Here is a 143,486-nt window from a genome sequence, read left to right on the forward strand (position 1 = left end):
CAAGCACAAATGTCACCATTTGTGAGCGTAATTTTTCCTCTTCATGTATGCTTCTGACATTTGCTTTCCACTTACCTTTTTGCCAGTAGCACACAATTATGGCTGGTGCTAATGGGCCAGAAAAGGGAAGAGTGGAAGGCCCCAGGAGGGGCTAAATGGGGCTTCTGATGCCCAAAGCCTTGGCAGAGGCCAATGCTTCTTGTGTCCCCAAAAGCTCCTCCCTGGTACCCAGCAGCTTAATTCAGAATAAGTGCTTCAGAAACACACTGCTGGCAGCAGTAGATGAGGTAAATACTGTACCTGTACAACAGCTGGTGCCCGAGAGGCATCAGGGCAGCTCATCACAGGCTCAGGTCTCCTGGTAGAACATGTGCACACAGGGAGACCTTGCAGAACCCTGGCATATCTGTGCTGTGCCTGGTTGTGCCTTGCACTGCAGAGCCAGGCACACTGGGTGAGGCACAACTGACCACGCAGGACACAAATTTCCCTAGCTGCTTTTCAAGTTGGGGTTGAGCCTGACAAAGCATAGCCCAGATCTGCTAGGCTGGTTCCTCTTCTGCAACAGGCACATGGGGAAAACCTATTGCTTTGGCCTGTCTCTCCACAGCCCTTTAGCAAAGGTGAACCCCTCAACCATGAGAATCAGGGAGCCACAAGCTTCTCGGGAGTTGACAAAGTATGTATTGCTCATGATGCCAGGGCATGTTGAAGCTAGGGCACATCCTGAGGGTGTACACCCTCGGCACAGCAGTCAGCCCAGCGCTGAGAGCCTAGGCAGACAGGCAGCAGTTGCTTTGGGCTATAACACAGCTAAATTGCACCAGTCATAGCTGGATGTCATGGTCGAGTCCCTGCATCTAACTGCAACCTGGAAGGCCACAGCGAGTGGTCTGCAGTGAAAGACTGTGGGTAGCATGCTGCATCCTGGACCTCGACTTCACATAAGCAGACAAATACGCTGGCATGTGACAAGTGCCACTTACATTCTTTGGCCTGACAGAAAACACAACAGGAGATCCCTGCTCTGAGCTTAACCCACAGAGGTCTGGAAGAGTAGGGGTAGCCTGGGCTCTAAACCAAGCAAAGATCATTTTCCACCAGACTCTGCAGCCGGTGAGAAGACTTTTTCCCCCTCTTGTGCTCTACAAAGAGCACAGCATCACTGTAGGTGCAAAACGTTCCTGGAGCCCTCCTTTTCCCAAGAAGCCTCACACGCTGGCTGCCCTCAAGACCTCCCTGCTGTGACAGCAGTGGCAGGGGAGATGGACTGAGCTGTGGCACCAGGACAGTGCATCACAGAATCCAGCTTTTCCTTTAATATCTCTGCATCGCAACAGCTCTGTTTGGCCTGCAGTGGGGAAGCTCTTCAAAACGGCCACTCTCCATCCCCTGTTTTGGGAGAAAGAGATGCAGAGTACGTGATGTGTTGTGTGCCCCTGATGAGGAAACCATGAAGAGCCATGCCATTCATGAGGGAAGGGAGCGTTATGAACCCCAGACACAAGGATTTGCCCAGATCTTCCCGCAGGGAATGGCAGGACGAGGGTGCTGTCCAGCGGCCACTGTGCATTGCCCTGTGCCTCTTCAGAGGCATTTTGGACCTCATCCTGCTCAGCTGCAGTGACACATCAGCTCTGCCCTCTTAGCCCAGAGGACTTCGGAGACCATCCACATGCAGGTGTCAGCCAGCACCAGGAGAGGGGAGACTTACCTGCCTAGAGCTGCCAGGCAACTACAGAGGAGATGGCATCCAGGACGGTCCTGGCATGAGAGCTCAGACGTTTACTCCTTGAGTCATGGCTTCTGCTCTGCATTCAAAGTGCTGCTGGATCTCTTCTTTTTCTTAGGAAAAAATCCTCCAAGGAAATACATTACTGCATGCCTGATGTAGAGATGTAAATCTCCTTAATCATATTACTTTTTTAAGATAAAATCAGACACAGATACACAGGAGACTGTGACTGTAAAGATTTCAATGCCTCTTACCATTTCAGCAGGCAAAGCCACAGCACCAGGAGCTGATCCTCAGAGGCATTTCTAGAACTTCAAACTCCTTTTTCCCACAGACTGTGTTGTACCCATAACACAGCACCCTCGAGGGAAAGCTGAGCATCCCTGCTGAGCTGGGCTTCTCTGTCCTGGGGAAGTCTCCAGCCCCACCAGAGGCTTCAGATCTTCCCCAGTGCCCCAGGAGAAGGCCACCAGGACACTCTGCCCCGTGGCATGGAGAGAGTCTCAGTAAATCACATTCTTTTTCATCTCTGTGGCTGAAGGAAGAAGCTCAGCCTTTGCTGATCACACTGTTTCAGGCAACCACAGCACCCATCAGCGCTTACAGCTGAGCCATTCTTGTCCAGGCACATCCTCCCGCTTGCCAAAATGCCATCACCTTTCCCATCCTCTCCCCTGCTCCCACCTGCCTGGGAAAAAAAAAAAGAAAAAAAAAAATCCCCTCTGCAAGCCAGCAGGGGTTAATGTTGTCAGCCATGACGTCAGGATCCCGATTTGTCCGGAGAGTCCCCCTCCCCATCCACAAACTCCCTCTCTCCTCCCCTCCTCTTGTGACTTTGCAATGAGCAGCAAAACTCCACCGGAGCTGCCGCAACAGCACTAGGGAGGCATCCAGTCCTCCCTCGGAGAGCAGCTCTTTCCGCAGACAGGGATTTATTTATTTTCTACACATGCACATATGTATGTTTTTATTTACTGGGTTGCATTTGTTTTTCTTTTTTTAACCCTTTCAGAAAACCCCAAACCTTTCAAGTGACGAGCCTGAGATTTCCCTAAAATAAAATAACTGCACAGTGGGGTTGGGTTGCTTCCCCTTCCCCCTCAGAAAATAAAGAGGGAAGGGGGAGCAAGTAGGTAAAATCCAGAATAAAATCATATTGCTAGATAACTCACACCTCCCCCCTCACACACACACACACACACACACACACACACACACACACTCTCTCTCTCTCTCTCTCTCCTCCTCCTCCTCCTCTTCTCTGAAGGTGGGTAGCAGGAGCCATGCAACATCTGCAGAACCGGATGGCAAAAGAGCAGGAGAAAAAATAATCCAAGTGGAGTGCTCAGGGGACACTGAGTTCTTTTTTTTTTTTTTTTTTTTTTTTTTTTTTAATTTTTCTTCTCCTTCTTCTACGTACCTGTGAGATTTGATTTCACATTTTTCTGAGCCCATTTTGGGGCATTTTATTTTTCTTTCTCTTGGGATTTTATCCATTACCGGAGGATGTCTCTTGTTGAGAGGATGCTGAAAGGAAGAAGAAACGAATTCTTTGACTGGCACTGAAGGGGGGGGGGGGTATTTTTCCCCCACATTTTTTAGTTTTTATCATTATTCTTTTTCTCTAGGAAATCATTAACTGGGGGGGTTGGTTTCTTTTTTCCCTCCCCCCCTTTTTTTGGAGGGGGATTTCAGAAGATCCATCCTTATTTCCCCTCCCCTCCAAAGATTTTTTTTCATCCTTCGTCTTTGTGGAAATGTGGACATTTCAGGCAGACAGATTGAGTGGAATTGTCTCTGCTTTAGCAGCTCTTTGTCTCGCCTGCTGTGCGCAAAGGTAAGGATTGCGATCCCAGGCTGCAGGGACAGGGGGGCTGATACAGGGTTTGTTTGGTTTGTGTGGGGTTTTCTCCACCGATCCGTATGTGGCAAAGGGGAGGGGGTTCTTTCCCCAAATTGCTTCCCGTGCTGCTTGCTGTTATTTCCCACTCCATGTCATTTTAGGGGGAGGAGGGATGCTCATACATAAGATGTAGAGCAGGCTCTCTGCAGACTGAGCCCACCTCGCAGCCCACTTGCAACGCGCTCCCCCCCCCCCCCCCGCCCCCCGTACGCGACCTGGGGGAAAATGGCAAAACGAAGCGTTTTGCTGGGGAACATGGTGTCCGTAGGAGCCGATGGAGTGCATGGCACCGAGCTGTGTTCATACGCACCCCGGCACAGGGCTGCCTTGGCCATGCCTGTGTCGGCACACATGCAGCCACACTCACATCCGAGCGTGCTGTGCCTGTGTCAGAGCCCTGGCTCTGCGGTGTATGGGTGGCAATGCCTACGTTTGTGCCTCCACACAGATTTATGGCATGCAACATAATCATCTGTGGGTGTGTTCCGTTCAGATACATCCTCGCATGTGCACATTCATCCATATCCATTTGGGTGCACACACATGTGTATCACAACACACCTACAGAGCACAGCACACTTCACCAGCTCTGCATGTAGCCATGTAAATGTTTGCACTAATACCCCGTATACTCAAGCTGCAGCTATTCCTGGTGTATGCCTTGAGCACTCCAAATGATCCAAGCAACCAGCGGTGCAGGCACCCATCCAGCCTGGACAAGGTGTTCAGAGCACACCTGTTTGCTCCGACACAGGCGTTTATCCACTGCCTTCACACACAGAGGCAGCGCTGCCTCCTCCTCCTCCTCACCCTCCCTTGTCACACATGCGGGCAGGTGGGCTTGTACCTCTGTGCTGATGGCGTGCATGAAGTCTGCTGGGGGGGAGCTGTGGCATTTCCGTGCTCAGCCATGCACACTGAGCAGCAGTGTGTTCCCGGCACACAGATGCAGGTCCCTGCACAGGCTTGCAGATCTGTATATACAAAGATTTATGTTCCCATAGTTATAAACATGCACATGCGCAGATTCCTTCCCACCTTACCCACACCGTTCATGCATGGTTCCACTGTGTATGGACACATACACAGCCATGCTTAGAGGCAGTGTCCAAGCAAATGTGTAAAGAGCAATGCCCTTATCAAAAGCCTTTGCAGAGACATGTCCTTGAATATCTGTTTGTACCTGCTTATGTCCAGAACTGATATTCACCTATAGCCTGCGTGTATATACACCTTGGAGAGAAAACACTCTCCCATGTGCACCTGCCTTCAGCTACTCCCACACATCCCACCCAGCAGCACTCTGCGCATGTATGTAGATGTTTGGCTGCAAGTGTACGTGTATATGCAAAGCACATGCACACCCACACAGAGTCAGGGATACAGTATTCAAAAATTCAGTTCACAGGCTGGTTGTATGTGCTCCCGAAGCGGATGTAGACTCACATTTGCCAGGAATAACACTTACATACAGCTGCTCTCCCACAGCTGGGCAAATGCACGGCTTGCCTGTTCAGCTGGAGGGACGTGGCTTTTTGGATCAAAGGAGCACTAAGAGGCAAGAGACCTTGCCCTTAGTCATGATGCCCTCCCTGGGCCAACTTGTAGCTGATGAGGAGGAATGAGCCCCCATATCCGTCTTCTCGCTCTGCCCCTTTCCGCAGGGCCCCTGGCACATTGGTTACTGTCTCTGCTTCCATTTCCTTGCCTATATTAAGGAGGTAACACTGCTTCCTGACTTTATGTCCCGTGTGAAGTAAACAGAAGTGTCTAAATCCCTTGAGAAATACGTAGTGTCTGTATTATGAATATGGAAATCTATGATGTGGAAATCTATGTTCCTAAGAATGACTGTCTAGAGATGAGCAAATGCTGGTGCACACTATCAATCCAGTTAGTGTACATACGTAAGCATGTTGCAAAACCTCACATACCTGCATAGAAATCCACATGTGCAAGCAGACCTTGCAAGCCTGGACACAATGATGTGAAAATGTCCACCTGTGCACACCTCCCTGGCCTTTTTACAGTGATTAAAGCAATGCAATTAAAAGCTGTGCTCCACTAAGGTGCATGCTCAGGAACGCAGTTCAGACACTCCTCTTCTCCTCCCCCAGCACAAGTGCTGAACTGTTTGTCCATGTACCAAACCTGGGCCTGGGAAGTGTTCTGTCTCACATTTACACATCCCTGTTTGGTTGAGAAATCCCTGCACACACACAGCCTGTGCAGCCAGAGCCTTAACACATGCCCAGACTCCCCAGTTGTCCCACATGCCTCCACCCACACCTGTATGGAGAGTCTGGGCACCTGGGAAACCAGTCTCAGGCACTCACAAATGCCCATTTATGTGCTCCTGCATAAATTGTTTGCACAGCCCAGTGTCTCCTCATAAGCGGATGGAGCAAGATCTGTACCCACAGTCAGTTCCACACAGACTTGGATGTGGTCACACACATGCACACACACATTTGTGCATGTTTCATAGCTGTACCCTCGAGCTCCAGTGCTTTCACGTGTCTGCATGTCTGTGTGCACAGGCAGGGTATCCGTATGTCCTCCGTCCAGTCAGGAGAGCATCCATGTCTGGTGTGTGTGTGCGTGCAGAGTGCAGACCCCAGTGTCCAGTGAGGCACGGGGCTGGTTGGCAGAGGTACTGCTGTGGTGCAGCTTTCCAGCTTGACTTGGATGGATGTGGGAGGCGGTGTTGACAGGGAGACATGCTGTTGTGGGTGACTGCAAAGAGCAGCAGTTGTCACCGGCAGGGTCTCTATTCTCATGCAAAGCAGGGGTGGCACAGAGGCTGGGTATTCAGGCAGAAAACCTATATACCTCACAGCACTGAATAAGTTCAATATTTTTAGCATCCTCTGCTTTCCAGTTTCTCACCTCCAGCTTTGCTTTGGCTCTTGGGCTCTTTTAGAGGGAGCTCCCTTCTTGCTGAAATGGCTGGAGGAGCTGGATCAGTGTTAGGGAGCACAGCTGCCCCCACTGCGTGCAAGTCAGAGGGTCGGGAGGGAAAGGATCACTGCTCTGGCACAGAGAGGGAAAGATAGACTCTCCTTCCCTGTCTCTGTCTCTTGATTTGTGTTGCTAAGAAGTCACAGTGATGCTGAGTGACAGAAAATGGATTTTTACGTGCCAAAGATCAGCCATATGTTGAGGCCATACGACAAAAGGGGCATTGTTTTTTCCTTTACTTCAATAATAGGAAGAAATACCTGGGTGCACAGAGAAGCAGGTCTGTGTGAAAGTACAGGGCACCTGCTGGGGTGGAGACTTGTGTAGTGGGGAACCTCAATTCATGACAAGTCCATGCTGCGCAGCGTGAGACCAGAAGAAAGTGACCAGCATGGCAGGGGAAGGAGAGTGAGGTTGTAGTTGCCCCATCCATGCCTTGGTGGAACAGAAAGGCCAGTTTCTGACTGTGTGTGAGTGTGCACATCCACCTACAGGCAGGGTACAGTGAGGTGCCCCCAGTGTGCAGGTCAGTGGCCAGGGAGAGAGTGTGAGTGGTGAGTGGTGCCCATGTTGAAGGGTGCAGTAGCCCGGTAGGACTGCTCGGATGCACTGTGGGAGCACAGTGGGATGGAGTTTGGGGTACCCAGGAGTCAGGGTGAGCTGCAGAAAAGGAACCAAAATATCTGCTGAGACTCCTGTGCCACCCCTCAGGACAGCTTAGGACCACTGGCAGCCCTGTGGGGCTCAGGTGCAGGTCAGGGGCCGAGAGCTGTGCCAGTGGCAGAAAATATGAGTGAGAGAGGAAACAAGGAGGCTCTGCCCGCGGCTGGTGTGTTGTAGCACATGCAGGTGCTTTGGTGCCATGAGATGCGAGGGATGCTGTGGTGGTTCTGCCTGGCCAGGACCCATGCCCACGCAGCTGGTGGCACACAGAATGACAAGGACTCTCTTCTTTTGTCTTTCAGCCCATCCACTGGGAATATTTCTGTGGTGAAAGAGATTGTGGACAAACTGCTGAAGGGCTATGATGTCCGCCTCAGGCCTGACTTTGGAGGTATGGTGACAACCGTGCATGGGGAGCACGGCACAGGGGCTGTTCTGTGTCCGTGCTGCCAGCTTGGCCACTTGCAGCATGCCCTGACCTTGTGAAACACTCGCATCTGACGTCTCCTACCCTCCACTGTTTGTTAGCCCTCATTTCCTTCTTGCCTTCTCCCTCACGTTTCTTTCTTGCCTCCCAGTTTCTCTTCTCCTCTCACTGGCTCCTCTCCTCACGCCTCACCCATTTCTGCAAACAGTTGGGTTGTCCATGGTGTGATATTTTGCTGGTACAGAGACACTCTGCTTTTCCTCTACTCCAAACTTTCCTCCACCACAGACAACAGGTCATCCCTCCTCCACTTCTGTTCCCAATGCCAGGTATTTTAGCTCTTTTTCCTGCAGAGGGTTGGGGTGATTGTTGGCAGGGCTGTTGGTCTGCCAGGCTGCCCCGTCAGCAACAATATGGGATAAAATATTCCCTGGGGAGATGGTGGCCTGGCTGCTATTCAGTAGGAGATGCAAGGATCTGCAATTCCTCTCATGTCCTGTGAACAAAAAGGAGAATGGGAAGGGCCTTCTCTTTGTTGTCCTGCTGGAGATGAAACACGAAATAATCCTTGGGTACCATCACACTCCAGGCTACAGTTGAGGTCCATTTGTTGGAGAGGAGCGTGCAGTGTAGAACCACAGCTGACTACACAGGGAGGGGAATTAGGAGGACTTCTGTCTTCAACCTCCTGAGCTTGGCTGTTTTCAGTCTTTTCTGGTCAATGTTATTTCTGCCTCATGAGGGAGGGAATTGGGGGATCTTCAGCCTGCAGGAGGACAGGAACCACATTGAGATGTCCTTCTCCAGATGACTGCTGGAAAGGAGATTCATACTTGCGTTCTTGGGAGGAAGAGATGCCAGGGCCAATTCCATGGTGATGCAAGGGAGGAGTTTTCTCCCAAAGGGCCTGATCCAGAGTTCCTTGAAGCTGGGGGAGGAGGAATATCCCCACTGATTTCATCAGGTTTTGAAGTCATTCCAGTGTATTCCAGTTTCCCATGACCCCATCAATGAACCTGCATCTCCCTGAAACCTCTAGTTTCCCTACACTTCACCCAAACCTGCTCCCATTCACTCACTGCCCCTCACATTTCAGCAGAGACTGCCTTCCCACCCCATGCACACCATCCCCACTGCCCTCGCCACCATGCCCTACCCTGGGGTGGAGCAGGGGCTTTCAGGTGGCAGCACCAAGTGCTGCTGGATCCTGGCCTCAGGAAGGGCTGTGGGGTGGGGGAGATGCTCATCCCTCCATAATGCTCAGGGTTATCTGGGGGGTCACTTCAGTGCAGTGGGGAACCGCTTCAGAGGGGCTTGCAGTGCTCTGCAAGGAGACAGGGTTCTCCCTCTCCCTTCTCTCCTTCGAACATGGGATATGGCTGGGTCTGATTTAAAGACTCTGTCTGGGAAACATGAAACGTCCCTATGAGCTGACCAGCCCAAATCACAGGAATTGGTGCAGTCACATTTTATGAAGGGGAGAACTGCAGAGATGACATAAAAACTGCAAGAAAACCATCTTGTAAGCCATTGAGATGATTATGATACAGTAAAACAGTAGGTGATCTGGCTCCGCGGAGGCACAGAGCAGAGGGGTGCAGCGGGGAGCCATGGGGCTCAGGTCCAGCAGCCCGTGTCCGTTTCACAGCCTGTGATGCCAGGTCCCCAGGGCATCCACCCACCCCCACAGGACACGGATCACCCCTTCCTTCAGCCTGGGCAAGGCAGCATGGGATTTGGTGCAGGCAGTGCTGCTGACCCTGCCAGGTCTGTGTGGTGCACTGGCTGGGCTCGGCAAGCACTGCGTCCTTCCTGACTGTGAAACTGATGGTTTTGGGCAACCGTTGCATTTCATTTTATTTTAGTTTGAATTCCCAAAGTACAAACTGCATTTTCCTTCACTCAAGCAGAGAAATAGAAAGACAATGGTAACCCACTTTCCTGCACTCATCTCACTATTGCCTTTCACCCTTTCTTGTCCTTCTCTTTGCTCGTGAATGCGAAGTTCTATCTGGCAGCACCAGTAACGGGCCTTTGGTGCTCTGTGTGCAGGGATGCCCTAACTGTCAGCATGTCTGGCCCCCTCCCCCTGAGGATAAGCTTACCTGGACAGAATTGTCCCTGCAGCGTTTAAAGTTGATTAGGAAGAGTGGACTGAAAGGTGAGTCTGAAAGCTGGAGATCATTAGCATTACAAGCCCAGGGGAAAGAGATGGATGTTTCCTTGCTCCACTGCTGTCCCCAGAGCTCACCAGTTCTCTGAGATTTTGGGCCAAATCCATTGCTAGGAGAAATCCAGTGGGATCACACCAGGATGTGTCTAACCCTTTGTTGCTTCTAGTTCATCCACAGCCCTGCTGTGGAGAAGGTGAATTTCCCCCTAATAAATTGTGTGCAGCTGGAAAAGGCACACTTTGGGCAAAGCCCTGGGACTTGTGTATACGCAGACCTGCTATCTCTCAGGGACGCATGGGACTGGACTGAACCCCAGTCCCAGCACCCTGAGGACTGGGCTTTTCTCCAGGGTACTGCCCCACAGCCCCCCTTGTACTCCACCTGGACTCTCCTGCACCCCTTGACTGCCTTCGAGCTGGGCAAGACAAGTGTAAGCCATCTCTGCTAGGGGAGGCAATCACTGTACACTGACTTGCGTTCTCGCTCTGGGAAGACCAGTCTGGGCGAGCTGTGAATGGCCAAGACAGCATCTCGGAGGTGTGGCAGGTCCTGCTTGGAGCCGTGTGCCCTGGAGGAACGGCATGTGGCTGTCTCAGGGCTGGCCCAGCAGTGACTCAGGGGTCTGTCTGGACAGGCAGCTGCCTGCAGGAGAAGTGGAGAAGACCAGAGCAAAGCAGCTATCACTCAGTTGCCTGTGAGCCAGGCTGAGCTGCTCCAGAGAGCACCTCTACAAGCCAGAGCCCTCAGCCCTCTGCAGATCAAGGATGAGGGCATTGGGGGCAGGAAGGTCCTACCAGCTGGTGCTGGGCACCCTGGAGGTATAAGCAGAGAAAGGTCCTTCCCAGGCCGATTCCCACATGAGAAATGCAACCCACAAAAGTGATAAACCAGGCTGTCCTCCCTTCCTTCCTTCTCTGTTCTTTCCCTGCTTGCTTTCCCCATGTCTTCCTTCTACAGGAGTGGTGTTTCCTTCTTGCCATCCTTCCCCCACATCAGTGCCTGGTGGTAATCACTCCTGCACTCTCCCCACCTGCTCAGCTCTGTGGGCAGGGTACCACCTCTGCAAATGGGGTGCCTCCTCCATGCACCCATTGTTGCTGCCCACAGAGCAGGAGGGAGCTGGGGACCTTTGGATGTAGAGGCACTGGAAAAGCCTGTTCCCGTGTACCATTTGTGCTCCTTGCCATGGTGAGGCACATCTTGCACCTCACAACCTTTCTAAGGGAGCTAGTGCTCCCATAAGACAGCAGCCCCAGGCTGCCCTTCTCATCCAGCACCCCCACTGTCCCCTGAATGTGGTGCTTCACCTGCTCCAAATGCAACTCACGGCTCCCCAGTCCTCTTTTTTTTTTTTGAGAGAAAGAGAACTCCGACTAATGCCAAAAGGAGGACAGGCCTGCTGGGGATTGCAGTTCACTTTTTAATTTTGAGATGCCTCGTTAGCTCTGGGCCAAGCTGAGTGGCTGAGAAGCATCAGCCACTTGCTTTCCTCCCCTCTCCCCCACCCCCTTGGAAACCCATTAGGCCAATGAGCAGGTCGGCTCTCAGGGGTTGTGCTGTGGCAACAAAAGTGGTGTGCTTGTCTGGGGAGCTGGGTTGAATGGGGGGACACACGGGAGAAAGGGGGAAAGTTGGAGCCATGTGGAGGTGATGGAAAAATCTGGGAGCAACTCGATGAGAAAGTCATCCCAGCTCAGTGGGGGCAGCCTGAGAGGGTCAAGGACCAGGTGAAGTGGAGGTACTGTCATTGAAGGCCCAGCAGGTACATCAGTCCTTGGGGCACAGGTGATAAATCTTTCCAGCCTGGGCAGCCCTGGACAGTCCCCTCTTACTTCTCAGCCACAGTCCCCCAAGCCCTAGAGTAGCACACCACGTTGTAGAAATGTGGGACGGTGGCAGGGTGGGACATGTAGGGACCACAAAGCCAAATTTTCACAGGCTGAGCAAGGAGATGGTCTGGGACTGAAAGGGCAGGGGGTCATTGCAAAACAGGTCTAAGGGGTTTAGCGAGGATTGTGGTGGGGATCTGGAACAGCCTTGGTGAAGTGATTTGCTGGGTAGCAGAAAGATCCAGCCAGGGCTCATGGTCTGCTGAAGAGGGAGGTTATCTGTCCCGGTACTGCAAGATCAGCAACGATGCAGAGCGAGGTCTTTTGGCAGGGTGTGCTGGGGATCCTGCTCAGCTCTGGGGGAGCAGGGCAGCATATCCCACAGGAGATCAAATCGCGGGGGGGTGTCATCCAGCTGGCTCTGGCCTGGGTGGTGGACAGTATGGGGGGCAACGTTCAGTGGGTATATTGCAAGTACAATAATTACACCACAGCAAGGCAAGCAGGATGCTCATGATTTAGGACTGGATGAGCAGTGGATGCTGCAGATCAGGTCTGGGAAGCATTGCAGGGCCACGGGTAGGGGAGAGAGGGAGCTTTCAGAGCAGCATCCTGGTTCTTTTAAGTGCTCTTAGGCACTCACTTTCAGAAGCATTAGTTCCATAGGAGAAAAAAAAAAAAGCAAGCAAAAAAAAGAAAGCAAACGAAGACTGTATTGCCCCAGGGTAGAGAAGGCAATGAAGGAATGGCAGGAGGATCCCACTTGAGCTCAGTGACTCAGCTGCTCTCTGCTGGTGCAACATTTCCAGTCCAAAACTTCGCAAGAGTTTCAAGCAGATGGATCTGCTTCCCAGGAGCACATGGAAAGGGGGCCCATTTTGGTTTCCCAGCATCATTTACAGATCTTGTTAGCCAAAAGCAAGGTGAGGGCATTCTCTGCTTCTTACTCCTAGCCCCACTTAGAGTGCAGGGTTCCTAGTGTTTCTCCTGGGTCATGTGCACAGTGTCTGAAAATACCTGGTGAAAAAGGAATGACCGGGAAGCCCACAGGATTACACAGTAAATCCTATGTTTTCATGACCGTGGATCTAGCAGCTTTCCCTGCCCCATTTTTAATTCAAACTTCCCTAAGGAGAATTAGTGCTTAGGGGGTCTTGGATCGAAATGAGCCTGTGTCCTGCTCCTTATCTGCTCTGTGGCATGAACCTAGCTTCCCAGCTCTTGTCACCCTCACCCAGTCTCACCCCTCTCCTTTGACCCCAAACCCTGCCTTAGCTGCAGTATCTTGGCCTCTCTCCTTTCTCTCCCCTGCCCCTCCTGCCCTCAACCCCTCTCTGTTCCATCACACCTGCACCCTCTTGGGGACCCAGCCTGCCCCCATGTCCTGCTTGTTCCCCAGCGTTTTTCCTGCAAAGACCACTCTAAATTCGGTGGACCTGGGGATGAAATCCTCAGCCCTTCCCTGCATAACAGCATCACTTGAAACCCAGAATTGTAAAAATAAATGATTGCTGATGCATAAAGTGTTGCAGTGAAGCATCGTCAGTAGTTCAGGGTGCCGAAACTGGCGGGGCTGGAAGGCGGAGCGGCTTCGTTGGCTGGCATGAATGCAGCAGGAGGTGGAGGGGGGCCCACCAGCCCTGTGTGGCTGTGAAACAGCTGGTCTTAGTGGTCCTGTACTGGAAGGAATGGGAATTTGATTTCTTACATAGTAAAGGCTGGTGGTATTGCACATCGTTAAGGTTTCCTGAAAATGGCCCTGTTTTTCACTGCGTGTAAGATTCAGCCAAGTGGTTGTGTTTTTTTCCATGCAGCTAGCTTGCTTTGACTTTTTGAAGGGGAGGGGGGAAATTTTAGGCAAAACGATTTGGAAATTTCTGAGAACAAGCCGAGTCACATATGTACTGGTTTTTTTTTCATCTCCTAAAATGTCGGGGAGTGAAACTGGTAGTGTCTTCAGCAGGGCTGTCCCAGAGGCATGGGTAGCATGTGGATGCCCAGGGTCATCAGTGACCTGACCTCCAGTGCTAGTGAGGCATCCTAGAGGGGTGGTGCTGCTGCAGGAGGGCCAGGGTGTGGGGCTGGGAAGGAGGCAGCCTGGCAGGGGGGCCAGAACTGGTCCTGGGCTGTCTGTCCTGGGGGCAGTAGGAGCTGCAAACCTGCCTTTCTAGGACTTAGTCCTTAGTTCTCCAGCTCTCTTGCCCTCCACTTCTGTGGCAAAAATTGTTAAATCTCAGAGCAGCCAGATTCAATTTTCCCTACACTTCTGAGATGCCTTGAGCTGATTATTTTGCACGCTTTGGGGCAGGGAATTGAGACTTAGCAGGAAGGCATTCCTCCTGACAGGGCCATCTCCTTCGCTGTCCACAGGAGAAATGGCCTAAAGCTGAACACGGGGTTAACCTGAAATGCTGCACTTCACAGAGCCTTACTACAGTGGGAAATATCACCCTTCCTTCCCTATACCCCGGCAGGGCAGAGGAGCAGTTCTGGATTTGAAAGCAGAGAGGTGAATATGGATCAAACTGGGAAAAGGAGTAAGTTGAGGAAGAAGAGGCAGGAGCTGTCTGGAGAATCCTGCAAGCCCCAGTGTCACCCAGGGCCAAAGAAAAGCTGGATATACTTCTAGGGCTGCCAGTAGTCCCACTTTCCTTCCTGAGAAAAGGGTGTTAAGATAAGAACGTTCTTGGTCAGTAAGACTGGCTGCAGCTGCGCAGCCCTCACTTCCTCCCCCATTTATGTGACTTCTGGCTCCAGACCATGGGTCACATCATCTCTAGGGCTAATCCAGAAGGAAGATGACAACCTCCTGCTGCTGTGTCTTACTTCATTAACTGAAGTGGCAGGAAATGAAAGGATCCAGTCCTTGTTGGGACATATGTGGATGTTAACACATTGCCACATGATGGAATTTCTATTTTTTTCACTTTGCTCTTTTTATAGGAAATACATGCTGTGAAAAGGACTTTGAGGCTGTAAAGTCAGACACTCAGGACTTCAGAAAAGCCAGCACTGGGGTTTCTCCCTGGACCTATCTTCGGTCCTCTTGTGAGGGTGCACCAGGAAGCAAGGTCCGACAGTTGCTTGCTCCTGAACACACCTCTACAGAGCACACAAGAGTTGTCGTTTACCCATGGCTGATCTTTCTTGTTCCCTTCATTCAGGAGGGGGACAGGCTGAGACCATGACAGTGGGGACTAGCTGAGGTGTTCACGGCAGGTGATTAGAACAGGTTGAGCCAGACTGGAGTGAGATGCATGTCTGATGCAAAGCCTGGGACTGAGCTGGCAAAGACCATCTTGGACTCCTGCTTTCTTGGTTGCTCTATGTTCAGACCTGCTCAGGACACAGAATTAGTTGTTTTTATAACTGTTGTTAAGCACACCAGTACAGCATGAACGTATTCAGACCTCCCCTCTGAGGAGTCAAAGGTATCCCCTGCTGTGGGGTGCCCAGTCAAAACGCCGGATTTTCCAGAACACTTAGCAGCATTGTAGTCAGAACACTGTGTGTTTGAAGTACAGCTCTTATTGATTTCAGCCACAGATGTGAGTGCTCAGCCACAGTGCCCGAAGAGAGAGACACACAGAGTTCATGAAAACCTGTGAGGTTTAGGTGACTTGCATAGGAAGGAGCACGTAGGAACCCCTGTGACAGATCAAGTCCTGGACAACAGAACTCAGCTACACAAACATGAGGGCTTCCCCCTCACTCACTGCATGGCTATCAGCTTCTTCAGCAAATCAGGCAGGGACTCCATGGTAAATGTTATCCTCCGGTATATAATCCTGCGTCCATCCTCTATCAAACAAGGAAAAGGAATGAACAAGGATCCTGTGGACTGTTTAATTAAGAACAAGCTCCATAACATCCATTCAGCAGTGGGAATCCTTCCACCTGACTTTCATCCATTTTGTTTTCTCATGCATTTTTTTTTTTGAGTACAATAATATTTTAGAATATTAGACCGGTTCCTTCTTCCAGTGTGGCAGAGCTTGCAAACTTCTTGCTGTATGTTGAACGTATTTGTACATTCATCTGTGGCCCCACAAGTTCCTTATTATCCTCCTTCAGAGACAGGAAGCTCTGACATAGAGCAGTGGAGGGAGTTTTGGGTGGCATGATGAAGACAGCAGTGAAGGCGATTTCCCCCAAGTCTCAGCCCAGAGTGAAATTGGACTTGGGTTTCTGAGCAGTCTGTGTGCTTTCCCTAGAGCTGTGCTTGGTAGCACCAAGCATTGTTTTCTGGATTTGGTATCTGGGTGGAGGACATGAAGTCTTACTGTCATCCACTAAGCCGGTATGCTTTCACAGGAACTGGAGATGTTGATTCTCATGTTTGTGCCAAAGCCCATATCGGTTAATTGTATCCGGTTGCCGTCCTCCTTCCTTTTCACCCTTGGCTGGTGCAGTCTTTCCCTGCAGCTCTGCTTGGCCCCTGACACAGCTGCTTTCCAGCGCTGCTGGAGCTAGTCCATGGAGCTAGTCCACCGTAGTGCACTGTGGCTAGTGAGTGACAGTGCACTGTGGCTAGTGAGGGTCTGAGATATCTCTCTGAAAGAAAGATGTCTTTATCATTTCAACAACACATTTATTCCATGAATTTTGCCTCTTAGTCATAGATTTTTTTTGACTGAATACAATGCATTCAGGTTACTGATTAGTAGAATAATTTCAATACTTCTTAATTAATTAACTGATTAAGAGCAGATTGTTGTTTATAGACAGTCAGGAAGATGTTTGCCATTTCAGCTGGACCTATCTTCCTCCTTGACTAACGTCTACATAACGCTCACCATTTCTGAGATTATTCTTGCTGGTAAACTTGCCTTCAAGGGACTGACACTGAAAGCAAAATGTAAAAAGAGTGTAAAACCCATTAGTACAAGTCCTTTTGATTACTCAAAATGTATTCCCACAGCCCTAGAGCTGTTCATCAGAGCAGCTTTACATATCTGCATTGTTCATTTCCTAAGACTCCCAATATCCCAGTTAGGCAGAAAAATATTTTTAACCCACATAGCACGAAATACAAAATCCAAGGAACATGCTGTAGTTTTACTGCTACATGGAAGACAGACTGTGTGTGCATGTCACTTTTCTCACCTATGCCTGGTTCAAAAAAAAAAAAGTTGGAGGCTACTAAAGTGTCAGGCTAAACTGATGTAAGATGGTTCTTCAGTGGTAGTGACAGCATTTGGTGCAGAAGTCTGTAAGATCCATTCTTGCAGATAGCCCTTGGTGGGTTTTGTTAAGTGTCTATTTATATCTTGATATTTCATGTGAAATACCATGCACTTGTTAAAACATGACTAAAAACATGGACAAGACAAATGATGTGCTTAATGATGGCATAAAGCACATTAAAGGAATTCACATCACATATATGAGAAAGAGATATGTTGGACGGTGGAGCCCTATAGCATGAACAGATTGGTCAAATAAACAGATATTCTGGAGACCCAGTGATTGATCCTGTTCCCATTAAGTGGAAAGAAACAGAGCTCTTCTCAGTCAGCCCTTCCTTCCAGGCTGTATGAGTGCCTCTGTTTTGCTTTGAGCAAGGTATGAATTTAAGGCTGGTTTGGGGAACACTGATCATACAGTTCCTATAGGCTATTCTTCTGGTTTTGGCAATTATTCTTGGTTCTGTGTCAGAGCTAAAAAATATATTTCTTCTCTGATCTTTCCCTCTCTCTCCTTCCTGTTTCTCCTGCTCTCTGTAGTCCTGCAAGAATAGTGCTGTTAAGTAGATGTGCACTTATAGATGTCTGTGCTTGTGACAGGGGTGAGCTTCAGCCAAACCTACCATGGCTTGAATTTCCCTCCTCGGACCTCAGGACCTCTTAGTTCAAGTCTGGAATGGCTCTGAGTACAGTTATAGTTGGAAAAGAGCCTCTGTAAAAATTACATCTTGTTGTTCCATATTTATTCTCCCTCAGTGGTTTCCATGTCAAACTTGCTCAGTTTACCAGTCAAAACAAGATATTTCTACCTGCCAGCTCTGCCAGCTCAGCCTGGGCTCTGGAAATCAAGCTGTGCTCTCTCTGCTCTGGACATCATCACCAGCCAAAAAGAACTCTCAAATCAGGGCTGAGCTGATGTGATTTTGATTATGCACGAATATAATTTGTACTCAGGTAGTATTATGGGCTCTGCATGACAGACAGCAGTGACACTTCTGTGCTGTACAGACATTGACTAACAAATCTTCCCCACTACCTGTGGGATGATGAACCACTGCTAGCACCGTTTTATGTCTAGGGGACACCAAGAAGCTGCAGCTTGTTGGGGATGGCACAGAAAACCCATGGCAGCGCAAGGAGTAGCACTGGGAAGTTCTGCTTCCTGCTATTGCTCTTTATTCATGAGAACAGACCTGAGCACCTTCAGTGCTCTGGTCCACTGCTTGGTCATCAAACTGTGACCTTTCCTTTGACTGCTGTAGCCTGTGAAATCCCCAAAGGGAACAGGCATATGGGCCCACTTCTTGCTGCAGAGAAATGGAAGCGGTACAACCATAGGAAAGGCTCTCACATGCAATGGGCTTTAATTTTGTTCACAAATAGTTCCCCTTCTAGTGGATGGAGCAGGAAAGCATTCCTCATCGTCCTTTTCAGAAAACTTGAAATTTTGAAAATTTGATCAGTGGCTGAATATTTTTAAAAATTACATGTGGTAGATAACATATTCACTGTGTATGATCGTGCCATATAGCAGAAAAAGTGGGAAGGATGTCCTGCCTATTGCACTAGTTCCAACCTTCACTCTTCCTGTGCTTCTGTAATGAATCTCACCATGGGCTGTCAGCGAGAAGGGACACAAAAGCCTTCCCTGTCCCAGTGCAAGACTCTGCTCTCTGAGACCACAGGGTCATTTTAGCCACTAAAAGGCATGGTAGGCTTTTATCTACTACGCAGACTAACTCCTACTAAGAGCAACGACCCAGAATTATTATGCCTTACTTGGTTCCTCTGACAGTTTATCATCCCATGCTTGCGTTTGTGACCAAGGCTCATCAGTCAGCTGAGATGCGAGAACATCAAACTGCCCCTTCTTCTTCCACAGGGTGGAATGGCAGCTGCGCCTTAGAACCAGCATGGGTTTTCTGGTCGGGAGATCTTTGCAAATACATCTCCTCAGCTACCAGGGAGCTTTCTGGTGTTCTTCTTGCTCTTCTCTTACACATCAGCCACAGTGAGACAATTGACTTGCAGGCTTCTTTCTTTAAGGAGCTTTGCATTAGTGAGACCACAGATGACTCCTCCAGATGGGGGAAACTTGGGCCATTGGAAAGGCCAGGTTTGGGGACGCACCACAGTTCAATAGGGAATGCTCAAATAAGGGGGCTGCACATTGCAGGTGGCAAAGCTCTGGGTGTAACATCAGAGGCTGTCACACCAGGAGAGGAGGCCACTGAGGTTACAGGTGGGAAGTTACTGGTAGGACCTTGTCAGCTGAAGAAGGAAACTTCCTCCAGCTGGGTAGAAGGTCTGCAGGAAAGCTCAGTCTGCTGGCCTCTGTGGAAGGGTCTCAGCTTGGTAGGAAATTTTTGGAAGTGAGGCTTTTGGAAGATAGGCTATGAGCTGAATTTTTCTTCTTATCCTCCTTTCATAGCAAAAATAGAACATTCATCACAAGTTCCCCTACATGTTTTTCTTCCCTATTGTACACTAGCTCCTTGCTAGTATTTGAAGCTAGAGAAAAAAAATTGATGAGTACTCAAGTTAATAATGCGTGATTATTATGTTGATGAATTGCTGGAGATGAATATATATGTAAAAGCTCTGCAAGATTCACTCATCCACGCATCCCAAGTGAAAGCAATTATTCTGGTGAACAAATGGCAGTTAGTTCTATCTCTTAGTAAGAGGTGCTGGGTGAAAGGTCACCTGGTAACTTTTGTCCTGCTGAATTTCCAGGACACTTTTCCAAATCGATCATTACTGAAATGATGGGAACACCAGTGCAGATGTCAATCTTTCAAAAGTGACCAACTTACAAACTTGAATTCTTCGTCCTACAAGTCTCTTGCAATTCTCAGTCATCCTGAATTTTGTAAGATTTTCTCTGGCTTGAGACTGTGGAGAAAAAGCAGAACAACTTGAACAAGGCACATGCAAGAGGCTCAGAAACTGGGAGATGAAAACATATAATCCCATGTATGACAATTAGAAAGGGTGAGGCTTCTTTGTGCTTTGCTTCTCATGATTTCTAACCCAGACTCATGATTTTAATGTGAATGTCATGATATTTTCAGGTCTGACTCACACCTTTTTTTCAATACTTGCACTGTATTGTCCTGACCATCACTGAACATAAGCCTTGGGCACCACATGACCTCAAAGCTCTGCTTCCAAGCTGAGCCAAAGGGACAGATGCCCTTCATAGGGTAAGGAAAGGACCAGGTGAGCAGTATGGGGTGGTGGGAGGCATCTGAAGTCAGCACTAACAAAAGCCCTAATAGTAGGCTCTACTGGGAAAGATAACGTGGGCACTGGGAAAGTGCTATGTCTCCACAAAGGACTTGACAGAAGTAAGAAGAAAGGAGTGACCTTCTCTCTCTTGGAGATGCCAGCCATTTACTTTGTGCTGTGTTGGGGGATGAATGACCATACTCAGCCCTGATTTCAATATCTGTGGAAGTTTGGCATGTCCTGACCTGGGCATCTTGTTTCTTTTCTTTGCTCCCCACATGCTGTGTGTGTTCAACTGGATTCGATCCAGAAGTTAGGTGCTGTGGTATCCTTTAAAGACAAGAGTCCATAAACACTGATGAGGAGGTGTGACTGACTCATTAAAAATTGAAAACAGAAGGGGAAAAAAGGAAAACATCTTCTTGTTGTCACTTTGATAAAAATGACAAATCCAGATATTTTGTTGTGGTTACAAATACTTCCAAGACAGAGTAATGGATTTGATATGAACAGAGAAGCTTGTGTTAACCCATTTAAATTAATTTGGTTCAGCTCATTTTCAGCTAAGGGGATTAGATGGCTCAGGATTTGGTAATGTGTGAGAGTGTTTTCCCAGACAGGTCACATACTCAAGTACAGGCCAGGTCTGCAGTTGTTTGGGGGATGATATTTCCGGTGCACATAAGAGAAAGGCTCCTCCATGTAGCAGATGTTTATTGGTAATGTGCTAGAAAAGCCCAGCACTGAAAAGGTGGGTCAGGACCTTTGGGTCCTGAGTAGGCAGACAGAAGTCAGACAGACTGATGGGCAACAAGTGAGAAATTTCCCCAGCTGCCAGCTGGTGTGCAGAAAAAGTTGCTAAATGGCCTTACCTGTGTGTCACCTGGGCAGACCCACCTGCGAGGGGTGGAGGGTCCTGTGGAAAGACAGATCTGGGTGGTCAGATGCTGCATCAGGTGCTAGGATGGGATGGGATGGGATTAGATGGGATGTCATGTCATGTCATGTCATGTCCCACATATAGCACCACCCCTGCCATTGGGAGCTGTTTGGCTGTGGGTAGGAGGATGGTGCTGTAGTTTCCCCAGGTCGTTTGCTGCACTCCTACCTCTTGGGCTGCTGTAAGGAATGTCATGGTGCTGTGGGGTCCCAGCACTAGGGATTCAGCACTAATCCTTCTTGTGGACCTTGTAGCATGGGAGCTTGTGTGGGAATCTAGCTTTTGGGATTGTAAAGAGTATTTTCCAGGCTGTAAGGGAGCCCTGGGAGTGGGTCTGCTCTGAGAGCAACCTGCTGAGCTGGAGATGAGGCAGGAGGATGCAGCTGCCTGTGCTGAGGCTTGTTGTGAGTGTGCTCTGGCGGAAAGCTGTAGCTACGTGATTAAATACCCTCCTCCCTTTTGCACATTTACTTATGGGGTTCAAAATACTTAACGTCTGTGTGCAAACCTTTCTGAAGATGTGACCTCTTAAAAAAGCAGGATAACAGGCAGTGGGCTAGGAAGTGAGGAGCAGCAGGGTGCCAAAGGCTTTGGGAGCGGTGGCTCTGGGAGTGCAGACAAGTGCCCAGGCTGTCTGTGAGGAGATTTAGCAAATGTGAGCTCTGACGGCCTGAGTAGAAGCGAAAGGGCTGGACCACTCCCAAGTCCCCCACAGCTGTCCCAGCAAGTGGGCAGACCTGTGCTCCACGGATGCACTGGCACAGCCCACAGGGGAGATGTACTTGCCTGCCAGGATCCTGACAGAGGTAGGAGGGAAATCTGCTCAGGTGGAGAAATGTGGGGGTGGCTAATCAGTGTGGGTCTGATGTTTCACATTGCTGCTGGGGACAAAATGCCTGGCTTGTGTTGGTCTGCTGTCAGTCTATGATACATGCTTGCTCGGGAGGCCCTACTGCCCTCCTGCTACTACTCTTGGTGGAGAGTAAGAGCTGAAGGGATCTGGGATGCTCAATGTCTCTGCTTTTCCCAGGGTTAGCTCAGTGTAACTGCAGGGAAATGCAGTGTTTCATAGTGTGCAGCTCTGCAGAGAGGGATGTAAAAGCAAAGCACAAAGTGTGTGCCCTGCAGACTGCAAAGCCATGGAGTTGGTGTGTGTGGGTGCCCTGGAGGACACGGGGAGGAATGTCCCTGGAAGGGGAGGGCAGGTGACCAATCTTGGTTTATCAGCACACTGCACCAGGAGGTCAGAGCACTGCCTTCATCTCCTGATGGTCAGATCTGTATCTGCCTACTGCAACCACTCTGCTCTGACAAAGAAACTGATGGCTGTGGCACTCCTGCAACATAAACTGGCTGTGGTCTGAGCTGGGTGTTGCCTGTTTAAAGAGACGGATGGCAGTTGGGAATTGGTGCTCTTGATAAAGATAACTCTTAAAGAGTTGATTGCTTGGGGTGCACTGGTGGTGCCAGCTTGACAACGATCAGGTCTGGTAAGGTGATGCAGTTGTGTAGGTCTGTAAAGGAGAGCAAATATGCAGTTTGACAAACCTGGGAACTTATTTTCCCCTCACTTTGCTGTAACCTTACCCAGTGTACATTGCCCATGCAAGAGAGATGCATACAGAAGGCTTTGGAAGACTAAGAATGAAACAGCTTTAAAAATCTGTCTCCTGAATATTGACCTAGGCCTTTCTCAAGAACAGATGGTATTCTGAGTAGTCAGTGATTTTTCTTAATGCTGAAAGCCCTGTGTGTGTGTACAGGTGCTTTGCTGAACTGAGTCCACCAGTACTACAGACGCTGTGAGGGTTGGTGTCTACTCTCTTGTTCCGTTTTTAAGCCTGTACATTTGAGACCTTGTTTTTATTCAGCTGGGTAGCTGTCTACCAACATCTTTTAAAATCAACCTTGATTTATCTTCCTCTGTAATCCTTCAATACCTCTGGGACAACCTTTACATTGTTTTTGCAGCCAGTTGATTGTTCTCTCTCACTTCCAAATTTCCATGGGATATTTGCAATATCCCACTCTAATACCTACTAATCCATTAAAAATACCCATGAGATAGATTAGGTAATCCACTGTACCTCACAGGTTGTGCTTCTTAGCTCTCTGCTTTCCCTAGAATATTCACAGAACAAGTGCTACTTCTGCACTGGGAAAGCATTGTTGCTCCAAAAGGATCCCTTGGCACTGCTCACAAGCAGGCACAGCTTGCTTGAGAAAATGCTCTGTATCTTTTCAGATCTAAAGGGACAGCTTCATTTGACAACATGCTGGAAATGTGGCTGCCATTATCAAGGTTAACCTGTGTATTTGAAAAGAGCATCACAGGATAGCAGTACTTGAGTGGTCAGCTCTGCCCGCTCTGCAAGTGCTGTGTCTCTTGGCTTCTTGCTGTATAATTGGCCTCATTGCTTGCTTGGAGGAAAGCCTGTCTCTTACTGAAGCCCTTGATTTGTTTGTTGTTTGGATATTCCAAAAGTCTGATCAAGAGCCATGCTATGGTTGTATCCTCCCTTAGATGTTCCATCAAATGTGTGCTGTCCTTGATATCACCATCTTGGTGAGAGCTTGCTCTAACTTTTCATTTCTCTTGGGAAGTCCCTAGTATTCCCCCTTCGTAAATGAATAGTGGAAACTCAGTCACCTGAATGGATGAGGTGAAAAGCCAAACTGCCAGGAGAGCGGAATGGTACGGGCTGGAAATCCTCATTAGCCTTCTTACACAGGGTGACGCTGTGTCTGGTGTGATTTGGACAGATGGAAAGCCTAGCAAGGTTAGGCACAATCTTTTTCTGTGCATAGGCTCAGCATCTTAAAAAGTGCCGTGCACTCCCAAAAGAAGCATGGCAAAATGCAGGAAACCTGTCAGGCAGAAGAAACTGTTTCCTGCCAGACCTACTTGGAGCCTAGCTGCAATCTCCATGAGAATTAGTGGCAGTAGATACCCCTCCTGCCCCTGCAGAACAATAAATCCATGGGGAAATAGTAGGCACTGACAGCCCCAGATATTCTGGAGACCAGGACCCTCTTTCAGCTCCAAAATACCATTCTTGCCTTACATGGAGGAGGTTCCTCAGCAGCAGGAAGTCCCTCATACTCCTTGTTCCCTCCCAGACAAGAAGGCAGTGTCATATTTGCTGGCATGCCATGAAACCATCTCTCTTTCTGACAAGGTATAACAGTGGCCAAAAATGTAATGTCATGGTATGCATTGCTCTTTTAAATCCAAAGGATATCATGGAGTGACCGGTTAAGAGTAGGGGGAGAGCTTTGATGTCAGCCTCTGAATGTGTTTGATGGCTGTTGTGCTGAGGCTGGCAAACTTAGTGTGCAGCATTGGCTGCAGAAGAGATCACAGAAATAAGAGTGAAAAAGCAAGTGGAAAAAGGTTTGGAGAGTTTAATGGTTATGTAAACCTAGATTTTGTTGGGAAAATGTAAGCAGATTCTTAAGAGACCCCACTGAACTCGGTGCTTCTAGATGTCACCACAAATCAGAGATTCTGGATGAAAGTGGTTCCCATAACACTTCTGATTTCATGATACATATGGTCAATTTTTCTCACTCCTCAAGTGATGTTAACCAGCTGAGTTTGTGCTTGATGATGTACCTAAGCTATAAAAAAGGGAAGGGACAGGAAAATAGTGTTGGGAGACTTCTTTGTGATTTGGCTTGTGTAGCCTGCTGGGATGGCATTTTTTAGACATTCTCCTATTAACTGCTGTAGCAAAGCCTCAGTCTTGAGATCTGTGAGCAGAGCTATTATGCAGTTTGTAATACTAACAATCCTTCTATACGGTGAAAACACAGGAGCATTTCCATTCTCCCTGTCCTGGGGTGTAGGTATAGATTCCTCCACAGTGAATTTGAGTGTCCCGACAGTAGAGTGGCCTCTGAGTTAAAAAGAATTTGGTTTAAAAAAACTATGGCCCAGGACCAATTAGGCCATCATGTGAAAATTACTCAAGAGTATCTGTTTCGAGAGGGACAGAGCGGGATTTCTTAAGAGATCGTATGGTTCCATCCGGGCAGCAGCCCCTCAGTGAGTGACAAGCCTCATGCTGAATGTGCCGCCTTCTGCACCTCTGATTACCTGGGAGCTCTTGCCTCCTAACTAACCATGTCTGTCAGCTCTTGTGTAACCAACTCATCCCTGCACGTAGCAGTGACGTGGGTCATGGTTTTAAGCTGTAAACATAAATCCAGGGTGCCCCCAAGGTTCAGCGCTGTGAACAAAGCAGAGGCAGCAGCTTGGGCAAACCATTTTCTGCAGAAAGAGCGAGTAGATACTGAGCAGTTCTCCCTTGTTCAGGAAAGCGGCGATAAGACTGAAGGAAGAAGTCCTGGGAGTGAAATTGTAGTCTATGTGCTGGTTATGCCTTTGGCAAGCCTGACAATATCCTAACTGCTGATCCTGTTGGGTGTGGGGGTCATTGAAAATGCAAGTAAGGCACTGCAGTCCTGTAGCTACATAGATCAGCAAACCTTGCCCTCTTCATGCCTGCCTGTATCGCCCTGCATTTGCAGAAACAGTTCTACCAGCCAGTGCAGGGCAACCTTGTCTGGGACATGCTGTTACTGGGCTCTAGTGCCACTGCTGTCCTCTGGCTTCTGCAGAGCTGGGGATGAGGAGCAGAGTTTTGCATGCATGGAATCTTATGCCTGTGGGTATTTACCATTGCAGGGTAAGCCACAGACCTGTTCTATATGTAGGTTTAGTGGCTGAAGCTTCTAATTTTCTCTGGTTGACTTTATTTACTCAGCAGAAGACCTTAAAGCAGCTTTTCTGCTGCTGCAGGGATCTCAGAGGCTGGTGATGCCACAGGCAGGGTGCAAGCAGTGAACACTGGGGCTCATGCACAAAGCTGTCTTGAATAATCTTTCCTCTTGTCCAAAAGAGACAGTCCTGTACTCCTTCCTGCATGCATGATGCACTCTAATAGCAAGACCTAGGCTGCCCCTTTAACATCTCTAACCTCCTACATAAAATGAGCAGCTCCAGGATGGCTGCACTGGGTTTGGAGAGGCTTCTGTGGGTTTATGAGAATGCTGTACATGGGAGGTTGCTCTTTCTTTGTGCGGGTGACATGTCATCTCTGCTTCAGTGCCTGGTTTCTGGATACCATGCTTTAAAATAGAGATGTAGACAAATTGGCAAAAGGCCAGAGGAGAGCAGCGCTAATTGTCAGAGCTTTAGAAAACATGACCTCTGAGGAGAGGTTGAAGAAATCAGGTGCATTTAATCTAGACAAGACAGTATTGGTGGGGGAGGGATGTCATGGTTATCAGTACATAAAAGCTGTTGTAAAGGAAGGATGATTGATTTATTCTATCATGATCATTGGGGGGAAATGATGAGACAAAATTACATTTACACTGCAGAGGAGTTTTAGTTTGGATGTTTAGGAAAAGCCTTCAGTGCAGTGAAATGCAGGAAGAGATTGTCCAGGTGAGCTGTGGAATTTCTGACACTGGTGGTTTAAAGAAACTCTGGTCTGCTTCCGTGAAAGACATGGGCTGTGAGACCCCCCAAGATCCCTGATAGTGCCTTTGTTCCTGTAGTTTAGGCTAAAGGGTAGCTTTGAGTCTGACGCCTGTCCCTTAGCAACCACAAGCTTTGGCTTTGCCAGCATTGCCAAGTTCACATGGTCAGAAATGCATGAACCAGACTCCTTAGAGCATTGGCTGTAGTTCACAAAAATGGTGTGGCTTCAGTGGATGACAAAGTAAGCTCTGTTTATCTGCCCGCTGTTTGGGAGTCTTTTTGGCTGTGTCTGTATGGCACGGAAACCCAAGCTTGCTCTAGTCTAACTTTCTTGGGTAGGAGTGAAGAGACGGCAGCTTGGACCTTAGCACAAGGCAGTTGCCCAAGTAAGCATCCCCTGTCTGGAGACCTATTACACTAAATTTTGTGCCATTGTTTTCACAGCTCTCTGCAGCTGAGATACCAGGCTGAGATCTGATCCAGGCTGCCATCACCTCTGGCTGTAGTGCAGGCAGACATAGGCTTGGAAACACGACCTTTCCTCTTTAGTCGTGCCATAGGAACTACTTCTGTAGCAACATGACTCTAGGTTCCGGGGCCTTTAGGCATTATAAAATCAAATCTGAAAGTAGTAACTGGTTGCTGGGAATACATTGCAGATTAGCACAACTTGTTCTCTACCTTGACTGTTTTTACATTTGACAAATATCACTTGCAGGAAGAGGACAGGTTTTATTATAACTCTTTTGTTTGCTTCCCTTCCAACTTCCCAAGTACAATTTTCACAGGCATCAAACTACTTTCAGACAAAACGTTGGTGATTTCTCCAGTGGTGGTGAGAAATGGGGATGTGTGAGGGCGCTGTTCACGGGTGAAAGTGGAAGAATTTCTCACACTCCTTCACTTGTGATCTTGCCTACAAATCTTTTCTAGTCATAAGCTTTTTATTTAGGGGGAGAAGGTCTAGTTTTTTGGACCCATTGGCAAGGCACAGATAAAATCATGGACCTTTAATATCATGTTTGCTTCTTTTGCCTTGTCTCAGATGCACAAATGCAGAGTTCTGCCTTTTTGGACAAATTTACAGATGACGTTATCCCATGTTTTAAATACCCTACTTTCGTGCCCTTCTTGCCTGAAGCTATTAACATTGGCAGAATTGATGTCCTTTGTTTATTTTGTGTACTACTTACAGCCTGAATGTTGGACACCAGCTGATCTAGTTTTTCGCTGGGCTGCAGTAAGAGGTAGGGCGTGCTTTTCTGCTGGCTGTGTACATGCTCTTACGTCCCTGTCCTGAGGAGACTGAGAGCCGGTCTTCACAACAGGGATGGAGAAGGTGAAATGTCTTCCCTGTCATCAAGCTAAGAGCAGGTCTAGTAAAGGCAGGACTTCGCATACCTTCATCTTTGGAGTGTTTGTATGACAATCACACGCTTCTGCCTGTGGGTTGATGGGCAGACACCCCAGGGCTTGCAAGCGGGCAGTGGAACCTCCCATCTGCCATGACAAGAAGGGGTGTACAGTGGCAGCGCCCAAAGTGGCCAAAAGGAACGTACGTTGCTGATGGCACGCGGGAGCTGGGTGCAGCTGAGCCCAGGCTGCCGGGGAGCAGTGTGGCTGATCTCCACTCCAGCGTTCGTCTTGGAGCTGGGAGTCAGGAGGTCTGGATCTTATCCACGGCTCTGACACTGAGTCACAGCATGACTTCAGGCACTCAGATACCATGGTGATGAACGCAGCACAAATGTCTAGACAGATAGATTAGATTGGATAGACTCTGTATTTGACAAATATTTGTATATCATCTCTGTCAGAGCTCCCAGCCTGCTGGTTTCAGTGGGTCTCCTACACAGCATGGTGGGGAAGAACCACTTTTTCAGCTGAGGAAGGAGGGGACACATAACCACAGTGACACAAATACCAGTGGTGGCAGACTGGAAGCAAAGCAGGCAGCAGGGTGGCTCTTAGAGGAAACAACACTGCTTGGCAGAAAGGCTCAGGAGTCAGGAGCTGGCTTCACCCCAGCTCTGCTGCAGCCCTGCACGTGACCCTGTCTTTCCTCTGGTAACCAATAAGTCTGTAAGATCCTCAGGGCAGTGGTGACTTCCTTCTCCTGCTGTGGCTTCTATCACAGGGCCATGGTTTCAGAAAAAAAAGACAAACTACCAAAGTAAGACTTCCTTAAAAACTTTGCTGTGCCACTGTCAGCCTCTGGCACAAGGGAGGATGCAGGAGAATTGGCTGTCCCTGCAGTGACTCCTGGTTATTTTCCCACCCGGTTCCCTTGTGAAAGATGAACATAGCAGTACAGCAAAGACGTGACTAGGAGTGTGCCCCTGTAGGGATCTTTAGAGGCTCTGCAAGGTTTCCTAAGTACCCCTGCCTCCAGTAGCCCTGACAGCCAGCCAAGAGTGCTGGAGAGGAGCACTGCCTCTTTAAGGAGATTTGCATAGCAAGGCCTAATTACAGTTGTTGATTCGGATGTTTTCAGTGTTGTTCATATTCCATTAAAGGATAATGCCGCTTAATTTGCAGCAGAGGGTCTCGGTTAACAGTACACCCAATCACAAGGCAGCCCTAATGACACTACTTCCCTACTTTTGGTAACACATAATTAAAAAATCACTTCATTTCCAGTTGTGTGGTGCTCCCCTCTCCCCCAATCTCCTAATTACTTTCTAAGCCATTTCATGATTATCTGTAAATATGTCAGCACTTAAGGTCTACTAATGAGTCCATGGAAGAGTTAATACCTTGAGTGGCATAAGTGCTTGCCATTCCCTTTCTAGTACTGCATTGTAAGAAATCATTTTCCACCTTGCATGTGTGAGAAGAGGGGCTTTGCTTGCAGTGAGTTTGTATTTGTGCTCTGGCTTTGGGGCTGTAAGGATGACAGGAGAGGGGTAGCATTCAGAAACCCCATCTTAAGCTATAGGAGGTTTTTTGCTGGTTTTGGTAGTGGATGTGTATCTCTGCAAAATTTTTATGTGGCTTACAACCCACTGAAGGTGCTGTCCTATTATCTCACTGTTGGGAGCTGCTAATCAGAGGGGATTAGGCAGAACTGAGTATGAGTCTGGATCTAGCTGAGATGCCCACACATCTGGAAGAACTGTCTGAAATCGCTGGTTTCTGCCCTGACTCTACAGGTTTGTGGGAATTGGCCATACACCTCTTGCTCCACTTGGGCAAGAGAGGGCAATAGGTCTGTCTGTGACTTCCCTTGTGTGGTGTTTCTTTACAAGTTCATCTGGCATGCTGCAGTCAGTGGCACTTACGGAGGTGTGAGGGTAGCTTGGTCACTAGGTAAGGGAGTATCTGAATTTCCCAGCAAACCTGTGCACAGACGTCTACCACAGTTCTGTACTGCAGGCAAGAGGATGTGGAGTGAGATGTGCCCTGATGCCTGTGGTAAAATGGGCAATCTGTTCTCTCATCCAAGCACTGCTCTGCTCTGAAAAGCCACTATACAAATGCTGCTTTCTCACTTCATAGATCTAGTTCCTGTACTTGTCTGGTATCTTGGGTATTAAAATTCACCTGGGGTTTTCAGACTGAGCACTCAGAGCTGACAGAGTGATGGAGGAGTGAGCTGGAATATCTTTTCTGCCCATGTGTTACATGGGCTTGATTGCTGTGTTCTTTGTATGGTCAATCAGTAACACCTCATGCAAGCCCAGTGGGAGCCTACTGATGGTCTCTGAAGGCATTATTTGGAATAACCAGAGATAATTGTATGACTAGGGGTTAATTAACTTTCAGGAATTAAAGAATCAAGCTTAGGTTGCACTGCTCCAAGGGGTGAGTCTGTAAGGTTAGGAGTTAGAGAAATCTGCTCTTCTCTAATCATTTGAGCACATGTGACTTGGAAATCCTTGATACTTGGGGAATGTGAGGCTGCCTCAAATCGTATCCATGCATTTCTAGGCAATTCTTTAATAGCAGATAAAGGAGGAGGGTTTGAATATGCTCTTAAGCCTATCCATTTGTGTTTCAGGTAACCCTGTCACAGTGGGAATGAGCATCCATATCTCCAGCATTGACCAGATCTCTGAAGTCAACATGGTAAGTTTGAAAAGAAAAAAAAAAAAAAAAAAAAGCCTAATAAACTGTTCTTCCATTTTCTGGTTGAGATGTGCTTCCAAGACAATGGCTTCTTGGAGCTACCTGAGAGCTCAGAGTGCATGTCTGAAAAGCAAGGTAGTCACACCCCTGCTTCCTTCACCTTCTACCATGAGTCTTTCCTGCAGCTGGGAAGTTGTCAGAGAAAGTGTGACATTTGTCTGATACTGAAATGTATTTTTTTCTTCTGCTTTGGACACAGAATTCTGAGGGGTGATATGAACTCTGATTTAAGACAGAATTCTTCCTAAAGCATAAGGAATTCAAGCATGATTTCTCCATGTGTAGTATGGTGAAAAAAAAAAATCCAGCATTTAACAGGGCCTTAGGAAATGAGGGTTGTTTTCCAAATTTTTTTCTCAGCATACTGGTTTCAGTCTGAGCCTTGCTTCTTCCACCCACTGGGTTGCCTGTGTCACTGGGACTGCCTGTCAGTTGTCGGATCAAGACAGCCCCAGGCTGAAACAATCGTGAACTCACTGAAACAACACTTGAAAGACAGGACTGGCACGTGGGACCTCTGTGGTACACACCTGCCCCTGCTGGTGGTACTTGTGATGTGGTTGGACATGCTGAAAGACTGTAGTTCACTTCCTAATGTGGGGTAAATTCTAGTAGTGTTGGTGAATGTCTATATATCCCTGGTGGTATCTGTGAACATGTGGAAGAAGGATTTCTGCTGGCATCTCTGGAGCTAGTGGCATCTTATCCAGAGTAGATTCTCATCACTTACACTTCTGTGCTGGTTGCACAGTTGACCTCTCTGAGCCATTAACACTTATGCCTTGAAAGAGTAGATGTGAATTTTATTTTTCAGTTGACACAAAGGCAGTGGTGGCTTTACAGTCAGCCTGCGCCTGCCAAGTTGAAAAACAGACAGTAGCTTTTCATGTTTGATGGTGCTAATTTGGCATTTCTTTGGAGATTTGTGCTGGAAAGGGAGACATCTAATGGAGATCTGGTTTTGGGTGGCATTGTTAGACTAGAGCTTTTCATAACACTGAGAGGAAAAAAATGTCTACTCAGATAGCAACAGTTTGGAGTGAAACTTGTTAATTATTTTGACCATGGTTTGGGTACACATCCAGGCCTGTTCTATTTCAGAAGCCCTTAGCACCCAGCAGAGGACATGGATTGTGCTGATCATTCCTAACCTTGCCTTCCTCCCTCCTGCCTAGAGGCTTTTCCTTCAAACTCCTTTCCAAGAGGCTGAGTGGAGTGGAAGATTGGTGGGGACCTCCTGGCAGCAGCTGTCCTGTTCCTCAGTTCCTGACACATGCAGGAGAATCCTAGGCCAGTTTAGAGCTCTTGCTGTTCAAGTCAATTAAAACCTTGGTCTCCCAATGCTCCTGTTCTATTTATCTGTTTCTGGACTATCCTGCCCTGTTTCTCTGGCCCACCAGCTATTCTGCTGTTGCATGGTGGGGAGGAGGGGAGGCGAGACAATTTGACTAATTGTTTTTGTTTCCAAACTGCTTGAAAAGCCTGAGTATGTACATTGATATGACCCAGCATGAAGTGCCAACCACGAACTTTCGGTTTCTCATATGGAACAGTTTCTTTTGCAGACTCTCTGCTGTCATCCCACCTTTACTGTAATTACCTTCATAGCATGTTACACCTCAGTCTAGCAACAGTGACACTGGACACTGTGTCCAGTCAGAAATTCAGGTACAGACCTATGTTCCCACTGCATTATGTAGCTGTGCTTGAGGTTAGTCTCAACTTAGAAGAGCCAGATGGCTTAACCTAGTTCCATCTGTCTTGCTTACCAGGTCAGAGTTCAACTTTGAGTCTTCTCCTCCCCTGGTCTCAACTGGGATCTGAGTTTTCCTACGTGGTGAACCAGCTGTCACCCTGCTTGCTAGAGCCAACATGAACAACTTGGGGTCTAGACCTGTAGCTTAAGACCCCAGCTTGCACAAATGTAACTGGAAGGGAGCAAGGGATTTGGTTATCAGCTTAACTGTAACAACTGCCCTGATCTTCCTCTGTAGACCTGAGAAAATACCTGAGCACTGCAGAGGCTGGTTCAGGATGAATGTCCTGCTGCAGATGGGCCCATGGACTATAAAGGCTGATCAAGTGCTTTGTCAAACACCTATTGTGAGCAGCTGTGGCCAGGCATGCTGTGTCCTAGGCCAGTAGACATTCTCTTAGGAACACTTTTCAACCCTTGCCATGTGAATGTCTTGCTCTCCTCTCTCCAGTGAACACCTGTGTCCCTCTGCTGCAGGATGGCTGGGGCAAATGTGTATGCTCAGGGCTGGGAAGAAACAGCAGCAATGATCTCTCTGTGGGGTGCATGGGAGAGCAGGTTTTCTGGCATGGACCTTCATCCACATGCTGCTCTGGATCTTGCAGAATTTGGGCAGCACTATTGACATTGAGCGCTTTGATGGTCGTGGCATGGCGGTAGTCAGGCTGGGCACCAGGCACTGTGCATGCCACACTCCTGTTTATACAGTGAAGGCATGTCACTTCTGGGCTTTTGATTTTCCCTCCTGGCTCTCTGTTTGACTTGGCGAGCATAATCTCCTGCCCATCCTTCCTGCATATGTTGGGGCAGGGCAGCGGGGGGAGGTGGGAATGTGGGACAAAGTGGCTATATGTGAGAACATACTCAAGATCAAGATCTGTAAGCACCATGACTTGGCGGCTTCAAAAAGGGGTTAAAAGATCAGAATCATCTTAAAGAACAAACAATTTGGGACCAGAAGAGTTATGTAAGTTTCTAGGCTGAAGGGATTTTATGTGCATCATTCTTCTGTGACAGGTGCCCCGAGGAAAGGGCTGTGTCTTACCCTTGCTCTGGACATGGATGCTGGCAAGAAAAACAAGGCCTTTTTTTGGCATCATGTGTGACTGGGAAAGGGTCTGTGCAATGAATAAATTAAAGGCACACAAGTGAAGCAGGGTTGTCATAGCAACCAAATAGCTTCTATTGTTCCACAAGGAGCATTATTACTTACTGCCCCTTGTAGGATAATTAATTAATCCTCAGACATCCTTTCAGGAACAATGGCCCCGGTGCTGGGCAGGCTGAGGAGAGTCCCCAGCTCTCCCATGCCTTTCCCTGGGTCTCTTGGGGTCTGATGGCTGTGTAATGGCAGGGAACACATGCTGTCAGTGACTAGCTGTTGCGTGATTCAAAAAGTTGTTTTTCACAGGAGTCCAGCTGGATGCGGTGTTGTGGAGGAATATAGCTCCACCCATGATCTAAGGAGCATCCTTGCCTTTACTCCCATAGGAACTGTATTACCAAAATGATGATGTGGTGACATTTCGATCCTGGAGGATACACGGCTCTCTGCAAAGGCAACACAGTTATGTCTTTATGCTGGAGGCTCCCAGACAGTCTGATATACAGAATGCTTTGCAGGTGCCTGTACATGCTATGTGTTTCCTGGTGCCTTGCTATACAATGTTGATGCATTTCCATTCCCTTGAGGGCCATGCCCAGATACTGTACCATGGTACAGTTCAGAAGATGGAGTCATGCCAGGATGCAGGATGTTCATAGGTACAGAGCTGGCTTAGTAATGATCTGCCAATGATGAGGGAAAAAATCTACAGTCCTTAATTTAAAAAAAAAAAAAAAGACACCTTCTTGTTCATTGCAGCTGCTGCCTGTGTGTGGTCAGCCATATTTTCAAGCACACTTGCTAGAGTAATGCTTTATTACTGTGTGCTCCTCCTAGCCCTGCTAAGCAATGCTGAGCTGCAGCCTCTGTTCTTGTCAGTGATTAGAAGGATTATTTGCTGAGCCAAGATCAGTGACATCAATTGAAATGCCTGGGAAAGGATGCCAGGGACCAGGCCAAATAGGTGTTGGGGAGGGCACATTTGACTGGCAGACCCTCTGGGAAGTGCTGATCCATGAAGATGAAAGGCCTAGCTGGAACCTTTTCATATCCTGTATGAATTTGCAAGTTGGGGATCTAAATGAAGGCTGAAAGGAGGAATGTCTTCATAACGATGTGCAGTAGCTCAGATGGTCTGCAAAGAATGGAAGGATGGTATTTCCTAGTTCTTAAAGGAAATGGGTTGTGTAAATTATCTGGTAAATGCAGTTTTGCTACAGATGGTTGAATTGCAGTAAGCATGAAACAACATGCTGTTATTTATAGGTGATTGTTGGTGTATAATGGTACTTGGACAGTGCTATGTTCAGACCTCTTAGTATGGTACCCAAGTTACTGAGGATTCTAGCAGTACTTCTGACCCAGGAGAATGAAGAGTGCTGGCAGCATGGAGCTCGAGTCACTCTGCAGCTGAAGCAGCATGAAGGTTTCTGTCTGTGTGGTACGTGGCCTGAGTGCTGCCCAAAGTCACTATCAGCTTAACAGTCTGGTTCAACCAACCTGCTTTGGTGGATCCAGTTCTGAAGCCGTTGATATTGGATACCATTGGTATCCAATATCAATGGCTTCAGAAGGAGCTGGAAGTCTTCCCCCACTCCTGCATGTTCTTTCAATAGACAGCTGACGACTGGCCTGTTCAGGGTGTATTGTACTTGCTGCATGGTGGGACTAGAAGCTAATACTTCCAGCTGTAGCCTCCTCTCTCTCTAGATAATCTTTGGGGACATATTTTTCTAGCACCAGACAGTTCAGACTCCCTTCAAGCATTAATGAACTATTTCAATAAGGGAATCAACCAGAAGTTTTGTATGCATTTGAAATAAGAGATGGTTACCCTTCATAACGCTTCCATTTTCCTGCCCTATGATCTGTGCAGTCCTAAACCTGCTCCCTCCTGTGTATCTGCACACTGTAGACAGCTCAGAGCATCCAGCCGTCATAGCTGTGATTTCTTTGTGGCTCCTATAATTTATTCATCCCAAGATGCTCTCCTACATCTGCAATAACATTGTTTCAGTTTGTTATAGCACTAGCTTTAAAGTTTTATAAACCTGGTAAGGAGTTGAAAAGTTACAAGAGAATTGTTGTAGAGGGCTAGCGTAAGAAACAAGGCTTCCAAATACAAATGTTTGCAGGAATGTATGTGTTAAAGGAACGATACTGGTGGGATTGGCAATACCTTTTGCTAGAGGACAATCTGCAGTGCAGACAGGTTAGAGGTTGGTGCAGGATGCTTGGCAAAGCCGATCATGATGCTTCACTTCATTGCCTCCTGCCCCCTACTCCTGTGTCACCTGTTGCTACACTGCTGTCTTGTTGGAGTGACTGCACTCACCCTGGCATACTGCACTGGATCTCTTGGGGGTTATGGAAGGAAGCATCGTGTCTGTTATTTTGCAACTTCCCAAAGCTTGCTTGAAAAACAAGCTGTTGTCTTGGTCAAAGAAGTTTTGCCTGTTCAAGAGAGATGTAAAGCATGTCCCAAGACAGCAATGAGCTGCAAATATTTTAAATTGGTTTTTAACACAAAAGAAAGTGGATCAGGTTGTATGTATAAGGTTGTTCTTGATCGGGACAGTTTCATCCAACAACCTGTTATGCCGTCATCAGTGGGGCATCACTCTTCTCACTACATCAAAATTTCCACCTATTAAGCATGCTTGAAATAGCCTTTGTATTGGAATCTGTCCTGATCAGGCTTTGCAGTTCTGTTTTCACTAGAATATGAATATGCACTGACTAGTTGAATCTCAATTTCAGTGTAACTCATGCACAGTAATATATGTGCTTGACTCTGCTGTATGCTGGGCATAGTTGATGAAAAAAGGCAGTGTGGATGGCTAGGTTCCATGAGAGGCTTTCTTTGGTACACAACACAACAGTGTCTTAGGCTGTACATGCTCCTGGTCAGAGCTCTTGACCTTTGGGCCCTTTCAGGAAAGGGGAAGGGAAAGGCAGGAAAATGTATATCCATGTGAGTTTGCTGATCTGGATGCATGATGTCCAATTAATTCTCAACTGTTTTGACAGTCAAATCGTGTATGCAAACCCCTGGTTTCCTTAGGGCTGATGTATCTTTGGTAGTAGCCTTTGAGGACCCTCGGTATGCCTGCAATAATGGACAGAAACAACTTTGCTGCAGTATGCCCTTGAAAAGGATTTTCCATTGGTATAGATATATTGAGCTTTAAACCCCAAGATTTTAAAGAAGAGGTTTCTACTATTATACTACATTTTTGTGGTGGTTTGGTGTCTGGCGGGGTTTTGGTAGTGGGGGAGGGGGCTACAGAGGTAGCTCCTTTAAGAGGGTTCTAGAAGATCCCCCGGCTCCAATTTCGGACCTGCCTCTGGCCAAGACCAGGCCAATGACACCTCTTCGAATAACTATTTAAGAGTGAAAGAAGTGGTTGATTGTTGGCTTTTGTTTTGCCTGTCTGTGTTGGTGAGCTGGAGAGAGAAGGGGGATGTGAGGGAGACAGCCCTGCGGTCAGCCAGGCCGGTGAGGCAGGAGAGGGGGAGCTGTGCCGGGGCAGAGGTTCCCCTGCGGCCCGCGGTGGGGTGGCGGCTGAGCCCCTGCAGCCCCTGGAGCCCAGCGGTGGCCCAGAGGTCGCCCTGCAGCCTGCGGAGGAGCCCAGGCCGGAGGAGCAGGGCCCGGGCCCGGAGCAGCCGTGGCTCCGAGGCAGCCCGCGCTGGAGCCGCCCGTCGGTGGGAGGGCGGCAGCCCCGGGAGGGACCCGCGCTGGGGGGTTCTGGGGAGCTGCGGCCCCGCGGGAAGGACTCGCGTTGGGGCAGTTGGCGGAGGAATGTCTGCCGGGAGAGGGACCCCGCGGTGGGGCAGGGGAGGGCTGCGAGGGCCCCTCTGCCTGAGGGGGAAGGAGCAGCGGAGACACCTTGTGCCGGCCGGACTGTGACCCCCATTCCCTGCCCCTGCGCTGCTGGGGGGGAAGAGGGAGCAGAGCTGAGCCTGGGAAGAAGGGAGGGGTGGGGGGGAAGGTGTTTGGTGTTTTTAAGACCTGATTGTATTTCTTACTATCCTTGATGATGATGGGTGTTGATTAAATTGATGTTGTTATCCTCAAGCTGAGTCTGTCTTTTGCTTGTGACCATAACAGGTGAGTGAGCCCTCCCTGTCCTTTGTCTTGAGACTTTTGGACGTATTTTCTCCTCCCCATCCCTCAGGGGATGGGGTAGTGGTGAGCGAGTGGCTGTGGGGTGCTTTTGTTGCCAGCTGGGTAGGCTCAAACCACGACAGTCCTATACTCTCATATATTCTCTTCAAATATATCAGCATTTTCTTATTCTTAACTGAAAGTGTTCTGTTTTGTTGCCACCTCTTTTCAATAGAGAAATAACATACAGGTATTTCCCAGTCAGTCTGTTCTATGTCCCTGGGTATCCAAAGGTTTTTAAAAAAGCAAAGGTTAAAGCATTTAACTCCTACAGTCAGAGGTTTCTCGAGTTATATGCTATGAGATACAAGTATGACATGACACTCCAGTGTGGTAAATGTTTCCCTGTAGCCTAAGGTATCTCCAGCTCTATGACACCGTAGTATCTAAACTGAGTCTGTGTGTGTACACTATGTCTTGGTATTTACAGCTGCTCAATATTGAAGTCTGCCAAAATATGGCAAAACTAAGAGGCAGCTTTGATCCTGAGCTAATAATGGTGCACTGTGATAGTGCTGCAGGTGCTGTAGTCCTGTTGGATTGCTGTAGGCTCCTGGGATGGTACTGTTGCAGGTAGCAAAGGATGCTGTGGGGCCTTGGAGCTGGAAAAGGGCCAAATTCTACCGGTGTGGCGTGGTAAGAATGGTACAGGTCTGACTTAGGGTGAGATGTCCTCAGACTCTGTGCTGGCATGGACAGGTGTGGGTTACATGCTTTTTTCACATGCTAGGGGCTTCTGTGTTCTGTGATTTAAATTAAGGTATTGCAAACGTGCAGCTGAGATGGAAGGTTTCTTCAGAGCTGGCAAGTATCTGTGCCTTCCTCTGCTTCAGTACAACTTAGGTCACGCAGCTATTGTCACTTCAAGTCCTGGTGTACAGGGCTGCAATGCATTGGATGGCTGTTCGCTTGGGAAATCAAACAGTGGCAGTTTTGTACATGTGAAACGGCATTTTCCTGAAGGGGAGTGTTACCAGGGGATATGAAGGGCAGTCCTGCACAATGTGTGCAGTGTCCTGTGCACACTGCCACCAGTTACATACAGTTATCTGGGTGGTCTTCTCATGTCTCTGCTTCTCCTGCAACAGGAAATAGCTTGTGCATAAACACACAGCCACTTGGTTAGCTGAAGGAAAGCAACGGCATCTTGATGCTTTTTGCTTTTGCTAGGAGGATGTTTGGAGATATAAAAGATGGTTGTAGCAGGGTGGAGAGTAACCTCCAAACCACTCTAGACATGGCAGCTTTGACCTGATCTTGTTTGTAGGCATGAGGTACAACTGCCTACTCTGTGGCTAATCTAGATAGATGGTAAGAGTAGAAATCTAGTGAGCTCCTAGAAACATCTTTGCAACAAAGCAGTTGTCAGGGCCTCATCTTATCTGCCATTGTGCTAGATTTGAGGTTACTTCATGTATCCTTTCTATGGCAACATCCTGTGACTGCTAAGGTTCAGGGTGACTTTCACCAGCACTGATACAGTCTGAAAAGTCAAGAATCAGATGTGAATATCTGCTCACACCACATTATGCTTTTCTTTAACAGAAATCCCACTGACTGTGCTGAAAGATCCCTTGGACTAAAGTAGTGCATGAGGACAAGTAAAGCATCTGGCCTCAGGGGTGCTCTGCATTGTGATGGTAGAGGGGACCGGGTGCTCAAATTTAAACAAGCAACGGTCCCATTTCTGCCTAAAAGACAGGGACAGTCTTTCACAGGAGGGTAGGGTTCTTGCACAAAATAGTTAAGAACAAAGCAAACTTGTGAAGGGGCCTGAAGTACTTCCCATTCATTGGTTCTGAAATTGGTTGCAAAGAGATTGTCCTATCTTAAAAAACTAGAAAATAGGTCAGTGTGACTCATATGTCAATATTTACTGCATTTATGGCAACTTGCGGAAGGGAAAAATCTTATCTGTCTTCCATAGTATTTCACAGATTATCCCATTCCCATGACAAAATTCTCTGTATGTCCTTGGTCCTGGTGTTGTTTGAATGCAGAAAGAGCCCAGTAAATTCACTACATCTTAGAGTCGAGTTGCTAAGCAACAACCCAAAGGTCACCACACAGTCTCTTCAAATGCCATGACCAGCTGAAAGCTAGGATCTGCACAAAGCATCAGGAATTCCTTCTGAGACAGAGTTCCCAAGGACTCCATGCATGTGTATCAGAAAGCAGCCTGATAAAGCAGCAGTCCTACCAGGTCCCTGCCACTGTACTGCCTGGAGGTATCCTCATGTGAGAGGGAACAACTTTATCGCTTCCCCTATAAAGGGGTCTCCTATGCTTTTACTGAAGGGCTCTGATGTTTTGAACATTAATGAGGTCCTTGAATAAAATATTTTTGTTGGCTGAATTGTATGATCAGTAGATGGTGAACTGTGGAAACCTTGCTGAACCAAGCTCTCAGTTAAAGAAAGACTGAACTGCTGGACCAGAGAATGACTCTCTGCCCCTGAGGCTTTTTATTCTACCATGCTTCTTTCTTCCTAGGTATCTTGTAGCATTCACAGGATATCTCGGTGGGAGAGTCTGCAGAAAGCTCTGTGTCTGCATAACTGGAAATTCTTGGTTATGGGAAAGCTGTTGGGTAGACTGGCTGATTCCTAGCCTAGACCTTGGGTTTTGCAGCATGAATAAAATGCGGTGGTAATGCTTATTGCAAACGATTCCCCTCTGTGCATCTTTCCGTGATGCTGTTATCCCCAAGGAGCAGCTTGCAAGTCCTCCAGTATCACAAGTTCAAGCCCCAGGAGGGCTGAGTCAACCCTGCTCTGGTACTAAGAAACAGAGTTCACATGTTTTGCTCACTAGGTGATTTCCCAAACGAGAACATTTCTGTGCTCTCACTGAAGAGGCTAAGTTTACTCTGCATTTCATAGGTGACTCCACCCCACGTCAGGAGAGAAGTCATGTTGGAGAGGATGAGAATCCATGGCTATATAGTTTGCAGAATGCTTTCAGCTGAACAGTGCTATGTATTGCAGTGCTCCATCTGTTCCTGTATCAGCCAAGTTATCTTTAGATCTGAACAAGTCAGTGTTGTATGGTGGTGGTATGAACCACTTCAGCTTGCACCCCAGCATTCCTGTAGTAGTTAGAATTGCTACTGCAGAAAAACTTGCCTAGGATAAAAATGTAGGGTTTTTTTTCTTGCTAAAGTTTTTATTCAGGTTTTTACACAGGCAGAACTCCCACAGCCTTTATATATATATTTTATATATATATTAAAAAGCTGTCTGTATTTGAAAGCAATGTTCCAAACTGCCACCTGTTTCAATAGCAATGCTGCAGCATTGGAGAGGGTTACTGTAGAATGCTAAAGTATCTTCCCACAAGTGAAAGCTTCATCTGGTTTGATTGAAAACCAAATTAGATCTTGAGAATTTGACCTTCTGGCATCCTGTCATATATACATTTAAAGCATCTAGCAACAGAGCGTGTATGTGCGCAAGAGTGCCAGTACCTCAATATAGAACCTAGATCCAAATACAAATGCATGCATGTCATGTTGCTATTTGAATATGTAAATAAATGGGGCTATATATAGCTCTATATGTTATGTACATGTTAAGTGAAGGTGGCAGATACGACAACTGAATAGCTTTGCTGTTTCTGAATGCTGGTAGAGGCTCCCTGCTTGCTCCCTACATCTCTCGTGCTTGCTCCTACCCCTCTCAGCCTTTCTGCTATCACAGTTTTCAGGCCTCTGGAGAAGACTGTGTGTGGGGACAGGAGTTGTTAATATTCTGAGTCGGTGCTGAGTTGCTAGGCTACAGAGAAAAATGAACATTCAAGGAAAAATGATGGTAAAAGGAAGAGTATCTGCTGAGCTGTTTGGAGATCTGGAAAGGTTCTCTAGTCAGATGAAAGGGACCATTTTGGGCAAGGAGAGTGTGCATGCATGTGGGTAGTCCCTGCTACCTGGACACAAACAGAGTCTCAGGCCAGCTTCAGCCAGAAAAATGGCAGAGGAGGGAGTAAAAGGCAAGATCCACTGGCCCCTTCCACGTCACCGCTTGCAAGGTGTGCGCAGCTGACCTCCTACTGTCTGCCAGGGTGCAGTACGTCACCAGGTTGGAGTATACCCTCTTATACATCCTTTGCCCCCTTTTTTCAGGGTGCTGAGCTGCCATCTGCGGCTCTAGTGAAGAGGGAAGCAAACCCAAAACATACTCACTCCTTACAGGTTGGACCTCATCTCACTTTTCCACTGCAGCAACCTGCTACCACACTGTGTCCGTAACTTCAGTGTGACTGCAGGAGAAGGCAGCCTGTGGCTTCTATCTCCCTGTCCATCCCCTTTGATGCACTCCTAGGTCAGGGATACACAAAGTATTGACCCTTTTATCCATCAAGAGTTTGCAGCTAAGTTTCAAGGGGACTTGAGGTTTTACAACACACAAGCTCCTGTCCAAGCCTAGTTTTCCTTGGTCCCAGTGTAGGTCGTGAACACAAAGCCTCTTCCTTTTCAGCTGTTTCCCTCCATAAATGAGTGTCAAGTATTTAGCTGTATAGGCTGTGAGCTATCAGACCTTCCAGGTGCCTTGTGTTCCACTCTTCTGGAAGGATGGCTTTGCCCTGTGCTTCTGTTCCTGTCTGCAAGATTTCTGTTCCCTCTCAATATTACTGGCTGTATCAGAACCCTCAGAAAAATTAAACAGTGCCTTTGGGTATTTTTATTATCTGGATACTTTATTTACTGAGCTCACATGGGCTCCCTGCCAATAACTTTCAGCCAGCTCTGCAAATAGAGCTCCTTGGCTCCAGGACTGTTGGTCCTGGTACTGCAGAGAGCACTCACTCAGCATGGACAGAGACTGCAGCTTGTTCTCTGTCATCCAGTTGGCCGTGAAGTCAAAGTCTGCTTGCTTGTGGACCTCCACAGCCTGCTGAAATCTCCTTTTTCTTCATGTATCCTGTAATAAGCTTGAGTTGTTCAGCAGAATAGGGAAGGTTTCATACAGCTGCATTTTGAATGCTATTGTTAGTTAACTACACTGCACCCGTCCATCGGGTTTATGATCCCGCAGCAAAGACTTGGATTGCTAAAGTGGAAGAACGATAGTACGGGCCATGTTGTGTTCACTGCTGCTAGTGTCAGCCTGCATTGGTTCCCTGGCATTACCCTGGCATAACCAAGGGCAGACTAACCCATGGATGGAGGCAGAGATAGACTAAATCCATGATGATACACTGTGTGGTCAGTATCCTTGACAGTAGAAATTGTTTCCTAGAAGAGGTCAGTTGATACTCCTGTAATTTTTGGTTGTCCCAGCATAACTACACAATGCTTTTTTCGCACCACAGTTGAAAACAGTTGATTGCTAGCCCTTTTCTCTAATGATAACTCAGTCTTACTGAGTTTGTCAACTTAGGGGCCACAGATACAGCTAAGCAGAATATTCATATGTAGAAGCAGTCACCCCAGATATAGAACTGGGTCTCTGTGTGTAGGAGTCAGGGTTTTCAAGTGCAATAATTTGCATCCAGTTTGCTTGGGCTTGTTGAAAAGTACATCTTGTTTTTCAAACCACAGGACTGCCATCCTCTACACTTAGGAGACCACCCTTGACCTAACTAAACCCTATTGCCAGAAATGCATTGTATTCTTTTGCATTTCACCATTTTATCTGCTTACTTCCAGTTATCCTTCATACATGATCGAACTTTGCTTTCTAGAGGAAATAAACACCATTCTAACCTTTTGGTCAAGCCAATCTGTGCCAGCCCAGTTGAGGTGATTGTTCCACCCAGGACATGTTAGTCGTCTTACTTCATTTAAAGGATTTTTTTGCCTCTGGCTTCCTCCTAGGAAATGACATCTTTGTGGCAGTTTTCAGAACCTGGAATATCAAACCTTCTTTCTCTAAGTTAAAACAGTGTTTTTAAAGCACTATGTGCCTTGGTATTGTTGCAGAGAGTCTCATGGTTTCAGTGCTCAGAGCTGTATACCCAGCATTTTATTCTGCTAGTAATATTGCTTCATTCATAACATGATTCCCTACCTATGCAGCCCCAAACTGCATTGGTGGTCTTGACTGCCACGGGGAATTACAAGCGCTATTTAATTTTTTTCCCTAGGGAGAAAAAGTCATTTCAGTTGATTACACACTTAGCATTTGCCTAGAGACGTGGGGATCCCAAACTGCAGCATGGAGGCAAGTTAGCATCAGTGTCTTACTTTTACAGATAAGAGAAAATGAGGAATAGGTGAAAGTACCCAAAGTCTCCTACAGAATTACCATTGAGTGAGCTGAAATTGATACCCAGAGATGTTTTCTAAAGTGCCAAATTCCAGTGGGCTACTAAGATCTTTAACTGCTTTAATTCCACATTCCTCCAGCATTTTTTCCCTGTGATCTCTACTAGTCAATGTGTACGTGGAGAGCTGTGGAACCACTCCTGCCTTGGGGTACAGTGTGACTGGGTTGGTGTCCAGTAGAACTCTCGGCAAGAGTTCGCAAGGTGAAGAGGATATTTCATTTAAATCTAAAAAAAGGTGCAGGGGAGTGAGTTCTGGGAATGTTTTGCAGAAATTACATTTTTCTGTTACTAGGTTGCCTACTAGAAAGCCTATTGAGTTTTAATTGCTTGAAGTGAGCATCTGAGCAAGCAAGAGGTAGGAAAGTCACTACAAGGTGAAAATTCTATGAGGTTATGTGAAAGACCCTTTGAAAAGTTTTAGGGAGAATTGCCGTTCTTCCATCATCACTTTTCCCTTGACATACTCCAGTTTTCTTCCCTCTTCCTTCTGAAGGCTTTAGAAACTGATATCTTCACTAGTTACTGTCCAAATGTCCCAGTCAAATTTAATTTACTCTAATAGGCTAGTTGTTGCATGTTTAATTAAATACAAAGTGATTATTAAAAACATTTTTGAGCTTTAATGGCTGTATATTAGATATGCCCATATGTGTATGCAGGAGGACACTGGCCACACATGCTGTAAGGCAGTAAGGGTAGTGCCAGGGAAGTATGAAAAGATGAGTTGGGAGAAGCTAGGTGGGAGAGGGGAGGAGAAGACGTGGGATACAGGCACCAGCACTGTCCCGCGGCTTGTAGGTGTGCAGAAGGCAGTTGTGTAGCGTACTAGATTAGTGCAGGCAGAAGGCAGTTGTGTGAAGAAGTTGTTGTGTAGCGTACTAGATTAGTGCAGTGGAAGGTAAAGATGGCCTTTCTGAAAGCACCTTGTTTTCCTGTTGTGGGTCAGCAGAAGCCTATGACAGCATGATCTGTTTTAAATTACCAAGTACTTCAAACTAGAAACCTTGTTGTAATATAAGCGTGCCCCCGGACTCCCTTTCCAGCTATGCCATGCATGATCAAAACACTTCTCTGAGACTCCGTAGAGATAGTGCACTAATGCTTGTGTGTCTCACACAGTGGTAACGGGTGACCTTGTACATACCTAGAGAAAGTTTAAGAGAGTCAACAAGAGGAGCTAAGTTAAGATTTTGACTTAAGTAAATATAGTAAGATAGGGAAGACTTGATAAAGCCATTTGGAGACATCGGATGCACTAGCAGAGCGTAGATGCAAGCAATAAGCCTTTAAGGATCTCTCTGCATGTTACCTGCACTATCTGGGACCCGTGTCATTCCTGGGATGGACTTCATTTGAGAAAAACATACATTGCACTTCTCATGGAAGGGGGGTGTTCTTGCTGCCCCCTGTGCGGTATCTCAAGCCAGTCACCCCTCTAACTTGCTGTTTTTCTGGAAGAAAATGCTCAGTTGGAGACTTGCTGCCTGAGCGCCCTCCTTGTTTAAGTGAGCGTCTTACTTGTTTTTAACTCTCCTGGTACTACGATGGGTCGTTACTGGTTTCCAGCCCATCTAGGACAGGAAGATAGTGTGAGCACCATCCCTGTGACTTTCGGCCTGAAAACTGGTCAGATTCATGCATCACCTTTTTTGGAACTTAATGTATGGCCTTGCTTCTCTGGCCCTAGCTGGCTGTCTGGACAAAGCATACCCTTCTGTGCTGGTTTGGCATGGGAAGGTATAGGAAGCAAAAATTTCTCGTTAAGTGGTTCCAGTCTGGGAAAGATAATTTCGCAGGTTATGATGAGGTTTGGAGTGAAAGCCAGCCGGTGATGCAGATCTGCAAAGGTCAAACAATCCTGCTTTTGGGGCTAGAATGGGCTCTGGGTTTTGCCCAGCTACTAGTTCATGGGGAACTGAGGGAGGAGACAAGACCGGCAGAAATGGTATGCAGTAGCTCACAGATTTTATGGCTTAAGAATAGAAACTGCCTGGCATTGTTTTCTAAGAGCTTGCCTGAGGAAGATGTCGTGCTGCAAGTGGTGATTTCAGGATTGCTGCCTTTAACACTGAACAAGGTTGCTGTTTTCATGTGCTTACAGAGCAGGTGATACTCATCCCTGTGCCTATCAGTTCTGGCTTTCTCCTCTTGACCTCTGCTTCCAGCGTGACTGGGGCTGTTAAGCAGATGACCTGTGGTGCTGCCTCCTGCTTGGATAGGGCATAGATATAAAGGCTGAGAAGTTTGAAAGCAGATCAATGCCCTTTTGGCTTAGGACCCTGCTAGGTATGTCCTCTATCTTACACCTGCAGGACCAGCACCTGCAGGGACAGAGCAGGGCAGGAGAGAAATAGGACAACAAAGTGACACTTTATTTGCACACCCCTAGTTGTTGAGGATATAGCTGATACCTGTCCCAGTTCCTGGACATGCATTCAGCAATTAAACACATGCAAATTACTACAAAAGTAGATCAGATTAGTGAGGGGAACATCTGCATGCAAAGTACTTCTCAGGTCCTAAAGAAAATGAGTTCAAGAGCACAAAGACCTGCAGCACAGAAGGGCATATCCTAGAAGCCAACTATTCCTGTCCCCTTGCATTTCTGGCAGAGAGACTGCAGGTGGAAGGTGCTCTTCCTGATCCCCATGTCAGTGCTGACATCTGGTTATTCAAAAACAGGGGAGGTGGAAAGAGATTGTGGCTTTCTCACCTGCTAAGCTGAAACATACGGAGAAGGGTAGTATCTAAAATAGTTGTCACTTCATGAATAACAGTTATCATACAGAACTTCAGACCTGTAAACTGGGCACTGGCTTGCACCAAAAGAAAAATTAAAAGCAGCATTTTGGCAGAATACTCTCTCCATGAAAAGTGCAGTAAGTGCAGGAGCTGCTGCCTGCTATCCTAAGCAAAGGTGGGAGTCTGAGAAGATTTTCTGTCTTAGAGCTGGAAAGACTGCTATCAGGTATTTCGTTATATCAGATTAACTGGTGCTCATTGAGGTCTGGAACCCATTAATTTATCTGTGTGGAAATGGGCAATCCCTTATGAGGGCAAAGTAGTTTTGTTAAACAGGCTTGCTAAGGAAGAAACGCGGCTGTCTTGCTCTGTCCTTCATGTATTCTCCTCTACACTTTACGCTGCTCCAATTCTTTGCAACTGATTGCAGGCACATCCTGTCTCCTCCACTTAAAAATAATTTCTCTTATTTCCCCTACCCCTCCTTAAAATGAAACATACTTGAGGACTACTTTGTCCTTTAATTTCTTTCCCAAGAATGATGGGAACAGGAGATGGTGTTTAATCATCAGAGAAGTTGAAGCCAGCAAACTGTTCATTAGTCTCTGGCAGTGGCAGCTTGGTTTTTACTAAGTCAGATGTTCCATTTTTCTCCCTCATTCTGGAGCATCTTGGCTTTCCTAATGTTCTTTTGTGATCTTGGACAAGGAGACCATACATAATTTGCTTATATGGGGAAGGACTTTTATTTGGTCCCTTCTCCAGAAGGAGGTGCTTTATCAAAGTCAGAGTGGAGGGGAAATGGGGGGAAAAAAGTCAAGTGGCACAGCTAGTGCTAGAGGCAAATTGCAAAACCTCCTTTATTCCTCATGCCCAGAGTCATGCAGCAGCAGAAGAGCAGTGTGCACTCTCCCCTGCAGTGAAGTTATTGCTTCCAGTACTTTGCAAGTTCTTGGTGAAACACAACATCCACTAGCAGCCTGGAACAGTCACCTTCACTTTCAAAGCCCCTCCTCAAGGTATCCAAGTCATTTGTCATCCACAAAAATGGTCTAGGCACAGGAGACATCTATATCGCCAGAAATACTGTATTCTGAGCAAAGATTTGACCCTTTCACATACATTATTCCTTCCGTGTCTAATCCTGACTTCTGAGTCTATGTAGCTCCCAATAAGCACGCACGCTTCTGCCTCTGGACAACTGTAGTACTGGGGACTCTATACGTCACAGCACAAAGGAAAATGATCGGACCCAACCTGCCAATGAACTGCGTCTCTCAGGAGCTGTGCTGAGGGTTTATGAAGCAGCCTGCCTGGGAGGGATGCTTCTGGTGACTTTCTGTTGGAAGATGGAACTTCTGCCTTGCAGCAGGAGGCTCTTCATCCTTGGGCTATTTTTTCCTGTTAGTCCCTTCCTTATATGACTTGGACAGTATTTTCCACATTAATGCCTAGACCCTCCAAAATACTGTTAAGCTCCTGAATTCATGTTTTTGTAACAGCAAATTCCAAAGGCTCTGTGGAGAGTTATTTCCATTGCCTTGCTTTCAGTCTTCTCCTGTGCAACAACCCATTGCTGAATGTCAGATACTGTCATCACATTGTTCTGCTCTGTGTTTAACCTGTGCCACAGTTCTCCCCCACCCTTGCTGCTTCCTGCCTCTGTCAGAGCCTTTCTACTACTTTTGAGAGTGCATGTGGTTGTGTTCTGCTCAGTAACCCTTAAGTATCTAAAAGGGGGTCAGGCCCTGTAAGCTTGAGTAGCATAGGGTTATGGTTATTTATTGGCTTAATGCAAGCACTACAGCGAACCAGAAAAGAATAAGTCTGATTTGTACTTGGTTTAAAGTGATGTAAATACAGTGAAGAGCTAAACTGTGGAACTCTCTGCCACAAGACTGCAGATGCCAAAGGCTGAATACTGAGAGATAAGACAAACTCTCAGAAGAAAAACTGAGTATCTTCAATTAAGAAGGTACCAGCTCTGGCTCAGGAGATCCTTAACCCTCAAATATCTGGAGAATTAAGTAACACAACAGAGACCTTGTTTTGCTTATATTCTTCCCTGCTATTCTCTTTACTGTTACTGAAGACAGGATACTAATGTAGAAAGACTTTTGGTCTGACACAGTACAACCGTGTCTTCAAAATCAGCACAAGCACACTTGCAAGAATACCACTTGGGACATATACCATGTTTGTTTTCTGCATGCTGATATGAGACTGTGCAGGAGAAGGGCAGCTCTTTCTGAGGAAGAAGGGCTCCTTAATTTTGGGCCCCTTCTCTCACTGCAGTCAGCAGAAAGGTTCACACGATGCTGTCCTCCAAATGAGCATCCTTGAGCCTAGGGACTCTAACAGTGTGTCACTGCGTGCAAAGGAGGACTGCTTTAGGTGGCTTTCCAGTTAAGGACTGAAGCTGATCTCTGCACAGTGCTGAGAGCACCTTGTTTCTGAGGTGCCTTAACTGGTCCTGCTCTATCCCTTGCTGTTCTTTGATCTGTAGACAAGGAAGTTGGGGTTCCCACCCTGAACTGACTCCCTGAAGTGTTGTGTCCCTTGGTGATCTAGGCGCATCCCTGCACACTGCTCAATGCACTCAGCTGGCCCACGAGCAGCTGGCCACATGCCTGTGTCCTCACCTGGGCTATGGTGACTTCAGATAGTACCTGCTACCCCCAATCAGTCCAGCTTCCTTCTGCCCTCTGGTTTGTCAGTGTTTCTCAGATTTGGCATACTCCTCCTGGGACAATTCTGCTCCAAGAGGCAACTTTGATCTCTTCTGGCAGTGGGCTCATCTCTGCTCAGAGGCTGCACAAGTGGGGAAGGGTCCAGAGTGAGTCTAGGTTTGCTTTCTAGGGATAGGATAGCGTTGCATTCCCAAAGAGGCTCTGTGAGATGGAGGTGGAGGGGCTCGTATGGTAGATGATAATAAAGGTGTTTGCAATATGAGCCAATGGAAATTCATTCTTGAAATCACACTAATGGCCCCAGCTTATTTCCCTTCTTGCTGTGCGTCAGCTGCTATTCCCTTCAACTTATCTACCCTGTTTTCTGAGAAAATGGGGAATACCTGTGCATGCTTGACTGGATTTGTTGCCTCTAAGGTTCTGCAGAAAATACTTTCCTCCATCCATGCCCCCCTTGTGTCAACATTTCAGCCTTTCCCTGTTCAGTCCTCTTACATCATCTTTTGTTTGGGGTCTCTGCTGAATTTCAGGGAGGTCTGTAACTATCAGCATCCTTCTCTTGTCTGGAGATGGATGCTAGCAGCCCCGTCCTCAGTAGCTGGTAGGATGCACTGTCATTTCAGCATGTGAGGCCCTCAGGTAAGCTGCTCTTCCTTCTCCGGGGCTTTTGTGGGCCTCTAAGTGAGCTGTCCTCCCTCCTCACAGGGAGGCACCTCTGCAACATGAGTGTCTGCTGGCTCCACGCGTTGCTTTCATCTCTGTTTTGTGTGCATCACGCAGTGAGAAGGAGGAGAGAGAAAGAGAGCAAAGCCTTCGCAAAACCTGGGAGTGGCGGAGGCGAAGGGGGCTGGGACTGACAGCTCTCAAGGAGCAGACCGAGTGGAGGCATGTGGAGTGGGGCTCTCATGGGGATGGTCATGCTGAGCAGGTTTCCAGCAGGCTCAGGTGCCATCTCAGCTTCGTGAGGGGCTGAAGGGGAGCTGTAGTGTTGAGTGTGGTCCCACGTGCAGCTGGACCATGAGGCCCACCTTGCAAGGCAGGGAGGGCAGTGCAGGAGTACTGTGGTAAATAACAGGGCTGGATGCAGTGTTGGAGCCGTGCAGCTTGTGAGCTACTGGGTACCAGACTTTGGAGAGAAACCAAGGAATCTGGCTACCGCTGGACTAGCAGAGATGGAGAACAATTTGTCTTCAAACACACAAGCTCTTTTGGCTTAGGGGGCACATGATTGGTAGGTCAGTGAGACCAGGCAGGGCTCATCTGGGTCTGAAACAGGCTTTACCCTTGGCAAGGCTGTTGACTGAAGCATTTCAGTTTCCTGCAGTGGGATGCTGGTCAGGGTAGGTACAGGCTGACATGGCCAGTTAAGCTACAGTAGCAAAGCCTAGCTAGAGAAAGTTTGCAGGTATCTTTGGAAAGCTTGCTTTTCCTGGGGGTGGAAAACAGAGGACCATGTGGAGGCATGTAACTTCTGGTCATGTCCACTCTTCAGAAGTCCCTTTCCCTTGTCACAGCCTTTGTTTTTTAAAAACTGAAATCTAAGTCCACACTGAACAATTTCCAAAGGTCTTTGCAGTGTAACCTGCATGGAGCTTCTGATGAGGAGTGATATTTCCCTCCACGCTTGCCTCTCCTCCCGTCACGGTTCTCAGACCAGGACACCTCCCCTAGTAGCCACCAGACAAAGCAGGAGGTTGCACAGGGTAGCTTGGCATATGCATGCTTCCTCCAGAGTGGGTCCTGCCTTTTCTCCCTGGTGCAGTAGAGGTACTTGGCAGGATGAGCTGGGAGCTCTCTGCAAAGCTCTCCCATCCTTGCCAGACTCTGGCCCTGCCCGAGCATTTTTTGGTCCTCCAGAAAGACCCACTCGAATCTGTAATAGTAAATTTGGAAGCCTTTTTGTTGCTATTGGAGCTGCACTGCTGCAGTGTGGAGAGGGTCTAGGCTGCTAGTTTAGAAGCAAGTGGAATGTCATATTTGCCTGCACTGCCTGCTTTCTCCTTCAACAGCAGCAGTGAAGGTACAAATGCACAGAGAAAGCCTCCTTGCTTGTCCCTAGCACAGGTGGCAGGGAAATTCAGCTGTGTTGTCCCACTAAAGTGCTTCATTGGTGAGCTAGAAAGAAGAGCTGGAGGGGTGCATTGGCTCCAGGTATGTTTGGTTTTGAAGCTCTTCATTGAGCCTGGTAAATGGGCCAGCTTTCTATCTGCTGGTGATGCTCAGAAACCCAGCTTGTGGTATAACTGTGGCATCAGTAGGCTTGTGAATGTCACTGGTTACTGGGAGGTTTGGGAAAGCCTCGTATTAGCCCAATGACAGATAAAATCCTGTAACAAGGGGTTGTTGCTCAAGACTTGGAGGAAAATCAGGCTCATTACTCCTGATTCCTGAACTCATGAACCACTGCATGCATTGGCTCCATCTGTCCATTCTGCTTCTGCAGAACGATGTCACCCTTGGTCATTATTTTATATACCTCTGAAAGGAAGGCTATGATGAAGATCTCATCAGCTCTGGAGCCTGGCCAGGTGGCGATGCCAGGGTGTCACACAGGTACTTCATAATTGCCTGACCAGGCTATGGGTTATAAAGGGGAAGGCAAGCTCACTGCTTTCTGTCCTGAGTACCAGTCCCTCTCATTTGCTGTAGTGAGCCACATCAGTGCTTCCTCCAGCCCCTTGGTCTGTGCCTTGCCATCTCCCAGAGGCCTGGAGGCAGAGCACCCATCTTCCCCATAGCTCAGTGCTGTGCCTATCAGTATGTCAGTGGCACCTATCCTCCCAGGGAGGACTGACCTCTGTGGGGTGGACACTTGTCCTGCTCTTTTTCTTCTGTCCAGAGATCCTGGCCACTGTTCAACAACGTAGGTAGGGAGAGCAAGAGGACAAGAAGTGGAGCACAGGAATCAGGAGAGAGAGGGGCTGAGGGAAACCTTGGGCAGTAGATGAACCATGATTATCAAGTGCTCTAGGCTTCCATGATGCTGCCCAAAGAAATCTATTGTGCCAAGAAGCCCAGGAAGACTGGAGAACAGAGCTCAGCCCAGGGCTGGGCTGGCTGTTCTTCCTGAGAAACATCCCTGCACCTGAAGAACATAATCAGCTTGATGGCTAGGTTGTAGGCTTTTCTTTCTGAACCCTTCTGAGTTTGTTCCATTCAATCCTGGAAATATCGAAGATGTGTTTAGAAGGAGTTTCTCTTGGGGGCAAATGACTGTTCACTTTTTAAGTAGCTTGCCCTTTTTGTCTTTTGGAGATCAGTGCCACCTCTTGTCTGCTGCTGCTTGAAGGTTGGTGGGAGCCTGCAATGACAGTAGGGTGGCCTGGTTAGGGTTGAGGTGTTGTAGGGCTCTGTCAAGGACTAGAAAATACAGGTCAGTGAAGCAGCTTGCCAAGATGTGCGGGTGACATTCTCAAAGGGGGAGAATGGAAATGATGCTTCTGTAGCAGAGTTTCCCACAGGCAGGGGAAGAGTCTGTTACCAAGGAAGGTAAGAGGCTCCAGGAACTCCAGCGCTCTGCTTCTCTGTCCTCTCACTGCAATGCAGGTCCAGACACCCTGGGAGGGGTACTGGGGCGAACATTATCCTTTGCAAGGTCTTGACCAAAATGAAAATATTTGTGCCCCAAGAGATGGACTGTGAGGCTTCTGAGACAGTTTAGCAGTCCTTTAAAAAGCGAAGCAAAACAGTTTCTTGGCCAGAAAGCTATCACTGTGCTTTTGTTCTTTTCAGTATAACACAGAAAGTGACAGATACAGCTTTTGTATCCAGTCTACACCACAGATTTACTCTGTGACCTTTCAGATATGCATGTGGGTCTAGATTTCTGAATCATAGTTAGACACCCAAAAGCTGGCATACACATAATGTAGAATTATTTAAGCTTGTTTTCAGAGGTGTTAATCAAACCTGGCTTTGAGTGAAGTCAGTGGGAGAAGGCAGGCAGGCAGCATGCCTCTGTGCTCAGCCCAGATGTTAGTGCATGAGCAAGGTCCTTACCAGCCCCTTGCACAGAGCTGGAATTTGCAGAGCAGAAACACCCATCATACAAATCTGTGTGGTCAGGAGGATTCCTGTGGCACTTTAGGTATCTACTTAGGAAGAGACAATGTGTCTCTGGTCCCATCTGTTCTAGATCATTTGCATGCATTTGCAAAAATGCTTTTTCTTTAAGGACTTGTGAAATATCACTGACTTCTGTAAGGCCACTGTCAGCAAGATTTGTGCCCACTTCCTAATCAACATCCTGTTATCTTAATGCTAGCCATTTTATCCCCAAAAATCTTGGCTCCTAGCCTATTTAAAACCTATTGTGAGAATGTTTTCTGTTATTGGTGTGTACAAGGCCCCTTCCTGTACTAGTCATTTACCTGAGAAGAAGTAATTGCCCTTCTAGTATGGTGCCACAATACTGTGTCTCTGAACAAGCTGATCTGGGGCTTCTGGATGTCCCCGGGATATGCTGTTACTGTCGAGCAACTAGTATGATTTCTGCAGAGCTACACCTGTGGGCCACCAAACAATTCTCCCTGCCCTCTATCGAATTCTTGTCTTAGCAAGAGTTTTAAGTGTCAACATTCTACTGTTGAACAGGAGAGGTGCAGAACATATACATGGCATTGTGTTAGCTGGAGATAGTTAGGGAGCTGCCCCTTCACCAGTGGATCATGCTCCACTGGTGACAGATTTCCTCCACATATGTCCCTTCCTGAGAATTGCAATGAACTTAGCTCATATAATAAGGCAAATGCTAGTAGTTTGTCACGGCTGGCCTGGGTTGACTTTGAAACCTTGGCCTCGAGGTAAGATTCTCCATGTGCCCTTAGGACTCTCCTGAGTTTCTGCTCAAAATAAAATTGGCTTTTACCAGCTGTGTGGTAACAAGCGGTGGCTGAGCATGACTGCATTGTGTCCAGACAGCTTTACGTGACTTAATTGGGAGATCAATCCTTGAAGTCTTTGGTACAGTGTAGCCCACTGTTGTTGACATCCTTTAGTGCTATTGTAGTCCTAACTACTACTAGTTTTGCAGCCAAACTCTAAGCAGGCTGAGACAACATGAGTGGGATGGAGGTTTTTTTGACAGGAGTCATGTAATGCCATTTTGTCCCTACAAAGCTCAGGCTTGTTTCCATTTTCCCAGAACAAAGCACAGTCCCCGCAGCTGGTGGAGGTGTGGATGCAAACATTTAGGTGCCAAGGAATGTGGAGACCCACCAAGGTCTTGTCAGCAGCAGTAGTGAAGGGACTGAGTTACGTCCCTACCCTGAAGCCAGGCTGACATTTGCATGTTTCTCTCCCAGGACTACACCATCACCATGTACTTCCAGCAAAGCTGGCGGGACAAACGCCTGGCATATAACGACCTTCCTCTCAACCTGACCCTAGACAACCGGGTGGCTGATCAGTTGTGGCTGCCTGATACCTATTTCCTGAATGACAAGAAGTCCTTTCTGCACGGGGTGACAGTGAAGAATCGCATGATTCGGCTCCATCCTGATGGGACTGTCCTGTATGGCCTGAGGTAAGTCTAAGGGGAATCTTTGTTGGTTGTGGTAGAGAATGACATCTCCTCTAAACTTCCCCCATTTCCAAAGATATTCTGGTAAGGCTAGAACCCAAAAGCCCAAAAGCTACTCAAGGGTTGTACAGTTTTAAGTATCTATTCTTTCAAGCTGGAAGTGGTTGTTTTCTTCGGGCCTCCAAAGTTTCCCATGCTGCTATAGATAAATGTTGGAGATGGGAATAGTCTGCTCTGAGTGTTTCAGGTCACTGTCATTCATGTTGCATAACACTTCAATTTGAAACACTCATTTTCAGTTGCTTATAATTTTCTGCAGGTTTGGCCTATGAAGATGAGACTTTGTTACTCTTGTATCTAGGGCTGAATTTCTGTAGCATTTGAGTCAAATCATTTTAGTCATTTTTGAGTATGAGATAGGAGACATGTTTTTGTACAGTTAAAAAAATGACTCTTTACCAGAGCAATTCTGAAGATTGAGGCTTGAAAGTCAACATCTAGTAGGGAAATGGTCCTCAGTGAGGAGGCTTTTAGAGGTGTCTGGAATAAATTAACATAGGCAAGTCCACAGCCTTTGAAAGTGCTGTGCTTGTGTGCAGTGGAGGTGGTAAAGGTTGGCCTTACTGTATAAGCTGGATATGTGGAGATGCCAGGGTAGATAAGAAAGTTAAATGGAGGGAGCAGAGGGCTAAAATGGGCTAAATGCAGCTAAAATGCAGCTAGAGGTACGAGTGCAGGTTTAGGATCCTGTAGCTGATATCTAGGCAATGATTTTCCCAACCCTGTATTTGTCTGCTTTGAGCTTTTCTCCTAGGTTATTTTTTTTCCTTTTCAACTACCAAAATTCGCAGCTGGCTTTTTAGACCTGCCTCCACATTCACAAATGATTGCGATAGCAGCTCTGGGCTTACGTCCCAGTGCAGCGAAGGGGGAGGAAAGACCTTTTTCCTTCAAAGAGGGTACACCCACCCTTCCCATTTACAGTATCAGCTCCTCTGCTTCTTCGTGTTTTGTGGCAAAGTCTGACTTGTTATGATTTTTTTCCTCCTCTTTAAGTAGCAGGGCTGTTTTGGGGAGGGTAGGGCTGGGTGTAGGCATAGCAAAGTAAGAGGCTGTCCGGGGCATTATCCTGCCAGGGCAGCAAGGTGGCTGCGCCTTGTGATTTCCTTATGGCAGGGACCTGGTAAGCCAAAAGAGCAGCAGTCACTGCTGGTGCTGAGGGACAGGCTGCAGTACGAGGGGTGATGTATGTACTATTTTTTCCTTCCAATTAGCGGATGACTCTTGCTCCAGGCCCAGAGACAGCAAAAGGTGCAACAAGCCTAACTTTGTGATTCTGCCCTGGTTCTGCCTTTCCCTTCCCAGGACAGGTACATCCATCTCTCTGCCTTGGGCTGGTGATGTTGTTAGGTTGATACTGCCAGGGAGCCCTGAGCCAGCTTTACTGACCCACTAGAAAACCTGTAGCCTTCCCACATGTTGACTACCCCAAATTTCCTCATTGTATTAAACCGAGAGTGAAGGCTAGGCAAGAAGATGCTTTGACTTGGGGTAGGTAGCAGCATAAATTCACCAGCCTGTTGGGAAGTAGGGGGCAAAGAGTGCTGTTAAGGTCAGGTTGCCCTTTGCTGCTGAGCCAGCCCACCTGAGCATAGAGCTGCCTCCCTCAGGCTGGTGGGAAATCTTTGCACATACCTGCACAGCAAAAGAAGAAATGCTAGATATTTTTATCAGCTGCCATTTAGTCAGCTCAAATAATGAGCAATGTGAACCCTGCAGCACAGGTGGTGGGCAGTGGAAGTCCTTGGAGGCTTTGCACTTGAGTTGACTCGGGGTTGAGACACTGTGCAAGCACCTCCTGGACTGCCTTCCGCTCCCATGGGGCGCAGCAGTGCGGGGAAGGGAGTTTAGTTTCTTTGCACAACCTGTGTAGATGGGTGAGATGAGGAAAATTGCGTCCAGGCTAAAAGAAAGAAAATGACAGCTGTTTGCCCCTGTTATTTCCAGGGCCATAGTAAGAGCTGCCTGTGTTGTTTTAACTTTTGGCTGGTTTTCCTGGAAGCTGCTCTCCTGCCCCTGGAGAAAACAGCAATCGCAAAAACGAAGCACTGAGCAACTGCAGCTCCTGTTCCCAAACTGTACCTCAGGTCAGGTTGGATGGCTTTTCCTATCCTGAAAGCACTGGGGTTTTGGGGGATGAGGCAGGTGCCCTGAATGCTTGAAATCCCTCTAGATTTATTCATAGTGGTATGGACAATGATTTCTTTAGGGCTGCTTTCTGTACTGACTGCTGCAGCTGTGATTTAGCTGACAACAGAGGTACCAGGTCCAGTTTTGCAGGTGAAAACAGCTGTGACCCTATTCAAAAATACATAGCCACGTGCATGGCAGGTGTAAGCAAGTAAGAAAATAGTCATTGAATAGTCACCTGTGTTCCCTTTATCTTTGTAAAAATGCACCCATGCTTGTCCTGCAAACAAGAAGAAAAGTGCAGGTCCTCCCTGTGTTTTGAAGCCTGTTCTTGTCTTTTCCTGACTTTTTTGGAATGATTCATAAAACGGAGTTGCTCTGATGGAAGAAGGCCAAAGGAGGCAATTTCTGGTTCTTTTCCTTCGTTTGCCTGTTTGTTTTTCCCCAAGCAAGATACTACAGCTCTGTTCCTTCCCCTGCTACCTTCTCACCAGTCACTTCCCCTTCCTTTGAGCTGATCCTGTAGCAAAGTGACTCAATCATGCTATTTGTGGCACAACAGTCATTTTTCTTTCCAGCAGTCTCTGATGTCAGAGACCGGGGAGGATGACACCCTGGCAGGCCCCTGGCTTCAGCAAGTGTTCAAGCGGCTGACAGGATCAGGCTCAAGTGCTGGATCAGACTGCGATGTCCAAGTTAGCTCATGTGGAAGTCAATGGGTGCTTTGTTTCTGACTTCAGTGAGAACAAGATCAGGCTTCAGATAACTTGTGTGTCAGAAAAGCATATATTTGTTTTTGGTAGAACTAGCAAATTAATGGATGAAGGGAGTACAGCAGAGGTAATGTAGCTACATCTTAGGAAAGTGTTCAGTACAAAAGCTTACTCCAAAATGAATTCCCACTGGGCTTGAATTAAAAGCTGGTTGCCAGGTCTCCAACAAAAGGAATGCATAAGCAGCAGCGGGCTGTGCCGAGGCAGCGATGCTGGGCTGCTGTGGGGCTGAAGTCAGGACTGGTGTTCCCTACCCCCTTCCTCAATGAGTTAGCAGACGGCATAAATCCCAGAAGGCCAAACAAGGGCCTGGAGCCCAGATCAAGCCCAGAGGGTACTCTTAACTCTGGAAACACAAAGTGGGATGGGAGGATGCAAACCAGCAGAGCTAACAGGTTTTTAGGAGGTGTAACCTGGCATGATGGTGCCTGAACTCACCTGGCTCCCAAACACCTTGCAGGAATTAGAAGTGCCTGTGTAGCATAGGAGAGCTGGTCACCTGTGGCACGCAGCAGCAAAGTGCTAAAATGATGTGGAAAGTCTGCGATATGAAGGGAGGTTTAAAGGAGCTACCCACAGAGACAAAGCAATCAGCTATTGGGTGGTGGAGGGAGGCAGATAAAATAGCGTGGAAGAGCTGGATAGCACCAGCTGAATTCAATATATTTTTCCTCCTAATGGCTTTTTGTCAGAAATTGTATCGGTTTCATAAAATTTTAAACAAAAAATTAGGGAGAATTTTTTCATTTAAGAAAAAGCATTTCAGAGAATCTTGATGTTTCACTCCTAATTTTATGTAGAGAATTTTTCACTTATGTTAATATTTCCCTCACTATTTCAAGCTGCTTTACTTCCACTGCTGATGTCTGAGTAACATAGAGAATCATCAAAGGCTTTCTCTGGACCTCCAGAGACTGTCTAGTCCACCCCTGCCACAATATTCAATATGCTTTACATTATCACATGCGCAAGCTATATGTTACAGTCTGAGATTTTTATTTCCTTTTTTAGACCATGTAGCATCCATTTGGTAGGGAAACAAGTTGACACTTGTCGAATGCTGATGTCATCAGTATTTTGCTATCTGTTTTCAGGGACCTAAAAGTAGAAACAACTGTAACAATGTTAAAATTCTCATATGGTAATTTGAAATCATACTTGAAACCAGATTTAAAACATCCTTCAGGGAAATCTTGAAGCTTTTTGATTTCATTCTAGTTAGGGACAAAACCAGATTCCAGCAAAACAGGTTCTTTGAGGAGCCCAGGCTACATCCCTGAGCTCGCAGGGGGAGCGGGTGGGCTGATTGCTGGGAAGCAGGCGTGAAGCAGGGTGGACAGCAACCAAGATGCAATGCCTGGCTGGCGAGGAGCCCAGGCAATGTAGACTGAGCAACTGAAAAACTGCAGAGGAATTTGATGACGGAGACTAAACCCTGTGCAGAGAGAATGAGGGATCTCCTCCTGCGAAGGTGGTAGTGGTGGTGGGGAGCATGTGCATGTGTGTTGTGGGTTTTTTTATTCCTGTCCATGATAGGCACTGTGATGAGGTGTGTTTTAGAGATGAGGCAGTTTGGATGCATGCAAAGGTGCCAAGGCATAGCAGGGCTCTGAGTGCTCTCCTGGGGAAGCAGACCCTTGCTATGCTCATCAGTGTAAATACCTGTTCAGTGCTTAAAGCAAGGGGGAGAGAATTGTCCTACTTCAGACAACTCAAAATTTGCAGTTTTAAACTGAGAGAAGCTGCGCATATCTGCTCCGGCAGCACTTAATTTCTACTTTTCACAGGGTAAACTCCCATCACTCAGCTGCTGCCTGCAAGGTAGCAGCTCCTGGGGGACGTCAGCCCTTGCATTGCAGCAAGCCACTGCTGACCCACTTGTGGACCAGGCCTTGTTCCTGGGCAAGGCAGCAGCTAAAGCACCATTTCTTGGTCGCCTTACCTAGGGAAGAAATGCAGGTTAACAGATGTATGTCAAGCATCCCACCCGCTTGCTCATCCAACACCAGGTACGCTGTCAGAGACCCTCATGTCACCCTGGTGTGTAGTTCCTCCAGGGCTGCCCTGCCTCCTTCCCATGCCTGGGACTCTGCTGGAGCTCATCTTGAGGACTTCTTCATAGCTCCCATCTCCAACTTGCCTCTTGATCAGGACCCAGCCCTGTCTGTATTACATTCCCCATGTCCCAGCCTGGGGTTATTGAGTTCAGCAGATAGAAAGATTTTTCCTCCTGTCTCACTTGAAGCCTGCCATTTGCAGCCATCTCCTTATTCTCTCCATGGGTGTTATTTGATTTTCTGCAGAGAAGGTGGCCTGATGGGTTAAGACTGAGGCGTTTTTTCTGTATTGAGACCGCTGATCAATTTTATTCTCTCATCTCACAGGCCAGAAGGGAATAAATTCATGATTTTTGCTTCCTCTTCCCTCCCTGAGGGAGGGTTTCTCTGGAAATGTGAGAGATGATTCAGACTCTGCCCTGTCTCTAGTAGTTCTACCTGCTCCTTCCACAGTTTAGGCAAAGGCAACAGAAATGTCTCCTTTGGCAGCTTAGCTTATGTCCATCCAGTCAGCCCCTTGGAGCTAGTCCTGCAGCCTTGTACTGCTCCTGCCACAGAGCTCTGCTTTGGGCCAGCTCCTTAGCACAAAGATGTGGGGGTGGGAGAAGAGCTCAGCTTCCCAGTTGAGGTTAAGGACAGATCTTCTTCATTTCTGCCTCCTAGGGTCAGGATGGGGGTCTTAGCTAGAAACACTGGTAGGAAGATTAATATGGAACTTCAGAATAATCTTAGAAGCTGTGGAAGAAATTTGAGCTCACTAAACCAGGATAAAGCAGCAAGCCAGAGCTGCTTCTCCATCTTTAATGTTGCAAAAAACAGAGGCAAGCACCATCAGGGCCTGGCTGGAATTGCTGCCTGCGCTACATCTCCTATAAGTCTGACTTTTTTATTAGCAAAAATAGAAGTCAAGGAGTATCCACAAACAGCTGATTCCCACTGTAACCTTGCAGATCACTGAAGCAGTCTGTGTGCCCTGAACCCCCGCCTCACCCTGGCAGCACCTCTTCGTCTTCCTGCTCATCCTATCCCAGCCACCAGTCTGAGCCCACCCCTGGACCCTGTCTGTTCTTTGCCATATCCCACAGGTTTAAGTCATGGATTACTGTTTTATTAATTCAACTTCATCGCAGCCTGATGTTGTTGAAGGAAGAGATATGCTGCTCTGTTAAGTGCAGGTCACTGTTATCTGAAGCAACAGTAACAAACGAATCTCTTTTTAAACATGTTCCACTTGAGTCTCTCTTGTCCCCCAATCCAGTTGACAACTTGCCAGATGCACAGCGCATTCGAATAGAATAAAGAGGCAGAAAAGCAAAACCTTGCAGCCAAGGCAACTCTGCTTTGTACTCTCCCAGGGTGGCAAAACAGTTGATTTAGATGAGTGGTACCCTGAGTGTTAGTTTAGAAGGGCTTTTTTTTCTCCCCCATCTGAGTGCAGTGCACACTGTTATTTATCAAAGGGATGCCTGTGCAAGCACAGACGATTTTGGAAACAGAGTGACCATAGCAGGATTGTGCCCAGGCTTATGGAGTCAATTTTAGGCAAACAGACACCAGTGGAAAATATTCCATATCCTTGCCTTGCTTTTTGTTCTAATATGACCTGCAGGATTTTGCGAAGATCAGACTGTGTTAAAAGAATGGCAAAATTCACGATGGGTTTACAAATCCCTTCAGGCCCTTCAAAGTTTGTGCTTACTGGCAGGCAGAAGGTGACATTTGCCAGCGTGTTTTTATGACTGACTTTGAGAATGTACAGAGTGAAAATTCAAATTTGTTTTTTTCACACATTCAGCAAAACAGCAATTTTGCCTCTCTTTCTCTCTTCTTGGTCACCAAAATTCCCTTATGAGTCTAACTTGCCCCGTGAGGCGAGCCTGCACAAGTCCTGTGAAACCCAAGCTGCTTCCATCCGTTCTCCTTGTTGCTGCAAACAGTTGTGAGCTTTGGGAGTCTATCCCACGGGGACAGGAGCATCTTCAACTTCTCTGGAGATCTGAAATCCAAAAAGTTGCAACCAGCAACTTAAAAAAATTATTCTCTTTTGTTGTGAGAGTGTTTGTGTTAGGACCTACATAATGACACTTAATCCATAACTGCAAAATAGGCTAAGTGCCTGAACTGCTGGCTGTGTTTCCCCTTGAATTGTGAAGGCAATGATGGGGGTATTTGTGCTATACTCCTATTCTCATCCATACTGAATCTTAGGCAGCATCCTTTTGAAGCTAAAGGTGTTAAGGAACATACCTGGCACTGGACATCAGTGGTCCACATAGTCAGTTTGTTTCCTGGGTTGGTCTGTGGCCACCAACAGTCTTTTGGGCATTTCCCAGTTAGAGCATAGGAGAAGCTGGTGACCATTCTCAACAGGCATTTTGCGTGCAGCCAAATCCTTTTTTCAGGAGGTTAAGAATTTAAGTGTAGACAAAATCTGTTCCGTACCAATTGGCATCGGCCCCAGAATCCAGTGCTAAGCATGTTTAGTTTGCTGGTATAGAGACAGTTATGATGCAGACAGTACAGTAGTTTATTTTGTAAGGATGAGCTTAAGGTGATAGGGACCCCACTTGCTTTAGGACCCCTCAAAGGTAATAGTGTTCCACTCTCTCCCACCCAGTCTTCCTTAGAGAGTCTGGACCCGCTCCATTTGAAATCAGATCATATTTTGGGGAGGTCGTTTTTTGCCCCTTACACTTGTAGGTAGTGAATTTGGTTCTCCCAGCACACTGGAGATGATCTAGAGGATGCATGGGTGGCTGAGGGCCTTCAGAGCTGAAGTGTGGTAAAGGGAGATCTGACTGGTGCAGGAGCTGAAAAGACAGCTACTGTGGAGGCAGCCAGAAACTGGGTAAGGAGGAGATGGAAAGCAGATGTTCAAACATGGCAGGTTTTAATGGCAGGTTGGACCTCTGTGCTGCTCTATGTCTGTGAACTTATATAATCATTCTAAATAAGACAGAAGAAGCCATTAATAAATAAACAGTGATGAGGAGGATCAGAGAGGGAATGAAATGGCTGGTGGTGTTCATGTCAGAGAACTGAAATATTTGTGGAGGACTGATGGTTTGCAGAAACTTGAGCATTCCCTTTTGAGCTGCAGCTATGGTGGGATATTCCTCTGCTGCTGCCAGGCTCAGCTTGCAGAGCAGGCAGTGGCAGAGGGACAGCAGGGTGAGGCGGCACTACCCTTTCTGTGCCAGCATCTGCTTTGTCAATAGAAGCTTCAGGTGGGCAGAGCTTTCCTCATTGTAACAGAGACCTAGCACTCACGCTGGGTGGCTTAGAACTTTGTGGCTGCTTTTCTAGAGATGGTCTCTACCTCTCCGGGGGTTGAAGGATGCTTTCCAGAGTAAGGTATCCACGCTATTTTGGCTTCTGCTTGGATCCACTGGGTGCTGGCAGAGAAGGGGGATCTCCATCAGTTCACAGCCTGGCAGAACAGCTCAACATCTCATGAATGCATGTCCCTTTTCTCCTCTTTTTTTTGGAATGTACAGTAGTTTCTCCACAGCCCTGTCTCCCCTGAGATGAACTGTGTCCACCTGCCAGCTGTGCAGCAGAGTAGCAGGGCAGTGAGGACCTGGCTGCTTGATAGCACGGCTGCCTACAGACCTCGGGAGAAACGATTAGACCAAAGGCATGAATGTCTTTTTTGTGGGGAAGGAGGTGTAAAGGGAAGGGTTGTGACACGTGATAGGCTGACCCAGAGGCCCACAGGGTGGGCAGAGATTGAGGGAGGAAAGGGGAGCTGGAGATGGAGGGTGGTGGTGGTGGCCAGGCTCGGCAGCTGGAGGGAGTGGGACCGCTTCATTGAGCGCATTGTGCAAAGCACAGGCGAGCCTCTCCCCTCCGATGGGCAGTGTCTCTATGAATTGCCATCAAAGCAGATGAAATTTCACACCACACAAATTTTTGAATTTAAAAGGGGAGGGAGGTGGATAGAGAAGCAGGAGAGGAGGAGGGTGAGGGAGAAGACGAAGCCTGGCTGAGTGCCAGTGCCTCTTGCTAACGCCACGGGGAAGGTGGCATCCTTCCCCGGCATTCCCTCCGGCCCCCGCGCTCCCTGCTCCCTTTCACTTCGGTAGTGTCTCCTGGAGGCAGTGCGCTCCGTCTAGAGCTGTTTACAGGGCGATGGTTTGTTCTCTGTCTCCTCATCTCCTTTCTCACAGAGTGAGTATCCACTCCTCATCTGCTTTCTGTCTTTTAACCTCTTGTTCTTCTCCAGCTTCCCTTCCCCAGGCTAACTTACCCCTTGCTTCGCCTGATCCCTCTGCTCTGTTCCGTTACCCTGGTGGCCTCCTGTCCTACACTATCTGCTCTCCTGTCTCTCATCTCCACTCCTGTCTCCCCTGTCAGTGTTTATGTCGTCATCACTCTTTGATTCTCTCCTCATTTTTCCACCTCTTACTTTCTTTCCACCTTTATTGCCTATTAACCCTGTGGAGACACCCAGGACCTCCTTGGTGTCAATCCCCTCCATCTATCTCTCCCATCCAGTCCTCCCCATGCTGTCTTCTGTGTGCTAAGCAAACATCTCTTCATGTAACAGCTCAGAGCCTATCAAGGTAATATGTTTACACCCATCAAACCATGAGGCACAGGTTGGTCCTGTAGCCCTCTGGACCAGAGACGGCATGTGCAGTGACCACACAAGGTTGCTGGGGTGCCTGAGTTTTACTCCCATTCCCCTTTGGCTGCGAGAAGTGAGTGGAGCTCTTTATGAGTCCCAACTACCCATAGTACACAGCCACCAAAGGTGCTAGAGAAATCTCTTGTTGGCCTCTCTAGGAGCAAGAGAATGTAGAGTCAGTCACAGAGGTCACAGGTGGATATTTCAGCAACAGTGGCAGGTGCTGCGTGTAGCTGTGACAGGGCTGTGATGCTGTGGGTCACCCATGGACTTCAAGCTGGGTATGGCAAAGGGAAATTGGTGTCCAGGACGCTTTTTGAGATCTGAGGTCTAAAGAATTAAACACTCCCTTCCTCTCTGGGATACCACTTGCTTTACCCCAAGTAGGGCTAGTTTATCAGGGTTTAGGAAAACAGAGGCAGGACCTGAGCTGAACCTGGTGCCCCAGGCTAGCCGCCTCTCACATCTTGTCATACTGCAGGAGCCCCACATTCAGGGGATCCTCTGGTGCTGGTGTCCCAGGGCTTGCCAGGTGCACCCCACCGTGGGTACGGCACTGCAGCTGAAATGCTCCAGACTGCAGGTGGCTACAGCCCAGGACAGCTGCATGTGGCAGTGCTACCTCTGTTCTGAAAACAGAACAAAACCTTCATCCTACATGGTCCCTATTCTTACTTGCCCGAGCAGTGTTACAAGGGCAGATCACCAGGAGTTTGGGACCTGCAGCCAACTGGGGTATCTAGAGGATGCTGAACTATACAGTGTGGATACACCTGCCCTTTCATTGGAAGGAAAGAGAAATCACCTGTCTTTTGAGGACAGATGCCCTCTTAATCTTGTTTTTCTCCTTTCTGTCCTGCCTGTCCTGAGGTTCTCTTCTTTTTGAATCAACAGGGCTAAATTCTGCCCTGATGTAAACCTCTACTGATATAAATTGATGCAATCTTGCAAAAATCATTGGAGTGGCTCTGGATTTATGCTGGCTGTTAGTGTGAGCAGGATTTGGCGCATGGAGTGTGGTAGCCGTAGCTCACTGTGTCGTGCTCTGCATTTCCAACCAGCACTGCAGGTGATAAGCAAATCTTGTCGAAATGCGTGAGGGTCCCTCTTGAACCAGAAAAGGCTTCCCCTGGATGTCTTTTGTGTGGCCAAGTTAGCCAGCCAGGCTCCAATTTTGGGATGGACACTGTGGAAAGGTTTTAGCCCACAGGGTCCCACAAATGGGGTGGAAAATCTTCATTTAATACATTTTTGCATCTCACACTTTAGGGAAAACAGGAAAATGCATTTGTAACTGCTATTTCCCACGGGTGCAATATAATATATACAGTGTATGCTGTGTGCGGCGTAGAAGGGATGACTCATACCCATGCATGACTCTGGTTTCAGTGCCTGGCCAGGATGGACTTTGCACCTGCCACTTTAGGCTTTCCTGGCAAGGTGCAGCTCCCCCAAGGTGTGCTTCAGATCTGCTGCTCCACCGTGGACCCCTGTGCCCAGCTACTCTGGTCCAGGAGGGTTAGGGTGGGAGAGGCATTGCGTTTCCAGCAGCCCTCCTAGAGATGCCAAACTGGGAGACTGTAAAAGCAGTACATGCAATCCCAAAGCCATGGTGATAATTTTCAAGTGGCTCCTGTCCTGTTATCCTTCTCCCCCTCTGAGCTTTCTCCTCCCCCCCAGCTGCATTACAGATAAAAGGGTTAAGAGCTCACTTGGGCCCCCTGCGCAGAGAGAGGGCAGTTGCAATGTTGTATCTAGACCCAGTGAGGATATATATAAATTCCCTCCGTCTCTTCGGATCTATTTATAGCACGGCAGGCAGTGGCAAAGGCTCTCCTCAAGGCTTCATCTCCTACAAACAGTCTTCACAGACAGCGGAGAGATAAATTTAGCACACGAGATTTCTTAAAGAGCCAGCAGCTCTGCGGGGCTGCTCGCCTGCCCTGCTACAGCCCCCACCCCGATACCCCCACTGGGGCAGCCGTCTCCTGTGGGTGCTTGCCGACCCACCTTCTCCCCCACTTTCCAATTTTCCATCCAGCTTCACCCATTGTCTCCCCCTTTCTGGTCTCTTTTTCTGTCATTGATGTTTTTTCTGTTTTCCCCTTCTTTTTTGCTGGTTTGCCATCTCATCCCTCCGTGCTTTCTTGTTTTTCTTTTTTTCCTCTCTTTTCTCTCTCCCAGGCCACAGGGCTCAGAAGATAAAGCTTTCTCGTTAACAGTTCACTGGTTATGCCTACATAGTAAGAAATGTGTAGCTTGATTAATGCCTTCCAGATGGTTAATTGAAAAAAAGAGGGGGGGAATGCACCAATCTCGCCCCCTTCTTCAGCACACTGCACACATACATCACACAGGAAGAGAACTGCATTAAAGGGTGAGGGGAGCAATATATTTGAGAAATAGGGGCAGCCTGTTAACTCCAGGGTAGCATTGTCAGGCTGGTGAGTTAGCTGTTGATTTGCTCTGTCCCTGCTTCATGCCCTCTTCCCTCATTTATCCCGCCCCAAAATTCCCCATCCCAGAGAGTGATACTCCTTCATGTACAACAAGTAACACACACAGACCCTCCTTGCACCCTCATGTGAACCTCATCATGGGCATTGTGCCACTCTGCCCTCACCCTGTGCTCTGACACACCCAAAACAACAATGACCCTCATTCTCTCCCTATATTTGTTTTTCAGGGGGATGCACACAACCCCCCATGTGTCTTTCATGAATCTTGGCCATGCAATCATTGTGCAGGAGAGACTCTGTTGCCCACAGGAGTGGAAGGGTTCTGGGGTCTTGGCTTTTGGATTTGGCGGTGCTAAAGTGGGTGCAATGGAGGGGGCATGTGTGGGTGGGGGCTGCAAGCAGGGTCATTGGGGCAACTTGGGAGGAAAAGGGGGTGATAATGTGGTCAGCTATTCTTATCCATAGGTCATTGCTGGGCAATTTAATCAATACAACTTCCGTTTTATGGACACATGTCATCTGTCTCCCTCTTACAAACTGACATGCTTCTCCTCCACCACCCCCTCCCCGTGCCCATAGCTCTGCCTACTCCTAGTTTCTTTGTCTCTCTCAAGGGAGAGATAGAGGAGGAACATAAATCCCTCCACACCCTGTTAATAGAGATACTGCCTTCCTGACGTGAGTCACGAAGGGTTTAAGCCATGCAGTTGAGGGTGAGCTGCATCCAGCCCCCCCGCCCTGCACACCTCGCACCATGGATCTCCCTGGTTTCCAGGGAAACAGCGGCCCCAAATGCTGCCTGACTTTCACGTCTGCCTTTCATTTCTCCTTTTTTTTTTGTAAGAAAATACACACAACTGATTTTTTTTTTTTTCTCCCTTCCGCTTTCAGGATCACCACCACAGCTGCTTGCATGATGGACCTGCGGAGGTACCCGCTGGACCAGCAGAACTGCACGCTGGAGATTGAGAGCTGTGCGTATGCCTCGAGCCCACCCTCCGCCTTGCAGTGCCACCCGATGCCGCCTGCCCCAGCCCCAGCTTCCTGCTCATGGGGTGCCTCCCAGGGGTGTTACAGGCCACCCTCCTGGAGGATGTCTCCTGGTGCAGGACCAGGCTCCCTCATCCAAACTCCATCCTGAGGGGACTTCATGGATGAAATGCCCAGGGAAATGGGCCTCTAGCAGAAAACTGGGCATTAAAATCACTCTTACCCTCAGGAGAGTAGTGGAAGGCTCCCTTAGCCCTAAGAAAGCCCTGGGAGCCTGCCCTCAGTCATGGCTGCCCCCTGCTCAGCGCAGGAGGTGGGACTTGAGCCCTCCCACAGTCCTTCCTCACCTGGATCTTACCTTGACCCCTATGGAAAGCCTCTCTTATCCGCACTGGCGGAGGAGGTCTGGCTCTCCCTCATAAAAATGCACTGTAGTATCCCCACAGGAGTGATCCAGAGCAGCAGATCTCACAGTGATGATCATGCATCTTCAGTGGTAATTATCAGAGAAATGCTTTTTTCATAAAAGAGGACTGACAGCATCCATAGTGGGAAGCTGCCATGCCACCTTACCAGCCCTGCCTGCATCTGGGAGCCCCCTTCCCACTCACCACTCGGGTTGCTTAGGGTGCGCAGCTATCGAAGTGCTTGGGGTGGCGGGTAATGGGATGTAAAGGCACTAATGGCATGTCATTTCTGGCACTCCTTAGCATTTTGAGAATAGTTTACAGTACAACCAAGAAAACAGAAGGGAGAGAATTACCCACAGTTCCCCATGTTGCGATTTTGTTCTTAATGGGACATGTCAAGCTGATTTGTTAGTCTAAGCTAAGTTTCCTTACAATATTTCTAAGATCCATGCAGAGATGGAGAGTCAGTTGTTTCCCTCCTCAGAGCTTTTGTCTTTTACACACTCGCGCATTCAAAGTCTGCGGGACTCCATTTTGTTTGCTTCCAGGTCCACATGACACTGGAATAACAGTCCTTTTATGGCTGGCTTAAAAAAAAGTATATTAAAAAACCCAACAAAACAAACGACCTTAATACCCTCTTGTGGTGCAGGGATGCTGGCTTCGTAAAGCAGCAGGAGGCAGCTGGGATCTCCTTCCCCACAGCAGCTTGGGGCACCTGCCTGCAGGAGTTAAGGCAATGCTGGCACTGTCTGTTGGTCACATTCCTCCATCCCCAAAACAGCTCTCACCACTTATACCTCTGCCTAGCTATGTGTCAGGATTCAACAAAAACCTGATGAGGTAGGCAGCAAACAGGCTGTTAATCCAAAGTTTTAAGACATCGTATCAATATGATATTTCAGGTTGAAATGACTTGTCTTTGTGAAAATTCTTTTACTTTTTAAAAGTAAAATGGAAATTTGGTTTTCTCTTTAAAGCTAGAAATCAAAGTGAAACATTTATTTTTAAACTGAACAACCTTCCTCTTTAGAATCACTTTAAAAAATGGCTTCCTGAAAAAAACATGTTTGATTTCATATTGCATAAAGCCATAACAAAATTTAAAAACCCATAAAAATTAGTACCCAATACCGACAGGTCATAGAATAAATGGAATAGAGCTAGTTAACTGTGAAATCTCCTAAAATTAGTTACTGTAATTTGACATTTTCATTGCTGATCAGGAAGTAAATTTGAAGTCACTGCTGTTAAATTTGTGGATGATGAAGATAGTCTGCGTGGCTTGCTCGCTGCACATTTGAATATCTCCCAATTTGAATGCATCCAGAATGCATTGGATTACAGCTAAATGCGGAGGTCTGTGCCTGGGTGCAGGAACGCAGGCCAGACTGCCAGACAGGGGCACTCATACCCACACAGGTATCGACAGGGGAAATGATGAAGGGATGACAGCCCTGAGCACCAGTGCTGGAGGTTTCATAGCAGGGCTCTGACAAAAAGGGCTGGAGTGAGCCTTGGTTATATAAACCAGGGGAGCCGTGAGTCAGAGCAGGGAATCAACTGGCCTCTGAATATGTCGCAGGCAAGATGGGGAAAAGGACTCTGTCTATGTTTGGTTTCCAAAACTTAGAAAGGAAGTTGAGAAATCAGAAGATGTTGAGAAAAGATGCTAAAAAGTGGTTCAAGTGCTAGAGCAGATGTTTTGCAGTGAGACGCCTCAATAGCTCAGTCTGGTTTGTTTACTGCAAAGGAGGTAGAGAGGTGACTTGTTTACAGGCTGGATGCACCTCTGCAGAGGGGCAGCGCTTGGTAGAAAGGGCTTGGTAACATCCTGGAAAAATTCAGAACAACAGCCAGAATGTGAGCCAGATGAAATCAAATGTAAAATCGCACACAATGTTTTTATCTGAGAAAGCGTTTGAGCCGCTGGAATCAAGCACTGGGGGAGGAGTGGGGGACTTGGCTCTTGGCTGTTTCTTGCTGCTTTCCACACTTGATCTCAGTGCTCTGTGAGAGACGCTGCAGCCAGACTCAAACACCTGTGCACAAAGCTGGGGTGCAACGGGCTGTGACACCCCAATGTCTGCAGCAGGTGAGATGATAACCTAAGGGTCCTGAATCTCAGGCTCGTGGGTGTGGGTGCTTTACCACTTGCTGCCATGGGAGCAGAAGCATGCCATGGGGTGAGGAGGTGGAGCCCTGGCTTAGCTGATTTAAATCAGAAGCAGATCTGGAATGGCATTTGGAAGATTGTTATTATTTTTTAGCACCCATGAATAAGCGCAGTAATGACTGAGAGCGCAGGATGTGGGCTTGGAAACTACACAGTCATCAAATGATTCAGTTTGGGAAGAGACCTCAGGGTGTCTCTAGTCCATCCCACAGCTCAAAGCAGGGTCAGCTATGAGATCAGACCAAGTTGCCCAGTGAATTGTGCATTCAGGAGCTGCAGGATGACACCATTCTCAAAGGTGTCTCTGATCTGGGGTAACCCTTGGCCCCTAAGGCTGGGTAGAAGAATTTCTCCTCCATGGTACATTCAACAGCTCTTCATTCCCCTGATCCCACTAATACATTGGTGCTGGTTTTGGTGGCAGCTCTCCTTAGTGGATGTTAACCTTGCTGGATATTGCTAGCCAACTGCCTCTCTGCTGCGAGGGCTTGTGGATAAGGCAGGCTGTTGTGCTGCAGTGCAGGTTGTGAATAAAAGCTGTCTGTGGGCATAGGTGAAGAAGGAAGCCTTGCACCGTGCCTTATGAAAGCCTGTACATATCTTACCGCTTCTTTGCACACAGCAGGGCTCCCATGCAGCTCTGCACTTTGCTTAGAATAACAGGCTACCCCTTTTGCAGCAACAGCCACAGTGCTTCAAAACCCAGCCTGCCACAAGCAGCATTACTTTTCGAGTGGAGACGAATCCTTGCCCACAAGGGCAAAGGGCAGGGCTGTGAACATCACTCTGATGGGAGGGAGGTGCATGATTTTGTCCCCTGGGCCTCATTCCCCATGAGTCCAGAGTATCTGGGGAGTCTTTCTCCTGGAACTGTGGCTTTGGGCTGCTCAGCACTTCCAGCCCATGCAGTCCTGTCTGGCATGTATAGCTTGGGGTTAAAGTAAGAGTCTGTACCCTTGGCTGAGTTAATAAATCCATTATGCTGAAACATAAGGGATGGGTATTTGTTACCAGCCTGACTTCTCTTCCTCTTTTCTCCCATTACTGCTCTTTTCAGCCAGCACTTGGTAAAAACAGCCCCTGATCTCAGAGACTCTGACCATTTCCCAGCTTCAAATTTTGACTGAGAGTACTTAGACAAGGGGGATGCTCTGATGTTCAAATTTCTTTTCAACTGCTGTTGTAAATTTTTTTCTCTCTGGGAATTTTAATGCTTAGATGCTCTGTTTACCAAGTTCCCACTAGAATGTATTGTGTGGTCTCCCCCTTCTGGTAAAAGGAGGCAGTTTTTAATAAGCAAAATTCCGTATTTGGTGCATTTGACAGAGGCTTCTGATGCACAAGTCCCTGTCGTGTCAGCCATGGAGATTCTGTAGCACAAGGCAAGGCTTGGTGGGCCACTTCTCACCTTTTTCTCCTGAATTCTAGCCAGAAGTGGGAATTCTGACCAATTTTTTCCTCTTCTCCTGGGGACTGTACTGCCATACTCAGCTGAAGAAGAAAGTACCTCAGCAGGGAGGGGCTATGCTTGCTATGTGATGGTGTAGGCTTTCCTTTGGATCCTCTTGCAGATCACCTTAGTTAAAATGGGGGTGTCATCTACTCCAGCTTGTCAGCTTAGTTCTTTCTCTGTGCTTCTTCATCTCTGCAGATGGTTACACAGTTGATGACATTGTGTTCTTCTGGCAAGGAAATGATTCTGCTGTCACAGGGATGGAGGTGCTAGAACTGCCCCAGTTCACCATTATCGAGCAGAGGCTGGTCAGCAGGGAGGTGGTCTTCACCACTGGTGAGTCTCTGCTGAAGGGATGTGATGGAATGTGCAAACCTTCTGCTGATCAACATCAATGTGGTTGTTCCTCTGATTCAGATGCTGAGGTACTGGTTTAGGACCTAGGCTTCAGCTTAGGGTCCTGTTCCTTTGGAAAAGAGATGTCTTCTGTACCCGCCGAGTTTGTTTAATTTTTTTGTCTGCTTCTCTTCAGAGACTTATGAGATCATTTTTTTGCTGCAATTATTTTCATTTCTAAGTCAAAACACCAACTGAGATCAAAACAGAACTTCTTCAGAAGGTTCTCAGCCTTTACTTTATTTTTATGTGGTTTGCAACTGGCTCTTGAAGCTAATGTCAATGCAATAGTAAGCAGAATAATATATCAGTTGAAAAGCAAGTGGTCTCTGAAATGATGTAAACCCACCTGCACACAGCAATAAAAAGATCTGGAGAGAATACCTTGGACGATTCAGATACTGCCAGTTGGAAAGTTGGAGGGGTTTGGATTTTGGTTGCTGTCTTCACTTTGATATGGCATGGAGTTTACTGCCAAAACAGCGTGCCATACACCTGTTAAATAGGAAAATTTTTGAAATGCCATGAAATCACAGCCTGAGTCTATCAGTGGTGGTGGCAGATGGTGATGTTGTTACAGTAGTGCCTTGGGGGCATGCTGGGAGCAGAGTCCCATTGCAATGGTAATCTAGAGACCCACAACAAGAGGCAGTATTCCTCTGAAAGAAGTTTGCAGTCTAAATAGGTAAGACTTTAAAAAAACGATGTGAAATGCTGTGTTCAAGCTATACAAATGGCACATAACTGTGAGAGAACATAACCTCCTTTTTCCCAGTCTACCTTCTTGATCATTAAAGACTGTTGTTCTCTTGTTACTTTAGCTGCCAACCCACGATTACACCCATGTTTCAGGCTGCTTTGTTGCCTAAGGGACAGAGGTGGGAAGAAGGAATGACTTGGACTTTGTTTCACTGCAGTGACAGAAGCCCTGCTTTGTCCCTGTCAAAATGACCCTGCTCCAGTGGAAGGACTGTAAAAGTACTTATTGTGGTCACTATCCCCATTAGCTTTGCTAAAAGATTAGGAGGAAGTTGCCACAACTTGGGAAAAAAGAAGACCTAGAGATTAACTAACAGTGCTCTATTTGCATACGAATGCCCAGTCTGATCATAACCCATTTTTAGAACAGCACAGGAAAAATACAATTCAGATCTTCATTGCTGCTTGGAGGAAAAGCTAGCACACGAAACATTGGAAAACCATCTCGCTGCATCCATATATAGGGTTAAAGTCTCCTGTGTAAGCCTGTATCAAATTGGCACATACCATAATAGCAATTTCAGCACCGAACAGACGTTCTCCCATGATGTCTGATATAATAACATAACTTATGTAGAGTTCCTTTCTTCTTAATATTCTGAGCCAACTGAGCAGACTCTGAACAACCCTCTTCTAAAAATTGGTGAGTCTGCAAAACTAAATGAAGAAAAAAAGAGAGCTTTCTCATTATCCCTGCCTCTTGAGAACATTTTCCAAACAAAATTTCAATTCCTAACCTAAGCTCTTACTGTAAATACAGCCTTACCCTCCTCTCAAACTACATCTCCTTTTAATTATCATTGACAGGTTCATATCTGCGCTTATCCTTGAGTTTCCGGATTAAGAGGAACATTGGTTACTTCATCCTGCAGACTTACATGCCATCTATTCTCATCACCATCCTGTCCTGGGTCTCCTTCTGGATCAATTACGATGCTTCTGCTGCACGAGTGGCACTGGGTATGTACCTTTCCATTATATGTTGAAGAAGTGTTTTTTTGAGGGAGTTCAACTAGGACAGCTCTAAGAAAGAAAATATCTTTTTCTTTATGAGGTAGCAGCTAAACAAGCCATGTAGGTCTGTCAAACTTGTCATCAAATGAAGGACATGTTTTCTGAGAACAAACTTAAAATTTTCAGCCACAAGAGCTACTTTTTTTGCTCAGAAGTGTCACTACTTCCCAAGCTTGAGTCTGTGTTATTTGAATCAGTAAAAGTTCTACCACAAATTTCTGTGGGTGCAAGGTTAAACTCTATAACAAAAGCATAAATACTCACAGCTTCTCAGATGTGTAAGACTCTGATACACCATGAGCCCACCAGTTCCTTCACTCTGGTTTATACTTATTTTCTTAAAAAGAGAAATCTGGTCAACAGGTGTGCCAGGACCAGTTAGTTGGCTTATAAATGCTAAGGATGGGTTGCCAAAGAGTAGTAAGAATGGTGAGTGAATGGCTAAAAGATGAAAAAAATAAAGGAAGTGGCATTACACAGTTTCATGATGAGGCCCCAACACTTTTTGTAGCTGAAGACCTTAACCAAGGCAAATATGGGACAGTAGTTAAAGTTCAAGTTCTTCTTAAGCACATGCTCCCCTAAATAGGAATGTTTTCCTGTAAGAGGAAAAAAATGAGGTCTTTGAAGCAACAGAAGGGAAGTGGGGGTGGATTGCAGATGAGTATTTTGAAGAAGGAACAGGAGAAAGGGAGGATGGCTGGCATATGAGAATGGGGCGGTGCAACATGATGGAAAGTTCAGAGGAAATAGGAGAGCCAGGGAGGGAGAAGGATTTCATCTGTGAGTGGGAAAAGGTTCAGAGAGGCAACAGAGGAACAGGTAGAGGCTGGGCCTTGTAGAAAAGGTTGGGGGCTTAAATTAGCTCTAGGAGAAGACAGAGTTTGAGAAGACACAGAAGAGGGACAGTTTGTACAAAGATATAAAATAGATGATTTGGCTGTGATTGCTTGGAGAGGCTCGAACAGGGAGACAGGAAGGGAACAAGAAGAATATGGTAAATTAAAAAGGTAAGTTGCATTGACAAGAGTATAATCAGTGAGAGAAGAAAAAGAGACCATGGTAGACATTGCTGGCACAGTGAAAGTACAAGCAGAAGGGTGGACATGAGATGCACAGCTGTTGAATTTCTGCTGACATCTGGATTCAAAGAAGACAGAAGAAAAACATTGTAGATCAGAACTGAAACAGCTCTCCCTAAACTATTCCTGACAGCTCTCTATCTAACTTGTCCTTAAAAAGCTCCAAAGAAGGAGATTCCACAGCTTCCTGTGGGCACTTTATCTCCAGATTTACCTGCTTGTACAGTCAAAAAGATCTTCTTTGCCTCTGTCCTAAATCTCCATTGCAATTTGTCCAGTTCTTAATGGAGATGTGGAGAACATTCTATTCCCCCTTTCTTTGCCCCAGATTTCTGGATATTTAGACTACTGTCTAAATATAGACAATATAATATATTGTATGTATATAAATACATCTCCCTTTTGTTTACTCTTCTGTGAACTGAAGACTATTAGTTCTTTAAATCTTTTATTAGAAATGACACTAAAGACATGGTGAGGGTGAAGCGGAAACAGGACAAGCAGAGGTCTAAGATGCACAGAGAGGTTTGAAAGCCATCACTGTAGAGGCAGGGCTCAAAGCAGAAGAGCAAATTAATGTCATGGAGACTAAGAGAGCTGCCAACAGAGAGATGAGAAGGAGGGATATTAGAAGAAAAGGAGATCAGCAAGGTAATAAGGGAAGCAGGACAGCTGAGCTAGAGAAGTCGGAAGACTAAGTTGAAAAGGAAATGTTACTGCCCCCAAAAGAAGCATGAAAGCTCATTGCTGTCTTTCTGAAGCTGACAGAAAACTGTCAAAGAGATAGATATGAGGCTACTCTGACAATCCAGAGAAGGGAAGAGGCTGAGAAGAGACCCAAGAAAAGGACTGAAACTGTGAGAGTAATCATAGTGCATCAGGCTCTTGGAGACCAAGTAGATGGGGAAAAAAGTGTTCAATGAGACCAAGAAATGTTTATTTAAGATGCAGAAAATGTGAGGAGGCTTAAAAAGGAGTGTGAGAACCATGGGAGGAGTGTGTACAGATGATAATTGAAGTAGTGTGTGGTAAAGCAAGTGAGAGGAAGGTGGGAATTGATGGGGTCGAGCATGTAAACAGAAGCCTATGAGAGGCAAAAAAAAGAGAGCACCATGAAGGGAGAATCTCTTCACTCTTTCTCCTATTCATGGCATTGGAAAGACACAACAGATTATAAATTCATGTCAAGGATACTGAGGAACTCAGTAGTGTCCAGGGAAGCCTGATGAGTTCATGAAGTGGAGAAAAGGGAGGAGAAGAGGCTGAGAGACGGAGAGCAAAACTGAATGTTTCCTACCACACTGGGGGAAAGCAGGATCAGGGAGGACTTAAAGAACCAAGGTCCGAAGGATGTTGATCTCCATCGTCCCAATGGTACTCAGCTTTGACATTTCCTCCTACTGTTGGTGGCTGGTTTATTTTCTGCAGTGATTTGTACTGGGCAGCTGGGCTTAGAATAATGACAATTTTCTTCCTATTTGCACTGCTCCCATCCCTCCTGAGGTTGTCCAGCTGGAAGGAGGGATGGGAAAGCTGAGAGTGGCATTTCAGGAAACGCTCCCACCTTCGTAACAGACCACCTACCTTCTCCTTACAGGTGTCACCACGGTACTCACAATGACTACCATCAACACCCATCTGCGGGAGACACTCCCCAAGATCCCTTACGTCAAGGCTATTGATGTTTATCTCATGGGCTGCTTCGTCTTCGTGTTCCTGGCTCTTCTGGAATATGCTTTTGTCAACTACATATTCTTCGGGCGAGGCCCCCGGCAGCAAAAGAAACAGAGTGAGCGGATCAGCAAGGCCAACAATGAGCGCCACCGTTATGAGGAAAAGAGGGTGAGAGAGCAGGTTTGTCCCCTTCTTTCATTGTGGCAGGAGAATTCAGACTCTCTGCTGTTCATTCAGTCCTGGGTGAGCTATGGAGCAGCCTTTCTCCTTATCATAAGAGATGAACTCCAGTTCCCCTGTCTAGTGATTACTGGGAATTTTTTCTCGATCATTTTGTCATCATCCTCAAGCCAGTCTCATCAGGACCATCCTCTTGCACAGGGTGGGTGCACCCAAAAGTACCCCTGTGGCTTTTGGTCCTACTGTGTTGGCAGAATCACACTATCCCAATCAAAAGTTTGCTGCAAGAACGTGTGGCTAGTCCTTCAACTCCAGCACCAGTGGACAACATTTTCAAATGCAGACTTCCAGGTTCTGAGCTCACAAATGACCCTATCAGTGGTATTGTTGCACAGTAAACAGTTCAAAATCATCCCTGATGGTGTGGCCCTGTGTGTGTTGTGCAGAGGACATCCCCGCTACCTTTCTCTCTATCTTCCTTGTTCTAGGTTGACCCTTATGGTAACATCCTCCTCAGCACTCTGGAGATGAACAACGAGCTGCTGGCCACGGACATGATGAGCAGTGTGGGCGACTCTCGAAACTCTGTCATGTCCTTTGAAGGCTCAGGAATCCAGTTCCGCAAGCAGCTGGCCTCTCGGGACGGATTTGGTCATCACCCAACCCTGGACCGCCATGTCCCGCTGACCCACCATGCCGCAGCCCGCAACCGTGCCAACTGCCGCCTCCGCCGGCGGTCATCTAAGCTGAAGCTCAAAATCCCAGACCTGACAGACGTCAGCACCATTGACAAGTGGTCACGAATCATTTTTCCAATCACCTTTGGATTCTTCAACCTTGTTTACTGGTTGTACTATGTAAATTGATGCCTGCAGCCTCCAAGAGAGATAGGGACAGACACTCAGACAATGACAACACAGGAGTGTTGTGGTCTTTTGGGTTTGGGTTTTACTCTTTAATATCATTATCATTTATTCCTTTGATTCATTAGATTTATTCTAAGCTTACTCTTCTCTTTTCAGCACATGTAGAACCACAGAGTGTGGGGGTGGGGTAAGGGAGAAGAGGGTATATGGGAGGGGGTTCGGTTTCAGGGAGGGATGTGTTCGTCTTGATTTTGGTTTCCTGCTGAAGGACTTCAACCATTGTAAAAAAACCAAAAAACACCAAAAACAAAAAAAAAAAAAGGAAAAAAGAGAAAAAAATTACAGAAAAAAGAAAAAAAAAACACAAAAAAACCCCAAAACCAAGAAAAGTTTTAAAGAAGGGAGGGAGGGAGATTTAAAGAAATTGAGTCAAAAACTGGTGGGGTCGATAGGTTATCTTTGGCTGTGCTTACTAATGCGCTATCTTCACTTCCATTTCACTACTGAATTTCATCTTTCTCTTCTCAGTATTATTTTTTTTTTTAGTCTTTCTTCTGTCACTGCTCTTAACCCCTTCATGTCTATTCTTTCATGGGTTTTCATTCTCATGCTATGAGATTTCTCTTTTCTTTTTCTCTCTTCCTCTCTCTTGCTTCCAAGCCTAAAAGTATCTTTTAAACCAACGAATAAAAAGAATATTTATTTTGGAAGAGCTGGGAATGGGGGGAGGAGAAGGCAATTATTTGTGAGGGAGGGCAATGTGGGGTTATGGGAGGGGGGGAGGAGGGAGCTTATCAAAAACAAAGGCACGTTTGCCTTTTTCCACCTTCAGGAGTTTGCAAGCTGTTTTTCCTGTATGAATGTGTGTGTGCGGCGCATCTCTGTGTGTATGTGTGCGTGTACATGCGCATGTATGTAGATACGAATGTGTGTATGCAAGCTTGTTTTCTGGGGAGGGGAGCTGGGGAGGGGGGTTTTGTAATGTCTTTTGTAGAAAGAGAACACAGATGACATATAACTGGCAGTGTTTTGGGGGGAATAGCAGGGTTTTGTTTGCTCATTGCAACTTTGTGAGGTTGGAGGTTGGAGTCCCAGCTTGTATTAGAGAGACAGAGGTGGGAAGGTAGGTTGTGCAAGTACATACTTGTTGAGGAAAGAGAGGGCTTTGGGCATCAGCAGTGGGACAGTGGTGCTGTTCACCACTGACGTCTGATCTCCAATAGACTAAGCTGATGCAGTTCTGACAGGAGGGGTTGTTTCTACTAGTTCCCACCCTCCATCTTTCTTACCAAGTTTGGGGAGAAAAGCAGTTGCAGGACTCTGAAAACTCAACCCTTCCCCCCCTCTACCTGTTCCTTGTGCCAGATAAGGGACTTTACACTCCAGCCCGCTGAGGGACCATAGCCTACAGCAAGGTGCAGGAAAAGGTGGATATCATTTGACTTTGTTGTGCTTTAGGGCGAAAAAATCCAGAAATTATAACTATCCCCTTTCCTTAAGATGATCAGAAGCAAATGGTGGGCTGGCACCCTCTGAGCTCTACTGCTTCTATCAGGCCTTGCTTTATGTCTGTTAATACATGCAAAGTGCAGAGAAGAGCATACCCTGTGTCCCTTCTTGCAGATGGTGTAACTAAGGTTGCAGTAGAGTTCCATGGATCATCATCCTGCTGGAAGCTGATGGTCTTGAAGGACTGAGCAGGGTGAAGGTCGTAATGAAATGCTGGTCTTGTCAGTGCTTGTGGAAGGCCCTAAGTCTGTAGCAGCTTCCATCCACAGGCACTCATTATAAAGGTACAAGAAGGATAACTTGGCCTTGGACAGCAAGGTCGACTTTTTCCAAAGGAGCCAGTGACTTTCAGGAAAATTCCTGAATTGTTGGCCACTTTGGCAATCACTGATGATTGATAATCTCCCTTAAAATATTAGTAAAAGCCATGAAAATAATAAATTCACAAGTGCAAAACTTTAACCCTAGGGTCATTCTGCCATTCCTGGAGTAATGATGAGAACTTTGTTCTTACCTGATGGAAGTTTTTACATGCCAGACACACAGACACACACACACACTGCCTTGAATCCAACCATCCCTTTATTTTTCTGCTAGCATTCTCTTCCCTTTTCCTTGATTCCCATTACTTGGGAAAGCAGAGTGATCCTCTGAAACCAGGGAAACTCCTGTTTTTCAGATGACAGATGCATCTAATGCACATCTTTTCATTCACTAATTTGTGTCTGTACAGTGCTATGTGAATCATTGTAGGCCTGACCTAGTAACATTGAAGTCATGGAAAGTTTTGCCTTGACTTGGATGAAGCAGGATCAGGGCTCATCAGAGTAATAAGTAGTGTTATTTTTATATCAGTAATATGTCTTACGCATTTTCTACTAACAGAATCCTAAGCATAAAAGTAGAACATCCATCCTTCTCAATCACCGCGAACCGCTGTCTCCCTCTCTTATGTTCGTGCATGCACACATTTGGTCCAGGCCTTCCTGGACTCACCAGGGTTTTAGCACAATTGAATCAGACTTAGATTCCCAGCTGCCCTGCAGAACAGTCTCTTTCTGGATTCCATATTCCAGAGTAATGCTGTTGAAAATGGGTTTTCCCAATATTATTGCAGTTTGTGGTCTAGATGGTCTGCACAGGAATAAAAGTCTGAAGAGTGAATGAAGCTAGATGATACAGCTATGGCTGGATTGAATAGTTTTGTCTACTGGATATGCAGGAGGTTAAAGCTTGGCCAATTGAGAAAGTTACACTTTCTAGTGGGAATCTATTTGGAAATGGCTTTTAAATGTTTTAATGGAAGTCATAAAGTTGTGGTTTATGACATCAGCAGTATAATGTAGGTGGATATATGCATGTCAGATGACTGCAGTTCTCAGATGGAGGCTGCTTATCAACAAGTTCAGTTTTTAAGGGGATTCTAACCAGCTGATTGATGATTTAATAAAATATCTAAGCGCTTACCCTTTATATATGTCATTGCAATGTAAAGGGTGGTCAAAATGATAGAAGGGAAAAAAAGAGGCAGTTATAAGAAACCTATTAAGATTGGAGGGAGAACAAATGTCTATGGGGTGGGAATTATGAAGCTGAGGGAGATGACTCACTAACTCCAGTAGTTTGATAGTTGTAGTAAAGGCCTGACAAATGTGTGGTAGGAGTTAGGCACCTGAGAGCTCTCTCAGATGGTCCCAAAGACTAGCAAGGGCAGCAGCACACAGATGATGCAAAACCCACCTATGCTCTTTGCTGCTCAGCTGCTGAGCCCCACACAGAGTGTGTGGTGCTGTACATGCAGGTACAGACCAGGGCCTCCGGCACCTGGACATCAGGCACAGGAAGGGTGTGTTTAATATTTGAGGCTTCAACCAGAGATTAAGCCCAGAATTTCATAGCAACAATCCAAAAGCTTTCCAGGGAAAAAGCACTGCTCAGCTGATTTCTTCACCTGCTGGGACTGGGAGACAAACTCCTTCGCTATTGACTCGGTTCTCTGTTGGCTGAATTCTCTTTCTTATCAGGAGTCATCCTAGTTTCTCTCTTTGAATGTTTCTGACCTGGTATTACCAGGTCAGTTTTACTTCATAGAGTCAGTCATAGTATATCCAGACATCTGGACTATTTGGTCCTACACAATAATCTTTGCCAAAGAGTGTGCGGTCAGGACTTTACACAGTTCAGGAACTGCCTTATAATTTCTGGTGATGGGGCAAAATGCTGGAGAACAGCTGAGCGTCCTGTGAGTCCAATGAGTAATAGAAAATGTGTTCCCATACAGGGGTAAGGGAAGAATGCTGAAGGCCTTTAGAAATGTCCTCCTCCAGAACCAAGGTGGCACCTCCTTTTCCCCCCTCTGTAGCTGTCTGCATCCAGCTCTAAGAAAGGCAACAAACCCATGTCTCATTTTGAAGTCCAGTGATCCAGAAAGAAGATAGTGGAGAAAAAGGCATTTTAATCACACCCAAGGCTCAGAGGTTTCAAGCCATCACAAGCACAAGGAAAGGAAAGGCATGAACCTCTCATGCAGTGGTACAAAGCTTGTGTTATTGGAAAGGTGAAGGGGATTTCCATGCTGCGGCTGTATGCTCACTGCTGTCCACCTTTTATTCGCAAACGGAGAGCAGTGGGGAAAGGGGGAGGAAAGAGTGCTGTACCAAGGCACTGTTCCAAAGTGGAGCTTCTTCTGTCTTTTGCTGCAGTGGTGCAAGAGGCAATTCTGATCAGGGCTTGGTATATTTGCAGCTTGGGGCAGGATTGCTGCTTGCTGGGTTGTGTTTTTTAGTAGAGACTGTAACACGAATATGAAGGGCATTCCAGATTGCCTGAGGGCTCTGGGCTGGGCAAGAAAGTTTTGCACCTTTCTCATGCATAACAGCCTAAGGCAGGCCTGTAGAGGAGGAGAAGGAAGAGGAGAAATAGAAATGAAATCTCTCTCAGGATATACATGGCCAACGCAAATCTATCGCTTCATTTTCTGATACTGTATAGTGCTGTCACTCAGGGACCTTTAGGAACTAGGATCTTGGGACTGTAACCTTACCTGTCCCCCTCCTATCCCCCACTTCACCTTGACTATTAAGAACTGAAAAGAGAATGAGAGAAAGAGCAAAAGAGGAAAATAAGAGCCCTGGTAGCAAGCCCCTGTTATTCCATGGTTGAAAGTAAATCTTTGGTTACTAAGGTAAAAGCAAAATGTATACTTTTATATTCATGTCTTCAAGCATAAACCAGCCCATAGTGTATATAGAATAAGTTCACAGTGCATGAAACAAACAGGACTGTAGGTCTTAACTGGCATCCAGCTTTCTTGCATGCACATCTGACACCACGCCAGCAGCTTATGTCTTGCAAATAAGTAGGGAACCTGCCAAGGCTTGGCACTTCCTCTGTCCAATGGACAGCACATCCACTTTCCAGAAACAGAGCCATGTGGGGAACTGATCTGGCCAGTCTGTTTGACCAGATCTGCTCCAGAGGCTCTGGCAGGAGGAGATAAGGGGTGGGGGAGGGAGTTAGTTTTGTTTTCTTTTTTGTGGGGAGGAGGAAGGGGTTTTAAATCTCTGAGCTGTTATCAGGCAGAAGAGAAACCTCTGGAGCCTCAGACCAAAGGATAGTGGCTTTAAGGAAGGTGGTTACTGAAATCCTAATGGAGACGATGGGATGAGGAAGAGGTTGTTCGTGGGAGAGAGCTGTAAATTCAGAAGCAGAGCAAATAGGGGAAAGTTAGTGAAAATATATGTGCAATACAATAGTTTTGAAGGGACCAGAGCACTGAAAACCGGGGACCTCCACTGAGTCAGACAGGCTGGGCACAGCTGCAGGCAGCGCTCAAGGAAACCCAGCTGTGGCAGCAGTCCCCCGTGGGTGGAGACCGCGATCTCTGGGAGATGGTGAAGTCAGGAAAGGTGGAAGTAGGGGCAGACTCACGGTGCACTGTCATCAGTATGAGCTCAGTCCCTTTAGGCAGGGACAATCATTTGCATCTGGACAATGTTGCGGGAGCTGGGCTGGGATGCGCAGGGGAGCAACTGCTGTGCCAAGCTGGGGCAATGGCTGAGCTCTACCCTGGTGTCAGAGATCAGGGCCATCTGGGCAAGAAACACCATGCAGGTTACAAATGCTTTCTTGGAGATGAGACTGGGCTTACAAATCAGGGTGGGATGTCTTTACAGTAGACATGGAAATTGGGCTGGGGGCATGGGTCGGGTGAGAGATGTGAAACCTATTTGTTGGAAGCAGGACCTAACACAGATGCTGGGAGGGAGGGAGGGAGGGAGGAAGGGTGGGAGGGAGGGAGGGGAGCGGAGACTGGGGAGGAGAAGATGTATATAGTGTTGGGGTTTGGGTTTTATTTTTCATTTGGGTTTTGTTTGGTTTTGTTCTTTTTTTGAAAAAAAAAATGTTTGATTTCTAATGTCTTGATGTAAACCAAATAAAAATGGTTCTGTACATTCAGAAGTAAAGAACAGCTGAAAGGTGACAAGTGTAATAAAGAAACACTGTCCTCCAGGCTGATACCATAACACATTTCCCCAGACTTTTCCACAGGGGTTGGAGGGCAGACCTGTGCCTGTGCCTACATGGAGGTGCAGCCCGCTGGGATGGTGACCTTAGGGCTGGCTCCCTGATCCACCTCCAAGCCCAGTAAAGAAGAGGTGGGCAGTAGAGGTGGAAGTGATGGTATGTAAGTATCAGTGTTTGATCCCACCATCCCTGAGGCCAATGGGAGGAGGCTCTGTATTAGTCTCTTGCTCACATGGTCTCTTCTGGAAAGCCAAGCTGCAACTATGCCTTACTATATCTTGGGATGTAGTGAAGGGGGTGAAGATGGTATCAGGCATCACTTGCATAAATTAAGTAATGCAGATGGAGTAAAGGCAGTATAAGCCTGAACTTTGAGAAGATTTTGTTGCTGCTGCCGCTTCCCACCCTGTGACTTAACCTAGGGTGACAAGCGCTAGGAAATGCCCAGCTGCTCAGAAGAGGTACAAAGAAAGCCATCCATGTGAAAAGATTTAAGACCCTTTGCAGTTCAATAGAACCTAGTCTGTGGATCTGTAGCTGTTTGTGAAGGATGGGTTTGGAAGAGAGTGCAAAGCAGGGACCTTGTGTTAAGCTTAGTTATCTGTTTTAGTGGCCATTGGCCTTGCAGAGACATATCATTCAGCAGAAGTACAGAAGGTCTGAAGTACAAATGAGTGGGCTCAAGTGTAGGGCACTTACTGAATTTGGACTGAGGGACATCAGTTTCAATGCAGCTTCCAGTTAGCGGAAATGAGTGATGTGGGATGTCAAGGATGGTGATGGTAGTGGGTGTGAGACATATGGGTAACCCTCTGTGTTACAATCCATCTTTGTCTGGTCTGGGAGGAGTATCAAGGGTAAAAGGCAATATGAGAAATTGCCCGTCTGTCTTATCTTATTGCTTAAGTTTAGTGCTTTGGAAAAACAGAGGATAGTTTTTCCTCCATGGGGCAGAATTGGGGCTTCTTTCTACAGCTGGGCCAATGAATGTTGTATTGTTTGTGTTACTGCAGTGAGGCTAAAAGAAGAAAAACTACACGGAAGGCAGAGCAGAGGGAAGTCTCAATCTTCTTAAGAAAGGCCATTCTTCAGCAGTGAGGCTTCTCTCCACTACAGCTGCTTCTCCAGCTTCAGTGCATCAATATGGTGCAGCCACACAGCCTGATGAGCAGGCCAAGTAGGACTGGTGGGTAAGCAAGGACAGGTGTTTTGCAGAGGCAAAACAAGGAGGAGTTCTGTGAGCATGAGTTCCTGCACCCCATTGTGCTCTAGACTAGAAAACCATGCAACAAAACGTGGTCCATTGCTCCAAAAAGCTTATGCTGTCATCATCTGCCCCTAGAGACAATGGACCCAAACCATCCCAAACCTCCTGTTCTCAGCTCCATGCTGTGGGCTGCTTGCTCCCCTCTAAGATAGCCAGAACTTGCCAGTGCCACAGGCAGAAAGCACTTACAGAGTAGTATTGAGTATGTGCATGACAAAGTCGGGAGATGAGAGATGGTAGAGCCATTTATTTGCATAGACTGATCTTGGCATTTATACCGGAAAACTTTTCCCCCAGAAAGGATGAGATAGCACAGTGGTGAGTAACATTATTTTTTTTTTAAGAGCATGATAATTTCTCCTCCAGTATGTGTTTTAAACAGTAGATAGGTATTGGTTTGCCTTCTGTAAAGGCTAATGCCTCCCAGCTCTCAATGCTGTGCCAGCTGAATGACACGAGGCAGCTCCAAGGTTAATTGCCTTATTCAGTTAGATGCTGGGTCAGGGTCTTATTTGGGAACTTCACTGGGCATCCAATAGACAGACTGTTGAGGTAGGAGGGTCAAAGATCTTTTCCCTGACTTTCCCACCCCTGTGGACATGTCTTTGACCACAGTGTGCTTTGCTGTGTATGCTGTCATGTGGCTTACGCTGCCCAGCTGCACAGATAGCCCTGGCGCTGCTGAGCCGGGTCAGGAGGGCTTGGGGACCAACAGACTGGGAGAAGCCAGGTCAACGAGGAAGGAAAATGTGATTGCCTTTGTTGTGATGTCAATGCCTATTGGGGACTCAGAGAAGGGGCAATGGCCTGTTTTTCAGCATCATGAATGTCCTGTCTCAGGTTAGCCATGGCTCTGTGGCTGATCTCAACTCCTCTCTGCAGAGAAAGGAACAGGCACTGCCTCTTTGCTGACAGATGCTCTGCCCTACACTGGGACGGACTTACTCGACTCCACTCAGTCCTTGAGTAGGTCCTCTTTGTTTTTGCCTGTAGAGGATGGTGCATTTGATTAGTCTCTTTTTTGTCATCATCATCCCCTGCCTGTGCCCAGGGTCATGGAGCCTGTGCTGCTGCAGCACCAAGCCTTGCCGAGGCAATGGCCATTCTGAACAAGACCAGAGAGTATTGCTGATGAGTGCAGGAGGCAAGCAGGTAACTCCTCACTGCAATGTTGGCTGTTGAGCAATATCATGACATGTCAGGTGAGAGGCCAAAAAGGAGGCACACCTTTTGAGAGAGCTGGGTCTGGCATAGCTGGGAATGCTTAACCTTGTTTCTCCAGAGACAGTGGCCCACAGGACATGAAGCTCTGGGGACCACTGTGTTACCTGTCTCAGGGACATCTGGGTACCCATCAGGGGTGTTTTGAACAGGAATGTCTTTTGCTAGTGCAGCTTCCAGGCTGTTGTTAGAGATCTTGTCAGCCTCTTTGGAGGCAGAGAGAAGGGAGACATGTCGCAGAGCCTCTCACAGGCAGCGACTGGGCAGAAATCCCTGAGTTTCAGCCCTTGCCAAGGCTAGGTGATATGAAGGAAGAGGTTAGCAAAGGAAGTGAGTTTGCCCCAACCTTCCCATTTCCCATTTCAATTGCACTGAAGAGGGGGATGCGCAAAGCAGAGAAACACGGTGGGGTTAAAGCCACACAGTGCCTCAGTTCCATAAAGTCCCATCCCTTGCTCAAGTCTGAGTGCAGGAGCAGACCTGACAACTGCACATCTGCTTTAAATCATGCCTGGATCCAACAGCATCAATGGGCTGGGGGCAATGTGCTTGGCAGGCAAAAAGGGAAGATTCATAGTGAGCAGCCCCCTAGAAAGGCTCAGCAGTTGTCACAGAGAAGAGTTTCTAACATCTGGAAAGATGAATAGCTAGGTGGTGGAGAAGAAAAAGGAAAAACTGAAAATAAAGGAAATCCTCAAGAGTTACCCAGAAACATCCCATCTGTTGGCAAGTACACTGACCCTGGTGACAGGACCGTTGTCCAGTCTGGTATTTTTTCTTTCTGTTGTTTGGCATGTCATAATATTGTGTCTTCATGTGAAATCAAATCCCCTTTCAGAAGAGAAACTGGTTTCTGAAGAACAAATGTCCTTTCACAGTGTGCTCACTGCAGGGATGTTATGACAAGAGATATGAAAGCAAACAAGATTAGACCTCTAAGGCTGGGGCATTCTTCCCAGGAATATCTAGACCATTTATGCCAATGTATCATCCTCTCAAACTGCACCCATCCATCTTCCTCTCAAAGACAAAGAAACGGCAATATCTTCACTAACTGGGGACATCTTATGTGGCCTGAAATTCAGACAAACAACTAACTGAACAACAATGGCAACAGGACAGGGAAATCAATGTCAATGTCAATTTACACTATCAAACGGACTGCTGTGAACCATCTTAACATACTGAGTGGCTGTGTTGCATCCTGTACAGCGTTACAAAAAAGAACAAAAAAAACCCAGAACAAACCACCCATTTTTATGATCTTTAATTTGCATTTTCTGCATGAAATAAGACCTCGATCCTTGTCTTTTTTCACAAAAGCAGATTCTGCTTTAACTAATGTAAAAAAAAAAAAAAAAAAGGAAAGCAAAATAATGTTTCTAGCAAAGTGATTTAGCTGTAGAAATTTTTGTAAAAAAAAAAAGGGAAAAAGAAAAAAAGGGAAAAACAACAAAGAAATAAAATAAAATTACCTAAAGAGCCATCTTTGTCTACTCTAAAGGTGGGAAGGTGTGATTGGTAGGTGACACTTTCTGCTCTCAGAGCCTTCCTGTGTCAGTTGGAGCAGGAGGGCTCCCAGGAAGGGCGTGCTCACCAATTACTGCCGGGTACTTTCAAAAACTGTCTCTTTGATCTTCTTTTAGGAAAAGCAGGCACGAGAGCAGGGCGAAGGGTGGGAAGGGGCAAGAAGGGTTGACTTGATTTTATTTTTGGGTTTTGTTTGGGGTATTTTTGTTCCTGCAGTGACAGTTTTTGAAAGGTGATGATGAATAAGAGTAAAAACAAACAAACTTGAAAAAATAGTTTACAATTTTGTACAAACCATTATAAATATTAACAACAAATGTTTTTAAAAATGATCCATACCAGAGCCAAAATAATGTAATGTGTACATTAATTTCTGCTCTTTTTTTTTTTTTTTTTGAAAAAAGGTGTTAAAACACAGAAAATATTTCTTTTTTAGCAAATGCTGTACGTGGACATAAATGTACTTGAACGCTGTAAATTATTAATTGGTTAGGAATCTTTCTTGGGCTTTTGTGTTTTCTTTTTTTTTTTCTTACCCAGAACAAAAGTAACACTTATAAAATACAGCTTTTAAAGGAGAAACAGACAACTTTTTCTCTGCTGGTTTGAATGTTCTTACACGTTTCCATTTTCAAGGCACTGTCTTCAGGCCAAATCTGTATTACTGGCTGCTGAAAAGCAAATCAGCCATACCATCCAGAGGACTCAAACTTGTCCTTAACTTTAACTATAACTGTAGTGATGCCATTTGAAATGTGTGTCCAAAGGATTTTGCTAAGACTTAAGCAAAGTTTTCTGCATGTCCAAGTGTTCTGCTGGGTTGAACCAAGACCTGGGATATGCACAAGCTCTATGACACTGCCTAGAGCAGAAGAGAAAATTAGAATAAATCCCCAGTCTTATTTTTCCACCATAAGGTGAGTAACTTACCCTAACTTTGAGGAACAAAGATCAGAGATTACATTTTCAAAGACTTTTCAGTCCTACTTCCACAAGTAAATAAAGTATTCAAGCACTTCTAGACTTTGCCATGCTAACCAAAAGTGAATTAAACAGGACCATTTTCAGAAATGACTGGTGCACTTAGAGTGAGGCATTGAGGTATTTCATGTCTTTTCATGTTTGGGAGTCTTAAGCTCCCAAATTTCTTTTTAAAGGTTTAAAAGTCTTGGCCTTTTGAGGTCATCTAGAAGTATTTTGGATGTGCAAGTAAGGCTGGCTGGAAAGCCATTGCAGAGTGGGCGAGTGTGTTGAGCAGCAGGGGTGCTTCAGCGTGTCAGCTTCACTCAGTGAGGGGCTGTGGAGACATGGAGGGATGCTGTTAGGGAGGTGGGACGCATGGTCAGCTGTGACCACAGGTAAAAGGAGGGAGCTGGCTTTGAATCCCCACTTCCCTGGGGTACAAAGTGATATTACCACCCCGAAGGCCCTGACTGCAGCTGCACTGGGTGTCCATGCTCCATTCAGGCTGCATTTGTCACAGCTTGCTCTGCTCCACATCTCTGTGTCTTTATGCTGTAAGCATACATCTAAGGATTAAAAATACAGGGAAAGTAGTGCAGGGACACTGATGGGATGCTGGAAGTCTGCTTGCCACTGATAGGACCATCCCTGCATCCCTGAAGCAGAGATGCTGTCTCCCCTACACTCGGGCAGGAAAACAGGAAAATTTACTCTGTCTGGTATGCTCTAGCTGGGCATTCAGGCATTTGTATCTCTTCTCAGCTGGGACCTACTGCCAGTGGGATTAGTGTGGGTGCTAGGATGAAAAGTCAGGGAAAAAATATTCCTAGGAACTGCATTCCGCACTCAATATGTGAAATCCAGTCCTTATTCCCCTCTCCAGCACAGACCAAAGCCACCACCCATTGAACAAACCAACTGTATGATATTTGGCAGGTGATGGGGAGGAAGGTTTCTTTTTTGCCTTTGGATTTTTTTCACTGAAGTATATATATAATGTAACACCATTACCTCGCTTTCTTCGAATATGACAATTCAACTTTTAGATTTCCTCGCCAGCCATCAGGACAGCTCTTGTCTTTAAAAGCCCCAAAGCCCTGCTGAGTGGCTGCCCTTTCCTGGCACAGCTGCAGCAGTGGGGAGGCCCTGGGAGCATTGCTGCCCTCACCTCTTGGACTTCCTTCCCACTGACCCCATATTTACTTAAAGCTAAAGCTTTTCAAAACCTGGCATGTGAGTTAGATGTCCAGTCCTCAGACTTGGATGTCCAAGCTCTTGAGAGTCTCAGCCTCATCAAAGTCATAGATGAAAGCTGAAGAGGTTTTGCCCCCCAATAGAAACAGTAAAAGCTAATTATTTGGTAGCTTTAAAAGAGAAAGAGCATGTGGATAGTGTCTGCTATGTTTATGCTTAAATAATGGGAGAATAGAGCAGAGGAGAGCAGTGCAATGGAAATCTTTTCAAGTTGTGATGGAGAGTTACAATTCCTGCTAACCTACCACTCCAGAGAGTTTGTGATGCTCTTTGTCCTTCTGCCTTCATTTTATTGGAGATGACTGTGTTTATGTTTAGCTGCTGGAAAAACTCCTCATCTTGCTATCTTACTCAATTTGAAGAGAGATTTTAGCCCTGTTGTTAATCTCGCTTTATCTTCCTGTTCTCTTCTGTTTCATCTATTGTCCCCTGGGTTTCTGTGGCAAGATCTCATACTGCAACAGGGAAAAAGCTTTAATGATTTCTTCTCGTTGTGGTTCAGGACAAGGTGCTAATAACTACTTCATATTCATAGGCAATCTTCAGGGTTCACATCTGACCAAAATAACTACCCTTTGTCCTTTTATGAAGAATATTTTGTCTAGATTAGGATTACAGCAATTATGTTATATTAATACATATCCTTATTAAGCGGCACCAGTATATACCCAAACATCCTAGAAGCCCAGATAGGGTAGGTCTACACAGTTTGCAGCGATAAACACCCCATTAAATTAACTACCTGCCCACCTCTGTTTTGGGGTACTAAAGGATGTTTTGTTAATTACAGCAGGGATATTGTTATTATTAATGGTGCTAGTAAACTTACAGAATATTCAAACAATGATAGAGCTCCACATTTTCAAAAGCCCTTAAGTGATTAAAGCATCCAAGTTCCTCTGACAATGGCTTGGGCATTTAAATTGCATAATAGTAATATCCAAAGTGATATGCAAAGGTTGTAAACCCATTAATAGCATCTTCAGATCAGTTTATTCTGGAAATTCTCTTGCTGTTGGAAAGAAGAAATCCTCAAGATCAGTTTGTATAACAGCATGCAAGAACACTCCCCCCTAACTCTGTTTGCAGGAAATACCACTGCAGATCAACCTCCAAATGTTTGGAAGGTAGCAACAAGGCAGAGTTTAGTGCATTGCTCTGACAACTATCATGCATTAAAGTGAATATATAGCTTCCTAAATTTGAGAAAGAACAGAGATTCTAAAAAAAGAGTTGTTTTGCAAATTTCAAACATGTCTTTAATGCATGTGAAATCTTCTATGTCAAAAAGGTTTCGTTTTTTGTTGATATTATCTTTGGAGCATTTTGTGTCCAAGAATAAATTATGTTTTGACCTGTATCAGCACACTTTTCTTTGACTAATTTCAGGCAGGCAGAGGCAGGAGGAGGGAAATTCAGAAAAAAAAAAATTAAGAGCAAAATGGATACTAAAACTTAAATGAAATAAAGTATTTTATTTAAAGGCAGCTGAAAAGCATTTCATTCAAATCACCATGATTTCATTTTTTTTTTTACAGTTTTTGAAAAAATGCAGATTTTTGAAGGAAAAAAAGAAAGAAAAACAAATATTTTCCAGCCAGTTGTCTTGTGAAGTCTCATCTAATAGACCCTGTGCTGAAAAGCCCATGTAAGTCACACTCTGCCTGGAGAGTAGAAGGAGCCAAGTCGACTCAGCTGCGACACAAACATGTGGTTTGAGGGAGCCTCAACATTTTGTGCTTGCTGTTTAGATCATGCGGCTTTCCCCTAGACAATACACTTCTCCAAATGAGGGTGACGCTGAAGCAGCTGTCTAAATCGGGCACTGTGTCAACAGTTTAAATATTAACTGTTCCATGTGTTCTCAGCAGCCCATGGGAAATGTAATATCAGCCAGAGGATTCAACCTTGAATCCTGCTCGTGGACTTTTTCCCCCAAATGGAGCTGTTCAGTCATGAACAGCCTGAAGATAGCCCACATTCCCTTTCAACATGCAGCTCTGTCGCTCCGTTTCTTGCACCGAAAGGGCTATGTAGCAAGACAGGGCTTTTCCGTGACTGCAGGTTCTGTTTGGGCAGGCTGCTGTAAACACAAGGCAAAAGTAACTCAGCATCCCAGGATGTGTCTGCTGAAGGGATGAAGGCTCCTTCTCCATGAAACTGAGAACTTATTACCTCCAAAATAGGTAGGTTTGAGGGTTTTGGCTGCTCAGCCAGAAAAAAAAAACCCAAACCATAAAACCTGCTTCCTACAAACCACCAAGAAGTTAATGTGCTTGGAGTCAAACAACTCAGCAATGGATATTGCTGACAAGCATCATGTCAGGGTCTGCACCAGCTTTGGTTAATGGGTTTGCTTAGGTTTTTTGACATCATACTAAGCACAATGCAGGAGTCTGGCCTTGCAATAATGAAGGCACAAATTATGATAGCAAGGCCTGTAGCTGGAAAGATAGTCTCCAGAAGAGTTCCTGGTTAAAAATGTGATTTAAGTAAGATGTTATGGTCAGTGGTTTTGTATGATCATCTCAGTTTTAGGACTCCGTAGCCTAGATGTTAAACATCACTTTAATTTCTGTTGTGTATTGACAGGTCAGGTCCTAAGTCAGGATTTAGAAGAGCTTCCTAAAGCTCATTATACTGTGTCAAGGAAGAGTCTGACTTCAGCTGGTATCCACTATATGGAAAAAAAGATCTACCCATCTCTTTTCTCTGTATTTGTACTCGTGTGACAACAGAAGAACTCAGCTTTAGCACTCACATCACTGTCTTACGAGATGTTGTCAGGTAAACATGCAAGATCAATTACAAAATATAAATCATCGAAATAAGAAGCAGTATCAGCAGATACGGCAGATACAAGGCTGTGTTCTTCATGCTCCATGTCTACAATCTCTTCTGTACAAGCCATTGGGAAAGAATTCTCACCATGTAGAAAAAAGCAACATTTTGGTGGCATTATACAGAGCTCACGGTGGTACTGTTTTGAGATGGCCCATCTACCGTGTACCGGATCCCACAGGGTAGATCCATCCTCACCCGCCCACATCCTCACACTGTATATTCTTTCACTCTGTGGGTTTATTGGTGAACGATGAGTACATTTTCAATTGGATTCATCTTTCAGTTGCTATGTGGAGACGTATCCTCCTCAGGGAGCTGTGACGATCACAACAGGAGCTGCTGCCCAGTTTGTTAAAATACTGAGTTTAAAGGCAAGTGCTGCAGGTACAAATGGAGCCTCTTTTCAAGAGGGGCAGAAAGTCAGCACACTGCTGAGCACTGCCAGTTGCACTCCTGCTGGAGCAGAAACTGCTGCTCAGTTCTGCACCTGAACGTCATTGTCATCTGAAAAGACATCCCTCACCTGCCGTGCACCTGCAGGCAGGGCCACTGGCAAGACGGTCCTTCTGGTTAACATTGGATGACCAATGAGGATACACAAATACTGCTACTATTTCATGTTTCTATTTCTAGTCTGTCTCTTTTCCCAAAGGCAAGCTCTTTTTTCCTAAAGTTTGAACAAAATCCATTCTGCCATTTTGAAGTCAGATGGGTGAAAACGAGCCAACTTTAAATCAGAGTTGCCAACTGGTTTAATTTAATTTGGTGAATTAATCATGAGCCTAGTTCTGAGTCCTTCTTCAAAAAAACAACAACATGTTCTTCGATTCATGGGAATACATCCAGGGCTGTGTTTGCATTTAAAAACAAAAAGTAATTTTCTGTCATGGAGAAAAGCTCTCATAAATGTGACTGCTGGAGCCTGTTATAAGAAGATACATTAAAGGAATCTGCCACTAAATATTTACTAATCAGGTAATAGGTTTCAAGTCAAAATCAAGATTTTGGAGAAGTAAAATGCAAATAACAAATGATTATTGAATATTTGTGTCTAACAGTATTTCTGTACCTGGTCCAAAATCTCCTGAGCTCCCTTCCCCTGCAACATACACACATGTGTACACCCCCCACAGCTCCACAAAAAAATTAAAATTTCTCATCTGAGAATTTCTTGCAACAGTGTTTCTGATCAGCTTTGCTGTACAAAGAAAAAACCTGTAATTTATGCAGTGGAAGCAAGGGTGACATAGAAGTACACGACTGCTTGTTTTTACATTTTTATTGAATAAAGTTTCCACCTGGCTTCATGTTATGAAACAGCAATGATGATTCACACTACAGGAGCACAATAATGCCCCAGGAGGTATGTAAGCAGAGCAAAAGGGAGCACCCGAGAATGGTATAAACAAGAAAAACAGAAATGTAGAGTTCAAGTCTCCAGATCACCTGGTGCAGTACCCTATCACTGGAGCGTGGCAGAATCAGAGAGCATTTGTGGTCTTGACAGGGAATTTACAAGGATTCCTGCTGCAGGGAAGAGCTTGCTTCCCCTCCAGTGATTGTTCAAAAAGAGGAGGTAGGACTGTCATCCCAATCAGCTGATGTTATTTACTAGTAGAGCTGTCCAGCTGGAGTGGGGGGAAGCATTGCACTGTTCTTGGAAGCAGGATAAAGTATCTGCTGTGCAACTTAGGTAGAAGCTCCTGGAACTTATTGTGACAATGTGAGTGCTGCACTGGTGGAAGCTGTTGTGCACCCTGAGTTGCCCTAATTGTATGAAAAGATTGTCCACAGAAGGGTGTCAAGAAGGATAAAACAGATAAGGATGTTCCACCCATCTCCTCACCACCCTACATATTTGCACATATATTGACCTACCTGCCACTATGCAAAGTTCCTAGACAAAGTCATGTTGAGGTATTTGGATAGTGAAAAACATCTTCTTCACAGACCTTAGAGGTGAGTGGACAGTGTTTTACAGAAGAGGATCCTTTCCCTGAAAGCATCTTCAGGTCATCATTTTGCTATCATTCCTTATGGCAGGGAGGGGGTTGATGTGTAGACAGGCAAAAGGAAGATGAAACTGCTCACCACTGAGAAAACCTTTTGCAATTTCCCCTCAAACATGTGCCTAGCACTTTTCTTAAAGAAGGAAGTTCACAGGAAAATCCCCTTCCATATGCACCTCTCTGGAGCTTTCTAGATGTTCTTATATGGCTCATAAATCATAGAGGCAGCTGTTACCATCAGCATTTTCCTTCTCCCTTGAAGTACTAACAGCCACAGCAGCTGCTGAGTCTGAAGTTAATTCCACAAATTAACCTGAGAGTATCGCATAGTCCCAGGACAGCAACCCTACGTGCTCCATGCATCTTCCTGGGAGGGTCAAAGCTTGCACACTAAGCACTTCTGTAAGATTTCCAGGAGGAGGGGAAAATCTTAGGAGGGGAAAACCTCAGCTAGTTAAGTGTTTCAGCCAGAAAGCAATGGAGAAGACAGGATGCATTGTACAAAGGCAAAACACAGAGCAGAAATAAAAATAAGAGAGGAAAAAGGCTCCTAAGAGTATGAATGATACATAGAAGGACATGCACAGTTATCAGTTATACTTAGAAAAGAAAGAAATAGGGAGTAAGACTGGGGTTAGAAGAACTTGGTACCAGTGACAGCTAACCAGGCCGCAGGGCCCAGAGTCGCTTGGCAGGTGAACACCTTTGTTTTCTCTATTTATGCTCTCTTTACCTCTGTTAAGAAAAAAAGGAGGGTAACTGCCATAGGTGATTCCCTTCTGAGGGGAACAGAGGGCCCAATATGCTGACCAGACCCATCCCACAGGGAAGTCTGCTGCCTCCCTGGGGCCCAGGTTAGAGGAAACTCCCTTGTCTGGTACAGCCCTCTGATCACTGCCCACTATATTTATGCAGGTTGGTAGTGATGAGGTTGCAGAGAGCAGTCCAAAGGCCATCAAAAGGAACTTCAGGGCACTGGGGTGATTGCTTGAAGGTTCAGGAGCACGGGTAGTGTTTTCCTCAGTCCCTTCAGTGGCAGGGAAGAATACTGAAAGGAACAGGGAAACATGCTTGATTAACACGTGGCTCAGAGGCTGGTGTCATCAGTGGAATTTTGGTTTCTATGATTATGGGGAGGTTTACATGGCACTGGGCCTGTTGGCAACAGACAGAGTTCAGCTTTCTAGAAAGGGGAAAAGGATTCTCATGTATGAATTGGCCAGGCTCATAAAGAAGGCTTTAAATGAGGTTCAGACGCTGAAGGGGACAAAACAAGGCCCACCAATGATGAACCTAGGGATGGCATGATGATGTTGGGGGTGAAATCGATAGCTCAGCTCAAGTGCATCTACACCAATGCACGCAGCATGGGCAACAAACAGGAGGAGCTGGAAGCTGTTGTGCAGCAAGATAGCTATGACTTGGTTACCATTACAGAAACATGGTAGGGTGACTCTTGTGACCGGAGTGCTGCAGTGGATGGCTATAAGCTCTTCAGAAAGAACAGACAAGGAAGGAGAGGTGGTGGGGTGGCTTTGTATGTTAGGTTGTGTAGATCTTAACGATTGTGAGCACAAGGCCAATTGCTTATAGATAAAGACGAGGGGGAAGGCCAACGAGACAGATATCCTGCTGGGAGTTTGTTATAGACCACCCAACTAGGATGAAGAGGCAGATGAGGCATTCTACAGGCAGCTGGCAGAAGTCTTGCAATTGTTAGCCCTTGTCCTGGTGGGGGACATCAACTTATCAGATGTCTGCTGGAAATACAACACAGCAGAGATGAAACAGTCCAGGAGGTTCCTGAACTGTGTGGAAGATAATTTCCTGACACAGCTGGTGAGGGAGACTACCAGAGAAGGTGCCTCACTTGACCTACTGTTTATAAAGACAAAAGGACTGGTGGGAGATGAGGTGGTCAGAGGCCGTCTTGGGCTCAGCGACCGTGAAATGATAGAGTTCTCTATTCTTGGTCAAGTAAAGAGGAGGGTCAGCAAAACCACAGCCACAGACTTCCAGAGTGCTGATTTGGGGTTGTTCAGGACACTGGTTGAGACAGTCTCTGGAGAGACAGTCCTGAAGGTCAAGGTGATCCAGGAAGGCTGGACATTCTTCAAGAAGGAAGTCTTAAAGGCACAGGAGCAGGCTGTTCCCATCTGCCAGAAGACAGACTGGTTGGGACGATGATTGGCCTGGCTGAGCAGGGAGCTTTCACTAGAACTCAGGGAAAAGAGTGGTTTAACCCTCTTGGAAGAAAGGGCAGGCAACTCAAGAAGAGTATAGGGAACTTGTTAGGTCATGCAGAGGGAAAATTGGAGAGGCAAAAGCCCAACTAGAGCTCAAGCTGGCCACTGTCATGAGATACAATAAAAATATTTCTACAAATACATTAACAACAAAAAAGAGCTGAGGAAAATCTCCATCCTCTATTGGATGCAGAGGGAAACATTGTCACCAAGGATGAGGAAAAGGCTGAGTTACTTAATGCCACTTTGCCTCAGTCTTTAATAGTCGGACAAACTATCCTCAAGGTAATCAGCCCCCTGAGCTGGAAGACAGGGACAGAGAGCAGAGTAAACCCCCATAATTCAGGAGGAAGCAGTTAATGACCTGGACATCCACAAGTCTATGGGGCTGGATGGGATCTACTCAAGAGTACTGAGGGAACTCGCAGAGAAGCTGGCCAAACCACTCTCCATCATTTATCAGCAGTCTTGGTCAACAGCGGAGATCCCAGATGACTGGAGCCTTTCCAATGTGACACCCATCTACAAGAAGGGCTGGAAGAAGTATCTGGGGAACTACAGGCCCGTCAGTCTGACCTGGTACCAGGGAAGATTATGGAGCGGCTCATCTTGAGGGCACTCACATGTCATGTGCAGGACAACCAGGGACTCAGGCCCAGCCAGCATGGGTTCATGAAAGGGAGATCCTGCTTAAACAGCCTGATCTCCTTCTATGACCTGGTGACCCACCTAGTTGATGAGGGGAAGTCTGTGGATATCACCTACCTGGACTTTAGTTAAAGCCTTTGACACAGTCTCCCACAACATTCTCCTAAGAAAGCTGGCACCTCATGGCCTAGACAGGTGCACTCTAAGCTGGGTTAAAAACTGGCTGGATGGCAGAGCACAGAGAGTTGTGGTGAATGGAGTTCAATCCAGCTGGTGGCCAGTCACAAGTGGTGTCCCCCAGGGCTCAGTATTGGGACCAGTCTTGTTTACATCTTTATTGATGATCTAGATGAAAGGATTGAGTGCTCCCTCAGTAAGTTTGCAGATGATACTAAATTGGATGGGTGTGTTGATCTGCTTGAGAGTAGGAAGGCTCTGCAGAGGGATCTGAACAGGCTGGATTGATGGGCTGAGGCCAATGCCACGAGGTTTAACAAGACCAAGTGCCAGGTCCAGCACTTCGGTCACAACAACCCCATGCAATACTTCAGGCCTGGGGATGAGTGGCTGGAAAGCTGCCCAGCAGAAAAGGACTTGGGGGTGCTGGTCAACAGCTGGCTGAACATGAGCCATCAGTGTGCCCAGGTGGCCAAGAAGGCCAACAGCATCCTGACCTGTATCAGAAACAGTGTGACCAGCAGGAGTAGGGAGGTGATCGTGCCCCTGTACTTGGCACTGGTGAGGCTGCACCTCGAATCCTGTGTGCAGTTTTGGGCCCCCGACGCCAAGAAGGACACTGAGGTGCTGAAGCATGTCCAGAGAAGGGCAACGAAGTTGGTGAAGGGTCTGGAGAACAGGTTTTATGAGGAGCGGCTGAGGGAACTGGGGTTGTTCAGTCTGGAGAAGAGGAGGCTGAGGGGAGACCTTATTGCTGTCTACAACTGCCTGAAAGGAGGTTGTAGTGAGCTGATGTCTGTCTCTTCTCCTAAGTAAGTAGTGATAAGATAAGAGGAAATGGCCTGAAGTTGCGGCAGGAGAAGTTTAGATTGGACATCAGGAAAAATTTCTTTACTGAAAGGGTTGTCAAACATTGGAACAGGCTGCCGAGGGAAGTGGTGGAGTCACCAACCCTGAGGTGTTCAAAAAACTTGTTGATGTAGTGCTTCTAGACATGGTTTAGTGGATATGGTGGTATTTGGTAGATGGATGGACTTGATCTTAGAGGTCTATTGCAACCTAATGATTCTATGATCTATGCTTTTATGTGCTGTGAATTTTTCAATACCATGGTGGGCTCACACACCCATCAAGTTTGTCCATGGAGATTTGTCTTTGCTCTCTTTTGTGTCTCTGGGGTGTGGAAGCTTCTTGTGAACCCAGCCCTATATCTCCCCATTTCGGCTGTAGGAACTAAGCCATGCAGCTCGTTATTGTGCTCTGCCTTTTCTCCACTCCTTTTACCAACCCACCTTCATTCCCACCAGACCTTGGCATAGCAGACGTTAATGCCAAGGAAAGAAAGGAAGAAGGGTGGCTTTTCTCTCTTTCTTTGGCAGGTATTTGAAGCTGCTGTGCTATGCCAGTGAGCTGCAGAAGGTGTGGGGATTCCCTCCTGCAGCAGTCTGTGCTGGGGGCCAGCAGGCAAACTCACTAAAGCAAACCGGGCACATACCCTGCAAGGGATGCACACCTGAGTCATGCCGTTTGCTATCCTGTGTCAGGGCTCTGCCCGCACTAACAGGCTTTAATTAGGCTGAAGAACTTCACCTGGGACCTAGTCCTGGTATGAGCTCTGCTGCTTGGGTACTGTGGGACTGTACTTGTCCTTGTCACAACTCATGGAGCAGCTCTGCTCTTGCTGCTTCCTATCATCACGGAAGATCTAGTGGCATTTGGTAGCAGGACTGCTGGGACAACTCCTTACTTTAAAAAGGTAAAATCTGAGACACCCAAAACACATCTGATGAAAGCCCTGCCTTCTGAGGCCAGAGTGCAAGAGGCCCTGAGCTCTAGGAGAAGGGATGGAGTGGTAAAAGTTCTCTAAGGAAGCCTTGAAGTGTGCAAGGGACTTCCTGAGGTGTGTTAAATGTCCTCCATGGTGTCCCCTACTTCAGAGTTCAGGTCTGCTCAGGGTGTTTCTTGATATTGGAACTGTTGAGATCTGTTATCTACTTGCTCATGAAGTGGTGGAAAATGTGAAGGCAGTGGACATTGTTAAATGCCATGCACCTGGGAGGTCAGGGCCTGCAACAGCAGGCAAATGCATTTGCTAATGTAGATGAATGAATGGTGAGCTCCAGTAATTGATCTGAGCTTCTGTCCCTAGAAACACAGCTAGTGTTAAAATCCATTACCTACATGGGGTTTGTATTTTTCCTTTAAGGCAGATTAATGAAATGATTTATTTCTGTAAGTATGTAGCAAGAGGGAAGAAGGGTGGCTGAGACAAACAGGAGCAAACAGAGCGGGCTGTCTTGGATCACAGACTCACGGAATGGTAGGGGTTGGAAGGAACCTCTGGAGATCATCTAGCCCAACTCCCCTGCTAAAGCAGGTTCACCTAGAGCAGCTTGCACAGGACCGTGTCCAGGCAGGTTTGGAATATCTCCAGAGAAGGAGACTCCACAACCTCTCTGGGCAACATTTCATTAGTATCAATGACAACACTCGCAGGGAAGTCCTTTCCTCCTGCCTGATCAGAAGGTGAAGGATTAATATTGCCCAGTGTCTGGGTTGCTCCTCAGCTCTTCATGGACCAAATAGCTCTTTTTGGGGACCTTGAGGAGTTGTCTCCTGGATATGGTTACTTTGTTGTGTGCGTGATGGAAGTCTGCATGGTCTGGCTCCAACTGGTCTGTGGAGTGAGAAATCTGGGTAGTAAAAAATTTGGGCTTTTCCTGAGCATCTTGGGATTTACCCTGCTAAGTCACTCACTCCACTTAGCAGGTAGAAGGTCGAGGGCATGCTGTTGCTTTTCTTTTCTCCTTGGTCAGCAAGCTCCTTTGGTCAGGACCTTTTTTATATGGTGCATGGGGCAATCTCATGATATTCCCACAGGTGGGGAATTTCCCTGAACACACAGAAAAAAAGGCCTTAAAGGCAGGCAGTGGAATAGCAGAGGGGGTATCGAGCCTGCCTGCTTCCTACCATTTCCCAATCCTTCCCTAGGCGCAAGGTCAAACCCACTCTTTACCTGCTGCTGGAGAACATGCTCTGGGGATGCAGTCCATGGCCTCTATGTCCTGCAACAGTGAACGTTTTGTTACTCACATGAACTGGAAAGCCATCAAAATGGGAGGGGTGAAGCAGCCTGGTATGCCCTCACCACCCCAGAGATGTGGGACCTGCTGCTTCAAGCACCTTTGGGCAGAGCAGGGAGCTGAGTCTACCCACAGACTGATTGTAACCGCTGAGCCTGTGCTGGGTTCTGCACCAGTTCCTCCTGCTCCAGTTCTGTGAGATTGCTAAGCTTCATCATTTCTTTTCTTCCTATGGGGCTACAATAAGAATTAAGCCTTCTGTATGAAATGTCTGATTCAGCATAAACCCGTACACTCTTCATCTTCCACCCTTCTGTGAGAACTGCTTCTTTACTTCAACTAACAAAAAATAGTGTGTTTGTGTGAGCACAGCCCTACTTATAGGAGGAAATGAAAGTTCAACGTTGTCCACAATTTTGGGCTTTGATAGTCTTGAACACAATGTGCTAAGGAGTCTGTACCATCCCTTCTACAGAAAGGCGAAATGTTTGAAGTGCATGTTTGACCATGCGAGACCCAATCCTGAGTGTGGCTGAGCACCTGCAGAATTGGAAGTGGCAGAGCCGAGGTGACACTGTGCATCCCTTGTCCTGTGGAGTGGTGATGACCAGGAATCTGCTTCTCTCTTGCTCATTAGTGTAAGCTGTGCTGCACCAGCCACTCTGCACCCAGCTGCAGGACCTGAGAGGGATGTGTGCTAGAGGAAAGATGAGCCCTCACATCTACTTACACTTTTGCTTCCAAGAATTGGTCTTGGGTAAAGTACACTTCGATTAGAAGAACAAATTTACAAAGCAACCATAAGCAAAGAAAACCCTTCTGTGAGCTCTGTACAACGGTCGCAGCACCTCATTGCTTCTAAGCTCAAAAGACCAACTTGACATTTCATGCTGGCTGCTGTGCTGAAGTCATGGGAATAATGGGGACCAGAAAGGCCATGCAAACCTCCGATCCTCTGGGTACTTCAACAACCAGCTCCTCCTAGTAGGGCCATGTTTATCCCAGAACAACATCTTGTCATGAAACAGTGGGGTCCTAGTCATTCTGCCCTTCAGATTCCACTACAGAGGGAATTTTGTATGTAATGTTACGTTAGATTTACACCTCCTATCTGCTTCTCTACTGTCTCCTTTAATAAGTGTGTTACAGGGCTATGTACTAGTCCTACATGGTTTTCCTAGTTCTTTTTCTTCTGGATATCGGTCCCAACATTCTCAGTCAGGACCTTCAAAAAGAATTGCCAGTCTCACAACTGAAGGTCCACACCTTTATGCTGTTCTGATACATGAAGTCACCTGGCATGTTTAGGACCTGATGCAGGGACAATAATGCAAAGAGTCTGATCCAGCATGTGCAGCTCTAGACTTGGGTTCCTCTTCACACATCCGCTTCTGCACCGTTCTGGTATATATGCAATCCCCTGCTGCGTGTCCTTCTGCACAGAGTGTTACTTTGATGATGTTGATTCAACAGGTGACAAACATCATTGGTTTTGGTCTCCATCCTGATATTACCTTAGGTGTCTGTGGCTGGAAGGAGAGCACATCAGGTTCAAACAGAGAGTCTCTGTGGTTAAAGCAGTAACAAGTGGCATTATTTTGTGTGGTGGGAAGAGTGGACTGAGCATCTGAGAAGATTCAACACTGTATCCATGCTGAAACCTGGAAAGAGGAGGCTCTTTTGAGTAAGACTGTGAAGAGGCTGCTTCTTCAGAGTCATATCTATTGGTGTACGTAGCTATGCACCTCTTGATCTGGAGCTAAATCTCCTGGAAATCTGAATCTACGGCTTCGTTTGAATCTGCTGTGCTCAAATCTGAGGCTGTGCTGTGCACTGCTTTTCACAGAGGATTGAGAGCTCTTGCTGTGTTTGTGTACTCCCTTTCTGATTTAATTTGATTCTAATTAATTTTCACAGTAATAGGATGAGAGGCAGAATTGCAACAGAGAAAACTCTGTCAGATAAAAGGAAAAAAATTCCATAGGGAAGGCAGTTAGTCATCAAAACACAGGCCCAGGTAGCCTGTGGGATCTCTGTACTTGGAGATATTCGTTATTTGACTGGACAGACCTGAGGACGTAAGTTAACTTTGAAGGTGGTCCTGCTTTGGTCAGGGGTTAGACCAGAGACCTGCAGAGCTCACATTCCACCTGAGTTATTCAGGGATGTCATGAACTCTGTGTTGGCTCTTGCCTTGCTTTCACCTCACACCACCAGCCTTCGGTGCTGGGGATGTCCCTGGTGCCACAAGACCCAACATTGTGATCCAGATGAGGGGAAAAAGCTTGGGTGTGCAAGCATGATTCTGGAATAGGAATCAGTGAAGCAAACTGATTTGGGTGGAGAGTAAAAATAAAGCACTGCCTTTATCAGTGGACTGTGTCCAGAGGCCAAGGAATTAAAGCAGAAACACACACAAGCTTTAGGATGAGAAGTGACTTAATCAGCTAGAACTAGCTGTGGGGTTTGTCACTTCAGCTCTTTGTGTTTGCAGTGATTACAATTAAAATGCAAAGATCTGACTACTTAAGTGCTCCATGCTAATTGGGGGATCAGCGCGTTTTCTTTTCTCTTTCTCCTCTAATTTATTTTAAGGCTTTGTCTCCAGTGCAGAAGGTGTGGCCAGCCCAAGGATTTGAAATGAGGGAGAGAGGTGGGAAATACCAAATCAAAACTGTGTAGGCTATTCCTCCAAAGCTGGGGAGGGAAGGAAGAACAAGGCTTTCCCTGCATAAGGAACAAATCTTTCCAACGGGGTGCTTTAATCCTGCTTTCCTCTCCCCTGGTTACTTTTTAAGCTCTGGTACAACAGTTCTGGGATTTAATTGAATGAGACGGATTGGTCAAGAGTTTGCATGTTTTTGCAGCTAGTGTGTGGGCTGGGGCAAAGTGCTGTTCCTCAGAGCAGCCAGGGGCCTTTTCTTCACCAGTGGGTGAGGTCCTTGGTTTTTGGAGAGGGCAGCCAAAGAGCTATTACACCATTCTTTTCATATATTCTCATACAAGAAACTAGCAGCCTATGGCTTGCATTCATGAGGTAGATGTGAGCAGCAATTAACACTGTCACGTAACTACCCCAAATCAGCAATTCTTGTACCTGGAAAGGGGAGATCCTGTTTGGGTAACCTGAGTGAACAGTGAAAGGGAACAATCTGAGGTCTTCAACATGCAAGAGAGTACAGAGTGGACAAGTGATGTCTCAGTAAGTCTTGAACATAGTGTCATTCCAGTTAGTGATGGGGTCAGTTCACAAGTCCAGCCAGTGCAATTCTGCTCCTCATGCCACCTCTAGCTTGGGCCACACTTAAGCACCAGCAGAGACCAGCTTTGTGATGGGGTCTGGATTCAAGGGCATTGAGACACTGTCATCACAAAAAGGATACTGTTAAGCGCTGTTACGGGCAAATGCAGCTATTCCCACCCAAAATTTGCATTGTCAGCTCTGCTTCAAAGAGCTGTGGTCAGCAGTGATGGGGAGTGGGGAGAAATCATGGCCATCTGTTGAATTCATCTTTTAGACAGCTGAATGCTCCTTGGTAGCCTTCTGCTTGTGTCCGTCAGAGACTCTTGATACGGAGGTATGTTACCTTCTCCTTTTTGATGGAGAGCTGAGACCCAGAACAAACCTGAAATCCAACAAGGTGACTCCAGCACAGCAGGGAGCAGAGCTAGCAAGAACCTTGATAACCACCACGTCAGAGGCAAGGGGTTTGCAGAGCACAGCAAGGACTCGCAGAGCGAAAGCCAGGGATGCAGTGAGTCATAGGCTGCTCGGCCAGCTGCTCAGGAGGCCAAACAGTCCTGGAGAGCCCCTCCTCAGAGAAGCATTATAACAATATGCTGCAAACTTCATTATAGGCTCTAGAGGAGGACAGGCATTTCATACGGTTGGTATCTCCTTCCCTACTGGGAAGTAGCTGCAGCACTTAACAAATTAAATAAATACCCAGGCTTCCCATCTTAAATTCCTCTTCCCTGGACAGGCTCCCTGTGTGCTGAGGGGCTGGGGTAGATGACTGGGAAGTGTCTGTCTCCAGCTGGAGGCCAGGGGTGGCTCTGAAAGGGTTGAGAGGAGGTCAATCCCTCCTCTCATCCCTGTCTCTACATGCAGAGGAGATCAAGCGAGGTGTACACTGGGGCTACGCAGCCTGCTCCATGGCCAGGGCCTGCAGGAGTCCTCTGTCCCTAACGAGCCCTTCTCATGCCCAGACAAGCGTGTCAGCAGAGCAGTCCCATCCCCGGGGAAGGGGAGGACAGGTCCCAGGGGCTCTGCCGCAGAGTACCCAGTGATGCAGCTCCTACTCTCGCTCCACTGGTCTCTGGAGATGGGCAGTTGTGTGTGAAACGTGTTCATCTTTTTTTCACGAATTCAGCAAGAACTACCACTGAGAAGGGAGGAAGGAGAAAGGAAAATATCTTCTGCTCTGGAGCTTTGTGGGGGGGAAGCAGAGTTGTGGAGGAAGAGGAGAGAGGGGGGCAATTGAGGAAGCCTGTAGCTGTTAGAGCAGAAGTACTGTGAACCCAGTGGCTGTTGTCTATGATGTTTTTTCCTTCTCCATTGCCTGTGCTTCTCTTTGTTTCCCCACAGGCAGATCTTGCCTCAGACATGGGATGCAAGAGGTCACCACCCCGAACCCTGAGCTGAGTGGCAGCTGTGGCAGGAGATAGCTGTGTGCGTGAGGCTCACAGGGTGGGTTGTGGTGCGTGTGCATGGCCTGTCTGAGCCACACAAGGGCCCCATTCAGAACCACGTCCAGTCTTGTGTCTATCCATTACCTCCTCCTTGGCTGGGTTTCTGTCTGTCAGCACATCCCTGTCCTGCCGACGTGCTGTGAGCTGGAGGCAGCCATTTCTGAGCACAGGGTGTTAATGTAACTCATACTGAAAGGAGGAGCAGTTGCCTCTGAGTCATGTCGTCATATTCCTGTTGTTTTCCTTGCTTGGAGATGGTGGGGAACCAGTACTTTCGCGTTCATGAAACAAGATGGTGAGTGCTGGCATCAGCCTTTCTGTATTTTTTTGTTGTTTAGCAGCTGGCACCCTGGGGCTGATGTACGCAAAGAAGGGGCCATGCCTCTCCAGAGGGAGGGCAGGACCAGCGTCGGATCTCTTCCTGTCGGTGGGGATGATGGCCAAAACCAAGCTGCAGAAACCAGCTCCGGCATGTGCACACTGAGGACTGGTAGCTGGTTTCAGATCTGGCAGCATTCCCCACCTCTTATGGTACCTGAGCACTCAGGGAACAGTACAACAATTAATGGGGTCCTAGCTTCTTACTTGCTGCTGCTCCTCAGCAGATCCTGCTTCTTCAGGCTTGGAGGAAGGCTGTATGAGGCCAGTGAGAGGATTTCTTCTCTTCCTACATGAGCTTCCAAAAGAGCTAGGAATTTGGCTTGAAACAATATCCAAAGTTTGAGATCCAACTCCTGGGCAAAGGAAAGAAGCTCATTGAAAAGTCCACAAGTGACCTCCTTTACTTTCTCCTGCACTGAAGGTATGAGACAAGCTGCAGGGTTGACTGGTGGACCCCAGATCCTTCTGGGAACAGCTGCCCTGCAGTTCTGTCACTGCTTTCTTTCCATGAGCTGCTGGGCCTCTGCTGGGAGGCCCATAGTCAAATGGGCATGCAGCAGCTGCAAGTAGCATCCGTATTTCCACTTGGGTTGGTGTCTCAGCTGGTTGTGCCCAGGACTGGCTCCCTTTGGGGGTGCAGGTGTGTTTGGTGTGATGCTGCCAAATAGCCAGACAGAGCAAGTAGGGAGGACTGGAGCAAGAACCATATGCAATGTGATGTGGGGGAGAGACGACCATACATGCAGCTCTCACTTCCCTACAGCCTCCAAAGCAGGAGGGAGACGTTTAATGGAAATGTGCTGGACTGTCAGGGAAGGTTTGTTTTTTTTTTTGACTTTCCAAGACAAACTGCTGCAAAACCAGGTGTTGGTGAGGCAAACTCTAAAACTAAAGGGCATGAAGATGTTCAACCTGTCCTCCTGAAGGGAAACTCAGAGGCAGGGGGAAGTAAACCCTTCTTGCCTAGAAGCCCTGGATTTTTCTTTTAGACCTTCAAACATGTAAGTGGAAGCACAGAAGGATGTCAGCAACATTACCAAGTCACCTGCTTGAGAGCAGCCTTGAGCGGACTTTCCATAAGCCACAGGGAGAGTAGGCAATCAACCCAGTGCTAGGATCACGTTGGACTCTGTATAGATGTTTTCCCTTCAGAAGGAGCAAAAAAACCTCAACCATTTCCTCAGAGACTTGTTTGTATTGAGGGTCCCCATACTGATGCCAGTCCTCAGGTTTTGAGTGGCAAGGGAAGAGAGGGAAATAATCTCCTTGCAGTCATAATGTTGGGAAGGCAGGAGGCCAGAGCTGGGATGAGGAGAAGACGCTGGAGTCACACTCATAGGCTACACCAATGTACAACTGGTATGTTCTGCTGGATGTCCCCAAGCTCAGGAACACCAAGTACCTAAATGTGGAAACCTGATGTGACAGCTCCTAAAGACCAATCTGAGAACATCCCAGCCTGCACAAATGCAAAGAGAATTGCATCCAGAGGTGACGCTTTTTGCAAAGTGGAGAGTGCCATTAATGGCTGTTTTCCTAAATGCAGCAGAGTGGAAAAGAGACGGAGCCACTTGCCCCAAAAAAAAGGTGAAACTGAAACTCCAGCTCTTGGCTCAGAGGATGCCTTCGGACCCCAGCAGGCCCATGGGACTTCTCCTTGTGTGGGCTGGTTCCTTACCTCAAAAGTAATTGGAGCAGTAGGATGGGGTTGGCCTCTTGTATCTCACTGCTGTCCAGTGAGACCTGAGCCACCACCACTTGGTTGTGTTTGGAAAGAATTTGGGAGCATCTCCAGGAGCCAAATGGTGCCTCTGTTGTGAGGCCTTGGACTCTGCTGTTCCTGGCACGGAGATGCTTCTGGAGCCAGGAGGGAGACAGCCGCTCAAAGAAAAAAATCAGTTTTCTTGTTCTCCTGACAAATGAATTTAAATTGAACCAGAATTTTGAGTGAAGCTGATAATAGCTGTGCTATTTTAATCCATCCGTGTCTCCCTTGCCTCAGCATCAGCACCGACGTCAAAGGCTCCTCAGCCAGGAAAGACCCTGGTCGGATCTCCTGGAAGCTGGTGCTCTCAGCAGCGGCATGGGAGGTTTGCAATGCACAGACGGCTGCAGCCCTGTCTCTGCTAATTGTCTCTGTTCCTCCGGATGTAGCACTGAATCCTCTGCAACTGAGCATAAAAAATGTTGAGGAAGTTTCTTCCTGCGATAACAAATCTCAAACCCATATAGCCTTAATAAATAAATAAGGTTCCATGTTCTGCTCCCAGATGCCACTGTGGAAATCCAGAATAAGTTCAGTGGATGTATTCCAAAGATACCAGTGACAGGGACTGCTGAATTTAGCCTGAATGGCAGGGGAGGGAAATGGGATGCTCTTGCTCACTGCATTGAAGCATAAACATAATTTCCCTTGTGAAGTTTTACAATGATTCTCTGAAATACAACAAAAGGAAGCTGTAGCTCCTCAGCAGCGTTTCTTTCTTTAGCTGCCCTTTGCTGATTGTACCAGAAGCAATATGTTACCTGCATGTCTGAGGCGCAGTGCCACAGAGGAGTGCGTCTTTGGGATTGTTAAAGCCAAGCGTGTCCCACGTGGGCTCCCTGACGTCAGTGATGCCTGCCACGACACAGGGAACAGCGAGCTGAAAGGCCTACCATGACCCTGACTGCAGTTTCTTCTGCCTAAATTTGAACCCCATCTCTGGTGACACTCGAGAAAAATCTCTTCTTTGCCACGAATTAGGGCAAAGCCCTCCTTGATCATTGCATGAGGCAGATCAGCTGAGCACATGAAAATTGTAAGAAAGGAGGAGGTAATGTGGTTTTACTTCTTCAGACTTTTATTTTTCCCTTGTAACTTGCCTTGTTCCAGTTCCAAGTTGATTTTTTTGAGCTCAATTATGTTTTCCCTTGTCCACCCCAAAATTTAGCAGAAGGTTGTGTAAAAAAAAAAAAAAAGAAATTAAGTGAAAGTGTGCAAACAACACAACACAAAACTAAAAAAAAAGCAATGCAAAAGAGTTTCTTTGTAACCAACCTGATGTCAGCATCTGTGGAAATTAAATATTTAGCCCAGGATTCAGTGCTTATCCTTCTGGTGTCAGCTCTAATCTGAGCTGCCACTTAAGAAAATGAACAAACAAACAAAAAATAGTCTAACCTTTTCCCTTATGATGATAGTTTCAAAGATGTAAATTCAGGACTTGGAATTCATCATAATGAGTTTCACTGCATATACCAGATTGTTCGGGGGAACTTGTGATGTCCCACCATGGCTTCTGTGGCTCATCTGCAAGGTTGTGTCTCTTCCCTCCCTACCCCCAGCTCCCTCTCCATGTTCTCATCTCATTTGCAAATGCCAGTGCTGACATGCACCCTGGGAGACAGCAGTTTCAGGCCCTGTGGGGCACCAAGATTTTTGACTTAGTTGTTTTGCTATTTGCTATCATTACTGCTCTAGCCCAGCAAAGGATGTGTCTTCGCTCTTGTGGGCACCAGGGCAAGGGAACATGCCTGCAGAGAGGAGGGAAACTTGCACTAGGGTGAGGCTGCTGGCTCTTACCTTGTCCCTCTGTGGCAGTGTTGATGCCAGGAGTCAGCATGCTCTCTTTGCTTTTAATGACCACAGCAATGTTCTCATTGCAGATGAGCCTGCAGCAAAATGAAATTCCTTCTGACCCCCCTCCCCAGCCAAAAATGAAAAGCACAGCAAGGTTGGAGGGGAAAAGGCACAGCTGGGTGTCCTGCATGCTCACCCTGACTGGAGGTGTGAGCCATTCATTGCTTCTGGAGTTTCTCTGAAAAGTGCTCTTCCCCAGTTGGCTGAGCCCTGTCCCCCAGGGCTGGGGAGGGGTGCTGGTGGGCAGCGAGGGGACTCGCAGCAGGGCGGTGGCAAGGACACAGAGGAGGGAGTATGTGAAGAGGGTTGAGGCGCTGAATGAGAGCAATAGCGAGGAAAGGCACCAGAGCAATGGCCATCTAGCATCTCCATAAACACACAGCAAAAAGCTCTCAGTCTCCCAGCTTGCTGGAGGCACCTAGTGCTAAGGCTGGGCATGGCTCTGCAAAGCAGAAAAGGCCTTTTCTACCCAAACACCGCTGTGGCACAATTCATGGTGCCTACCCTGTTGCTGCTGTCCCCACCAGGAGTGGAAGATGTCTACCACCACACTAGGGTTGGACCAGGGGGATGCGGTGTCCCTGAGAGAGCTGCCCAGCACAGCAGTGGCTGCTGCAGGGTGGGTGATGTGTAGCTGCAAGCCTTTCGGAGCAAGGCAGTCTCTCTCCTTCACATTTGTGCAACACCAAGCAAGTTTTGGATTTGTTTCATGGTTTCTTGGTGCCTCCTTAATGTTTCTTGTGGAGCTTCAGGTGGGCAATAAGGCAAAAGTAGGCCAGATCCCTGTAGCAAATGTGCTGTCTGGTCTTCCACCAACTTTCTCCTCTGCTCTTTTAAGCCAAATCCAGGCTTTTCTGAATTTGGGAGCTTTGCTTTTAACCCACTTACGGCTTTCTTTTTACCTTTGATCCCTGCCACTGGTATCCCACAGAGCAAATGATGTCTGCCCTCCTTCACTTTTTCTTATAAAGCTGAAATTTAGCCTTAGTTCACCAAGTGCTTTTGAACTAACTGAAGATGAGCCTTAGGTCACAGGCCTCCAACTTCTTTGTTTCTTCTGGTTGTTTAGATATAGGGTCCCTTGGGTATATGAATGCAGTCATGGCCTTGCCTTAGTCCTTGCAGGAAGTCAGAGAGGGGTTTTGAGTGTCTTGGTAAATTATTTTCTTTTTTAGTAATCAAAAAACAATTCTGTAAAGCCAAAAGTAGATATGAGACAGGGAAAGTCTCAATAAATTATACATTTTAAAAAAATAAAAAAAATCTCTATAAACATGCTCTAAACAAAAAGATCAATTTTTTTTCCATAAATTTATATCCAATGATAGCTCAAAATACATGGCGTTTAAAAGATCAATGGGGAAATGAAACACAATGACCAGGGCAGTATTTCAGCAGCTCAAATGTGCTTATTTGGTCCATTTTAGAACTTATTTTTCCATTTGAAATTTTCATCATAATTTAGGCTGAAAAAATGTATATGAAACATCAAAACCACAACTGAACTGTAACAACTATTTCCCTCTGCTTTTGAATGGCTCTTTTCCCAGGCTGTCAGCCACCCCCCAACTCATTGCAAAGTCCTTTTGGGCATGAGCAATCTGCCAGCAGCTCATTTCTGCAGTCCCAGGCCTGCAAAACGCTGCAGCTGTTCCCACAAAGCCCTGATCTCTCAGTGGGATGCCCCAAGAAGCATCTTATCTTGCTGATAAGACACCATTGTCTGCTCCATGCATGCTGGTCCCTGTGCCCCTGGTCTGCCTGGGTCTGCCTGCAGCGCTGAGCTCCTGCCAACCAAAGACAGGTGGTGCCGGTGGCTGGCTTTGTGCCTTGCTCTCCTCATCCCTCTCTAGCTATTGACATAGTTAGTATCACAGTTGTGGCCATGATGGGAACTTGCACAGCCCTTTGCAAGGCCAGCAGTGCTGCTTTAGCCACCCAGCAGAGGACACTGGGGGATGCTCCTGGCACCCTTCTCCTGAATCTGAAAGGAAATGAGGCCAGGCAGTACCTGAGTATTGCTGTTGGTGACCAAGGGGGTAGGAGTGCAAAGGAGAGATACAGAGCAGCTGTTCCCTTTCTTGGGGCTGGCTATGAAGCCCTGAGACTAGCAATGCTACTGCTGAGGAGCAGGAGGAGGTGCTTTTGGCACTGAAAGCTTGCCAAGAAGAGGTTTTGTGCAGGTGCCTGTCTTGGCTTCAACTCTATGTTACGTAAAACTGATGCAACTTCTCCCTGCAGATGAAGCCTCTCCTGGATAGAAAGGGTATGTGAAAGAGATGCAGGTTTGGGAGAGAACAAGGAACAGAAAAGGGAGGGTGGGGATCTCTGTTTCAGCCCTCATCACTCTGGGAATTTCAGCAGCTGCAAAAGAAGTTCCTGCATCTTGGGGAAAAGTGACTTGTAACTTCCCGCAGGACCTGACTCTGCCAAAACCCAGCTGTAGATTCAGCAGACAAATGTGTCATTCTGAGCCTTGGACCTCTCTCTCCCTTGAGATGTGTTACTCAATGCAAACCTCAGCTACTCCTTCCCAGCCTCCTTGAGGAAAGCAAACCATTTTCTCACCTCCCAGCTTTACTTACAGAGCAGAAAGGGGAGCCCGTGTTGGATTGAGCACTGTTTAAACTGGACACCAGGAAAACAGTCGAGGATAAGCCCTATCCCTGTATTTCTGCTTCCTGTAAACAGCTGGCAATTTGGACTGTTGCAAGAACATGGTCCAGATGAAATAGCTGAATGGGTCATTGCTCTCTGTGTGGAGAGCAAACCATCTCCACATAGCTCAGGTTCTGCCTGCAGCAGTTATCTGAACTGGCAGCTGATTCAAGTGAACAACGCCAGTCTGGGTGCTCTCAGTTTGGGTTAAGAAGTGTTTATTTTGGAGGCAGGGGAGTTAATTGTAATGTTTTCCTCATGGGCTCAAACTGAATTGCAATAGGAAATTAGGGCATCCTCACAGCATTTACATAGGTCTAATGAAATGCACTTAAAATCCTAGGTTTAAAGCTCACCTAGGCAATTGTTGATTTTCTTTTTGGAGCTGGTTTAATTATATTATTTTAGAAAACAAGGCATGTTGGATGCTCCTGTGAAAAAGTTACTCTTTGTCTAGTTATTTCACTAGGATTGTGCTGGTACAAACACTTCACTGAAAATACAGAAAAAAAGAACTGGAAAGGACCAAGAGAAGTAATCTAGACCCAACCAAGCAGTTGTCTACCCAAACCCCTCCAGAAGATCTACACAAATGTACTTGTCCTGCTGGGCTCAGCCTATTGAGGTCAGCCCAAAACAGCACAGAGACAAGATGTCTCCAAGCTGCATTGGGTAGGCGACTGCAGCGTGTTGCTCATCTGAACTTGCTGGGGGCTCCCCAGCTCACATGCAACTTACAGGGAACACCATGGGCAAGTTCCACTGGTCCTTGCCTCTGCTCAGATTTTTGGTGTCTGGTTTCGGCACTGACCAAAGCTCAAAAGCAGACAACCATGAACGTATTAAGTAGTAGACATGTGAAGAAAGCAAGTAAATTCAATTGTATTACAGCTGAGGTAGATTTAGATCTCTACAAAGTCTGGCACTGGTTCCTATTTTTCACTCAAATTGTTCTCTTCAGACTTAAAAATGGCTTTGATATGTGCTGAGTACCGGAGAGGCTGTGATCAATTTGTTAGAACGAGTTTATTAAAGAAGAGAATCCACAGAAGAAGAAACTGGGAATGTGGCACATGTAATTATCTCCATCAATTGAGATGGATTCTGAAAACCTGAGCTTCCTCTCTCTGACTTTGCTACAGTTCTGGTATTTCGTGCACAAACCGCATCTCAGCCACGCTCGTTAATCTACCTTTCTTCTCTGAGTACTGGGTGATTCCTTCCTCTCCTCTCCCCATTCATGCCATGGATAATCAAAACAGATATGCCAAAATTTCCTTTTTGAGACAGACCCAACCTGATTGCAAATTTGGGTCAAATTCCACAAACAGTTTCAGCCAAAAGCATGCAGGAAGTTGAAGACATTAAACTGAAATGTTTTGAAATGGACCTTTTTAAAATTTCAAAACTGATGCAAATTTTGTTTATCCTAACATTAGAAACCAGACTAGACAACAAAGGAAATTTTTCTTTTCCTGTTGAGGGAACCACTTAGGCTTGACTTTAATGATCTTTAGGGTCTTATTTTGTTTTGCCAAAATGGTTGACCCAAATTTCCTCTGATTGCTTTAGGTTCAGCCACTCACATGAAAAATAGTCTGTTCAACCAGCTGTAATTCATACATCTCTTCCAGTTTCTTGCCTTCTGCCCTGGCTTTCCTCCTGGCTTCCCCCATCCAGTTTGATGCCAGTCCTCTCTAAAGCCCCTCTGTTTGTGATACACTCCCTCCTCTCAAGGCTGTTTCTCGGTGGAGGGCCATTTAATTGTTTGGCATAATTCCCTTATTATTCAGCACCACATATGTATGTACACATAATAGCAATGAATAATGGATGCTAATAATGCATAATTAATTCATTATAAGTCTCTGTTACAAAGTCAGCATCAGAAGTGGGATCACTGCAGGGAAATTCCCCATCCCCCTCTCAGGCTCCCAATGAGCGGTGTGAAAAGACCCAAGCTCAGTGTGCACCACGGTGCCTCTCTGAATTACGGAGCAGAAGTCTGTGGGGAGAAGGAGAACCTGTCCCTATTCACTCAGCAAAGGGAAGAGCTGAAAACTGCAGTGCCAACAGCTGAGTTACTCCTGCATAGCACTGTGTGAAACTGGAACGAGGACCAGTTCCTTCCCTACCAGCTCCTCATCCTTCCTGACCCAGGACAGGACATCAGATCAACACCAGCTACTCTCCAAACTCCCACTGCTGTCAGGGAAGACCTGAACAGAGCCTTATCCCTCCTGCTTAATCATATTTGCTTCCCTGTGTCACCATCGGTCAGGTTGGCACTTGCGCATGACAGCTTTGATCTTCCCAACTGTGCTGCAGGAAGCCTGGCAGGGCCAGGGTTGCCTGCTGAGGGCCATTAAATCCTACTTGTTAATGTACCTGATGTCTGAGGCTCTTTGCACCGAGTCCAAGAGCCAGGGTTAGGCTTGGAAATGAGCATGAATGTGTTCCCACAGCCCCCAACACCTGCACTACTGCCCAGGGAGCACCCACACCTCCTCCACTTCTGCTTTCCACTGAGCATTAGCAAAGCCACAGATGGTCTCTGGCTGGGACCAACCAGGAGGATGTGTATGTGATGGGGAAGGAGTCTCCAGCACAAAGCTATTCTGTCTTCCTGAGTGCCACTGCCTCTCCTCGGTTAACAGTTACTGTCCATGTGAACAAGGGCAATATCATTCTGTAGTTCACAAGGTCTGCTTGTGTGGTAAGTATGGACCCTACGAGTGTTCAGAAGAGTCCTCATTTGTTCCCTGACAAGAAGGCAGAGCACTGTTTTGTCCAACTGAATTGTAGACATGGCTGAGACCATAATTTCATGCTTCATCAGCCTATACATCCTTGTCATATCGGTGAGGACAAGAGATGCAATGCAATGGTCATAGTTATGGCCCGTAAAGAAGCTTGGTCAGGCTCTGACCTCAGTCATAGGCATGGGGGACTCCAGCACCACCCACCACCAACTTCTGAAGGCAGCAGTCAGAGGCTGTGACTCATGTCTTGGAGAAACTCTGCTCCCACCTTATTTCCACTGCTGCAGCCAGCCTTGTGAGGATCAGGGACTAACAGCTTGAAATATCCTCACAACAGCACCAGCGGTGCTAGTGCTGAGCAATTGTACAAGGTCTGGGCTGAGATGTTCAGCAGCTTCTCTGCTGTTCATTTTCCCCTGACCTTGCTTCCCATATGTCCCCATTTCTATCTTGGCTGATGCCAAAACTAACAAGCCACTGCAATGCTGCTGCTCTCCATTATTGTTCCTCCCTCTTCATATTTGGCTCCACACTCCTCTCCACTTGTCATCACTGACAGTGGAGCAGCTGCTGTCAGCCAATGCCTTACTTTAAATTGCTCCAAGAGGGACTCTTTTGAAGATTGGCTGAAGGAAAGTGAGTTTCTTCAACCAAGTCTTCAAATACAGCAGTAACCAGGGAGCCCTTGCATGCTGCAAAGGGAGAGGCAGAAAGCACAAGAAATACCCTGCAAGAGAGATCTGACCCTGAGTTATACTGGGGACCTGCTCTGTGCAGAGCCACCCTCACCAGCAGGGACTGGGAGGGCTAGGGTCAGAGCTGGGCTGTGAAGAGCCCTAACTAACAGACCCAGAGAAACAGCATCACATCTATGGAACTGTAAATACATCTCCTCCCAACCCAACATATATCCAACTCTGCAGAAGCATTTGTATCTTGCAGAGCATGGCTACTCTCCCTTCCCTCACCCACAGTACAATTAGCAAGATCTGACACTTCCTTCCCCATATTTTCTGGGGAAAATTACCTTCTCTCCAGACCCCGAGGCCACACTGCCTGGCAGACCAGGATGTATTTATCCTTTACAGTGTGCAGGCAGCCATTTCCTTGCCATGGTCAGCCCCTGCTACCCAGGAGTCCTCTCCTACCTGTTGTCCTTTGCACAGGCCCCATGCCATCTGCCAAGGAATGGGAATGCTTTTCCTGTGCTATCCTGCAAACCCAATGCAAGGGAGCTCTGCTGATCCCAGGGACACTCCCATCCTCCCAAAACCAGCAATACCGCCAGTACAGCTCACCTCCTACTTCCCCAAGTCAAGACTCATACACATAGTACAGTCCCACCATAGCAAACTGCTCTCTTCTTAACCTTGGCACATGCTGCCTCCAAAGTCCCTGTTTCAACGTGATGTGGTACAGCACCAGCACACAAAAGGTCAGCTTTCCACTATAAGCAATTCAAAGCATTTAGGCTGTATCAAATGCAGAAAAAGCTCATGACTCTGTACCACATAAAAACATGGTAAAATTGCAAAAATGTGTTTGACAAATCCATCAAGTTACATCAACAGAGTGCCTGGTGTTTCTGGATTTCTCCAAGCATGCTATTGAAAGCAGTAGGAGTTTGAGCTGAGCTGTACCCTGGAAATGCAGCTTTCCACAAGCTAATCTTATGCTCACATCAAGCACGTGAGCTGTGTGCTCTTACCCCCACCATCTTTCTGAGGTCAGTAAAAGGATTGTGAATGGGACAGTAGAAAGTGTGGTTCATTATATTCCCCACATACCAGGTGACTTCTTTAATTACCAGACTGGTGTGCTGCAAACAACCATCACATCCTGGCTTGGTCTTTGCTGTTTATTCAGTGGCAGTCTGAGAACAGCAGCAGGTTTTTCCTCCTTCCATCCTCCCTTTACCATCTTGTCTACCCATGAAATCTAGCAGGAAAGGAAAGCAAAGGAAAGTAAAATCAGAGGATGACCACAGTCCCAACAGTACCCTCACCAGCCAGGGTGCAACCTCACCACATTGAACAAGGCAAACTGGCGACAGTAAGAGGCTCTGGTGAGCCTGTGGTCACCATCAGGCAAGGGAAGGTATTGCCTATGCAGCAGTTCAGTCAGGAGTAGTTGAAGACGAAGTCAGAAACTGTGCCAGAGCTTAAGTATAGCACTTAGACCCATGGGTGGTGGGTGGGAGTCCCAGATGAGTCTGGTCCAGGGAACTAAAGCCTGTTAGTGCACACAGAGGCATGAAAAAAAGCTTTCATTTCCCTTTCTGGTGTAATACGTGTGATTTTTCTTTTATCAGACTGTCCGATCATCATATACACTACTCATTTTCCCAAGAGAGTTAAGCACTACAAAAAAGATGCAGTATCATGGGAAGAGCAAGGACGCTGAAGGTGCCTCAGGTTGGGAAAGCCACGCAGGCATTTGGGTGAAGCAAGTCCCACCCCTCCCCACAAAACACTCAAGGGACAACTCAGTAAGGGGAAAGCTTGGTGAAATATCTGGGAAGGAGGTAAGTTGAAGTGCCAGTGTCAGCCCTCAGCCAGAACATGACCCTTATGCCACAAAGAAACAGATCGAAGTCATCAGTGGTCACCCAGCTGCCACCATACCATTGTTCCCCTTTGCACACCCCCAGCCCTAGGAACTGTGACCGCTGCAGTTTCTGCAGTGGCTCGTCTTACTTTGACAGCAAAATGAAGCTGAGTACAAAGGGTGAAATGCCGGCATCCAAGAACAAGGCACATAAGCTGGACATTAGACATCACAGTATGACAGTCCTTCCAAAGCCTGCCTGGGGAAAGAGATGCTGCCTTCAGATAGAGCTGGTCTGGTGTATCACAGGCAGCTTTGCTGGATACAGAAAGCTCAGAGTTTCTCTTTTCGGCTCCCAGGATAAACTCAGGAACTGTTTTCAGATAAATATTTAGGAAAAGGTTAACCAGTTATATGGAGCTGAGTGAGAAGAAGATGTGAAGGCCTGACTGAACATAAAACTAAGCCTTGATGTTTGCTGCTTCTCCTCCCTGTCTGGTGTCCAAATATCTCCTTGGACAAAACTGGTTGTGCTGTCAGCCTTGCACTGGCCTCACTGGAAATGCTCCACCAGAGTCTCCCCTGGAGTTGTAATCCAGGATGTGTGGGAACAAAATTTGCCCTTTGATGCTTACTCAGAGAACCACTGAGGGACTTGTGGCCATCTGGCCATGGATGACAGCGGGACATATTTGTATGGGAAGTGTATGCAGAGAGCTTGAATCACTTGAGTATCGTGTTGGATCATATTGTACCCAAACTAATCTACTGCATCTATCAATCCATCTGTTTGTGTTGAAGAATTCCCAGAATGTGAACATGTCTTCAAATGTTTATTTAAAGTATTTGGCCTCGTTAAAGACTTCATATAATCTTCTGGGAGATGAAGAGTGTTGCCCTTGATGCGGTTGTGCTGCAGAATGCAACATTAAGTGAAGGACTGTGTGCTGTTCTGAGCCATGAAACGGCCAAATTGGCTGGAGCAAAATGGAAGAGGGATTGCTTCTTAAGGATAGGAGACGACATCTCGTGAATTAGGAACTGTAAGGAGAAAGATCTTTGTTGCTAGGAGAAGTATGTCCCAGTCACCAAACAATTCTAATCTTGGGAGTAAGCAGCAGTAGGAGTTTTGTTTTATGATACCTGAAGATACTTTGCAGAGGAGTATCAAGCCCTGTCATGCTGCTAAATGAACAATGCTTTCTAAACAGGAGGTATACTTCTCCCTGACTTCCTGAAATCTTAAATTTGGAAGAGAAAAAGAGGTGGTATTTGATTGCCCATGCGCCGTGCTTATGGAATGCCTCATCTCAGAGGAACTGGTGTTCACATGAAACAGGACTGCCTGTCACCCTGTTGTTCACCAGCTGTGTTCAGTCAGCCCTGCCTGCCACAGCTGTACTGAGTTAGAGCTAAAACGGGCAAAGCCCGGCAGGCAAAGGCTGCTTTAGGAGGAAGGTTGGGCTGGGGGTGGAGTTTGGAGAGCAGTTTTCTGATGTAAGCATTTAGGTAAGTGTTGGGGTGTGCTGTGTTGGACTTTTAGCTAGGGGGTGGGTGAAACAGAAGAGTTCAGTGTGAAGATGAGGGTCTGAAGATGAGGAGCTGCTGCTAAAGATTTTCCTGAGATACTGGGTAGGTGGTGAGGAAGAGGAGGAACAAGAAAAATTAGAGAAGAAAAGGCAAATTAAGGAGGGGCTTGGGGAACAGAAAAGTTGGCTTTGGCTGTATCTTAGGTCTGGAGCTCAGAGCTGGGCGTGGTTTTAGTTTTCCCAACAGTGCTCAGGGATCCCTTACTGAGGGGATAAAGGGCGGTACTAACAGGTGACCTGCAAGCAGGGCAGCTGGCAGGCAGCTTGCTGCATGCCTGGGTACAGGAGTTGACCAGGCAGGTTTGGAGCTCTGCAGTGGAAGGTCAGGCTCAGAGCTATTGTCTTGGGTGTGCTAGCGTCCTCCCAGAGGTGCAAGGACATGTTGCAGCTCTATGGGCTCATAACGCCTCTTTTCACAGAGGAAAACTGGATTTCCATGGCTGTGTGGGGCCAGAAGTGGGAGAATTGTCTGGCTTTTGCTGTCTTCACTGAGTACTAACTGTACCTGAGCCTGGACTGAGAGTGCCTATGGAGCTTGTGGTATTTTCCCTCCTATAGAGTGATCTCTGCTGGTGGCAGTTTGATTGTCTGGTGGTCTACTGACAGTTAATAATTGTCACAGTTATAAAAAAAAAAAAAAAAAAAAGTTGTTTACCAATTTTCTTTCCTGTGGAGCTGAAAATAATAGCAAAATCAATCTAAACTACATAACACTAAGAACCAAATAGATGATTCAAGATGACCAAATTAAACTGCTCACAGAACTCATGGTGATTCTGTTCAGTTGCAGCCATGGGACTACAAAATAATTATTGCTAACTGCCAAATGTGTGATGGGTTGGGATGTTTGTGGTTTTTTTTTTAGGGGGGGTTGGTTCTTCAGTGGAAGCTGAGAGAAGGGAAGTACAGATACTCTGTACAGTGGAAGGCATGACAATGACTGCTGGTATCACATAGGTTTAATAGCACTTAGCGTTGGCTTTTTTACTGTTCAAAAGGAGTATACAGATAATAGCAGTGATATGAATGGTACTTTCCAAGGTGAAACGCAGAAAACAAATTCAGAGTGTGAATAAGATTGTCTGGCAATGGTGTGGAGAGTCTATTTTCTCATAGTAAAAGACTGTGTGGGGCAGTGGCAAACCTACAGAAATACTAAAACAAAAAAAGTTATCTTTTAGTAATGAAAGCAAAATAAATGTGAGAAAAAGAATCAGTTGTTGATTTTTTTTTTTTTTTTTTTTTTTACAGGCTGTGTCACTTGCAAGACCATGTTTTAGCTGTGATACAGTCAGGGTGCTAGATAGAATGCTCTTGAATTTTTCTGCCTTTAATGAGGTATTCCTGGAACACTGTTTTATGGTGTTAAAGATTAAGCTGAGATGCTACAGGAGGGAATAGTGAGGCCTGCAGTGGATTAGTAGGAGAGAGGCTTCTAATAATAGAAAATGTTGCCCTTTCTTAGGAGGATGGCATATCTGGAATAGCTGTAGTATTGGACTGTCATCTCTGAAGGAAGGATCCTAGGAAGGAAGAAGCAAGTAAAGAGAAGGGAGGAGAGAGGCAGTTCACGCTCTTCTGAGGAGAGGGCTGCAGATGGAAGAAAAAACAAAGGTGCAGTCCCAAGGGGATGCGTTTGTGCTAGTGTTGAGCTTGGGGAGATAAATTTTGTAGCTGTCAATGGACAGAAGTTTTGGAGCGTGGACTATACATTCTTACCCAAAATGCAGTAGCAATCAGCATTTTGACTCTGATTTGCTCAGCTATTTTTTTACATTATCTTCACACACACTTGAATGACTTACTGGGCGAGATTAGACATCCCATCGTTGGTGTGCTCGGTGCAGGCTTAAAACCAGGTTTCCATTCCCAGCAAATGCTGATCACCCATCTCTGCTGTACAGCAGCACCGGCCTGGGTGCAGCTTTGCAAGATGTGCAAGCAGAGTCTCTTGGTTCAATGGCCTGTCCAGGCACTGATTTCCTTTGCATCGCTTGTGATGCATCTGGCTGAAAGTTCACTCAATGCTAGAGGGTGTTTGGATTTTGTGAGCAACTGGAGGCCCCCTGTTAGCCTTAGACCAGCAACTGGTTTCCTTCAAGTTGGCAAAAGCAGCTGGGAGGGAAACTGGGAATAGCTGCTAGTCTCATTCCACATCTGGGATCATTGGAGGACACTGACACCACAACTGCTTATGATAAGAGTAGGAGGTTGAAGCTGGTCTTTAATGGAAAAAAACTATGGGGAAATCTGCACAAGGTGAAATATGGAGGCTTTATTTCCCCACCAACAATTACTCCCAAACTTCTGCACCTTTTCTCCTCCAGTAAAAACTAAGGCATGTCTCTCACTATGCCTCTGTCTAAATCAAATGCTGTCCCACCTGTGCTTAATTTGTCTTTTTTTAAAGAAAAATTTTCCTAGATTTAGTAAAACCAGGGATTTCTTTTTCTAAAGACACAGTTTGAGGAATTGAGGCAGATTTGCCTATTAACTTCAGCTCAGAAAAGGAAATAAAAAGTTGAAATTCTTCCCTTGGGGGAAAAAATATAACTAAACTCCTGGACACTTCAGTGTGAAGTGAAACTTTTGATTCTAAAATTGATTTGGTTTGTTGGTTGGGTTTTTTTTTAAGTGGTTAAGTAACTAAAAGAAAAATCACATTATCAGGTGGGAATACTACCTTTAGTGAGCACTGCTACTGCAAACTACCTGTCCTGATATTGGGAAGATGCCCAGCTTTCTCCCTTTTTGATGAACACAGGTGGCTCCTGGCTTTTAATCTTTATAGCCTTCACAGTGGAGAGAAAACTGCTTTTGGAAAGCCTCTGTCACTTTCCCTTTGGCAACTGGGCTCCTGTAGTTTGAGGCTGGTTTTAACATTATTCTGTGTAATTAAGTGGAGCAAGAGAGGGGCTTCTGCAACCAGTGGCGTTCCCTTGAATGTGGAGTACACTTAAAACAGGATTAGCCAGCAAGCTGATTTAAGGGATGGAGTTAGACAATGCAATCCTCCCAAATCTGGCTTTGCATATGGAAAAGAAGCTTGAAGAAGGGGCTAAGGGCAGACCTGCTGCCTGGCTGGTAACACGAGGCCAGCTCTTCGCTGCTCTCCCACGCTCACCTGGAGGAAAAACATGCAGATCGAATGGTGAGGCAAAAGCTTGGCAATCTGAGAGGCTGCTTTTGCAAGGAGCAAAAAGAGGCAAGGGCTTGCTGAGGCCCATGGAATGAGCAGTGACGAGCAGATGCAGGTGAGGCTCTGGGTTGTGGTGAGGGGGGATGTTAGCGGAGGAGGACGACGAACAGACATTGTAATGCAGCACACCAGTGCCTAGTCACCCTGCTGCTGCAAATTGGAGTCACTGGTTGTCTTGCCAAGGGAGATTTGTATGTGCAGCATTTTAAAGAGGTGTATCCCATCTCTCTGGATGTGCTGTGGTATTCCCTTGTCAGGGACAACTGTGTTCCCTGGTCCCCAAGACAGCAGACCTTGTGCCCTGAGAGCTTGTCACCTCACCAACATGACACAGAGATTAAGCAAGGCCTTTCCTGGAAAGAATAGGTTTCAGACAGGTGGGATAAAAGGAAACAATGTGTTTATCCACAAAATGGATTATAAATCCAGGAGGCTAGAGGGAGGGAGGAGGGGGGCGGGAGGCAGTGCTTGGAATTTGAAATGAGATTTAAAGGAATAATTAAGGGTTCTGCCACTGAACAATGCCGATGAACGGACTGTGAATAAATCAAATTGCACTTGAAGTAAGTGACCTGGAAATATATTGCTGTCTGTCCCTTAGCCAAACTTCATCACCATAGGGCATCATTGAATGGAGGGTGAAGTAACACTGGTCAGAGCCGGGAACGGATTAGTTAGGGAGTGAAACCTGCCAGGCAGGGTTTTGGGAGCCTCTAAGGTGGCCTTTGTCCCGGACCACAGAAATCTCTGCTCTGAGTAGACTAGACCTTGTTGGTACGATTTTGTCTCTTGAAAATGCACATAAAATCTTTTATTAAAAACCCTGCAGATGAGTTAACAGCTGAGAGAAGCTGGAATATGATTAATGTCTCGTGAATTAGCCCTGGAGGTACTTTATGGAAATAAGATCTACAACACTATTACACACAGCCCTGAATGTGTTTTACATTTTTAAATGAGGGGAATGAATATTTCTCTCTGCTCTGCTCCCTTCCCCCTTGGGCCCTTGCAGAGGTACAGAAATTTAATCCTGGCTGATTTGGGATGGGCGGTTCTGGCGCTAGCGGAGGTATTGGACTGTGCAGTTAATTGAATGATCTTACTGGCCCCAGTGCTTTATCAAGCAAGGAATCAAAATGTGTCCTGACATGTAGGACACAACTACAAGTCATTAACAGAGAAATTATAGATGCTAGGATGGAAAGAAGGGATCTATCAGGCTTCTTTGTCCATCCTCTTTCTGCCAACGCAGAATTGCTCCTGACAGCACATGGCTCGGTGCTTCTGGAATAATTTAGCTCCTGACACCTTCTGAGCAGTGTGGTGCTTTGAGTGGTTCCATTTATTTCAGCATTTTAAATGTTCTACTTAAGATTTTCCTTCTAGACTACTCAAGTCTTGCTAGAGGGAGATGGTAATCTCTGTGGAAGCGGCAGTAGGTGGAGGGTCTGCCTGGTACTGTGCCATACTGAGGGGGATGCTCTGTGGAGACCTTCCTTAAGAGGAAAGGTAAGTGTCCCCTTCTGGGAGCCCTCTGAGGCCAGAAGCATGGTACCCTCAGTTTGCCTCATTACAGGAAATGTAATGAATGACCCTATTTGGCAATAGCAAAACTTTCCCATTCCTTATGCACATCATTTTGTATCTGAAGAGAAGATGGGCTCCTGAAACTGTGTGACCGCCTTGTACAACACAGACCAAGTGTGCTCTCTCCTTGTGTACACAGGAAAGATTAGAAATGGGCAGCTGAAGCCCTCAGTCTGCTAAAGTCGGGCCAAAATGGATGTGAATGAAGGAAAAAAATCTGAGGAATGGACTACAGGGGATAGCTGAAGAGTGACGAACCCCACACTCCCATCACCAGAACTGACCACAGGAGATCAGACCAAACTAGTTCAGGCAGCCACAGGTTAAGAAACCTGAAGAAAATATAGGAGATGGTCTTGGGGCAAAGGTGACAAAGCAGGTGCATCCACTTAGGTGTCTCTACTAAAGCACTGGTTTTATTGCTGACTAGATAGTGAAAGAAGAGCTCTGAACTGGATTTGAGCTCATTGTGGTTTTGAGGCTGGTTTTGTACCCAAAATCCAATAATTTTCCATGAGTACCTAGTGTTTTAAAAAGCTCTGTTTAGGTGGGGAGTGTTTTCCTAGAACACCCTGCCATCCATAGGCATTCTCAAGCTTGGTGGTGAGCTTCTCTGCTGAAAGACTATCTCTGTCCCATGCTATCTCTGGTGATCTTGGACCCTGAAATGATGCCACCCTATTAAAGGGTCCAGTCAGACCTGCTTTGATGTCTTGTATGATATCTGCTCTAGGCAAGCTGAAGGCCACAATTATTCACTGGTTTACTGAATACTTTTCAGTAGAATAAGCAGTATGAGAGAAATTGTGATCTTTGTGAGTAGAAACTGGAGGTGCCGTATCTCCCCTTTACTCTAAATGCAGTGGAGGAGTGGGATATCTAAGCCATAATCAGGCTTAGAAAGGACTATTACATAAAGCCTAGCAGTCCCTCCCAGTCACTTCTGTGGTGTGTCCAGGAAAAACTTGTTTTCCTCTCTGAAATGCAGGTCAGGACACCCAGCTCAGTTGGGAACCGTGCATAAAGCACGATTAGCTTCTGGGAAGGTGGATGTCTGCATGAACATGGAGCAAAGATTTGCCTAAAACTCCTGTGTGGCCTGTAGCTGGAGCCCTACAGGGGACTATAATGTGGGTTAGCTCTGTCTTGTGCCCACGCCAGATGGCCCCCCTGGCAGGTACCGCTGTGCAGTGTAGCTGAGGAGCCTAACTGCTGCAAGTTGTGATTAGGAGGCACTTTTAGTCTTCTGGACTTTGGTGAGACAAATGGCTTTCTTCTGGGCTCACAGGCATAGAGGGGTTGTGGTAGTAGTTGGGAAACTCTTGTGGCTGTGGTTGAGATGTTAATGACAAGTTAGTTTTGTTATTTTAGTTTTTATTACCATCTAGTGGCGGGCCTTGGGAATTGAAGTCTTAAATCAGACGAATCTGTCCCAGAAGATTGCATTATGTTAATCTCATGGACCCTTGCTCTCCTTTAATTTTGTTGGGTTTTTTTGCCCTCACTAATTTTATCTTTCATTTAGAATTATATTTCCATGAATTGTTGTCTTTCCATAAATTCAGCGCTGAACCTCCATGCAAAAAGGATTACACATATTTATTTTACAACCCATGGCTCCCTCAGTGCTTCAGTCTCTTGCAAAGCATAGCTTGAAGGCAGAAAACAAATCCTAGAAGACGAATACCCTGTAAACTAACTGGGAACTGATTTAGGATAGATTGACAAGAGGGAGCTGATCAGGGGCTCTGAATATGCTGAGCCATCAAGGTCTTGACATCAAATGTTAAGGTCAGCTTGCTCGGTACTAGAGGGCTGCTGAGACAAATTAGAAGGACTTGTAATGGCATTGCCATGTCTGGACTAGAAGGTGTTTTGGGTGAATGGGCCCCATCCTGGAAGACATTCCCTGCTAGAGAGATGAAAACCTGCCAAGGATGAGCAGGAGTTGCACAGGGCACAGGAATGCTCCGTCTTTGACCTTACTGCAGGCTCTGTGTGGTTTAAGTGAAAGAGCACTGAGTCTGCAATTAGCAAAACTAGTATTAAAGTATAACAGGTAAGTAAATGTACCAAACTTTGCTTTTTAAGCTGACTGCCAATCTAGGTATGTCTAAGCATTTCTAAAGCGCAAGTCTCTTCTGTCTATTTTCTTTATTAAAAACCAACCAAACAAAACCAAACCCTCTGGATTAAAGTAGTTCTGAATAGTTGTCCTCAAACACTGTATGTCTTTGGAAAGATCACCTGCAAACTTGCTGTACTGTCACTAACGTGAAGTTAATATATCTTTAATCTGAAATTGAAATCTCTTCCAAGAATCCCTATCTGAAACAACATGAAAATCACCAGGTGGAGACCTGCATTTCTACTACAGAAATAAATAATCCTGGAGGTATACTTTTATAAACTCTGCACTATCTTCTGTAGCTCACTGCAGCTGTCTTGAAGAAATTATTCCAGGCAGAAGGACTGTGTTCTTGCTGCGTGCCCTACGGTAATGGAAAAGAGTGGTTATGATTGTGTTTTCAAAATAATTATAATCCCGTTCTTTAATTGTTTGGGATCAAAGCCTGTAAGCTTCAGAAATGTTCACTGGAGATCATTCACTCCCCTTGTTCTGGAGATCTTTTTCTCATGGCTATGTAGATCCCATTTGGGGATTTTCTGGTTTACACGCAAGAGGGCCTTCTAGGGCTGAACGCACCTCTCATCAGTACGAGAACCCATAGAGCTAATAGTGCCATAGCTGACCCAGGTGTCCACCAAAAAAAAGTGTGGATCGGTGCAATGTAATTTGATTTATCTGTCAGACTATTCTGTTGATGGCTAATTGCATCATAGCAACTAGAAGCAAGTCGCTGGTTCTGTGACTTCGTGCTCTTACAAAAGGCTCCCGGGAAAACAAGGCTAGAAAAGGAGTCAGAGATACCTTGGCAGGCTCAACTATTTTAAAAAAAATTAAAAAAAAAATAAAAGGGGGGTGCAAATATGATGGTATGATGATCAGATAGTTAAAGATATAGTCTTGTTGCTAAAGATACTGTGGTAGAATAGTAAATCTGTCTTTAACCATAGATATGAAAGGGTGAACATTCCAAAAGCAAAAAGGAGCTGGAAATGACTGATACCTGTCATTGACAAACCAGTTTTAAAAAAAAAAAAAAAAAAAAAAAAAATGAAGTCCTATCCTAGATACCAGCCGCCATCTGGCTCTGACCTTTGCTATTTCTTGTGATGCAGCTCAGCTCTCTGACTGTGCTGAAGAAATGTGCTTGCTGCATGTAGGAGTTTTTCCATGAGGTGCATCAACGCTTGCTCCTTAGCTCTGTTTGTTTTTTGGGTTTTTTTCACATTTCTGTAATGCTCCGCTTGGCTCAGGGTTACCAGGTGTAATGGGTGATCTGGAATTACATAATCTTATTTTCAGAAAAAGTAAGGAGGTGAATGAAAGGGGTCTGAAGTGGGCAGGGTTGAGTCCTTGCACATCATTTTAAGGAGAGGCATTTAGTAAGGGAATTGGAGGTAGCCTTCTGTCCTGCATAAGTTGGGTTTTATAAGGTAAACTGCTTTATGTGCAGTCACACATGAAGAAGCAGTCTTCCTGCTTTCCAAAATTCACCATGTAATGGTTTCTTTCTGAGTATTTAAGCAAAGGGACCATTTCTGACCTGGGGAAATAGGAGGAAGTGAATGAGGACAGAAAAGATAAGGTGCTTCACTGTTGGTTGGGGGGGGGGTGGCGGGGGGGGACATGACACATTGCCTGTTTTTGCTTTGTGGTAAATGGCTAGGAAGAAAGAACAACGAATGCTTAAATGTACAACTTCCCTACCAACTCTTTTCCAGATTCACATTGCTGTTTGGACTACATGATGTTTTCGGGTCACTGGTTGTGGCAGAGATATTCAATGCTTTGACTGCATAGATGTTTAGAAGTGAGGTGAGTTTTGGTCTGGAAGACTAATGGTCAGTGCCCTGCCAATTGGCATAACCTCAGAAAGTCATGGAGGATTTTAAGAGTGAGGTGGGTGCAGTCTGGATTCACCCTGCTGGGATCCCAGCAGCTTTCAGCTTGTGTTGGGGACCCCAGTGACTGGGGAGTTTCACTGGTGGAGCTGTAGGCACCCACAGGTGGGCAGACTCTTAATTCCTCATTTCACTTCTGATATGTATGGTTCAGATGTCTCCATATGAAGATTTCAACCAGCTTTTCAACCGAAGCTGCATTTATAGTCCTCTTCTAGGAGATGATTCCTTCCACTTACTGCGGGGAGAGACAAATCATGCTCTGGAAATTGAGTACAAGTCCCTCTGTCTGTTCCCCCTTCTAAGCCTTTGGCTTTTCTAGGACAAGCAAAAACATTTATATGTTTAGTGCCTTAAGTCTTGCACGATGATAGATATAAATGTTGGAAGAGCTTCCTTGCATTACAATGAAGTATTGTGTATTTCCATCACATTTTCATGTCTCTCATCATGTCATGAGGATAAGGTAATAAAAGCCATGTAGGAGATTCCAGCTCCCTCTTAGTAATCTTTAACTTCCTAATGGAAAATGTCCCTGCCCTTGGCAGGGGAGTTGGAATTAGATGATATTTAAGGTCCCTTCCAACCCAAACCATTCTACAATTCTATGATTCTTCAAATGATTTTATGAATCTTAGCCTATGCTGCTAGCCTCTATTTATGGCTCAGCAACCATGAGCAAGTTATAGCTGATAGATGAGGCAAAAGCTAAAATGGGAAGTTTTCTGACATCACAACAGATCTAAAAAAAATCAAATGCATCTATTCTGGGAGCTCAGCTGCCAGGTTGGCACTGCATGGGGTGTCAGTGTGGCTTGAAGAGCAGTCGTAACAGTATGTGGAGGATTCAGACAAGAAGGTTTCAGTTCTGTCTATGATGTCCCATTTCCTGCAATAAAATACATCTGAAAATTGGAAAGAGGCAAAGTCCAGCAGATATCTGTGAAGAGGGAAGTTGTTCCCAGCAGGCTTTGCAGTTTTGCACTGGCATATCCATAGCTTAAGGCTCCATTGCAACGTCCACCTCTGATCTACATCCTCAGCTCGCAGGGCAGACCAGCTCTGCCAAACAGCAATGCTGGTTGATGGTGCTGATGCGCAAAGAAGTGTAAGAAAACTGTGGCCACCTAGTTTTCAGTTCTGCTGGCAGCAGAACTAGACAGACGGGTCACTTGGAGTCTGCCCTGTGTCTCTGGGCTGGTTCTGGAGATGTGGGTCACCATCTCACCTCATGCACGTGCAAGTGGAACGTGCCATTCTGGCACCGTCAGCAACCAACAGTACTTGCAGCCAGGACTCAAAAATCATGACATAGTGAGAAAAGAAAAAATACAAAATTGGCTTTTAAAACTGAGACATGAAAAATAGTAATCGGGGTGCTTCATTCTTCTCTTTCAATAGGTTTCTTGCTACAAGCATTATGATGAGAAAAACATCTTGCTGCTACCCAGTGCTGTGCAGAAATGTAACATGCAGGCATTGCAGAAGCTTCAAATGCTTACAGTTTGCTGGTTACACCAATGTTTTCCCTTGCCTGACCTACCTCCTCAGGGCAGCAATAAAAATAACCAGTTTTACTCCACTACTTGGCTGCTAATTGTCCACTTGTAGATCTTAGTCCCAGCTGGGCCTGCTTCTGCCCAAAGGCAGTTGTGTTCAGTAAAGTGGCCGTTCACATTTTCGAGCAGCCTCACAACAGAAGCAGGTGGCTGCCGTTTTCCATGCAAGAAAGCTCTTTTGAGAGAAGGAAAAGGGGCAAATGAGGAGAGAGAAAAAAGAAGAAAAACAAAACAAAACAAACCCAAACCAAACAATGCAAAGACTCTATGAGAAGAAAGCCTCTGAGCTGCTCTGGTTAAAATGAATAGGGACCAAAATGTGCATAAATTAGAAAAGAAGCAATATTTCAGGACGTAGAGAAGAAGAAATACTGCTTCTATCATTTCTCTGCTAACCACCGCATCCAGGGCTGCCCTCTGTTTTCAGTTTATATCAGTATGCAACACCTAAGTATTTCCCAATGAAGATGCAGTCCCCTCTACTGATAATTTAAGCTTCCTGATTATTACTTCCTTCAGTGAGTTATCTTGTCTTGACAGCTTATAAGTAGTATGTATTTTCCCTGGGGTGCTGCAGACCGGAGGTGGAAACCTGCAGCTAAGCACAAAGAGAGAAAATGGCAAGAAATCACTTCACCGCTGCAAGCTTCAGAGCATTCCTTTCTTGGGTAGGTGAAAAAGGAAGCTTCTAAAGTGCCTGTTGCATCCTCTCACTGGTAACAGATGTCACCTGGAAAGGGGACAGCACAGAGCTTGTCTCTGGAAAGAAACAATAGAGGAAAAGTGCCACAGTATCCATTGCTTAGCAGAAGCCAGATTTTTTGTATCAGAGTAAATTCTACTAATTTTAAATTGGTTTTGGTGCAGAAACATTGAAAATGAGGCCTTAGGAAACTTCTTGCCTTGTGACAGCTTGGCAAGGGGGGCACCTATCGATCTATCAAAAGACTTTTTATTATTATACTGAGTTCCAATATCTATTCTGTTATACTATCCAATGTCTACTCCAATATCTCATCTGTGTGCTCACAGTATGTATACATACATGCAGAATGGAGAGAGTGATTGAGCACTGACTGTTGACCTCTCTTCCATTACAAGTATCTGGAGGCATCAAATAAAACTGATAGGAGCTGTGTGGAAGCAAGTAAAAGGCCGTGATTTTTTCACTCAGCCACTAGCTGAACTGTAGATCTTCCTGCAGACGGACATCATGAATGGCAAAGGTTTACATGAGAAAAAGGGGAAAATGGTAAATTAATAAAAGACATTCCTACTAGGGCTGCTAAAGACAGAGGAATCGCATCTGCCTCAGAGTCACAGAAGTGGAAAGGGTTTAAAGGTATTAGAGATTACTGGTATCTCACAGTCTTGCTCTACTCTTACCTTCCCTCCCTTTGTTTTCAGCTCCTGTTAGAAGTGACATACTAGGACTGGTGGACGGTCATGTGACTCATTATGATGCTCTCTCAAATGTTGAATTTTATGTCCTCTTATGATTTTTATTCTATACAGACATTTTTTTTAATTCTAAATAGTGTTTATGTTTGGAAAGTAAAAGATTAATTATTACAAAATGCTTAAACTGGTATTTTAGAGTATTGCTAACTGTTTTTCATTCATCTTCGGGAATAAAATGTTGTCAGTTTTGTATGTTGGTATTATTCCATATTTTCACAAGATGTTTTACCCTCAGGCACACATCATTTTTGAACCATAATCAGTATTATCTTGGGAATTTCTCTGAACAGTGTTAATATTAAAAACATCAAAAACTATCCAGGATGCAGATAAGGTATGAAAGTAGTTGTTCTGATGTGCAGGTCATCTCATTCCAAAATAAATCCAAGAAGTGCACTTTTCAGGGGGCTTTGGGGGGCTTGGTGCTTGGGCTGCCATTGTAGAGACTTTTCTTGTTAGTTATGAACATCTCATAGTCCCTGGTAACCTGAGGATATAGAGGCTTCCCCAGTCTTCAAAAGGCTGAAGCTATGGCTGACTGGTGGTTTGACCTTGGCTGGATACCAGGTGCCCATCAAAGCTGCTCTATCACTCCCCTTCCTCAGCTGGACAGGGGAGAGAAAATATAACCCAGGCTCGTGGGTTGAGATAAGGACAGTGAGATCACTCAGCATTTGCCCTCATGGAAAAAAGAGACTTGACTTAGGGAGAAAAAATGTCATTTATTACCGATCAACTCAGAGAGGAGTAATGAGAAATAAAACCAAATCTTAAAACGCCTTCCCCCCACCCCTCCCTTCTTTCCTGGGCTTAACTTTATTCCCGATTTCTCTCCTTCCTTCCCTCGAGCAGTGCAGGGGGACAGGGAATGGGGGTTGGGGTCAGTTCATCACACTGTTGTTTCTGCCACTCCTTCCTCCTCGCGGGTGGGGACTCCTCACACACTTCCCCTGCTCCAATGTGGAGTCCCCCTCACGGGAGACAGCCCTCCATGACTTCTCCAGCGTGAGTCCTTCCCATGAGCTACAGTTCTTTACGAACTACTCCAGCGTGGGTCTGCTTCATGGTGTGCAGTCCTTCAGGAACTGACTGCTCCAGCATGAACCCCCCTCACGGCGTCACCAGCAGCAAACCTGCTCCAGCGTGGGCTTCTCTCTCTCCACGTGTCCTGCCAGGAGCCTGCTCCAGTGCAGGCTTCCCATGGGTTCACAGCTTCCTTCAGGTATCCACCTACTCCGGCGTGGGGTCCTCCACGGGGTGTAGGCAGTCATCTGCTCCACTGCCCATGGGCTGCAGGGGCACAGCCTGCCTCATCATGGTCTTCAACACAGGCTGCAGGGGAATCGCTGCTCCGGCGCCTGGAGCATCTCCTCCCCCTCCTTCTTCACTGACCTCGGTGTCTGCAGGATGTTTCTCTCACACATTCTCACTCCTCTCTCTCGCTGCAATTACTGCTGCGCAATAACTTTTTCCCTTTCTTAAACACGTTATCACAGAGGCGCTACCGGTGTCGCTGATTTGCTCGGCCTTGGCCAACGACGGGTCTGTCTTAGAGCTGGCTGGCACTGGCTGTATCGGACAAAGGGGGGAGAGAATCCAGCAGAGGGCTACTAAGATGATGAGGGGACTGAACCGTCTCTCCTACGAGCAAAGGCTGAAAGACCTGGGGCTCTTTAGCCTGGAGAAGACTGAGAGGGGACCTTATCAACACTTACAGATATCTAAAGGGCGAGTGTCAAGAGGATGGGGCCAGGCTCTTTTCAGTGGTGCCCAGTGACAGGACAAGGGGCAACGGGCACAAACTAGAGCACAGGAAGTTCCACCTGAACATGAGGAAAGACTTCTTCACTTTGAGGGAAGAGCATGGGAACAGGCTGCCCAGGGATGTTGTGGAGTCTCCTGCCCTGGAGATATTCAAAACCCACCTGGACAAAGTCCTGTGTAACCTGCTGTAGGTGAACCTGCCTTTAGCAGAGGGGTTGGACTAGATGATCTCCAGAGGTCCCTTCCAACCCCTACCATTCTGTGACTCTGTGATTCTATGAACTCAGATCTGCTGAAGGCAGTGACAAGTTTCCATCCTTCAAAAAATTTGGTATAACTTGAAAACCCTGAGACTTAGGGATCAGCACTAATTGTATTAATAATTTACTCAGCAGATTAGCTCTGAAGACCTGATAATTCACAGGCTCTTTGTTCACTGTGGTTTTGTGCCCACGGATTCCCTCTCTGGAAATGTCTTGCTGCAGCATTTCTGTTTTTTGAGGTCAGTGTGATGAGCTGCGTGGGTGTTTTTAGACATGAATCACATACAAAAAGCTGATTCTCTTTTTCTTTTCTTCTTTTTTTCCCCTGACATACTAGGCAGCTTTTAAAAAAACAGCCTTCCAAATTCTCAGACTTCTTTTTCAACTGAAAAACAACAGAAAGCTATACGTTCATTAATTGTTTTCTCTCATCTGCAGTGGGTTTATGCATCACAATGGTATCATGGTTTATGCAGACATGTCCCATATGGCAGTGTTAAGGCCAAATGATTGTAGCAATGCGGGACCTACCACATTAGGTACGTTAGCAAGTGCACTTCGAAATCCATACTACTGCAATTTCTTGAAGTAAGTTGTCTGGCTGTTCATAAATACAGTTGAATTCAGACCCCTGCAGTACCTTCAGCTGTAACCTGTATGTGAACTGTTCCTTGGAGATCAGTTTTTGTGGCACTGGAGGTATTACTTGGTTTCATCTGGACTCCATTCTGACAGAGTGTCAGGTGCTCCTAATGCCTGCCGTGTGGCTGTCCCAGATATGGGCAGGAGCATCATGCCATCATCCTAGCAGTAGTGTCATCATTGCTTTGGCTCTAAACACGCCTGCTGCAATTCAAGTGGCTGCCTCCAGTATCATCATCTCTTAAGTCAAAATCTGTGTAAATTTTTTTTCATTACATAGAGAGGGATTGTGTTGAATGGTTTCAGAAAAAAGGTATCTAATTCTTCCAGGAAAGGGAATCTTTTGGGGTTTTGGATTATCTCCCACCTGCCAGTAGTGGCGACTTGGTTAAGAAGTGGACTGGCCTAGAGCCTCTGGGCCCTTCCTGGTGAGTTGCACCAGTGTAGATTGTTCTGTTAGTGCTGTAATTACTTTATTTTTTATCCAAACTAGCAGTTTTTTCATTTCTTCTTTGTTGTTTGTGCTTTGATTATTTAAATTGTAGTCCTCTGACTTAAATTTAGGTCTATTTGCTGAAGTATAGTGACCCTGGGGCCACTAAAGCTAGTCCTGAAAGCTACCTGAATTTGTGGGTGAAGGAAATGTAATGATTGCTAAAATGAAGATAGTGGTAGCTGAATGTAAACCCCAACCTAAATTTTATTGCTATCCTGCCACGTGCACTAGCTTCTTCAGACCTACACTGCTGGTCAAGAAAGACTTTTGCACATGACAGTGAATGTTTGTCAGCAGCTGGGAGGAAAGACAGTAACTCCTGTGTTGTGAGCAACATGTCTCCAGACAGAGAAGGTGAGAGTTGAGGTGACATGTGAATGTCATTTCTGCTGATTTGTGTCCCGCCTTTTAAAATACATAACAAGTGCATGGTCCATTTTCAGAGTAATAAAATATCCTATGCATGCTCTGTGGCCGTACTTTATTAAGAATGCAAAAAATTTTCTCAATTGGAAAAAAATCTGATCTGAACCTACCTGTCCTTGACTTGAACTTACTTGATCTATTAAACAAAACCAGGGCAAATACCCTGGGAGTGAACAGCTGAGCAAAGCAAAAAAAGGGAATGAGGAGCTGCCTGTCAGCCAAGCACAGTCCCGCTGTGGTAGATAAACCCTCTTGCACTTCTGAGGGACCAGGTCCATGCCTATCAAATGAGGCAGTAATTCACTGTGTAAATTCAAGGTACCAAGCAAAATGCCTCTGCATCTGTCTCCCCAGCCTGATGTGTTTTCTTTGCAGTGGCAGGAAGCAACACCCCCTTTCATATTTGACTTCAGATACCCATCTGTTACGCTGGCTTTGGGAACAGTGCATGTTCAGTAGCACTAAGGGAGCTGTGCATTTTGGAAACAGCAGGATTGCTTTTCTATTTTTAGCATCCTCTTTAAGGAAGTGTTGTTTGATCTGAAACATTTCAGTGCCTAGCGTCCCTTCCCTATTGATGAGCTGCCAGTCTCATGGCTTGGAGCAATGCTTGGATAAACCTCCACTGTCATATTAGCTGCTTTTATAGCTGATAACCTTGGGGTGCTTTTGAAATTCATGTCATAAAGTATAATGCATTAGCACAAGGCATCAAATGTGCTGTTGCAGGGCAAGGGTCCCTGGCCATAAGGCTAGAGGCAGGTATTCAGAAGCAAAGCAGTTCCTGATGACAACTGAGCTTAGGTGAGAGATGGGGAACTTTCATCTGGTGTGTCTGCTTGGTTTCCCATTAGAGACACTGGGCATTTGGGGGACACAGGGTCATACAGCAGAGAGGAAAGATGAAACTGAAGACTTGCAGGATGCAAATGTCATCTTGAATGATGGCCCTGATGGTTGTATCTTCTCCCCTCCAAAGAGGAAGTGAGCTAAGCCCACAAAAAGCAGAGAATAAAGCCATTGAAGGCAGTTACCAGAGTGGTGGAAGAGCTCTTTCCTTTAGCCAAGGCTACAACACTGACCCCTCTTACTCTGAGCAGCTGAATTGCAACATGCTTTGTGGTGTGTTGTGGGTTCAGTACAAACTCATTTTCTCATTTTGAGTAGCTGAATTACTGAGCACTTCTGACTCCACAAGGATGCTGGGGGGGTAACATTGCTGGGTTTTGTGCGTCAGGTACCTGAAATCAAGCATGGATATTCAAAGGTTCTCAGTTTAGTTCAGGTTAATACGGCCTTTGGGATTTTTAGTAGGTAAAATGGCAATTGTAGGAATGGAAAGCATAGGTGCTTGAAAAAGAGAAATCATTAGGTATCAAATTCTCTTTTGAAAGGTATAAAACTTTTGGCAAATGAGCTGAGGTCAATCGTATGAAGTTTAATATGGCCAAGTGCCAGGTCCTGCCCTTGGATCACAACAACTCCATGCAAAGCTACAGGCTTGGGGATGAGTGGCTGGAAAGCTGCCCAGCGGAAAAGGACCTGGGGGTGCTGGTTGACAGCGGGCTGAACATGAGCCGGCAGTGTGCCCAGGTGGCCAAGAAGGCAAACAGCATCCTGGCCTGTATCAGCAATAGTGTGGCCACTAGGAGTAGGGAGGTGATCGTGCCCCTGTACTCGGCACTGGTGAGACCACACCTTGAATACTGTGTGCAGTTTTGGGCCCCTCACTCCAAGGACATTGAGGTGCTGGAGTATGTCCAGAGAAGAGCAATGAAGCTGGTGAAGGGTCTGGAGAACAGGTCTTATGAGGAGCGGCTGAGGGAATTGAGGTTGTTTAATCTGGAGAAAAGGAGGCTGAGGGGAGACCTTATTGCTCTCTAAAACTGCCTGAAAGGAGGTTGTAGTGAGCTGGGTGTTGGTCTCTTCTCCCAAGTAGCAAGTGATAGGACAAGAGAAAATGGCCTCAAGTTGCGCCAGGGGAGGTTTAGATTGGACATTAGGAAAAATTTATTTACTGAAAGAGCGGTCAAACATTGGAACAGGCTGCCCAGGGAAGTGGTGAAGTCACCATCCCTGGAGGTGTTCGAAAGACGTGTAGATGTGGTGCTTAGGGACATGATTTAGTGGTGGGCTTGGTAGCGTTAGGTTAATGGTTGGACTTGATGATCTCAAAGGTCTTTTTCAACCAAAATGATTCTATTATTCTTTTTTTATATTATAATTATTAAAGGAACAGTATCAAGCATCACCCTGATACTATATTTAGCTTTTTTATTATTTTGGATTATCTTCATTTGCTGAGTGATCTGAGCCTCTTGTCTTCAGCACAGTGACAGTAAGTGTTATGTGAAGAGCTCCAGGATCTGTGGACTGATGTCTGTGTAATGCTAGGGAGAGGCTCTGGAGCTGCATTACCTTTGGGGTGAAACATTTAGCTGCTTTTAAGTCATGGTCCGCAACCTCTCTTCCATTCTTCACCTTCTGACATGGAGAAGTTATGAAGCTTTTAGTGCTTGCATGTGTAAATACTTAAACGTTTGGACATAGAGACTTAGGTTCTTTGTGGCTTGGAGCACTGTGTATCTTCCTTTCTGTTTCAGGAAAGAGAGGCTGCCAGGAAAACAGACCTATTCAGTGTACTGAGTAAGAAATGTCCTAGAGGTGAGATAGAGGGAATAGGCATGTGGAGGACATGCATTTTCTTTATACTTTGCAGTTTTGGCTGTCAGGCAGGGCAATGAACGTTTTCAGACATAGTTCTGCAGTGACTGTTGTGTACTCAGAGCTGGTCTGAGTATATATAGACCATGCACTGGGTGGTGACAGAGGGTGGGAATAAGGTGAAAGACTCTTGGCACAAGGGTACCTACAGCCAGTTGTGATTCACTGCACAGTTGTTGATACATGCTGCTCCATGCCCGGCAGAGCACTGTCAGCAGGACAGCTTTTTCAGAAAAAAAGGAGGCAGCAAACAGGCACATTTCTGAAACTGCAGGTGATAATGTCATGAACTCCCTCTGTATTTTACCTTGCAGGTCTAGGATATAACATGGGCTCACAGCTGTACCCCACTGGATATGAGAGGTGTACCATCAAGCTGGACATAGTGCATCACTGGCTGGAGTAGAAGAGACGGGTCTGAGGTGTTTCAGCTCGAGCATGGTCACTCTTTCCCTTTTCTGACAGGAAAGTGTCAGGCTGGAGAAAAGTGAGAAGCGGAAACTTTCGGTCACCTTCTAACATGCCAAGACCTTCTTAAGCTGCCATCAAGCCACTAGGTATAAATGCTTGTGTTTCTTGGGCTACATCTCAGTTCTGACTGGGGCAAAGGAAGCATGAGCTGTCCTTGTGTTTTGCCATTCAGCTGCTTGCGTCCAGCTTGGCTGTGCAGGCTGTAGCACTGGCAGCTGACTTAGTACTGCCAGGTCAAGACTGTGAAGCTTTCTGTAGGACTGTCCTGTACCCTGGGTGTAAATGCATGTTGTATTGTGCAGAAAGGGCAAAACATGGCACCAGGTCAGCCTCTGTCCTTAAAGGATGATGGATGCCATCTTTTTAAAGACTTACCATGCTACTGAAACGATGCTGTCCTAGATGAAGCTGGGTCTTGTGTTGTAGGCAATAAATGAATGTGTATAGGCAAGGAAGCTGCCATTGAGAAGTCTTGCTCGAGAGTTATGTTCTTCTGGCTACAGTTTTTCTCTTTTTTCCTCACAAGAGTCTTGTACCAACACAGGTGATGCTCTGTTGATATAATAAAGACAGGAGTCTAGGACAATTCTTCATGACCAACTTTCCACGGCCAGCTCTCAGTGGGACAAGTCTATGTGGCCGACTCTACACAGGGACAACTCTGGGTCAGCAGGTTCTGCTGGTCCTCTCTGGTGTGCAGTGCTGCTCTGGTCCTCCCCACCGCACGGCAAGCTCCGCAAGTCCCTTCAACATCGTCGGGGGCACTGCGCAGTGCCGCAGGAAGCCCCAAGGGCCTGGCAGCAAGTGGTCTTTCATGGGAGGTGGTGGTGGGACCACCTGCAAGGCGGTTCCTGCCGTGCCTACAGTATACACTACATTATGGGGAGGAGGAGGAGGCATGCAGGCAGGGGGGCAAGTGGCGGGGGGGATGGGGGGGACACAGCGAGGGAAGCAGCGAGGGACACGGGGTGGAAGGCAACTAAACCAAACGTGAAATACCAAAAATTTACAATGAGATAAAGGCAACGATGAGGCAAAGACAACTAAATCAAACATGAAATACAAAAATTAAAATTTGACTGGCATAAGCATGGCCAGCTAATGCGCAGGTGGGGTGCAAGACGGGTGGGGAGAACCACAGCAGGGTTTTGCTTGGGAAGCCAGGGAGCAGGCAGGTGGCCCACTGCCTCCCCCCACCCATCAAGCCCCTGTGGCTGCTCCGGTGCTGGTAATGCTGTGTGTGTTGTGCAGACGGGGAAGAAGTGCCTCGGCAGTGGGCACCACTGGCTCCCCATGTTCCTGGTTGCCTGGGGCTGAGGAGGATGCTGGGGTGGTGGGATGCCACTTGCAATTTAAAAACCACCGCCCACCCACCACCCTGAAAAAAAAAACAGAAAAAGGCCCCAGGCCAAGGCCAACAAAATGGCAGGCTCTCCCACCATGTAGTGCTCAGATGGCCCGCATCCCCACCATGCCAGGACCTGAGCCCAGAACTGTTCCCCCCTCTGCTTCCCCACTGCCTCCCCCACCGCTCACTCACCTACCTGTGTGCCACCTCCTCCTCCTCCCCCTACTGCAATGTATACTACAGGTACAGCAGGAATGATCTCATGGGCAGTCTCACCTCCATCTCCCATGACAGACCCATGTAGTTGTCCCCATGTAGAGCTGGCCATGGAGAGTTGTCTGGTGGAGAGGTGGCCCGTTCCAGGTTGTGACATGCAGTGGAGTGAGTTAGAGCAGCTTGGCAAACAAGAAGTGCTTCCTTGGAAGGTCTGTAACTAACATTTAAGGACCTGTTGCTCTGATTAGTTAGGGCTTTGGGAAAAGTCCCATGGGCAGGAGATAAGCTGACATGGACTCAACAGCAGCTGACCCAATCAGTGTTGGTGTTGTGCTAGGCAAAGCACAGAGAGGCTGCCTCACCCCTGACTCCTAGTTCTGCTCCTTGTTATCACGCACTCTCAGCATCCACTTTACTTAATAGCCTGCTAAAAATAATTCATTTACTCTAGCTTCGGCATTCAGGGTTGTAGCTCTTCTTCTTGTAAATCTTACTTTCGTGGCTGGTTACGGTGCTCATGTTAGGACAAGGCAATGGAAAACTGCCTTGAGTTCTCCTGATTTAATTTCTTCCTCCCTCCCTCCCTCTCCTCTCTGCATTTGTTGTGTAGAGCACTGGGAAATCTGTAGTGAAAGTAATGGAGATATAACATGGAAAATAAAAACTTTTTGGGGAGGTAAGATAGGATTTGTACAAGGCATCTAAAAATCTCTGCAGGGAAGAGTTGCCATCAGGCAGTGCAGGGAGATGTGTATGCAGCAGAAGCTCTGAAGCGATGTTTCTTTTTTCTTATGCAGAGACAGAAGAGTCCTAGGAGAGCTGAGGATCACTTGTTCCGTTGTGAATGGCCAGTACAGACCCTGTGGCATGACTTCTGTGCCAGATACCAGCCTGTCAATTTGCACACAGTGCTGGGCAAAGCATGCTCAAGCAGGCAGTGGGTGCTGTGTCCTAGCTGTTCTCCCCAGATGAATTAACTTTTCTGCCCAGGGCTAGTAGGCAGATTTTGTTGCCTTACTTCAAAACGCAGTTGAAGCTTAGCTGCTGTGAGCGATTGGAACCTTTCCTTCCAACTGAGGCTTTGTTTGCCAGACCACCACTGGCTGTCATAGTCAAGCTGGGATGGGGATTCCCTTTGCTCCAAGATGCCCAAGTGCATTTTTGGACTCACAGGTACTTGGTGTTGAAGAACCCATAACTCATCTTTGCCCATGTTCTGACCTGCTGTTTGGGGCCATTTGGCAACACTGCAGCTGGAGCACCAAAGATAAGTGAGTTAGTTTTCCAGATAACCCTTCAGAAGAGGTAGTCACTGGCTTTTGCATTCAAAAGGCTTCAGAAGGAAGGAAGCAGGCCTAAAGCACATTTGGACACACCCTCATGCTCTGCCTCCAGCAGCCTGTGCTCCCCTCACCATGGAGCTGTTCCCTGAGGAACATCTGAGCATGAATTCCACATTAGCAACTTGCTGCATCATTTCTGCTCTTGGGAATGAGATTTGGAGAAAGCCACAGTTAAGACAATGCAACACTTGGTTAATTAAGACACAGCAGAAAAATCCCAGCTCTCAGCATACAAAAGGACAGTTCACATGGCTGCTCGGCCCCTGCTTTTCACCCAGGTCCTTGTTGGGAAGATCACACTGCTTTGCTGCCAGTACTGAGAGGCAGCAGCTGACAGTCACGTTTATCTCCCAGCTGCATCATTCCTCTCCTTTCAGTGCAACACAGCTGGGGAAGGAAGTGTCCTCCCACTGTTTGCTTCCCTCCATCCCACCCCCTTTACAAATGATGTTCTTGTACCACCTTGATCTCTCCTTCTTTTTACAAAAGTGATGAAAGTATAACTCCAGCTGTTTACACTAATACATTCTATTTGCAAGGCCATAAATCACTGTCATAAATCAGTATGAGTAGCACTGTTTTAATATGAATAGATATTGGCAATTGAAGCCTCCATCTGCTTTTTGTTCCTTTATACGAATGGAGGGACTTGTAGCACTTGTAGGAGTGCTATTTATTTATGGTATCTCCAGATAACTTGATTTAATCCGCTCATGTGTGTTCTTACACAGATTTCATCCATTTACACAAACACAAGCATCAACACGAGTGCCTATGTGGTTTAATCAGGATCATTTATGTATGATACAGATTGGGATGCTAGTGATGAGACCCCATCACACTTCTATGGGCTTGTTCCCTGCGCTTTCACACATGCTGCTGTTCACAGTGCAGTCATTGCCACCTTGATATTGCTGGCAAGAACCTCAACACTGGTTGAGGTTCTGTCTTTCTCTGCTCTGCGTCTGCGTCTGCATCTGCTGTGCTAGCAGGCATTTGTTTGACTTGGCTTTCTAAGACCCTGCTCTGTAGCAGTTCCAGTAGGGCAGGACTCAGCTTCCCTCTGCTGTAGCCACGCAAGGCAGAGCTGAAGCACGGCTGCATCTTCAGGGTGGCTGAAGACAGCATATGCTTTTCCCCACCAGCCCCCCTACAACATCAGCCGGCACAGCTCAGCTGCTGGAGGCTTTCAGTGCCCTGCACCCCAGACTCTGCTGGGACAGGGATCCCAAACTCCCCCACCCCAAGCTGAGAAGACCTTCCCAGTACTCCTCTGCTCTGGTGAGGAGTGAAGAGCTGCCTGAGAATTGTAAATCCCCTGTTCCCTCATAGAGGATTAAGACAAAGGAGAAAGCTCACAGCTTATTAGACCTTTTATTCATTAAGCTGTCACTACTAAGGGAATCAAGCTCTTACCACGCAGCGGATAACAAGCCCTGCATCCTTCTGTCAGCCACACGGTGGCAGGAGAACCAAAGATCATTACAAAGCGCTTTCAAAATATCTGCTGCAAACAGAGAAGGCACCTGCCTCTGGATCTGCTGGTGAAAAGGATATCGTCTCTTAGATGGCTAACCCAGACCCCACCAGGAATCCAGCCTGGTCAAGAGAAAGCCAACAGAAGGGGCTGTGGTCCTGTGGCTTCTCCACAGGGAGGTCACAGCTTCATTCCTCCATGCAGGAGTTCTCACATCATGCTGTCACATAGCCCAAACATCACACAAGACCACTATTTGTCTCCATTCAGTCCAGCGTCCACAGGGGCGTGAAGAAAGAACTCCAACATTTAAAAACATGAGGTAGCTGTAAATTCAATCGCACTAGGCCCTGAACCACCTACCAGAACTAGCCCTGCTTTGTGCAGTTAGATAGGTGTCCTCCAGAGGTCCCTTCCAACCTGAATTACTCCGTGGACCAATCCGTTCCAGGTCAGCCTCTGCAGGCAGTTCTGCTCCACCATGTCTGCACCCTCTTCCTTTTGGCAATGGAACTTCAAACAAACTGCTTTTGAACTGGAGTGGTCGTAAGGGTCTTGGAATAATTTCACTACCTAAGAACTGATTTTAACACCCAAGAGCTGTGCTCACAGTCTTCAATGAAAGTGTTTTTCCCCTCAATCAGCTTACCTCCTATGTAAGACTTCTTACCTCACAGGGATTCCAGAAGCACTAAACCAGCTTCAGGTGATGTCTTTACAAGTCCCACATCAGAGCCGTAAGTGCTCAGAGTAACAATCCCTGCCTCCAGCCGGCATGACATGAAAAAAAAAATCCTTACTGCATGACATCAGGTGGGAGAAATCCAAAGGGATATAAGGAAATACAAGTGGACTGACTTCCTGCATTAAAAACCATCATGAAACCCAAAAACCGGTGCCTTACCTGACTGAGACAGGGGTTTTAC

At 46.6% G+C, this 143,486-nt stretch overlaps 1 protein-coding gene across 2 annotated transcripts; it reads left to right on the forward strand.

The window, feature by feature from the left end:
• The first annotated feature begins 3,492 nt into the window (after positions 1 to 3,492).
• On the forward strand, positions 3,493 to 78,026 carry LOC104340672 (gamma-aminobutyric acid receptor subunit beta-4). Of its 2 annotated transcripts, none has more exons than XM_086470707.1 (9): positions 3,493 to 3,572; positions 7,565 to 7,653; positions 30,541 to 30,608; positions 54,700 to 54,920; positions 67,918 to 68,000; positions 72,254 to 72,391; positions 74,018 to 74,170; positions 76,904 to 77,160; positions 77,649 to 78,026. In XM_086470707.1, the coding sequence occupies exons 1-9, from the start codon at positions 3,493 to 3,495 to the stop codon at positions 78,024 to 78,026; spliced, it is 1,467 nt and encodes a 488-aa protein (XP_086326833.1). The 2 variants fall into 2 exon arrangements, with proteins under 2 accessions (XP_086326833.1, XP_086326834.1); XM_086470708.1 differs by having other exon boundaries at positions 76,904 to 77,148.
• Positions 78,027 to 143,486: the final 65,460 nt, after the last annotated feature.

This window comes from Leptosomus discolor, chromosome 9 (assembly GCF_034619465.1).
Source record: "Leptosomus discolor isolate bLepDis1 chromosome 9, bLepDis1.hap2, whole genome shotgun sequence".
NCBI classification, from domain to species: Eukaryota; Metazoa; Chordata; class Aves; order Leptosomiformes; family Leptosomidae; genus Leptosomus; species Leptosomus discolor.

Coding starts and splice junctions, on each gene's coding strand:
- LOC104340672 (XM_086470707.1), top strand. CDS start 3,493: ATGTGGACATTTCAGGCAGACAGATTGAGTGGAATTGTCTCTGCTTTA. Junction 3,573..7,564: donor CTCGCCTGCTGTGCGCAAAG/GTAAGGATTGCG, acceptor TTTGTCTTTCAG/CCCATCCACTGGGAATATTT. Junction 77,161..77,648: donor AAAAGAGGGTGAGAGAGCAG/GTTTGTCCCCTT, acceptor TCCTTGTTCTAG/GTTGACCCTTATGGTAACAT.